The 139,321-nt window shown below is 47.6% G+C and overlaps 5 protein-coding genes across 8 annotated transcripts in view; 4 read left to right on the top strand and 1 right to left on the bottom strand.

Moving 5' to 3' along the window:
• Positions 1 to 13,941, top strand: part of SYNPO (synaptopodin) — a 14,634-nt gene extending 693 nt beyond the window's left edge. The window contains exons 2-5 of the mRNA XM_088521682.1: positions 399 to 432; positions 2,362 to 2,408; positions 9,544 to 11,435; positions 13,132 to 13,941. Of these exons, the coding sequence (XP_088377808.1) occupies positions 399 to 432; positions 2,362 to 2,408; positions 9,544 to 11,435; positions 13,132 to 13,941 (2,783 nt within the window). The remainder of the gene's footprint in view (positions 1 to 398; positions 433 to 2,361; positions 2,409 to 9,543; positions 11,436 to 13,131) is intronic.
• A 3,754-nt stretch (positions 13,942 to 17,695) lies between these two features.
• Positions 17,696 to 23,159, top strand: MYOZ3 (myozenin 3). 4 transcript variants are annotated; one of them, XM_010219098.2, is made up of 6 exons: positions 17,696 to 17,726; positions 18,170 to 18,324; positions 18,691 to 18,769; positions 19,144 to 19,287; positions 19,739 to 19,910; positions 22,338 to 23,159. In XM_010219098.2, exons 1-6 carry the CDS (start codon positions 17,696 to 17,698, stop codon positions 22,498 to 22,500), a joined length of 744 nt encoding a protein of 247 aa, XP_010217400.2. In that variant the 3' UTR covers positions 22,501 to 23,159. The 4 variants fall into 4 exon arrangements, with proteins under 4 accessions (XP_010217400.2, XP_088377423.1, XP_088377416.1 ...); XM_088521297.1 differs by having other exon boundaries at positions 18,170 to 18,346; positions 18,710 to 18,765; positions 19,140 to 19,287; XM_088521290.1 differs by having other exon boundaries at positions 18,170 to 18,346; positions 18,704 to 18,773; positions 19,151 to 19,287.
• Positions 23,160 to 30,803: 7,644 nt separating this feature from the next.
• Positions 30,804 to 76,225, top strand: UBTD2 (ubiquitin domain containing 2). Its single transcript, XM_088521669.1, has 3 exons — positions 30,804 to 30,937; positions 55,816 to 56,052; positions 75,724 to 76,225. The coding sequence occupies exons 1-3, from the start codon at positions 30,868 to 30,870 to the stop codon at positions 76,119 to 76,121; spliced, it is 705 nt and encodes a 234-aa protein (XP_088377795.1). The 5' UTR covers positions 30,804 to 30,867; the 3' UTR covers positions 76,122 to 76,225.
• A 7,381-nt stretch (positions 76,226 to 83,606) lies between these two features.
• EFCAB9 (EF-hand calcium binding domain 9) lies at positions 83,607 to 88,312 on the bottom strand. The gene is made up of 4 exons (XM_010219100.2): positions 88,177 to 88,312; positions 86,934 to 87,082; positions 85,676 to 85,852; positions 83,607 to 83,825 (listed from the first exon to the last, which is right to left on the bottom strand). The coding sequence occupies exons 1-4, from the start codon at positions 88,310 to 88,312 to the stop codon at positions 83,607 to 83,609; spliced, it is 681 nt and encodes a 226-aa protein (XP_010217402.2).
• Positions 88,313 to 90,984: 2,672 nt separating this feature from the next.
• STK10 (serine/threonine kinase 10) lies at positions 90,985 to 138,940 on the top strand. The gene is made up of 19 exons (XM_088521484.1): positions 90,985 to 91,182; positions 104,346 to 104,510; positions 120,352 to 120,400; positions 122,241 to 122,390; positions 124,492 to 124,564; positions 125,237 to 125,431; positions 125,617 to 125,698; positions 126,646 to 126,780; positions 128,097 to 128,642; positions 132,204 to 132,334; positions 134,301 to 134,424; positions 135,632 to 135,811; positions 136,049 to 136,141; positions 136,315 to 136,444; positions 136,856 to 136,980; positions 137,274 to 137,462; positions 137,790 to 137,915; positions 138,167 to 138,280; positions 138,395 to 138,940. The coding sequence occupies exons 1-19, from the start codon at positions 91,027 to 91,029 to the stop codon at positions 138,533 to 138,535; spliced, it is 2,904 nt and encodes a 967-aa protein (XP_088377610.1). The 5' UTR covers positions 90,985 to 91,026; the 3' UTR covers positions 138,536 to 138,940.
• Positions 138,941 to 139,321: the final 381 nt, after the last annotated feature.

Genomic DNA, 139,321 nt, shown 5'->3' with positions numbered 1-139,321 from the left:
TAAAAATACAGAAGAGCATGTGGCTTTCTTGGGAGGGAGGTGGGCAGCCAGCGAGCAGGCTCCCGCGCTCTCCAAGATCTCTCCGAACCGCAAGCGGCCACAGCCTGGGCAAGGACTTCCTGGCCCTGGCGGTGGTGGCACGACCCGCTCTCCACATCCTCGGGACCTTGCTGGAGCATTCGAGCAGGGCAGGGGAGCAGGGCCTGCTTGCGACCCGCTTTCTGGGAGCCCACGGCCACTCACATAGGGTTAGAGCAGCTGCTGCAGCACCTGCACAGCCCCAGCCCCGCTCAGGCACCCGTCAGAGATGCTCCTGCAGAATGAGCGCCACCCTTTTCCAGGCATTGGAGCTGTTTTTAAGCCCCCCTTCCACCACTTTCTATTTTGTTCCCGCTCAGCTGTTATCTCAGATGCCAGATCTTGCCACAGTAGGTACGTCACTGCCTCCTGATGGGAATGAGTTATGGGATGTTATAGCTTACTCTGAACATGGTTTTGCTGGAGCAACCCCTAAGCCCAAGGAGGGTGGGATGGGCAGGAGTGGGCGGTGCTGTCTTCTGCTGGAGGTGCTGGAAATGAACCTGGTTTCCAGAACCTGTCCTTGGAAAATCTGTCCTTTTGGGATGTCTCACATATCAAACATCCTCAAAAGCAGCAGCCCATCAGATGAGTGCTTGCTGATGGAAATCTCAGACATGCTCTTTGGATAAATGCTGCTCCAGCAGCTTTGCTGTCTGTACAGTCATTGTGTTTTAGGGCCCGGCAATCAAACCAGACAGATCCAAATACCCTTCCCATTTCTCACCGTTCTCTATTGAGGATGGTAGATGTGCAGCAGGAAAGGTCAGGGCTGTCTGTATCCGGGCTCAGCACTTTCCTAGCTCGCGCCACAATCCAGCAGTTCTGCTGCCAGCTTGGAATTTTAAAGTAACTCAACAGGTTTGTTGGAAAGAGTTTGTCTGTCCTGCTTCCTCCTCCTCCAAGTGAGATCACCACCAGCCGCTGCCTGTGTCAGACTTTCCAGAACTGCTGTGCCGGATGTCACGGAGGGTCCTGAGTGCTGGGAGCAGGACCAGGGCCTTGCTGCGCAGCCTGCACGGGGCAGGAGGTGGCAAGGAGGCAAGGAACCAGGCCGGAGCATCCCCAAAGCAGTGCAGACCTGCCAGGCAGGGTCTGCAACCCGAGTGGCTCCTGGGTGCCACTTTGGTCCCTGGCCAGCAGCCCAAGGCCAGGCTGTCTCCTTACAAACATCTGCCCCGGCAGCCCGGGCTGTTTGGCACCTTTCGGGGAAGGCTCGGGAGTGTGAGGAGCCAGGGTGCAGGCACCGGCTGAGTGATGCAGGAGGCAGGACTGGTTTCTCTGTCTGGTGTGCAAATAAACAGAAGGTTTTGCTCCCTGGGGGCCGCCAAGCCTGCGTCAGTCTCCCTCAAAAACCAGAAAAGCACAAAAAAGCAAATGCTGGCAGGAAGAAAGGAAATTAGAAAGGCAAAAAAATAAAGCCAAGAGCTCATCCTGTGGTGAGGACGGGCTCAGGAAGAGCAGGGTGGTGAGGCAGGCGGATCCCACCTGCTAGAGTTACATGAGAGGGAAGTGAGGAGCCGCAGAGCCCTGCTGTCAGGTCTGGCCAGCCAGCCTGTGGCCACCAGCTCCGTGGCCGCTGTGTTGCAGTGCCCATGGGCACTATGAATCTCGGTCTCAGCCTCTCCTTGCTCTGCTGCTAGCCCGAAGGCCAGCACATCCTCGTGGAGGATCCTCTGGGGTATCTCTTCATCCCCTCTCCTTGCACCGGGCCCCAGAGCTGAGGTCCTCACTTCACTGGGAGCAGCACCGGCCTTGCAGAGGGGTCTCAGTGCTCTTCCCACGGAGGTGCGTGGGGTGGGTGACATCAGTGCTGGATTTTTACCGCCTCCAAGCGTCCCAGCTTCTTAGTCCCTGGGAAAAACATCAGCAGTGGGAGACCCTGTGTTCCCACCTGTGTCTGAAAGGTCCCCTGCAGCGCTGGGAGGGGGCAGACGCACAGGGCTGGGGTCGGTCGCTGCCCCAGGCTGTTGTCCCCTCTGCGGAGGGGTCTGGCTCGGCGCAGCTGCAGCCGGGACGCAGCGGGGCAGATGCGGTGCGGGGGGGCGGCGGGCAGGACTGCCCGTGCCGCTCGGGACGGCGGCGGTCCCGTCTGGTCCCGTCTGGTGCCGCCCGCTCTCGGGACGGCCCGGCCGCTGCCTCGCGGGCGGGGGCCGGGCGGCTCCGGGCACCCCGCGCACCCCGCATCCCCCCGGCCCGGCCCCCGCCCGCCGCCCCCCCCGGCCCGCCGCGAGGGCGGAGCTGCCGCAACTTTCCTGCCCGCCGCCTCCTGCCGCGGTGCAGACGGGCTGCGAGGGGCGGCGGCACCGGCACCGGCACCGGCACCGCGGGTAGGGCCGGCGCTCGGGGCCCGGGAGGCAGCGGCGGCCCCCGAACCGGGGGGGCTGCGGGTGCCCGGGGCTCCGCTGCGGGACCGGGGGGGCGGCGGGGACTGGGGGAGCGGGGCGGGAGGCGCCGTGGGGCTGCGGGTGCCCGTGGGGGCGGCTGGGGATGCAGGAGGGACAGGAAAGGGGGAGCTCAGCGGTGCAGGGGCTGGGGCGTGCGGGGGGCTCCTCCGGCAAAGGGCAGTCAGGGCCGGTCTGAGCACAGGGGGAGAGGGCTGAGTTGCTGCGATGTGTGAGCAGTGCCTCTGCCCCCTGCCCTGCGGGCTGGCGCTGCTGAGCCTTGGGGCGAGGTGGGGATCCTCACGGGGCTTTTGCAGGGCCACATCTCCCGTCCCCCTGCGCGTCCCTCCTTGGGGACATATCTCCCAGCAGGGCTCCTCGTGGCCATGCCATCTCGCGCTGGAGACATGAGGTCTGTCTCTCTGGATTGGCAGCCAGTGGGATCTGTTACGGATTGTGCAACACATTCAAAGGCACTGTTTCATGCCCATCCACTCCCCGCTCTGTCCATCCGTCAGGACAAGAAGAGCCAGATGACCTTCTCGCGCAAGGCCATCGCCTCCCTGCCCACTCAACTGGCCAGAGAGGGCTATTACCTGGGCTGTGCATCTAGGGATCTGTAGGGATCCGCCGGGAGGGAGGAGGGCTGGGATTCCCCTGGCCGGCTGCCATTGGGGGCAGCTGGGTGCCCCCGTACCTGGCCTTGCTCTTGGGACAGGCCATGGCCACACGTTGGGCTGGGGTTGCTGCCCGCCGCGCTCCCCTGAGGGCTACGCTGGGCCAGCCTGGAGGAGGTGGCTCTGCCCCTGCCACTTTAATGGAGCTAAGAGGTTAATTTAGATGGGCTGGGGAGGGAGCCGGCTCTGCTTTAGTGGTGGCAACAGCCTCTCCTTCCCCGAAGTGGATATAAGCAGGGCTTCCCCTTGGCATCCTCTGAGGGGAGAAGCTGCTTGTGTCTGGCCAAGACTGGGGCAGCCAGCAGCTGCGAAAGAGCAAACATCCCTGGTCCCTTCTCCTTGTCCCACTGTGTTATGGCCGTTTTTGTCTTCCCTTGTGTGGGAGACGGGTGCTGCAAGGCTCGGCCGTGGGGCCGGGGTGAACGGGTAGAGGTGCTGAGTGCCAGGCAGTGGCTGCACACAGGCAAACAGCCGCGGGTCCAGCAAAGCCTTTGCAAACTGAGCTCAGCAAAAACTTGCAAGCGAATCGAATTTTATTGCTGTGCCGGATTTTGTCACTGGCAAAGGCACCAGCGAGGAGAGGCCCAGCACAGCGCGGCCTGCCAGGAAGGGGATCGGTTCCCACAGAGCAGCACTTGCCCCTCGCGCGGGAGCTTGCGGGGCCGTAGAGTGGCTGGAACAAAAACTTTGATCTGGATAACGGAGGACTGGAATCTGAGAGAGAGGCGGAATATGGCTGTATTTATATCCGTGCATTTTAATTGCATCTGTTTCGAGTTAGCCTGTCCATCTGTGCTGCCCTCCTTGTTTTCCTCGCAGTAGATTATTTGGGATGATTCTGGGAGCTGGAGGAAAGAGGGAATTTCGGTGTGTGTGAGTTTGCGTTCATTGCAGAAAATCTTGCACAGCTGTAGCTGAGGCAAAAGGCCAGTTGGGTTCCATGCCAAAAGACCTGCTTGCATCTCCTCAGTGCCCGAAGTGCTTACCATTGGGGTGAAAACTGATTCCCCCCCCGGTGCCACCCATCACCATGTGTAACGTGATTTAGGACCACATGTCCCTGGGAGAGGCGTTTTGTTCCCAGCCGAGCAGCAGAGAGCTGATCCGGGGTGTCCCTGCCGCAGGTTGCAATCACAGGATCACGCCGTAGGTAACCGCGTGGAGCGGGATTCACCCTGGGACATGGCTTAAGGGCAGCTCTCTCCTCCAGTCTCATCCCAAATGCCGATGGGAAGGAGTCAGGGTGGCTGGTAGAGGCGAGTCCGCCTCGGGGGCGGGAGGCCCTGCGCCCTCCCCTGGAGCATCTGGGCACATCTGGATGAGCAGCGCGGGAGCTGCCATGGGAGAGCGGCTGCTCGCAGGCCTGGCCGTGGGAGCTGCAGGGTGCGCGGGCCGAGCTCGGAAGTGCTCGAGCGCGCCCGCTGCAGAGGCGGGTTTTCTCCGAATTCTGCTTTTTGCCGGAAGATTGCACAGCAAGGGAGGGGGCATCCGTGCAGCTGCGCTCTGCTCGGGGGAGGATAGGAGGTGCCATTCGGGCTGCGCCTGGACAGCAGCCTGACAGACATTTAAAATCTGGAAACGTGTCGATGTGTTGTAGATGGCAGCTGCTTTCCTCCCGTTGAAGGTGGGTTTGGGGTTTCCCTCTTACTCCCACCCGTGCCGCACCAGCCCTCGGCTCTGCATGGCCAGTCCTGCCTCCCGAGCCTCCTCCTTTCACCCGTCCCGGCCAGCCGCCTGCAAGGGGGATCGCAGCCTTTGCACGACCATGCTCCAAACCCAGAGCAGCCTGCACACGGAGATCCTGAGGCCAAGTATTGGAGTCATGTACCAGCTCTGGAGCCTGAGATTTCACGTGTCCAGCCCCAGCCCACCAGCCCTGTCAGGAGACTCTGTTCAGCACTAGCATTGACATTCTCTGCATGGGACTTTTCGCCAGCGTGCCTGATGCTAGCAAACACCCAGACTGCAAGTTGACAACCTCCAAAGCACTATTTTTCTTCCCCAAATTGCTGCAGAATTCTCTGATTTTGAGCTTATCCACAATACATCTGAGCCAAATATGTTACATACTGGCCTAGGAGGCAGTTTTTGCTGGAGTTTCTCATTGCAAACTGTCAGGTGGCCTGAAAGGATGTGCGGTGACATCCTGGCTGAATCAAAAGCAGCAGCTTCAACTGCATTCGTTGGGCCGGTCAGCTCAGAATGATCTGGGGTCTCTCCCCTTCCTGCAGCTGGGGGCTAGATCCTGTCCTGGTCCAGCTGAAGACAATCTCTGAAGTTGGCTGTCAGGACAGGACTGGCTGCAGGAGGCTCTGATACATCCTTCACTGTTGTTTGGGGTCCCCTGGTGAGTCCAGCCTCGCTGTATATATTTCAGATGCTCTCCAGCAGCCCCGTTCAAGGGGACTTGTCCTCTGTGTGGAAACTTGAGCTGGAGGGAATTTTGTTTGCCAGTTGGCTGTGAGGGGAGAGCAACAAACATGCCTTTCATCACCCTCATCATCCTCACCCTGGAGGAGGGAGCTGGACTTGTTATGGGAAGGTTAACTGACAGCTCGGGAAGAAGCTATTAAGCCTGGCACTTTGGGGATGTTGCGGGAAGTCGTTCCTGGGGCAGCTGGAAGCCCAAGGAGCAAGTGCCTGTATATATAGACAGAGAGCTATAGGGTCCTCTTTCCCAAGGGGAGCTCGCGGTGTTATAGGATCAGGGCTGGCTGGGGCCGAAGCCGAGCATGAGCTGTCGGTGCCGAATTCATTGTTCTTGGAAGAAGCCAGGACGTTTGGACACGGGCGATGCTTCCTCCCCTAGCTCCAGCGCAGTGGCGAGCCATGAGTGGCCGTGGGAAGGAAGGAAGGAAGAAAGACTGGAAGAACGCAAGAAGAGCAAGTCACCCGTTGGACTTGGACTCTTTCCTAGCCACCTCCTAATGCCCGGAAGCCGGTTTCCAGCGTTGCGCTAGCCCTGGATGCCCCTGGCCATGTATAGTTCTGCTTGAGCCCTTTCTCTGTGCCGCTTGGGTTCCCTTCAGCCTCGCGCTCACCCTGGCTCCCCCCTCCCCAACACCTGGATGTTTTCAGCGCGTTGCTCTCCATGCTGTCTGCCTGGGGCATGGGGGAGCCGCGCGCTATGAAGCCCCTGACATGCGCCGGCCGCCCGAGGTGGCAGGACAAGGATTAAGGGCTTGTTTGCCGCGTCTCCTGCAGCTGGGATGGGAGCAAAGGATGCTGTGAGGGGCCCTGCCGGTACAGAGGCCGTGTCACTGAGGGCTGAATACTCTTATGCCAGGCTGAAGAGCCTCGTCCTGCATCTGAAACTGGAGGCGCAGTGAGGTGGCGGGGGGACAGGCAGTCCTGGCGCGGGTTATGAGGGCTGTGAGCACAGGAGTGTGTGCACGGAGCATGGAGAGTAATCACATAGAATAGTCTTATTCTCTGTAATTTCCTTTGGGCTGCCAGAGGGTCCAGGGCTCTCCATCTGTGCAATAAAAATCAGATGCTAAGAATGATTATTAGCACCACCACTATTATCATTGCTAGCAATTCCCTTTCCTCGAGCTCGGAGGGAGGAGCTGCGAAACGACTCGCACAAAATGCACATAGGGCCCTGGGGTGCCATTGGAATGGTGCCGTGTGGGGTGCCGGGATGTGGGTCTGCAGGGGGACGTTGGAAGCAGATAGCAGGGCCAGGGGGTCCAGGTTGGGGGCTGGAGCCAGGACCGGGCGCAGCCACGTGTGGTGGGAGCCACAGTGCTGGTTCTGGTGCTGCAGGCAGCGACTCGCAGGGAAAACCTCTGAGCTGGCAGCAGCACCAGGCTCCATGCGCACTCCGACATTGACCCGTTGGTCCTGTGCTTGGGTCTCACGTGCCCAAACGTGCCCGTGGTGCCATCCAGCTGCGTAAGGGAGGCATTAGCCCCTGAGCCTGGCCAGCTGCTAGTCCAGGCAGGAATTTGCTAGCCAAAAGCTGAGTCTCCCATAGCAAGAAGAAGATCCCGCCAGGCCCCACAGCTGCTATTAAAAGGCAGTAGCGAGAGAGAGGCTCTGAAATGGCCCTGTCGAGAGCTCTGCGTCTTAGGCGGCCTTGGCTTGCGAGCAAGCGTGGATGCGTGCGGCGCGGCTCCCCTCTGAGCAGGGGATTCGCAGACAGCTGGAGCCTGTGGCTTCTTTCTCAACAGCTCGTTGGCCCTATTTCTCCCCCTCTGTGGAGGGAGAGGCGGTGCGGGGAGCCGGTGACGCTGGCCGCCCTCCAGCCTGCCCGGCCTTGCGGCCCGATGGAGGAAGCTGCTTCCCTGCGCTGCGCCACCGCCAAAGCAAATAGAAGCGTTGTGTTAAACAGAGCCGGCTCCAGCCCAGGGAGAGCTTGGACACTGACGCCGCTGCTTCATTCGAGTTCGTTGTTTCCAGCAGAGAGTTTCCATCGGCATTTCTGCCTTCTCCCCCGCCTCACCCAGCCAAAATCCTCCCACCACCAGCAGCCCATCTCCTTCGCCTCTCCTGGGTGGGCTGAAGGCTTGGTCCACCCTCCTTCTCCTCCTTCTTTCCTCCTCAGCTGCCTTCCTGTATGCAGCTGGTGGCGGGGTGTGTGTGAGAAGGGGCAAGGCAGGAGAGGAGCTGTATCTGGAGCATGGTGAGATCTGCTCTGAGATGCAGGGCAGGGATGTGCATCCTGCCGGAGCAGAGCTGCACAGGGAGGGCATGGTGGCTGGGCGCTGTGGCCCGGTTGCGAAGCGCAGGTCGTGGCTTGCCGGCAAGGGAGATGACTAGCCTTGGGAGCTGACAGCACCTCGTAAATCGGTGCGGGAAGGAGGGCAGCGCTTGCCTTCTCCAGAGTAACCCAGCTGGGTGTTCTTCCTTCTCCTCTGTGCAGCCAGAAGAGGGTGAGATGATTCCCGAGGCAGAATGCTGCCTTTGGAGGAGCAGTGTTGGGCAGAGCCACCCACAGAGACCTGGAGCAGCTCCCTGTGCATGCTGCAGTGTGCTGGAGGTGCCCATCGAGCAGGGTGCTGTGGGAGCAGCCCGAGATGTATTGGTTCATACCTAAGAAAGCAGGGCAAGGAAATGTGTCTGTAGGCAGGGACTTGCTGCAAGCAGCTGGCTGCGGGTGTTGGGGAAGGCAGCGTGGGTGCGGAGGAAGAGGAGATGCCCAGCTCGGAGCAGCCTTCCTGCTTCACCGAGAGCTCACTGGAAGGATTTGGCTTAGTCATTCATCCCTTCCTTTTGCTGGTAGGCTGCACCACCGCTTAAAATACCCTGGAAGTTTCCCAAGCGGCACAGAAGGCAAGAAAATGAAAAACATGTGAACTGAAGGGGAGTGGACGCTGGCTGAGCTCGGAGGAGCTGGGCTTGGGGCGGGCGGCCCTGGCCACACACGTCCGTGTCCCGCGCTGGGCTCGGTGTGGGGACAGCTCCTTATGCCCCACTGTGGGGCTGTGCAGCAGCCTGCCAGGCTGGGGCGTCCAGGAGAGAAGCTGATGACCCTCAGCCAGCCAAGGGCTGCGAGCGAATCTGAGCACTGACTGTTTCTGCAAGGGGGGCTCAAGCAGCTGGGGCCAGGAACAAGAGGGAAGGGGACAACCAGAAACCGCCCTGTTGGTGTCGCTCCACGGCACATGGGCAGCAATGTCTGCAGGCCCGGGCAGGCTTCATGGCTGCCCTCGGCCCTGCGTGCAACGGGTCGGGTTGCTCAGGCTGTGCTCGCAGGGCATTGCTCAGCCGGGGAAATCATGTTCCCTGCAATTTCATGTCCTTTTGGACACGGGAATGGGCTTTTGCTCTGACCTCTGGGCCAGCATTTGCAAAGCCCAGCGGCACTCAGAGGGCCTTACGCGGGGTTTAGCAGGCCCTTGGCTGCCATTTTTAGCACATTTGTAGGCTCCTAAGGAATGAGCTTGGCACTCTGCTCAGGCCGGCTGACGCACGCTGCTCCTCTAGCGGCGGCTGCCACCTTGTGTCGCTTTACCAGCAAGTCCCAGCCTGGCCTGCGCTGGCCACCAGCCTCATCGCGTGGTCCTGTCCACCCATGCAGACACAGCTGCGACTCCCAGCTCCAGCTTTCCCTGCTTGTGTGTCAGCAGAGCGAGTGGGGATTTGGGGAGGGGGATCTCAGAGGAGGGACATGCTTGCGCAAAATGCAACCTGAGACCTTTTGAAGTCTTCTGAGAAATTCCTTTCCCATACAGTCACTGTGTGTGCAGCACTGAGCACAGCAAAAGAAGCTGCCCCATGGCCAGCTGGGTGCCTGCAGCTCTTTCCCCAGCCGCTGTCCTGCTGGGAGAGACCGGCCTGGGGAGGCTGCGGCTGGGTGCCAGGGCTCAGGGATGAGGATAAATGCAAGGAAAGGCTGTAGGTGCCCACATCGGGTGACCACGGATCCCGCTCTAACCCACACTCTCCCTTTTGTCCAGGTCTGTCCCGGAGTGCCAGCCTCTCTGAGAAGGAGCTGAGGGAGGCGAAGGCGCGGAGCCGCCGGATCGCGGCCCAGCTCACCACGGCGCCCAGCGCCAGCTCCAAGGGTGCGCTGCTCTTCCACCGGCGCAAGCAGCGCCTCGACGAGCTCGCCTGGGGGACTGCCACGGGGGCTGGTGCGGGCCATGGTGCCACACTGCCCCTGAGCCCAGCGCCTGCTGGAGCACCCCAGGAAGGAAGTATGGAGGGAGACGGCAGCCCAGCCATGGAGCATGACAGGCTGCAGGTGGAGGTGTCAGCCCATGAGGAGCCACCAGCTGAGCTGCAGCAGGTGCCGCTCAGCGTCTACCTGAAGGAGAACATGGCATCAGCCAACGGCCTGCATGAGCCGGGCCCCCAAGAGACACAGAGCGAGGCCGCGAGGCCCGCGGAGACGCCGCTCGCCAGCCCGCCCAGTGCGGCGCTGCCTGCCTGCCCGCCCAGCGCGCCCGACCCCGCGCCACACACCAACGGCGAGGACGCACGCGAGGAGCACAGCGTCCCCGCAGCCAACACGGCCACAGCCGCCGCAACAGAGGGCAAGAAGGCAAACGGTTCACAGGGCAAGCAGTACTATGAGGTCCACCTCACCCTGGCAAAACCCAAGCCGGTGAAGAACAGGACGGCCAGGCCCTTTGGCATCCAGGCGTCCGCAGTGAAAAGCCAGCCCTTGGAGCAGGGCCCTGTGGCCGAGCTGCCCCCACCACCTACCTATGCGGAAACCCTGACCAGCCCTCCGCCGCTCACCCGTGTGCGGTCACCACCTGCGTACTCGGCGCTCTACCCTGCTGGCGAGCAGAAACCTCTTCTGCCCCAGGGCAGGAGCCGCAGCCCAGCCCCCCTGCCCAAAACCGGAATCCTAGAGGAGTCCGTTGCACGCAGAGCCGGTAGGAAATCCATGTTCACTTTTGTAGAGAAGCCAAAGCTGGGCCCAAACCCTGATCTGCTGGATTTGGTCCAGAACGCAGACATCAAGAAGAAGCAGAAGGAGCAGGGAGAAGCTGGTGCCGAGGAAGAGCCATTTGCGCTGGGGGCAGAAGCTGCCAACTTTCTTGCCGGCAGCATGGCCAGGGGTGGGCAGCACCTCCCGCCAGCTGAGGACGCTCCAGCGTGGTCCTCCTGCCTCAAGTCCCCGACCATCCAGCCGAAGCCCCAGATCAAGCCCAGCCACAATCTCACCGAGGCGCGAGGGAAGGGAGCCGAGCTCTTTGCCAGGAGGCAGTCAAGGATGGAGAAATTCATCATCGAGGCTCCGTCTCAGCCTGACCTGCTGCGGTCCCCATCGCCCACCATGTCTCTGCCTCCCTCCTGGAAGTATGACACCAACGCTTGCGCATCACCTATGATCTCCAGACATGCTATCAAGAGTCCCTCCAGGCCCTTCAAAACCCCTCCAGCATCTCTGTATGGAGGGGGCCTGGTAGAGAATGAGGTCTCCAAGAAGGAGCTGGAGATCTCCAAGCACCAGCCCTACCAGCTCCAGTCTTCACTCTTCATCCTGTCCCCATCCAAAGGGCCCCTGAGGTCCCTGCCCCACGAGACGCCTCCACCCAGGCCCATGCTTCCCGATGCCTATCTGGACCCCCAGCAGACCTCCTGCCCCACATCTCCCTTACCTCCATCCCCTGTTTGGCATCGCCCTGTGGGGCTTGGGGCCAGCAGGCCTTCCTCCAGCCCCTTCCCTGCAGCTGCTGGGGCTGTGACCCTGACCCATGAGATCCAGCCGGGCCCCGGGGCGCAGACGGACGTGCTCCTCAGCTCCCCGTGCCACCTGCTGTCACCCAGGGCGAAGGGAGGCTTCCAGGCGCCCAGACCATCCTACTCCACCAGGAACGCAGGGATCGAACCACAGGTGTGGAAACCTTCTTTTTACTACAAGTAGTGGTGTCAGAGAGGAGACGTGTTTCAGGCTTCCTCCGCTGGCCAAATCCACTCTAATTGCTCATGGGTGTGCAAAAAGCCAAACCAATCGGAAAAAAAAAAAAAAAAAGGAAAAAGAAAAAAAAATGTAGCTTGGAGGCTCTCAGGACGGTGCCCGTGTGTGGGCAGACCCTGTCTCGGCAGCACAGCCGAAGCCTCGGGGAGCACAAGACGGAGCGCTGGCGACCTGCGTAAGCGGAGCCACATTGGCATCGCGCGCGCTCCTGGCAGCAGAGCCGGCCTGGGGGCGGTGCAGCTTGGGGACGGCATCTTGGGGACATCCAGCCAGCCCCAGCACGCGAACTGGAGCCTGACTGAACCGGCAGGGCCTGCAGTGCTTTCTCTCTTCTCTTGCCCGGAAACTTTTCAGAGCATGAAGGCTCTGGCTCGCTCTTTTCTTCACCTGCATTTCCAGCTCTCTGCCAAGCAGGACTCGACTTTGCCTGCTCCTCTGCAGCCTCTCTGTCCTGTTGGCTTGTAGCGGCCTCTTACCAAAGCCTACCGGAGGGGACAGGCGGCCTTTCCACCCCACCGTGCCTGCTCCTGTCTCTTCTGCTGTCCTTTAGGGTTTTGTTTCCTTGTTTGCTTCCATGCCACGGAGGAGTTTACACCTGCGCAGGGGACAGGCAGAGCCACACTGTGCTGGCCTAGGGATATGGGAACTCCTCGGCCTCTCTGTCCTGCTAGCACCAGAGGGTTCCTGGTCATGCCAGCCTTGGCCTCCTTTGCCTGTGATCCGGCGTCGGGGAGCAGGGCCCATGATGGACTCTGACAAGCCCCAATTCGTGCGCTCGCCTCTCACCAGCCCTGATTTCAGCGAAGGCCAGGGAGGTGACTGACTGGTAAAACCCAGCAGTGGGATTGATCCTGCCATCTCAGCTGCCAGGGTCTCACCCGTTTCATCTGCCTCAGATCACTTTGCTAGGCCCAAGTCTTGCTGCATAACAGCTCCAGCATCTGCGGCTTTACAAGATGAGGCAGAAATAGAAGAGCTGGTGGTGCCATAGCTGGTACTTAGTGGGACTGCTCGTCCCAACCATGGAGAGGAGGGATGTGCAGAGGCGAGCCCTGGAGGCAGGGGATGATGGTGGAGGGCAGAGGCAGCTCCCCTGGGTGACACCTGCGGGGCACGTCCATGGGAGCGGCTCAGAGCCCGCAGGCGGGTTGGCCCAGCCCGAATGCCGCCTGGGGAGGCTGAGGAGCTTTGAAGAGAGCCGTGGTGCCCGGCCAGTCCTGATACCAGCACGTGCAGCTGGGGGAGCTGAATAGGGCGTTTTGTGGCCCCGGCGGTGGCCGGTGTGCGGGACAGGGCGCTGCGGGGTGCAGTTCGGAGTGACTGCAGCTCCCTTGCCCTTTTGTGTACTAACAAGCTGCCTTCTGACTTGGCTTTAATTTCTGTGTATTTCTGTTTCCTTTTTCTTAATACACTCAAGTGCACTGTCAAATCTGCCTCTTCTCTTTCCTGCTGGCTCACAAGGAGATGCTGGGCGGCCGTGGGCAGCGGAGGCTGTGGGACTGGGAGCCAGCGGCCCCCGGCTTGAGCAGCCGCCCGCTGCCGGCTGCCGTCCCCCACGTCCCCACAGCGCTCCGCGGGGCTGGGACACTAACGCACTCTCTGTCCCCTCCAGGAAAGGCGGACGTCCCTGCCCGCCTCCCCCACGTGGACTCCGCGGCTGGCCCGGCGCCAGGGCAGTGCCGACGGCTGGGCCAGCCCGGCCTCCGTCCCCGAGCTTGACGAGGGGCCCCCCGCATCCCCGCCGTGGAGCGAGCGCTCCCCATCCCCGCTGCGCCATGACGCTGACCCCAGGGCCAGTCGCCAGATGCAAGCCCGGCTCGCCAGGAACATCATCAACGCGGCGCGCAGGAAGAGCTCCTCTCCCAAAGCCGTGGGGCCGGAGGGCTGCCCGCCCTTTGCCCCGCTGGCCAGCTCGGGCACCCCCAGCCTGCCGCGCTCCCCGCGGGCGCCGCCGGCCTGCGGGACCCCTGCCACCCTGCGCAGCCTCTCCCCCGCCTGCAAAAGCCCGCTGCAATCGCCTCAGGCCAACGGGCACCGTGTCTCCGCTGGCACTGGCACACTGGGCCTTGGCATGGCCACTGCCACCAGCCCCATGGCCCCGCGGGCTGGCTGGGCCGATGGCTACCGGCCACCTCCCCGGGTGCTGCCCGCTGGTGCCTCCTGCTGCCCTGGCCCCCGGACGCCAGGCGGCTGCTCGCCAGCCTCCAAGAGCCCCCTGGCCTCGCCCAGGGTGGGTGCGCGCTCCCCCGCCAAGCGCTACACCTCCCGCTCCCCAACGGACTCGGACATCTCCGTCGACTCCGAAGACTCGGGGGCCAAGAGCCCCGGGATCCACAGCTTCAACATCTGCCCGCGCGGCTGGAACGGGAGCCTGCGGCTGAAGCAGGGCGGGCTCCCGCCGGGGGCCCCCTGCACCTCTTAGAGCCGTGAGTGCCCGCTTGCCCGCCAAGGCCGCCCGCCCCGGCGAGGACCCGGTGCTGGCAGTGGCCATGGCCCTGGAGCAGAGACAAGCAGCTTCGCCAGCTCCTGGCCTCGAGCGGGCAGAGGTGCCGCTCGTCCCTAGTACATCCCGCACAGCGCTTGCTTTCCTACTGCAGGTGATGACATGCAGCTTTTGTGCCTGCTTGGGAAGTGGCCGGAGTTGAAGCTGGCAGCATAAAGCCAGAAAGCCCCGAAACCTGTCCTTTCGGCAGCAGCTCGGGTGATGGAGGGAAGGGCCCCATTCACTCTGCGCCCCAGCCCCAGGGCAGAGCAGTGGCCTGTCCTCACCCAGCACCCATAGCCACAGGAGCGGGGGCCGTGAGCCCGCAGGAGCTACGAACTGCGTCCCCTTCCCAGAAAGCCCCTGGGACATGTCCCTAGGGAGCCAAGGAACACCATGTGCCTCAGAGCAGTGCAGTCCTGCCCCACGGTCATGTCTGCTCCCTCCGAGCTGCTGCGGCCGCCAGTTCTACTGGTCCACAAGGACCTCCTGCCCCTGCGCTGATGGAGGGCAGCTCATGTCCCAGGGACCTCATCGCCAATGCCCCAACCTTGGGCCTGCGGCTGCCAAGAAGCAGTAGCAAGCAAGGCGAGCATCATGAAGTGGCACGGGAGGGCTGTGTCTGGGCAGCTCCATCCTTGCAGGGGCCATCGCCCCACTGAAACAAGGATGCAGCCCACGGTCTGCCTTGGCAACCAGGGATGGGGGCAAAGAGGAGGCCGCGGGAGGGGAAGCAAGCCGGGGGCGTGCAAAGAAAGCCTATTCCACGTGCTTGCCTCGGCAGAGCCGCCTCCTGCTCCGGCTGCTCCCTGCGGCGTGCTGGCGGGGTCAGGTGCCTCCTCCTGCCCAGGATCCCATGGCTCCGCTCTATTTTTACTGCCCTAACCTTTACGGGCAGCGCTGCGTGGTCAGCGGGAGAGGCGGCCGCCCGGGCAGAGGCTGCCCCACGCGGCTCCCTCCGCTTGCAGCCCCCGGCAGCCGCTGGCTCGCAGAGCAGGGGACAGCTTGTGCGGCCCCAACGCCTGTGTGTCCCCTGCCCTACCTGTCCCCTCTTGCCCTGGTCAGGGTGGCACCCTCTCCCTGACCGCTCTTCCAAGGGAACAGGCCCACAGGCAGCGTTCCCAGACACGGTGAACAACCCAGTCTGCAGCTCATGCTGGTTTCATTTCTGTTTGGATTTTGCAAGAGGAAAAGTTGCTTTTCTAGTCAATTCCCCAAACCTGCAAAATCTTCACTGCTTTTTTTTTCTTTTTTTTTAATCCCTTCTGTGACAAGTTTCCCCACATTATTCCCCTGATGACCACAGAGAAAGCCCAGAATATTTATTGTCACATTAAGGGGAGCATTTGCTGGTTACCCCCAACACAGCCCAGGCAGAGAGGGCAGCTCCTATCCCTATTCCTATCCCTATCCTTTTCCCTATCCCTCACCCCCATCCTCATGTTCACCCCAATCCTCCACCTCAGCTGAGGGGACTGAGGGGACCACTGGAGGGTGCAGCCCTGGGTGCCAGCTGGGAGGAGGTGGCGGGGCCGTGCATGGGACACAGGACACGGTGCAGGTTGCAGAGGGGTTGTGGGAGGACTCAGTGCAGCAGGCGATGTGCAGAGGGTCCCCCGGATGGGTCGGAGTCCCCCCGGGGAGCTCGGCTCCCTGCTGGGCGCTGGAGGCAGCAGTGTCAGAGGGAGGCTCGCGTGGTGCCAGTGAGAGGAGGGAGCTGGGGCAGATGCAGGAGCATGGCAGAGCAGGGGATGTCCAGGGCATTTTGCCACATGGAGGGGCACCAGGTTCCTCAGGGCCCTCAGGCAGTCCCAGGATGCCAGAAAGATGCAAGGATGTAGCCCAACCTCAATGCAGCAGCTCCCTGCTCAGCAGATGCAGAGCTGGGAGTGCTGGGACATACCCTAAGTGAGGGGCTGTGCTTGGGCACTGGTGCAGTCCTGGCTAGAGCAGCCTGGGGTCCCCCTTCCCTTCCCTTCCCTCTCTTCCCAGGGACAGCTTGAGTGGAGCAAGCAGTGTCATCTGTCCCACCGCCTGTCTTTCCTCTGGTCACACATTGCCCCTCTCTGCCCCACCAGCACTGCCAACTGCCTTTCGCTGCACAGTTGTATCCCCAGCTCAAATAAACTGCTGTTATCTCACCCGCCTGGCTCCTTCCTGCCCCTGGTGCTCCAGGGCATCTGGCCACCCCCTGCTCCTGCTGGACCCCTACCACCCCACTGCCCCGACCCACTATGCGGGCTGCTTTGAGTGCCAAGGTACCAGCAGGGCTGGGTGCGGGCAGGGCAGCTCCATCCCCACAGAGGTGACACTGGGGCGTTCTTGAGGGGGTTGGAGGGTGTGCGAATACATCCGAGTGCTGCCAGGGCCGGCACAGGGACGGGGCTGGGGTAGGTGCAGATGCACACAGCGCCCGTGCGCGGGGCGCTCAGCACCCTCTGGGCTTGCCAACGCCAGGCTGACGGCGTCCTCGTCCCCAAGAGCTGGCCCTGCTCCGCGCGGGGGTGACGGCATCCCTGTCCCCAAGGGTCGGCCCTGCTCCGCCCCTTTTCTCAGCCAGAAATAACCACTGTCCCTTGGCACCGGCCTGGAGCCCCGCGCACGTCAGGGCAAGAGACGGGGAGCCTGCGGGCTGCTGCAAGGGGCTCGCTGGGGCCACCGAGCGCTGGTGGCCAAACCAAGCTGCAGCCTCCTCCCCAGAGCTGCGGGAGAGGCGCTCTGGTCCCCAGCACAGTGGGAGTCCAAGCTGTCCCCCAGCCAGGTAGGGGAGGCAATGTGCGGGTGTGTGGGGCATGGGGACACCCTGCATGGCGGGAGATGTGTGGAGAGGCAGGGTGAGGGGACTGACTGCCTGTCCCCTGGGCTCGGGATGGGCAGAGGGGAGGCTGTGCTGATGCCGCCAGAGGCTGGCTACTGTTTAATAGAGAAGGATGTGGGCCCTTGTGCCAGGCACTGCGAAACTGCAGCCCGTAGCGACCCCTGCCTGAGTCAACGGCCATGAAACAACCCCCAGAAACCCCCACCCCAGGGAGAGGTGGCCGCTGGTGCTTCCCCATTGCCAGCCCCATCTGGAGAACCCAGCCCAGAGGCTGGGTGAAGGGGGACCTCCTCAACCCAGGGCATTTCTCTGCGGTGCTGTATGCAGGACACGCTGTGGGCTGTAACCCCCCTTCCCCAGCAGGACCAGCCTTGTCCCTGCCCTGAGGGCAGCTGGAAGCTAAGGAGCAACCCAGCCCTGCTCCTCGCGGGGGTGCCCGGAGCCCTGCGAGGGCAGCGGTGCCCGCCAGCCCCGGGCACGGCTTCTCCCTTGCTGGGCTCGTCAGTCTGGGCACCGCGCACCCCGCAGGGTCAGTGACAGCTCCTGCTCCAGCCAGGGCACAGGCTTAAAATAGCTCCTGCTAACTTGGAGCTGCTGGTGCAGGGGCAGACACGGCCTCTGCTTGCCCAGGAGGGCTCCAGGGTCTGGGCTTCCCCAGAATCTCAAGGTGGGTCAGGGGTGAGATGAACAAGTGACAAATGCCCAGAGCTGAGACCACCTGGGCACCAGGATGCAAAGCCCGAGCCTGGCTTGTCCCTGCAGCACATTGGCAGCTGGCACGTCCCTGCGCTGCAGCCGTCACCGCGGGGCTGCCTCTCTCTTCCAGTTGGTCAGGAACTGGGCCTAGAACTCACAGCAGGAGTGTGACAGCAGGCGATGACCATCATGAGACCGGAACCAGGAGATGGTAAGGCACACTGGGAGTTCCCGCTCTTCCCAAGGCAGTATGGGGTGTCATTCCCCATGCCGGATCCAGCTCTGGCTGGAGCCCTTGGCCCAGGCCCCCAGAATCTCAGTGCCTGCCTTCTAGGTCCCCTCTTGCATTACAGCCCTAAGGGACAGTAAATGCTTGTTGAGGGCAAAAGGGGTCTATGCACTAGCTAAGGAGAGGCTGTTTTGAGCCTCTGGACTTGAGATAACGCCCTGATGACTCCCATACCAAGGGAACAGTCATGGGCGCAGTTCCCATGTGGGTGGGGGTCCAGGGCCTGTGGGACAGACACTTGTCCAAGGGGCTGCTGAAGGCTGAGCCCAGCCAGAGCCAGTGGATACTGCTGTCCCCTCCACCTTGGGCATCCTCCATGCTACAAGGGCCTTAGCTCGCGCTGCTCTCCCCACTTGTGCTCCCAGTCCCCCAGTTGGACCTGGGCAAGAAGGTCAGCACACCGCAGGACGTGATGATAGAGGAGCTGTCCCTGCGGACGAACCGGGGCTCCCAGCTCTTCCAGCAGAGGCAGAGGAGGATGCAGCGCTTCATCTTCGAGTATCCCAGTGGCTACAGGAAGGTGGGTCTCCTTGTCGTTCCTGGTACTCTAGCTCCAGGCACGATGGCGTTTCCCCGGCTTTTACGGCCTTTGCTGGGAAGCGGTTCTCTGCAGGGCTCAAAGTCTTTTGCAGCTGGATATTCACACGCTGTTAATGGCAATATGTTTTATGAAGACGGTTTGTGAAGCCCAGGATCCCACTGCTGGGTTCAAGGGCTCATGGCCAGGCATAAGGGCTATGCTAGTTTAGTCTGAAACTAAGGGAGAGGAGAGGAAGTTGATGGGGCTGGTCATGAAGGACAGCCAAATGTCACACTCAGGGTGCACAGAAGAGCAAGGTAACAGCTCTCAGCCTCTTCTGCACCCTGCTAATCCCTCTGCTTGCAGCTTTCAGGTGCAGGGGCAGGAGAATCACATGGTGTGGAGAGAGGCTACGTGGAGGGAGCAGCAAACCAGTGGTCGGTGAGTAGGTGGAGAAGTAGGTGCTGCCCCAGGTTCAAGTGTGGCTGCCCAGGAGTGGCCAAGGGCGCCTCAGGGGCTGCTGGTGTTCAGCTTCCACACAGGGCTCTGGGTTTGAATGAGGCCGCTCTGGACAGGTAACAGCCTGAGAGCTCCCACTTGCAAGCTCTGATAATAGTGTGCACAGCTGCTCCCTTGGGAGATGCTTTTACTTCTCTGAGCTCTGCTGAGGATCCCAGGTGTGACTGCTTTGCACTCCCTTGCTTAAAGGAAAAGCTTCCCTCCATCCCACCTTCTCCAGGGAGACTTGGTTTAGGCAGCACAGAGGAGCTGCTCTGAGATTCTTCTGAGAGACCTACTTACTTTCCCATCTGCAGAGAGGTGACAGCACTGAGGGACAGCAGAGGTACCACTCTGAGCTCCATGTTGCGGCATCAGCCCGAGGGGGCCCTCCTGAAGTGCCCAAGAAGACAGAAAGAGTCTTGCATATGAGCAAAGTCCTCAACCCAGATGCTCTGGCTCCAGGTAAGTGTTCTCTACACCACAAAGCCGGAAGGATCTTGGTGTTGAGGGGCACCAGGTGGGAGATGGGCAAGGCACTATGATCTGTTCCACTCGCACATGAGTCTGAGGCCTGTGGAGAAGGAGTTTTTTTTTTTTTTTTTTTAAAAAAAAAAAAGCTAGAAGAAAATTCTTAAGCGGTTCAGGCATTTCACCTTTTGTTTTTTTTCAGATTATCATTAAAAACATTGGAATGAGGATGAACATTTAAATAATATGTATCTATAGCTGTATTTACAGAGAAAAATTTTTGCATCTAGAAGTACATTTCCTTCTGCAGCAGAAGTCCCTCCAAGGCTGTGCAAAGGCAGGGCAGTTCCCCAACCCACATGCCCCCCTGCTGAGGGGACTGCCAGCCCTGGAGCACGTTGCCACAGCCTGGCTTTTGCTGAAGCTCTCTCTCCCTCAAATGCAGGCTACTCTGGTCCCCTCAAAGAAGTGCCCCCTGAGAAGTTTAACATCACTGCCATCCCCAAGGGCTACCGCTCCCCATGGCAGGAATTCCTCGATGAGAAGGACTACCCTGTAGAGAGTGAGAACCACCTGCTTATGAAACCTACTCATGGGGATTTCAGAAGCTTCAACAGGTAACACCAATCATAGTCTGGCTGGGGCTCACACACCAGCCAGTGCAGCCTCTGCTTTAGCCTCTGCAGCCCTGCAGCAGGGTGGTGGAGGGCTTTAGTGGAGCACAGGCATGGGACAAGACGTGTGGATCCTGCTCTCAAAGTGAGAGCTGCACTAATCCTGCTCTGCCTTCCTCCTTGGGACTCCTGAGACAGTGAAGCCTCAAGGAGGAACAGCACATGGTAGAAAGGAGGGAGGGGAAAAAAAACATAGTCTATGCCCCTGGTACATGTCAAAGGAGCTGTGTAAACAAAGAAGGATCGGGTCAAGCTTTTTCTTTCGAGAAAAGGCAGTGAAAATATTAATTCTGCCTGGTTTCCCACTGGAGTTTTCTAATGGGAAATAGCACTGTTCCCCTTGAGACTGTCTGCCACAGTGGTGGACTTCAGTAAAGTTACTGCCCACAGAACTGTGCTTGAATGTAAATCACATAGAGCATCATTGCTCTGCTTGGAAAACCTGTCAGAAGGGCACTGCAGGGGAACTAGCAACCCTACCACCCTGAAAACACAGCCCCATGCCAAACCAAAGGGCAGGTATCAGCTTGAGGCAGAGCTGAGGGAATCCTGCCTATTTCCATTTGCTGCTCTCATCTTCTTAGGCTCTTCTCAGCCTGCTGGAGCTTAACCCTAGAGCCTGGCAAGTTGCACACTTGTGTTTCCTCTCTGCCATGCCATCTCCAGGCAGGCATTCTTCCCCATGCATCTCTGTACTGAAAAGCCAACTGTGCTTTAATCAGTACTGGAGGAGGAAGGAGAGAGGGAAGGGAAGAGGGTTAACAGAAGAGGCAAGAACTCAGAGAGCAGCCAAAAGGAAGAAGGCCGGAGCTCAGTTGACTGTTTGAGGGAAGGCATGGAGAAGCAAAAGGGCTGTAGGAGTTTCCTTAGTACCTCCTTCCAGGTTTTTCAATAATCTGTAAAGTTTTCTAGTGCAGCAACATCAGAGATGCTCTTGAAGGAGAACTAGAAGCTGCTGCAGATACTTGTTTCTTTTCTTTCAACATTTAACCATGTTTCTGCCTCCATATTTATTTATGGATGGGGACTGAAGCAAGGGCATGTGTCTGAATCATGCTTTGCCCTGTACCATTTCTCCCCTCTCACACACTGCCTTTCTATTTAAAGTCTTGAACTGTTATTTAATACAGATGGATACTAATTTAACACCAAGCCTCTTGCCACCTCCTCTAATTCTTCACTGAGGTATAAAGCAGCAGAGAGCCAATCCACTTCTAACTTTTTTTTCATGATCTTCCAAGCTGTTGGCTTTCAAATCACTTCTCAGTTCATTGCATACCAAAATGCAGAAAAACATGCTTTTTGGATTGAATCAGCTAGTGAGAAGCCAGCAGCTTTGCCTATAGCAAGGTGAATCTCAGCACAGTTCGGATTTGTCACAGGCCAAGGGAAAGTCCACCACCTCCTCACCACAACATTAAAACAGACTGATTTATTCCAACCTTAAAAAAATCAGGAAAAAGTATGCAGCTAGCTTGCTAAGGTGTGCCACCTTGAGAAACAGCAAAAATGCTGCTTTGAGAATGACTGCCTTTTGCCAGACAGGGAGTGAATATCTGAAACAATTCTCTCATTTACCTTTTCCCTCCTCATTTCTCCCCAGGATGCTGTTGCAAAACAGTGCCGTGTTATTCATGTCAGAACAACACTTCCCAAAGCAAACATTCCCAGCTATGCCTCATTGCTAGATCAGCCTATGTGCAATACTCCAAAACCACCATTTCCTGGCTCTTTGGGGGCCTGGTGCTCTGTTCCTTGGTCCCTGTTCACATTGTTCCAGAAAGGGATGACAGATCTTGTCCCCACACTGCTCCTCCCATTAGTCATAGCTCAAAAGAAGCTGTCTCAAAATGTGGACTGGAGTGAGGGCCGCAAGAAAGACATTTGCCTGAACATGTGCTAGAGCAATCAGGAGGCAGCCCTAGCATAGTCTTAGTCCTTACCTGAACACGTAACTGCAGACAAGTCCTTTTTTAAAGATCAGCGAGCTTGTCCCTATCACCTGCTCTCCTAATAGGATCCTTTTCACATATGGTACATCTTTCTGGCTTCTGGTAGAGCCCATCAAAACAGAGACTGTGGCTTCCCCTTTCTCCCGTATGGTCACTAAAGCTTATGCACTGCAAACTCCTCCAGAGCTTCAATGGAGGTTTGCTCTATATCACAGAAGCATCTTGCTAGGCTAAAAGGGATTAAAATGGCATCTTAGGTAGGAAGAAAAGGTCTGTCATTTGCTGCAGGTCTTGTCATGTTGCTACCAGACTCCTAAGGAATTAAAAATTCCTGATCTGCTTTTCCTGTCCCTCACCATTAAAAACACACAGAACCTCTCTCTGTGATGAGCTAAGTCTACCTTTTCTCATGATGCAGGACTCCCACGCCGTTTGACAGAGCACAGGTCAGCGACACGTTCTCTCTGCCTCTGATGGAGTTTGATAACCTGAGCACTCTGGAGCTGATTTCCCACAGACCCAGCTTCAACAGAGCACCACAAGGTTGGGTGCGAATTCTGCCAGAGAGTGAAGAGCTGTAATACCCTCCTTCCCCATCACTGCAGATGCTTTTCCTGTTAGACTCGAACATACTTCGCACGGTAGGGCAGAATGGAGTAAATATTCTTGCCTACGCACTTCATTAAAGCTAAGCTAGTGGTCTCAAGTTGTCATCCTTTTCCAAAGGATTTGAACAAGCTCAAGTTTGGGACCATTTTGAATCCCTCTCATACCAGCCATTATCTCAAGAGCATTTAGCACTAGCCTAACCAGCCAAGTTCTCAATTCTAACGCAAGGTCCCTGTAAGCTCCTGTAACCATCCCTGTGCAAAATATCCTGTACAGCCTGTCCTCTCCCCTGCGTTGTGGAAAATGGCAGAAACACCAGCTGTAACATTCAGTTGTCTTGCTGTTTCTTCACTGACACACGACACCAGCTTCGACAGGTGGTGCCTTTGCAGAGAAATTCCATCTCAAGGACAACTCTACATCTGTCATTCTGGTGAGAGGAGGCGATAATTGAAGAACTTCTGCAAAACAAGTTACTAGCAGCTTTGGCATGTTAAATGCCATCACCTTGGGCTTGGTTGAAAAACAAATGCTAAACTAGGCATTTGCCTGTTTACCAACATGCATACAGCACAGCCTGGATGTATGGGATGGGAACAACATCCTGATTTGGAAATGTGTGCCACAAGCTGCTGGCAAGCATTTTACAGTTCTCCTTTTCCTGCCTGCATGCCTTGCTTGAATGTTTAAACATTTGGTTAAGTAATGCCATATTTGCTTTCCACTGTTGGTCGATAAGGATCAGGCCCCATCTGCTGCAGATGCACAGCACAGCTGCACAAGTTTGGGGAGTCTGCAAGATTCTGCAGATGTCAGGACATACCAGTTACTTAAGAATAAGTGGGAAGGAAGAACAGCTCAGTCATGTCCCTACAGCAAGCATGGACTCCTCCACACATGCGAAACAGCAGTGAGGCTTGCACTGTGCAAACTTTTTCACCAGTGACATGCAATGGGATGCGCAGTAATGACAGCATAGAAGACAGATACCAGGACATTTGGAAAATCCTTCTTCCAGCTAACAGAAATCTCTAAATTAATTACGTAGTCTCTGCATTTGTTTGATTGCTTTTGTCAGATCCTTAATGTTACCCTTATTGAATCTCACAAAACCAAGGGAAAGTTTATTTTAATTGAGATAAAAATACTGTTGTTTCCTACCACTATTGGTAAAGTAGGCAAATAAGGTTTGTATACCAGTTGGTGAAAATGCACTTAACAGCAGCCTTAACGGTACAATGTATTTCTAGTAAAGGCAGATGGGTAGGGGAAATCCTGCACAGGAATTCTGCTCTAACAACTCATCACTCAGAAATAAGCTTTCATTTCTTTCTTGCTGGACAAACTAGCAGAAAGAAAGAGAGATCTGCTCTGTAAGTATTAAAAACTTATAATGCCCAAATACTGTCCAGTTCCAAATCCGTGTCTCTCTGTATCCATCAGCAGAAGAATGTGTGTACCTCTAAGGACATGGCTGGGAAAAAAATAAACTAGCCATAATGTAAAGCTTGCTTGACTTTGAGATCTGTCTAATCGGTGCTCATGGACACTGACTGAAGAGAGTCAAGTCCCGAGCAATGGCAAATAATGCAGCTGTCCCTTCCAAATCCATAAGCAAGGCCTCAGCCTGCCCTCTAACACCAGCTGGGATGGTCTCTTACCAACCAAAGCTAGTTACCTCTGCCCATTTTCTTGCCCAGAGAAGGCAGGCCCATGTGCCTCCATGCCCCTGATGCCATGTATGTTCCTCTACCACAAATATTTTTAAGGCTACCATTCCTATTCCTCTTGGTAGCATCTAGCTTGCCAAAACGGAAAATGTCTCCCACGCTCTGAAGATGAAACAAATTCTCTTTCTAGCTAGGACAAAACTGTCTCTAAACTTTTCACCATCCCCAGCAATCCTGATTGTTACTCCCTCTTTGGTGACAGCCAGGGTCTTGTGTTCACTGCGACATGGGGGATGGAAATGTGGGAATGGGTAGTAGCAGAGGAGTCAGCTCCTAGAGATATGGGCTCGGTTCTGCTGCCACAGTCTAGGGTTAGCAGGGACAGGGAGGTGAATTAACTGCTAGGAGCCACGACTCAGCCATAGCAGCCAGCACATGCACTTCAACTCCTCCTTCCGGAGTAGCATTTTGGGGCTTTCTCTGGCTCCTACATAGGCAAATCTGTCACTTCTCTGCTTGGGCCTACTCAGCTCAGCTCTGGATGTCCTGCAAATTGCAAACTGGGGAGGAATTGGTGGTGCCAGTGTCTCTGACCAGCTGTGTCTGGAAGGAGTCATTTCCCCTTCCAATGTCTCCATTCCCCTTTCTGACGAATGGAGCCAAAGGTGCATACATCTTCTGCATGTGCACCCAGCGCTCTGTGTGGGGAGAGCAAAGCAATAGCCCAGTCAGATGCTTCCTACCTCTGGGGACAGTGGAGGAGAAACATCCCTCTGGAACGCTACTGCAGTCCAAGTGCACGCTTCCTGAACACATGCATCTTCTTCCAGTTGCACAGCCTATGAGAATGCTCAAGACACAAATCTCAAATATTTGGAATATTAACATCTATCAGTTTCACACGTTCTTTGAAGTAGCATATTTCTTGCATGACTGATCCTGCCATATGGTAACATTAGCCTGTACCATCACCATCTGGCTCAGCTTTAATTTTATCAAAAGCATTTTGCAGAAGGTAGCATCATTCCTTTTCCACCTCGCCTTCTCCTCCCGCCAAAACCTGTATGATTTCTCCCCAAATGAACCCCTTCCTTCAGTCCTGTGTGAGGAGGTTGTCTGCGTACTCTGTCTAGGAAATAGCTCTTAAATTCCAAGTGCTTTTCATTTCAGAAGCAGAGCTAACATCCAGGAGGAAGTGAACTGTCAAATTTCTTTCCCAAGGGAATGTTTGTTGTTCTCCAGCGCTAAGCCAAGAGAGAAATAATTTGGTTATGAATCCACCATGCCAAAGCTTATCCTTATCCTCTCCTTTCCCCCAACATGCTGCTCTGCCAATGCATACAGCTTCACTTACGTGCTTGTTAGCTTGTAACTCTGCCACTAAGATGCTTTTCTCCAAGCTCCTCTTGACACACAGAAGACCCCACTCCTCTATGGATTAATACAGCAAGCGATTGAGGCTTTGCCAGCCCAGGGTCTAACTCCAGCTTTCAGCTCCATATGCTTCACAAGGAGGTGCAAGGAACTCTCCCATAGGCGCATGTGAGAGAGCTGCTCCAAAGTACCCTGTTTCCTGATACGGATCTCAGTGAACTTTGCAGACTTCTTGGTTTTGTCAATAGGGTGCACCCTATGCTCAAAAACACCCAGCCAAACCAAAAAACCCTAATCAGCTCTGAGTTTCCTACTTTTCATTTCCAATATATGTCTTCATTCTTGAAGTACAAAACAAAGAAAATCACATCTCGACCTTTCTCCTCTCCCTTATCCACGCCCGTGAATATTTTTATCATGTCCGCTCTTACGTTCCTTTTTTAAAGTAAAGCTCATCTTAATTTTCCAAGTCTTCTCTTAAAACTTCAGCGTCCTTTTCAAAGGAAATCTGGGATCCTGTGTCCTCCAGAGAGTATCACAATACTTATAGCAGTAGCAGATGCAGAAACGTTGATCGTACAACCCACTGTGTGGTCTGGCATCCCATGCTGGCTCCATGTGAAGAAGGCCGTGCTGCATCAGTGCGGTGACAAGTAGGCTCAAGGCCTTCAACTGTATCTGCTGCCTTTGTCCCACCACCATGGATCTGCTTCATTATTGAACACCCTGACACATAACACCACACACCACACAGACAAGGATTCAATTAAAATACAGGTGAAAGAGGAGGAGGACTTGTTTGAAACCAGCAGGTCATAATGAACAATGGTTCTCAAATCTTCTCTAGCAGACTGCTAGCAAGACCTGAAATTCTGAACACCTAAATAGCATGGTTAAACTCCAAAAAGAAAAACTAAATCCAGCAACCTAAGTCTTGTAACACTAACAGAGGGGCATGCATATGGATTTGTCTGTAAATTAGCAAGAAAGTGATACTCTTCAAACATCAGAACAACAACAACCACAATAAATTTTACTAATATTTGCAATTTACTTTTTCTATACGAGTACAGCCATTCTGTGTGCAACCCAAAAAGGTTACCACAAGAGGGAACCAGCGATGCATTTTTGCTTCTTTAGTTTTCAAGGATAAATACATATAAAGAGATAGAGACCATTAGTGAAAGCTGCCAGATGTGACAAGGCAATAACTATGGTGCAATAAGTAACTTTTTCAGAGAACTAGAGTTGGCAGTAGCTGGTTTGGACTGTGGGATTAAAAACAAAGTCTGCTTTCAGAACAGATTGCAGAATTCAGAATTTATTAAAAATGAAAAACATGCTTAAAAGCAGCAGAAGAAATGTAGCTGTCACAAAATATAAAATGCAAGTGGACAGTTTCTCTGTCAGCTGTATTAATTCCTGTCTGTCATGACAGTACCCGCTGGCCAACAGCTAATACTTTAGAACATATGGTCCTTCTAACCAATAAAAAATGAATTTGTAAATTATTGATTTCCAAGACTGATCTGAAGTGGAACCTGTAGGAAAACTGCATATATACTTAGCCTGAACTTATAACAACCTTTTTTATTTATGTATTTATTTTCCCCACAGAAATTAAGTACTTGACTAAAATAACTTTACAAAGTTCTGGTTTTAAAGACATGAATGAAGAGAGAAATATCAGATTAAGTTCTGGGCTAATTAATCTATTTTCAAGTTTTTTGAGATAAAAAGAAAAAAAAAGATTTCCACTATCTCTGTAAAATAACATTGGTGCTGAGACTCGTGATGAAAAAATGGGCATTTTCTCTAATTTAGGAACACTTGAACACTCACAAAAAGAATCTAGAAAGTTGTTTGCCATCAGGGTGTAGTGCAGCCAGCACATCGTGTGTGTCCAAGACTTCTAGCCAGGAATATCTGGGCAGAATTTTGGGGGGGTTCCTGCAATAGTTTTCACCATCCCTGCTCCTGCTCCAGGTGTACTGATATTGCACTGATGTTTGCACTGATGTTGCAAATTAAATAGTACTTTTTAGCCCTTCCAGTGACACTACAGCTCTCGAGGAGCAAAGTCACAGAGCTCTGCAGAAACATGTGTGAGAAGGCTGCAGCATGACAACAACTTCAGGTATTAACAGAGAAAGCAAGAAAAGCCTGCAAAAGTGAAACGTACAGAGGTCCACAGCAGTAGGAGTGAGGCTGGAAAAGGTAGGAAGAGAAATGTAACATTCTCTCCACAGCAAGATAGTGTTATGGTTTTGAGAAATGTTCCTTCATGAACTCTAACCATCCATCGCAGCATCTCAGTACCCACATGGCAGCGCGTTTCTTTCCCTTGGTAATTCCAAGAGAACAGAGTAAATTCTGTCTGGTTTAATTTCATTTTGAAATAGTTTTGTGGTCTCTACATTGCAGAGTTTGATAGCGGTTACTTTGGTGTGGTTTTCTAAGGGACAGATTACATTGGCTTAGAGACAGCCAAGAAATTCTTAGTGGGAATTTTGGAATGGGAGGTCAGCGTACCTCATATGCACATCTCAATGGAAGTTCTGTGCACCACGTCCTTCACGTCCCCTTCCAGAAGGAAGCTACATCTTCATTAGGTCTAAGGAAGAGAGGCATGTGGAAGAAGGTCTGAAAATAGCGACTTGCAGAACTTTTTCAGGCTCTCTGAGGAGGAAAAAGATGAGCAGTTGGGCTCCACAGTTCCTTTCATGGTGCTGCTTCCTATGGGACCCTTGGCAAATAATCTCATCTCTCGTGTCTCCCATCTGTAACAGGAGGATGAAGCAGACATGGGAAGACTCAAAGTGGTCAGACTTCTATACTACAGTCTTGCATAGCAGAGAGGTGCCTCTCTATAAAAATCAAAATGTTGATGCTTGAGACAGAAGTTTCAGCACTGGTGCAATTTGTCAGCATCTCATACTTGTTCCCACACAAAAATGAATCATCAGAGAACACAGATTTATCAAGCCGTATCACTGTGTTATGGCAAAAATCACCACCATCGACTGCAAGCAAGCAGTGAGATCCCAGCTGGACGAGATGACTTGCATACTATACAACATATTTTAATGCCTAGGAACATATAGGAAATATCCCTGACTATACAAATCCAGGTGCTGGAGGTTTTCTAGATCCTGCATTCCTTGGGCTAGGAACCCTGTTTCTCTGATCCTCCTGTTACAACCTCGCTACCAAGTAGCATCTTGTGCCAGAAGTAAATCCTTTGCTGCTGGCACTGTAGGATTTATGATCCACAAAGATTTGTTCCAACTCGATAGGGTCAGTATACCTATATGGAAGAGTCAATTTAATACAACGTTTGAATAGTAAAATGACACTTGTGATCTTTGGAGTGTTTTACAACCCACACATTGGAGGCAGTTAACAAGTAATGAAGAATAAGAATTAATTAATTCTAACCATACTGCCGGGAGATATGTAGAAAAACATTAATCTCCTGAAAGAAATGGAGCAACTGAGGTGGTGAGATTTGTCCAAGCCGTGGTGGGAATCCATGACAGAGCCAAGATTAGAGCGCAAAAACTTTGATTTTGGAACTTAGTCCTCATCTCCCAAAAATCACATTTCAAGGAAGAATATAGTTTTCAAAACAGATTATCTGTTTTTCTACAGTCTTGGTTTGCCCTCAGTTCTTCTTTTAGTGCCTTACAAGAACATCCAGTTATACAGATCTCTGGCAGGTCCATATATATGCGCGAGTGTGTGTGTGTGTGTGTGCAGCAAGATATTTTAAGGAAGCGTGTGGTACCCAATATCTAAAATAACACACCTAGACGTGTCATTGCAGGGCTCTGCCTGAGCCTGTTACCTCTAGCTCAAGCCGTGCATTTCCAAGGTGCCTGCTGCTGTGCAACCACTCCATTAGGAAATGGAGCTATATTTTATTTAACCTCCCATCAGCTTCACTGACAGGCATTTTTTATAGTATCATCGGCCAGGAAAAGCCATCTAGAGATGGAAACCTTTTCAGTCTGTGGCCTGTGTAGCTGATATTGGTCCACACTTTCTCTCTGTAGAATTAAATTACCATATTGATTGATATGCCCACATCACCACTTCCTCTCATGAAATTCCTAAACATTCTTAATTTGCTCCTGCATTTCTACAATTTTGAAAAAATTATGTTGGAACCAAACTCAAAAAGATGTACCCAGCACACCTCTGATGATACCTGTGTGCGTCCGGGGAAACACCCTGGGGAGTCCGCAGATAAAACCCAAGGGAAAACTAAATGTGAATCTGTCAGTGTTTGCTTTCTCTGGCTTAAATTCTGTGCAGACAAGGAAATTGCTTTTCTTGCAATTAATGTGCAATGTGTTCAGATTCTAATAATCTTTTCTCCTTTTTGTTCTTTTTTTTTTTTTAACCAGTCCTGACCTTCCTATTTGAATGCAATCATGTGAAATGCAGGCGAGCTTTACATCCCTTTGTACTTACACAAATAAAGTGTTCAGCATTTTGCAGACAGTCTATCTCATAATATTGGGGATTTTAGCTATTTACACAAGGGCCTTCAAAACGGCTGGTTGGTCTCTAGGTAGGAAGGATCTGTAGAAAAATTAATGCTAGAAAAATGGCACGGTCCATGTGCATTCCTTTAATTGTAGTGTCCATTAGCTCAGCAACCTGCTATGGCATTTTAATCGGGAAAAGTACATTTGCAAAGCCTTTTTATTATTATTTATTTTTTAAGCAGGCAAAGATGCATTCAGCTCCGGTTGTACATCAGGGGACCATCAAGTGGCCCCGCAGAGCGCACAGGGACCCCTGCACTCTGCCTGCTTTCGGTCTTCGAGCTCCCTGCGAGCGCTTCAGCCGCCGCGCGGGTCGTGACTCCCCAAGGCGGCCGCGAGCCTGGGGACCGGGGCGACCGAACCACGGCCCCGACGGCATTAAAGAACAAACACGGGGCAACTTTAATATATCTATTAACATGGGATGGGGTGCGGGGAGTCCCGACAAGCACCGGTTCCGCTTGGCCTCTCAGCCAACCTGCCCCGCGGCCCCCTCGGCGGTTCGTCCCGCGCCGTCGGGGCGGCCCCTGCGGCGCGGCCGGGGCCGGGGCCTGGCGGGCCGGGGCCGGGCCGGGGCGGAGCCGGCGCCGGGGCCAGGCCGCGCCTCCGGGGCGGTGCCGAGCGCGGCGGAGGCGGCTCCGGAGCCATCGCGCGTGCCCGGCCGGCGGCGGAGCGCGGCTGCAGGGGGAGGGGGGTGGGGGGCCGGCTCCGCGGCGGCGGCTCCGCGGGCCGGGCGGGCCCCATGGGCGGGTGTGTGGGCTCCCACCACGATTCCTCGGGCAGCCTCAACGAGAACTCGGACGGCACCGGAGGTGAGCGGCGGGCGGGCGCTGCGGGGCCGGGGCCTGCGGCGGCCGCGAGGGAAGGGGAGAGCGAAGGCGAAGGGCGGGGGGCGCCGCCGCCACCGTCGGGCTCCGGGCCGCAACTTGGCCGGGGCGAGCGGCGAGGCGGGGGGTGCCCGGAGCGGGGAAGGGGGGGACACCGCAGCCCGCCCGCCCTCCCGCCCAACTTGGAGCCCGCGGGCAGCGGAGCCGCGTGCGCGCGCCCGGCCGCGCCCCCGCCCCCGCGGAGCCTCCGCGGCGCGGCCGGGCGGGAGCGCGTTGCGGGACGGGGGGCGGGGGCGCGCGGCTCCCCTCCGGCTTAGCCCCAGCCCTTCCTCCTCATTTATTTATTTATTTATTTATAATTTTTGCCCTCTCCCAAGGAGGGCAGAGGCTGGAGGAGGCTGGAGGATGCCTCCTCCAGCCCCAGTCCCCCTTTAAATAATCAGTTCCTAAGGCCTTTAGATGCAGGAGCAGTGCCCTCTCGCCAGCAGCAGGAGCACACCCGTGTAGTGAGTGTTGCTTCCGTGGGAGCACAGCTGCCTTCCAAGAGGCCGAGGGCCTTGTGCCTTGTCCATACCAAACACTCCAATCACATACATATATATATATATATGTATGTGTGTGTATGTATATGTATGAGGAAACACACATGTTCTCCAGCAGAGCCATGCTTGCCCAGTAGTCACTTAAATTACTTTTAAGTCCCACCAACAAGGCTCTTGACTTCTAAATAGTCCTCAACCTTAGGACTAAGTAGTCCTAGATCTGTGTCTTCTCCTGCTGCAATATCCTTTCCAGCATATTATTTAAAAGCAAACAAACAAACATGCAGTTCTTCACCATCCATGAAGATGCGAAGATCCTAAGAAGCCACCTGCTGAATAATAGTGGATGCAGTTCGTAGAAATGCCGTGAAGTCCAGCTGCAGAGACCTGTGCAACGTTTAGTCACCTAGCAGTCATTAGAAAGAATTTTGTAGAACTAAAAAATGGAGTTGCCTAAAAAAAATCTATACTAAGCAAATTTAACTGTCAAAGAGATATGAGAGTGTCCCCAAAGAAAGACCAGGATATGCTAAAAGTCGAAGGAAAGATGTCCTGAACTGCAATCATCACATTGCATATGCACACCTTAAAGCCTTGGCCAGCAGTAGTATTAAAATTGATGCTGACAGTTGTTTGGAGACCTGCTTCGGTAGCTGGGTGTTCTGAGGTGAGACCTGGCAAGGGAGTAGCCTTGGGTTTTAATTTCCTTGCTTTGGTCTTGCTTGTGGTGTTGGATGGGTGCAGTAAAATATCAGCAAAGCTGATGGCTCTTTTTCATAAAGGAGCGCAGTGCTGCTGCATGTCACCCTTTCAATAGCAGGACACGAATTAGACCGCTTCTGTAGAAGTTGTGTCAAAGTTACTGTCCCGGATAAATTTAGAGAGCTGTTCCTGACTTCCATGTAGGTGATATGACACAGTGATGCTTTTAGATGAATAACCTATTGTACCTGGGTGCCTTAAAACAGCAGCCGGATTTCCCAGAATGTGCAGAGATGCAAAACACAGGTCAGTGGGCTCATGTTGCTTCATGCTGTAAGGATAATGTTCCTTAATGTTGTCTTGCTGAAGTGAGAAATGATGAAATTTCTGTTGAATTATATGCTACTTAGCTTAAGCTGTGGTGTGCAGTAGCCTATTTTGTAATGTTTTATGTCTACTCCTGGTTCTCAAAAAAAGGGTGTATTTTGAGCTGAAAGAAAATGTCTTTCATAGGTGTAACAACCAAGATTTATAGACCAGCATTCTCTAGTTCTTAAATTTACAAATTCTAAAACATCCCTGTGCTAAGACTTGGTCTCTCAAGGGACTTTATGTCTTGAGGCATCAGAAAATGAAATAGCTGAAGCATAAGTGAACATGATTTTTGGGACTAGTTCTCTATAGGACCAGGTTGCCTTTTTATTCCTCATATGAAGGTTTATTTTTCTTTTCCTTTTCTTTTAAATCTTGTTCTGTGATCTTGTCCGGTGTATTATTATCTTACCCCGTTCAATATTTTGGCTTGCTGTCAATGAGCAGGGCTAGACCATATTATAAATCCCGATAAACTCCTGGAGAACAAAAGCACCTCAGTTTTAATAAGAGTTTTGTCTTTCCCTCCAGAATGGAAGAGTTTCCTGGAGAATCACAAGTGAGTTTCTTAAGAGAGTTGTGAGTGAGTTGTTGTGATTGGCTTGATAGCAATGAAAGTGCTTTACATTGCATAAAAACAGGGCCAGATTTTGAGTCAAACTTATACCAGTATCAGCCTCTAAAAACTCTGTGAGGGGTCGGTGAGATCTTGCTAGATTATGTCAGTGGGATTGGGGTGAGAATTTGTCACGTTCCTCTGTTCTCTGTGGTGCTTTTGTCCTTGACTATTATTTTGGGGCCTCTCTACTGCTCAGCAAGGCTGCTGATGCCCTGACCATGCAGTTCCTTTGTCTTTTACTGGTGGTGGCTCTCAAGGTCAGAGAGATGCTTGCACTCATCCAAAAGTGTATTTTAATATACTCAGGTGTGTCTGTGTGCGTAAGAATGTGTTAATCGAAAATACCAGCCTTGCTGGGTTGCTACCAGCTCATGCCTGCTTGCACTAGCAAGGAGTCTGGTCCTCAGCACGAATTAAACAGATGCTGCTGTGCCCATCCTACTGGAAACGAACCGGTCTCTTCAGCGTGACGCCAGCTGTTTTCATTATCGCTGCTCTTCTTTAGCAAGTTTTCCTTCCAGTAAAATATTGTTACATCCAGACAGGAGTTCCTGGCTCAGCACTTCACTGCGTTGTAGTCCAGAGCTGTGCTGCGGTGTGTGGGTGTCCTGGGTGAGGAGATGGATTTCTTGGTGACTCTTTAAAGGAGATGCAACAAAGAATAAAAGAGGGTGGTTTGATGGTCTATAGGTATATTTTTTACCCACATTCCTTTAGCTCAGCTGTTATCCCTCAGGTAACTCAAAGCTTGCAGGAACTGAGCACCAAATCCCTTCTTGCTTGTCATCTTGTGTTGTCAAAGGTCATTGAAAATCTGCAGGATTGGCAGTGAGGTTAGGAGAAAATAGCTGTTCTCTGGCTGCTTTATATTGTAGTTATATGACTTCTTCGGTTATAGTGTGTTCAAAAAGCTGGATTTGGAATTAAATGCTGAAAAACTCTACGTTTATGCTTCTAAGTAAGATTTAAGCACTTACCACTTAATTTTCAGTTTGACATAAGCAAAAGAACTTGCTTTGCCCTTCCTGTGCACAAATGTCAAAGGCTTCCACTTGATTTTTTTTTTTTTGAGATGAGAAGTAGGTAAGAAAAAGAGTGAAGTGAACCGTTCCATTTTCATCCTGTAAAATGGGTAGTAGGGTAAAGCCCGTTAGAAGTTGCACATGACTTTGTTGTCTGTAAGTTCAGCCAGAACATTATTTGTGTGGAATAATGAAAGGGCAGGAAATCACTCGTCTTGGAGCACGGGCGTCGCAAGTTATGGCAGATGAAGTGTTTTGGCTGTGGCTGTCTGACTGCGGCTGTGCTCTTCTTGACGCGACGTGAGCCCACTCGCTGGAGTTCTTATCGTCCTTCCTTGTTGTGGGAGAAGATGGTTCTGTTTGAAAATTGTCCTCTTTACTTCTACCCCTATCATCCAGCAGTGATAACAGGAACCAGCAGAAATAGGTCTGTCCCTTTGGTGCGACAGCATAAGAGATAATTAAAAGTGTAAATTCTTCCCGCGGTGCTTGATAAAGTGCTGGTGCTTCATTAAGTTTGGGACAGCCGAACGCTGTGCTTGAGCTACGATTTTGGTCGCTGGCAAACAGTCGCTGGAATATTTTCCTTTAGAGCTAACGCTGCATATCACATGTCTGTTTTGAAGTTACAATAACTGCTTTCATGGTGCTTCTATGGAAGACTGACCCAGGGAATTTGCATGTTAAGCAGTCAGATTTGTTGCCACCATTGGACTAATACAGTCGGCCCATGCACGGCCAGCACGGCGCTCACTAACAAGGGTCTTGTGACCGAGCACTTAATAGCGTTTGGTACGTGCTCCTTCGACCAGCCCTTACAAAGGCTCTTCCCCGTTCAGATGCGCGCCGGGCTGCGCGGCAGCGGCTGCTCGCGATGCGTTTCGGCACGTTTTGGTGGCGTTTTTATTGTTCCCTAAACGAGGCCGTTCTAGATGTCAGGTAGTTCCCACCGTTTTGTAAAGCAAGCCTGAAATAGGATGTGACATGTGTTTTTATAAAAATAGTACTAACCTCGGATCTGGTGATAGCTGCTAGGTCTTATTGTGTTTTTTTTTTCTTATTTTATTTTGTTTTGAATGCGTGTTTTGTTCAAGAAATAAGGTTAGGATGGTATAAAAGCTATTTAAAAATACATATGTAGTAAGCAAGGCTTGGTATGTTTTTTTTATTGCTTGTTTTGCATTCCTCATGACTTCCACAACAGCACACAAGGTTTTTATGAGAGCTTTGTAATCAAAGTAGCCTTTAATGACCCACGTTCCCAAGGGCTGGGCACCTCCAGCCCAGCTGAGCTCAGGAGGGTCTGCACGCCATGTGCTGAGAACACCTCATAATTAGGTCCTCACTATTTTCCTGCTGGAATATTACTTTGATATGACAATTTACATTTGTAAACCAGTAAACTTGGTTTTCTTTCTCAGGTGACAACGGTGACTCTTAGTAAGTGAAATAAGGTGTTATTTTTCCTATTAATAAGGGCCGACTGATGCAGCTGTTGTGTTTCCTTTTGTCATTTTTCCTCCCTGTAATTGTTTGTTTGGTTTCAAGATGAAGTGATTTGTTTTAATTTCTCTATTTGTCATTCAGTGTTGAAAGCAACAAAATTGTCCTTCACTGAATATTAAATACAGTAAATTGAACTTTCTTTGTGCTTTAAAGATTTTTTTTGATAAATACCAAAGGCTACTAGCAACCTCTTTGATTAAACTCTGAAAAGCAATGATCCAGGCTTATTACAGTTATTATGATAGATATTATTTTTAATGTGAATGTTGAATAGTATAACTCATGAGTCACAGCTTGCAATATAGTTAAAGTTAGAAGTAAAGATCAACCTTATAGTTAAGCCCTGTCAGTTCCCACAAGTCTTCTTGCAGGTAGAAGAAGGGTTGGTCTAGTCACCTAAAACTAAGGCTGAGAAGAAATCTGAAAAATTTCCAAGCAGATGACCTTGTCGAGGAACACATACTTCCGTTTCCCCCCTCCACAAAGTACTGCCATCTAGGGGTGCTATCAGGGTTTTCTAAAACCAATTTCCCCATGTGTTATAGACAAACTCCATGTATATGTCAGTATGTCAGTTGCATTTTTACTATCACTGCTCCACTTCCTTAAAATTCTTTGATCCCTTTTTTTTTTTTTTTTTTTTTTGGACCTTAAACCTTTTATATTTATTTTGCAAATGACTCGGGCCTGCTACAGGAAGCTGCAGCCTAGTAGCCGGTGGCTGTTTTGTGATCCTCCTCCAGTTTTTTCTCACCAGATTTGGAGCAAATACTGGAGCCTGCCTGGCATGACACGACCATCCCTTTTTCTCCGGACCGCGATATTTTTGCTGAGCATCACGGTTCTCCAAAGTAGGACTTCAAAAGAAAATGTAGGCAGGGTTTAGTTCCCATTCCGAATGGGATAATCCAGGAGCATTGACTGAAAAGAGGTGCAGGACACCCAGCACCTAAATGTCAGCTGGATGGCAGGAGCCAGTTATTTGTGTCCGTTGTTCTTGCTTGCATGTGCTTAGGGTGGAGGTTCGGAGGCGGCCTCTTCCCCGGTTGGAAGTGCTCTTGGTGTTTTGTTTCTCTTGCAGGAGTCAGCTGGCGACAATGAGCCTTTGCAGGGTTTGCTAATTCTAGGTTAAAAACCTAGACAGCCAGAATAATCCAAATTATAGCAGAAATACCGCAGGCAGGCTGGCGAGACAGTCCTTGGTGACGTGCTGTCCTGTCGCAGCGAGAGACGCTCCATCACCTGTGATCTCGTGGGAAAGGCTGGGAAATGACCCATTCCGGGGCGCGTGGGGGTGAGCGGAAGGGGCTTGAGTCGCTCACCTGGCTTCTGAATGTTGAATGGAATAAAATGTTCCACTGAGGAGCATTTCCACTGGGGGATGCAGAAAAGTTTAGGTTTTATTTTTTTAAAAAAGAAGAAAATAAAATCCCTCTCCAGCCTCGCGCTGCTGTTGTGTTTCTGATGTGAAAAATGGGACAGTTAATTCAATGTTTCCTTCTAGTTACCAAAAATCGCCAGAAGTAGTGACACCGAATCATCCAGAAGCAGCCTTAGCCCCCTCCACAACCACGGAGAGCACATATAGCGCAGGGTGCGACTTGATATTCTACTGTCTTGGCCTGTATGCAATCAGATATGCAAGATGTCTAACGTGGTTTGCTTAAGGTTCAGCTGGAACCTGGATTTTACCTTTCCTGCTGGGCCTGGGCTGATCTTGCCGCTTGCTTTTCCTGGTGCATGTGCGGGAGCTTAGTGCGAGTGAGCGATGGCCAAAGGACGGGGTGGTGCGGAGAGTGGATTTTCTTTCTTTTTCCCTGTTTCCAGCGTTTGAGATAAACTAAAACCTATGTGTCAGATGCTGAATGGCACTGAGGTTTCTAAGGCTACCTTAAATATTTAAAATGACCTAAGCGGGCTGACGTCCTGAGGCTCTATGTCGGTGAGAGGTGCGGAGGCACCACAAGTTCAGGAGGTTATAAGTGCACAAGCAGCTACTCCATGTGCCATTAATATACATTTCTGAATTTGAAGGATCTGTCCTATATCCGTTTGACCTCTCAGGGCCTTAATGCAAAGCATTTGAAGATTGTGCATGGTGAGGTAGGAATACGGGTGCGGAGGTGGTGCTTGCGGGTTAGACCATTTTTGCAACTCCTCCCTCCTTCCTTTTCTCAATGTCCCTTTTTCTTCCCTTCTCTCCCCTCTCCGAAGCAAAGAAGGTTTAAAAGCAAAAATTCAAAGCGGCGCTTGAAACCCATTTGTGGGAGGATATGGGCACAGTTTTGAAGAAGTGATTCTTCACTTCCATAGGAAATCATATGTGGTGAAGGATTTTTTTTTTATTTTTTATTTTTAGTATATAAGGCATCTTTGTGCTGAAGATGAGGTAGAAGGAGGGGGGTTTGAGAGCGCATGCATAATATATCATGTGGTTTTCCCACGTTCTCAAACATGAACGAAAAAGCACTTTTACAAGCGATAGTGAAGAGTACTTCTGTAGCTCTCAGTGAGAACAGGTGCTGCTTGGGGAAAGGATTAGACTAAAATGTGAACGTGTATAAGAATGCTGTAGGTTGCACATCACCGTTTGACCTTATTAAAAATGTTTACCTTTATGTATGTTCTAATATTATTGACACTGGCTATCAATGCAATGTTAACACAATGGCAAAACTCTTAACTTGTAATTTTAAGTTTATTACAGAGATGTAGATGTGGTAACCATAAAGAAAAAAAGCCTGACTTCAGGCAACATATTAAATAGGGAAGTGTTTTTTACCGTTTTTGTATTAGGGATGCTTGTTCTTTGAGAATATTGTCAGGAGCAGAATGCAGTAGTTCAGGACTGGGAACTTGTTACCCTAGGTGTGGGCATTTTGATGTCTTTTACTGTTTTTTGTTTGTTTTCTCTTTGTTTCTTTTAGTTTGGAGGGTTTTTTTTTTTTTTCTAGTGGCGAAGCTCAATTTCTGCTCTCATACTGTGATCAAGGGCACTTTGGATTCATGAGAGAAATCTCTCATGGCATTTACTTGCTCATTTTTCTGCCACAGAACTATCATCGCCTGTGATTTCTTGTCCGTATGGATAAATACAGTCTTTTTATAAAAGAATACCCACAAAAGAGTGGGTAATACCTGAAGCCGGTGAATGCCATTTTCTCCTGCCAGTTTTTCCTTGGCAGCGTGCTGCTTTTTGAGCAAATATGACTGCTTTAGGACATTGCCAGTTGCAGGATGATGTCTGGCTGGTGAGAAGGTAAATAATTAAAGCAAAAATTGCTAGTTCACACACTTGGTATGTACTGCCTGAAGAATTTCTTGGCAGAGCTGTAGCAGAACACATATGTCTTGTGTGCGGAACTGCTGAATGCCCTTGTAGTATTTCCAGATGCATTTGCTTCAGCTCTGATACAGTACAAGTAAAAAGTGCGCATCTCAAAATAATGTTTTTAATGCAGCATTTTAAACTCCTGGCTGGGTTCCCCATCATGTGTAGGCTCTCTGATGCCTCTGCCGTGCCTGTGGGGCTGTTTGGACACTGAGGAGGGGGCACGTTGTTTCTCTGTGTTGGAGGGTCTTTCGGTGCATGACTGCTGCAGCAAAAAGAGCCTCTTCTGTTGTTTTCAGTCTCTGGTTGGTCCACAGGAATCTGTGGGCCATGAGCAGTATGAAGTTTTATTAGGAAGCAAAGTTTAGCATACACAGAAATAGTTCGGCAATCAGATAGACTCACCGTTTTGCTGCCTCTTGTTGCTGTGTGCTTAAGGAGGCTATATTTGGTGTCAGCAGCATGTTAGAATATATTCACATGAAGCTTCTCGCTCTGCTTCTTCACACCTCTAAGGAGCATTGTACTTCTCCATTGCACGTTGGGTCTGGTTGCTTGTTCAGGATGTGAACAGAATGTGCCACTGGCTGAGACGAAGCGAATCCCTTCATTTTGTGTAGTATGTTCATAAAGTACATAAAATGCATGCAGTGAGCTAACCGGATGAGTGAGTGATAGAATCATAGGTCCCAGAGGAATGTGAATTACAGTTTGATGTTGTGGCTCAGTAAAATACATTCTATATGTATGTATTTTTATATACAAACACTTTTTGTTGCTGTGTGCCTAGAGGGATGTTAAAAGCACACAAGTTACTGTAAAAACAAGGAATTTTTGAATTAAAATTCTTAAAATTCTTTATATGTTCTTTAAAGTGCTTATCAACATCCGATATTGTTCTGAGATGTGCGTATACACTCGCTTGAGTTAAGTTCTCTTATTTGCTCGTTGATGTGTCATTTTTTTTCACATCTGTATGTCTCCATTCTATCTTTATCCAGACTTAAAACTAGTTCTGGTGCCAAAACAGCTTGAATTGCAACAGAAAACTGCATGTGTATTGAAATCACATTGCTTGATGAGAGTCACATGCTTTAAATCAGTCACGTATTGTATAGACTCATGCTGATGGCTCTTAATGCAACGTTCCATCACTGCCTTAACACAACCGAAACAAATGCTTTCATTGTATGCATCCAAGACCCTTCAGCTGCTGCTGATATTACAGCACAGAAATGGCTCTAAAAATAATGCAGGCTGAGTTTTGGGCTTTAGCAGAAACCCCGTAGGAATGGAACAAGAGGGAATGCAGAATGTTAATCTCTCGGCTGGCAGAAAAAGGAGCAGCGTTATTGTCAGAACAAGGGAGAGAGGATGGATACTGCAATTTGTATCACAGGGAAACACTAGAACAAGTGTTCTTGAGATGTAAATAACCCTCTAGTCCTTAAACTCTGACTTGTGATAGATACTCTGAGAGTGTGTTTTTTTTTCCTTTAAATATGAGCAGGAAAATAATCCAGAATATAAAAAAAAAAAAAATTCTGCTCTCTGCCCTCTAGAAACAGTTTTGCTATTTTGGGGATATTTGTTTTTCCTATTTAAATGACAGGAACATTCAGAAAACATGTTTCGTTCTTGCTGCATAGGCGACGACCACCTTGAAGAGAGCGTTATGTAAATAGTGCCTGGTGTCCAAATACAGTTGTCCAAAAGCTTTTTTTCGCTTTTGCTTCTTGTGTAAAGTAACATTACAAACAATTTTCAGAGTCTTCCTGCTGTGAGGAAGACTCCAGTGTTTTATGGCTTGCTGTCACCTCGTGGGGGGTCTCATGGCTTCTGTCCAACTGATTTTTTTTTTTTTTTTAAACTGTATTTCTGGGGAAATGCCCTTATGGGTGGAATTATGTCATTTATGAGTACAAGTCATAGACTGGGTCTTCATTGGGGCAGATGATGGATATTGAATAAATGGAACAAGAGGAACACTACTGGCCCCCAGAAATAACAGTCTGATAACTGGGCCGTACTGGATAGATGGAAGCAAATTCTGTGTTCTCTGAACTTCCCTTGTTCCTCTTTGATACCATCATCAGAGGTGAGCCAAAGCAGAGAAGTCCTTCCTATTTTTTATAGCTGTGTACTTAACAAATATCACTGCCCTGGCTTTATCATCCCAAAGACAACAGGTATTCCAGTGTATTTTAGGAATGCACATGTAATTTCTACACTCCAAAAACTGGTCTCTCTCTTTGGATTATATTCCAGGGAAATGGCATGCTGAAGAAACAGTGTTAGCATTTTATCATATTGTGGTGAGAGCTTATTACATAGAGTTAATAATTTGCATTAAGACCCGTATTAGGAAAATGTTGTAGCTCCTTGCGGGTGGGTAGGAGGTCGGAGATAAGCTGCAAGAGCTGCTATCCGATAACCAGGCCTGCTAATAAAATACTTTTAATGGCACTTCAGCATGAAACAAGGTTGCACAGAGTCCAAAATTACAGTTTTGGCAAACTTCTATATTTTCTAGCTCAGTGCTATGTCAAACAGAATATTCCACGTTAGAAATTCTACTAAATGATCTAATCTTGTCTTAAACCCTTTCCAAGTGTGCCTACTCGAGGCTGCTGTCACTATCTGATTGTTCATCCTGCCAAATTTCCAAGCTGAATTCATGTTCCATTGATAAAGTCCCTTCTGATTGCTCCCTGCAGCCACCCTGCCCTCTTTTACATTCTAATTACAGTCCTTCAAACTGATAGGAGGGCTTTTTACAGCTAAGCCAACTCTATTCTCTGGCCATGGAAATCAGATTAAGCAACCGCACCATTTTTTTTTCTTGTTTCTTGAAGTCTTCTTCCCTTGTTTATGTTGAAGGTTAATGAATGAGAAGCCCAATCTCTTGGAAAACGTGGTTTTTTTTTTTTTTTTTTTTTTTTTTTTGACAAAGTGTTTCAGTGCGGGTTATTATATCTGAAAGTCAATTTTGAAATTTTGATGCTAAATAATGGGTCCATAATGATGGGCTTTTTTTAGCTAGGAGAATGGGGATCAATGCGATGTGAAGCTTGCTGCAGCATTTTTCCCATGTTTAACTCTAATAGTTGTCAGTGTCTTTGGATGGCACAGGTTGTTTTTCTCCATGACCAATATTACATCTGGCTATTCCTGTGAAAACAAAATTGAAGCTGATGAACTGAATACCAGATATTTTATAGACAGTTTTTACTTGTTTGTAGCACTAGCTTTTATAAGCAGTGTGATCACTGTGAACATAAGTATTTTGGTTGCCAGCTTGGAATGATTTGGATCAACTCCTGCTCTTCCAGTTGTAGGTATCTTCAAAGGCAAGATTTCCATTTCTCATCATTGGAAGTTGCCAGTGTGGAACAATTTATGCTTCTGTCTTTGCTTTTTTGATAAGTACTACTAAGTTCTACTTTTGATAAGTAGAGGAGATTCTCTGTACTTGACCAAAGCACATAAAGATTCCCACCCAAAATTCCAATAGCAAATGCTATCTTGACTCCTCAAAGTGCATGATAGGATAATTCGGGTAGGAATGGACATTGGGGGAGCATCTGGTTGAACCTCCTTCCCAAAGCAGGATCAGCTGTTGTAGTTCGCCAGCCAGCAGCACAAAATTTGAGACCTGTTTTCAGCACTAACAGATGCTTTTGCTCTGAATATTGAGTGTTTTGTATTGCTTTGAAGGACTATTAGAGTTGAAAGGACCTTCCCTTGAAAGTGAGATGGTAAATAACCTACCTCCCATCATTTGTGAAAATAGTGGCTTTGCCTCTAAAACATGGTCTACAAAAACACTCCAAAAAGTTGTCAGCAGAGAAACTGCTGTTGGAAAAATTGCTGCCCAGGGCCTGGCCTGTGATGAGCAGAGTCATATTGATACGTTGCAATCCCAGCCGTATGCTTGCAATTTTGAAGCAGTTTTGATGCAGGCTTTTAAGAGCAAGAAAGCTTAAATACTTCCTTTGTGTATTTGTTCTGTTCACCCAAGGCTCTGAATAGGCTTCTCTCATGTTTACCATTTCTCATTGCTGCTTTGATGTACTCAGGAATGGAGTCCCAGTTGCATTGTGCAAAAAAGTGGTCCTGGATCTCAGGTGCTGTCAATGAGTGCTTGGAGCGTGCGGTTTGCTCCCTGGGGTACACACACTCTACACATCAGAGTTGTACCTGCATCCAGTCATTGCTGAGAGTTTGTGTTTTAACTACTGTAACCAATATTCAGCATTTTGCTTTTTGCATTCAGAAGTCCCTTCACCTAATAAAGAGTTTTACCTGAATGATAAATACATGAAAAAACATAGTGGCAGGGAATGGTGGGGGAGGAGCTTGGTATTATATGAGTTTCAAACAGTAGAAACGAGAACCTTGCCTTGCAGATGCTTTCTCACTTGTTACCAAATGTCTTATCCTTAAATTTGAAGCTACGCTGATTTTTCCCTGCAAGAAAAAGGGGAAAAGGGAGAGGAAAAGACTCTTCCTAGCAACATAGGCTTCTGGCTCAACTTCAGAACCAAAAAAGCTTTTACTCTAGAAGCTTAACTCTCAAATGCAGAACTAGAGTTATTTTTAGTTTGATATTACAATATTTATGTCTCGAATTATGCAGAAAAGTTGGGAGGGGGCATCCATCTTATAAACGATACGGCCGGCCCTTCAGAGCAGGTTGTAGTGATGGAGAAGCCTGGAGGCTCGTGGTGCAGCCATCCCAGTGCGATGAGGGCAGCCTGTGTCCGAGGCCGCTCCGGCCAGGACTGCGCGGGTGACGGATCAGATCCCACCAACGTAGTCGTTGCGAGGAGGCCCCGGTGCAAGGAGGTTCCCACCGAAGCGGGCGCGCGGCCTCGGGGTCACCCTGAGAAGCCTGCCTGCTTCTGCTGGCTCTAATTAAGGAGATTGTTCACCTCATTTGGGAACTTTCAGTTAAATACTTAAAGTTGGATTGCACCAATATTCCTTGACCTTAGGTTATAATACACTTTTATTATTTATTTATTTTTCTCCCAGGGTATGTTCAGTGGATTAAAATGGCCTTCAAGGGGTATATTTTTAAGGTGACTTTGCATGCTTCCTGGGTGTGTGCATATGCATGAACACATGCATGCATATGCACATATGCATATATCTTTATATTCATGGCTTGCAATGGAAAGCTTTGGTATGTGGGGGTATATAGGGATATGTGCCTTTCTGAAGACAGCCTAGTCTTTTGGAGCTGTCTGGCTATTACTAAGAAGTAGTGCACACGATGCAATTGTTTCTGAAGAAATTCTGATTGCACCTAAGTGTTAAACTTCCATCTGTCTTGGAGTGTTACCTGTTAAATCATTTTGAAGCTTCTGGGATCAACAAGCTTTTTAACACCTACCCGGACCTGCAGATTATGTTGGTATAAATTTGAAGAACCCTGAGAAGTAATTAAACTTGTAGAATATTCCCAGCAATCTGTGCATCTGCCACCAGAAGAATGGTAATTGTGTTAGTCAGTGATACAATTATCATTAAACTATTGTTAATTATTATGTAGCAAAACAGTACAGAAAGTAAGCTCTTTGATTACAAAACACTAGTTAACTGAAAGATTTTTTTTCTCACCCTTTTCTTGTTTGCCTATTTTTCTGTGTATTGGAAAACCAATAGGACCTCTGTTCAACCTCTCTGAAGACCCTTCTGATTCTACATAATGCTCGTTCTGTACCTAAAATCTTTACAATGGAAACTACAGTTGAAAACAAGTTTTAATTGTGCAAAATCAACTTATGGCATATTTTTGCCTTTCATCTGCATACTTATTCTATGTATATTTAAATGTCCATGGAAACTGGAGACATGAGAATGGATGTCACCCTTCAGTGTGGAATAACAGTCTAACGAAGGTCCCTGCTATCACATGGCAGGGAAATAAGTGTGGGGAGTTATGTTGCTTTGCTTATCCACGTGAGAAAGTAAGTTTTTTTCTCCTGTTTCCATACTATCAGGAGATCCTGATACTGTGGAGCTTCTTGCTTTGAACTGCTCTCCTTCCAGGTTGTTTTTTCTTTATTTATCTGTTTTTTTTTTTTCCTCTATTCTCTAGTTCTGTAATCTCTATTTGAAGATACAGACAGGAACGTCTGGTTCTGCTATAATCCAGTCTGGTCCTTCGTTTTTGTTCCTCCCCGCCACACACATCTTGTTCTTGCGATTGCTTTTAATTTCATGACCTGATGCAGTCACATACCTGAAATCAGCCCTAGGCTGACGCTAGTGTCCCCTTCTGTTTCTCTGGTCTGATTTTAACGCAAATTCCTGTCCTACATGTAGGAATGTATGGCTGGCCCCATCTGAGTTTTTGATGGGTTAATTTTCAAGCAGATCTTTCTGAATTTTATTTTCAAGCATTTATTGCTGTATATTCTGAACTCTGGGGGCAGAGGGCTAGACTTTTTTGATGTCACAAGACAACTGCTCAGAGCTTCATATTGCTCATGGTTGAGAAGATGGAGTATTGTTTTCACCTACATTTTTGCCCAGCCTTTGCACCCCTGCTTGCAACAACCCATGTACTGAGTTTTCTCCAGCTGTGGAGCTTTTTGAGCTCTCTTTAAAATCAGTCAGCCTCAGAAACAGAGTCTTGACTGAGCAAGCCCGCATTCGTGTGCTCAGGCTTTAACTGTGCCAGGAAGGACAAGTATCCCTCAAGTCCTGCTTCCAAGTTCTAGTGGAGTCTGGAGTAATGTTATGGTTTCACAGCCTCATTTTATGCCCTTAAAATGCTAAACCTTGCTATGAGATTACTCCAAAGTTTCTGCTTTTCGGTTGCTCTTGTGCTGGTGCGGCAAGGCGTGTTTGGCTGGTATTAAAGAAGACTTTATCGCCTGTTGTAACAGCTGGATGAGAGATTGCTCTGCGGAGCAGAGCCCGACATCTGAGTGACAGGGTGATGTGTTGTCCCAGCATTAGGTGTTTGGCGCACCGCTCTTCTGCGACTGCCAGTGCTCAGCGCATAGTCCTGGGAAAAAAGGAAAAAAAGAGCAGGAGGATCCTACCTAGACACCAACCTGGAGCATTTCTTAAATAAGAAACAAGTTAAAAGTGTTTAAAAATTGATGCAGAAATTATTTGTGAGTGAGTATGAAATGGGAAGAGGAGCTTGTAAATAGTGTAGTAAAATTCTAAAAAAAGCAGTATGGTGGATTAAAACATTGCAAGGTTATTTGCACGTCCCTTGCCCATTCCTTCAGCTAGGCAGTTGCCTTTCTGCTTTCCATGCGGCATTTGCAGAACATAATGCAGAACTGTAAAATTAAATCATTGGGATAATGTATGGTGTCTTTGTCAGGTACAATTCCTATTTTCAGCTTACGCTGATCTCTTAATTAACTGATGAGCTTAAGTAGCTGCGATACACTAATAGTGCATTTAGTTAATTGGTTAATGTGACACTTGATTCCTGCCAATAACTGAGAGAGTGGAATAAATTCCAGACGTGGAATTAGGTCCTGTAATTTCAGCTAATTTAATCACTGGTCATTAAAACACAGTTACCTGCTTGGAGACGTTTTTTTTTGTTCTTTGTTCCCCCCAAAATGTGTGATTTCTGTGAACTGGAAATACGATGTGGCAAAGAAAGCGGTGTTCCGGTAAGTGTTCATTAGGAACATTGAATTGGGTATCACTTGTGCATTATGCCTCACCCTAGAGAGAGATTGTTAAACTTCAAATTTGAGTGGAAGGTTTAAGATGGAACCTAGCCTGGTGCAAATCACCCCTGCAATGAGATGGGATCTGAAAACAGGGCTGTGGTTGTGCGGCTCTTCCTGAGCTGTTTGAGTTTAGAGGAACCTGGCAGATTTCGAGGAAACGTGTTGTTTTGTAGAGCTTTCCTAGATAAGACTAAGCCGTAGTGGCAACCTAGAAAGCTTGGCGTTGCTTTTAAATTAGTTCTCAAGCTATGCTGTGCTGTCATAGCTTATTTCTGTAGGGGCAGTCGGGTGGGAATCCCCTCGGCAGGAGTGACGGAGCAGTTGCAGACGCTGAGCTGTGCTGGGACTGCCCAGTTCCACTTTTGGCTCTTCCTTTTCTTTCCTTCCTTCTGGCTGGCTGAGAGGAAGGGTAATAAAGTGCCATAGGAGTCCACAGAGCTTATTTGGGGATGATGAGGTAGCTTACCTGGGGGTGTTCCCCTCCCCAGAAGTCTTCGTCTTCCAAAGTTATGGGTGCATGCAGCTCTGCTGGCCGGGCTCCTTGCACATCACCTTCATATTCATGTAATTACAGAGGATTAAAAGAGGGTTTAAAAATTACTCCCTTTACTTTTTTTATTCTTTATTTTTTCCCTCTTCTTTCTGGTGTTGCAAGTACTTGTGATGCATCAAAGCACAGACGAGATATACAGCACATGTCCCTATCTGTCACCTACTGAGTTTGGAGGATCCGTGTTGACCTTCCACGCTGCCCTGGAGGGAGCACAGCAGAGGGGCACACTAACCACCAACCTCCTAGGACAGAGGCCAGTGTGAAAGCAAAGCTCTAATTAAACATAAATCTCAATTAAGCTGAAATTTTACTTTTATCTTGCTTGAAGCACACAAATTGGCTGCTAGGATCTACGTAGAGAGGAGTCACTTCCAGCTGTGTATTTGTTTGTTTTTTTTTCTTTATTTTTATTTTATGTATATGTAGTTTTTATCAGAAGATACGTCATTCCAGCTGCCACTAAATGTCTTTGAAGTTTTCCTTGGTAGTTTCATAAAAATGTCATGCAATAATCAAAGAAATGAGCAACTTAGGAAGGGATGGGGTTTTGGAGCAAAGTCCCATTGATTTGCAGCAGGAAGTGATAGATCATTAGTTATATTAAATACTCACTTGCAGATGAGAGCAGTTGAAGCTGTTGGTTTAGGATGGCACACAGGTGCTAGCACAATTGGAATAACTTCCCATGCAACATGCCAGTCAGTGCTGTTCCACTTTACGGTTGTATCTGATGTGTCTAAAGTTCTCCCCATTAACTGATATGAGGAGTAGATGTGAAAGGGTTTCAGGACCCTGTAATTCAGCAACTTCATTTTTAATTCTTGTAATGGTAGAGTGCAGGCCCTGCAGTTTGTAGGTGAGCTCTGTGCGCGTGTCCCGCTGCATCCCTCCGATGCTCCCCGTGACCCGCGCTCGCGCAGTGAGGCTTCGCTTTGGATGCAAAACCCTGCGCTGCTGCCAAGTTCTCAGCTGTGCTCAACTCAAGTCCTGCCTCCCCAAAATAAAAGGTGATGTATATATTATCCAGCCTGCCTCAAATAGAGCATGGTCATATTGCTGATGGTGTTGTATAGTGCTTGTCATGGGTTTGCAAAATGGAAGTCCACTTGCGTGCTGTGGATGGTGCAGGTGAAATGTCTTGGTGCTTGTGTGATGTGATTCTCAGATGGGTAAATCTTCATCTCCTGGAGCACCTCACTTCTGCCCCATTCATAGCAGGTCAAGGAAGGGGCTAAATGTATCCACCACAGTTAGTAGCAGTCTAAATTCTGGTGTGAACAGCATGGAAGGATGGTAATGTGGATATTATCTGTCCTTCCAAGAAGATTCTCGATTAAAGCGCCAACAGAAGTTCACTGCTAGGTGGAAGGTCAGATAGTGGTGTTGGAGTCAGCATAGATTTTTGCAGCTATCTCGCAGAATCAGCAGAAACCCCAGGCAGTGATGCTGTCCTCTTGCCTGGGAGCATTGCTGCTTAATTCGTGGCCGTCTCTTGACCGAGTTGCTGGCGACTCTGCAGGGATGTTTGTTCCGCTTTAGAGGTCAAGAGAAGACACATTTTATCAGGGACCTAATCAAAGCGATCAGAAATTGTTCTGGTGCTTCCTATAATAGGAAGGCAGTGGGGCAGGCAGGCAGGCCTCCACAGTAACCATGCTGTTCTTTAAACCTTTGTAAACTAGCAACAATTACTGCCAGAAAATAATACCAAGCTTTTGGTGGAGCATTTCCTTTGAAAAACTTCTGTTTGAAATGTTGGAGCACGTAGCAGTGGAGAACTTGAGGGAGAATTTTTTCAGAGTTGGTCTATCTCATACTGCTTACAAAACACCAGTAAACATCAGGGTTTGTTGTCCGTTGTCTTTCAAAGCTGCAAAAGCAGAGGGAGATTCCTCTGAAATCCTAAGCATACAGACTTGCCTTTTGCTACCTCTCTCACTTTGTTGCGTGACGTGATGCGCTGGTACCTCTCGGATATCTGGAAAACCTGCCGTGCTAGGGCTATATCCCGGCCCACAGCACCGGCCAGGGGTGTAGAGCCAAGTTACTTGTGCTGGGATTAGATGGGATATTTGGACCTGGTGCAGCCTCAGGGAGCAGAGTACATGACTTGGAAGCTTTTATTTCTCTCTGCAGAGTTGTTAGCACTTTTGAAATGCGAGGGCTGATGAGTGACAAGCTCCTTGTAAGCACCAGGCGCGCCTGACTTCTCCCGCATCTCTTCTTGGAAATGGTGGCAGAAATGGAAAATACAGCATAACAGCTAATAATTAGAGTCAATTTTCCTCTTTGTCCAGCACATTTAAACGCCTTCCTCCTCTCTTCCATTATATCTTGTGCTGCAAAGCCTCTGGATTGATTCTGTGAAGACTGATGCCGTTGGTGCAGGAGAGGCAGGGGCAGGACCATGCCCACAGGGCTTGTCTCAAGCTGCCTGTAATTGCCAGTGTGACTTGCAGTTTATTCACTGGGTAGCAAAAGTTGAGCTACCCTGCAATTAACTGGTTTTGGAGAACGGTGCTGGTGAAGAGCCAAGGACGGACTTGGTGCAATGGAGACAGTGCCTTCCCTGCGGTCTCTCCCCGTGCCCGTGTGGTGCCGCGAAGCACCGAGTGCCCGGCCAGCTCTCGGCACGAGGATGGCACAGGTGACCCATCCCGTTGGGACTGCGTGTCTCGTCTCGTGCTGCGACATAGGGTGCTGGCATTCGGGTTGGACGGAGGTGCCAGCCTCACTTTGAATAACCGGGTCACTGTCTTCCACTGGCTCTTCATCTGTGTTTTTGTTCTTTCTTCCTTTGCTCACACCCCTTCAGGTAGGAGAAGGGGGAATTGACAACTGCGGTTGGTGGTTGGGTTTACTACTCATGTGCATTTCTATTGAGAAATGTTTTCTGTGCAATGTCATTCCTTTTTTTTTCCCCCTTGTTCTCCCTGTTGTCTGAAAAAGCATAAAACTTAGCATTAAGTTTCACAGGTTTTCTCATATATAACACTTGAAAAGCTCGTGACTTTCTCAGTCTCTTAGCACCACAACATCCCTGAAAAGGTTGCCCAGTCCTGAAACCTACAGCGACTGTCCTAATGGGTATTTTCCTTTTCATTTGAATCTTAATGCTCCTTCGTTTCCTTGTTAGGAAAACTTAATTGCTCCATTAAATATTTCATTTGTAAGGTGTTTTGGTAATGTTCAGGGATATTTCCTTTCAAAAATAACTGTTCTTGCTTTGCAATAATTTTGCTGCCTTAAGATTTTTTTTTAATTAGCAATAAACAGAAAGAACTCCTGACATCTTCCCCATTGTTTCTTTTTTGTGCAAGCCAATGCTACTTAATCTATGTCTTGGAATCAATATCTTCCCCTGCCCCGTTTCTCTGAATCTGCCCTTTGTACTGTTCCTTCAAACACTATTGTAATTCACATGCTGAAAGAAATACACCAGAGGAAGATGCAAAGAAAATGATTGCAGTGAACTGTATCTAGATGTTTATACTGAATTAGAAGATACCTTATGGGGAAATTGGAGCAAAATGGGTTTCAAATGAGACTTATTTGGTAAAGTGGAATATTACTTGCTGATAGGGGCAGGAAGGAAGCCCTTGAGACTATTACAAAAAACTTTATTGTTAATAAACTGTCACTTTGCATTTCATTTGACTTAGAAAAATACTTTATCAGCAATTGATCTTCAGCTGAAATTGAAGCATTTTCTTATGAAAATATTTTTGCTCATTAGCTCAATTTATAAAATATTTAGTTAGGTTCTTCAGACTGTCTTCAAATAACAGCCTCTACAAACAAACAACAAAAAAAAACCCAAAAAACCCTTATCCCTGAGAGCATATTACTTCCACTATTTCAGTTGTGCATATACACAGTCTAAATAAGCTGAACGCTAACTGCTGTGCCAAATTGTCCTTGGTAGCCTTAGCGCCCTAACTCTTAGTCTGTGTCTTCTTGACAGGATGTCATTTCTGCCTTCCTTCTATGCAGCTTGACAGTCTTCAAAACTTATCTTTTCAATGAGAATATTTCTGGGAATCTGTCTCCCTTTTTATTGTCTCCATTTTGGTGATCTTTTGTTTCTTCAGTATTTCTATTGGTCTTTCCTGCTTCTTGTCTCACAATTCATTCAAAATCAGTTTTACCTCTTGTTTTAGCAGGTGTCTTCATCTTCTATATATGTCTTTTAAAAAAAAATAAAATTAAGAAAAAGAAAAATAGCACTGAGAATGTCTCGTCTTGCCTATGTCCTTCTAAGGGTTTGGCTGCTACCCTCTCAGCGTTACATGAGCTGCCAACGGAGACTGTTTAACACCCGTTTTGGTCAAATTGGACCTTCTTTTACTCCCATGCCCCACAAGCAGTAAAAGACTGATTAATGGTTGACATACCTCCACCTTCAGTGCTCCTTTCAAAGGGAAAGGAATGCTTCTAGGAATTTCATGGTAGCCAAGTTTAATTTAACATTATTCTAAAGACTGTCTGAGGGCTAATGCAGAAGTGAAAGGGAAGATGCCCACCCAAAAGAGAGCAAGTTTTAGCATGGGACAGGAATAGCTGTAGGTTGTTGTGTTGGAATGAGTCCTGTGGCCAGTCTTACAGGTTTACCTGCATTATTAATAGCTGAGAAGGAGGGAAATCTAATTCGCTATTAAAACACTGATCCACCTGTCCTTCTTCAGAAGAGTAGTGTGATGTCTCATTCAGAAGAGATGTGTGATGTCTCATTCAGCTGTTGCAGTTGCTATTTGATTTGACAGTAAGCCCTTTGGGGCAGAAGTACTATCCGATTTGATTATCGAGTGCTACAGTTCATGGGTCTATAAACCAAGAATTTTGAAGGCTTTAACTGGATATTGGTATTTAGTGCGAGACTCTTCTTTTACCAGCTGTTTTCATTTATCTGGCTTGCTTTGGAAGGGGGAGGAGATACTGTGATCTACAGTGATAGTGGCATAGCAAACACAACATCTGTTCTGACATATTCCTAAGAAACAAATTTAAATATCTGGATTTATCTGCATAAGCTCCCTCAAAAGCAGCATGGATAGCCTTACTGATTCCATTAACTTGATGAGAAGCTGTGAGAAGGGGAGACAAACCTTAAATCGGGTTATAAAATAGCCTGCATGGACTGTGGAAATGAGCCTCTGCTCTGGAAAAGAGGCACTTTTCCTGTGTCCCCTCCAAAGTTACAGCCTGGGATGTCTAGCTAGAATTTGTATTTTACACTTTGTGTGTTGAGCCTCAAGAACTTTGTTATGCAACTGGTAATTATCAGGACTCCCTTCTTAGACATTGCTTTTGCAGCCATTAACTCAGCAGACGTGAGCAGCTTTTGGAGATGATGGGTGTAGCTTGCGCTCTGAACAACGTGCAAGAAGTGTCTCTGATTTGAACCTGAGGAGACCAGAAGGAGAGCAGGAGGCATCTTTGAGAAACATCTCTGGCCAGGACATCCAGGAGTGGCCAGTGGATCGTGCAGGAGAAAGCGTGTCTCTAATCCCGCTCAATCCCTCAGAAGAACCTGGGAAAAACCCGTGCATCCTTCCTCCCTGGAGGAAGGCTTCGCTTGGGCATGGGCTTGCAACTTGTCAACAGCTTCTTACCCCTTCTGGGGAAAAGCAGCAGCACCTCGGCTATGTCTGTGAGCTCGTGAAACAGGAACGCATTAAGCGATTTTCAAGTGTCACTAGTGTGCATATCTTGTTTTTTGAAAAGTAGCCTGTTAACAGCCTTCATATTTTTGCAAGAGGTTGATTTGGAAGGAAATATCAGCCTTTGCTTTTTATTGAGATGGACAGCTTTCACTATTGCTTCAGAGAGAACATGCCTTTTTTGGTGTTTATAAAACAGTATTCTATATTGCTGAGTAGGATATTAATAATTTCTTATTTATGATAAAGTGATATAAGATGAAAAATTAATGGGGATGTTGCTTTCTATTCCAGGTCTTACAAGGCAGTTGTGCCACTGATGTGTGTGATTCTTAAATGCAGCTACTGTTTTCTGTTGAGATCAGCTAAGCTTCCAAAACAAGGGCTATAAACTCCTGTTGTGATTACTCAGTGTCGTGTATGGGGCTGGGTGGATAGTTTGACGTGGATATGGCTTCAGAGGTGTTTGCCAAGCCACCTTCTTCCACTATCCTTCTCTCCTACGTGAAAACACACTGTTATGGCTGGGTTTGTGGTCACAGCTGTCTAGCTAGGAGCGTGTCCCCAGGGATGGTTGCTTTAGGCTGTTAGGATTTCTGTCTCGGGCAGGGAGGGAGGCAAGGGGTGGCATGGGAGAATGAGCTGGTGGCAATCCTCATTGGGATGCCATGTCCGTGCTCAGATTCACCGCTGTGTCTGGGTCTGTGGGAGGTGCAGGAAGCTTTATCCTGCTTTCATAATTAACGTTCGGGGAGATGGAGAGGGCCCTGCGGGACACGTTAGCATTCACTGAACGTACATGCAACCAGATGTTACCTTAAGTAACAGGAAGGCGGAGATGCCCATTGACCCGACTTCATCACGTTGTCCTGCTCAGGCTGTCTGAAATTTCCACGCTCTGACTGCCAAGCTTTAATAGGGAAACAATTCCTTGCTTAAATGCTCTAGCACGTATGGTTTTTACAAACTCACAAGATGGGTTTTGTGCTTGCAGCCATCCTTCCCGGACTGCCATTGTCCTCGGCAGAGGCGACTTTAGCTCCTTGCTCGCATGCGTGCCATGGTGATAGGGCTGCATGTCGCTCGGAGATGCGGGGCTTTGTAAACACTTCATCCAGCACTCCTGAGGTCTGTTAAACACTCAGCGCTTCTGGGAGAAGCTAAGGGAAGTTCTCACAAACACAGCCCCACGGCAGCAGAAAGTGCCAAGCGTTTTCCTGCAAGGGCTCCGCTTCCCAGGGAGAATTCTGCTAGTTTGTCTACTGTATTTTTTTCTCAGTCTGAAGAATGCAGGTGCCTTCTTGTGTTCGGAAATGTCACCTCAAAAGTTCTTGCATGTATCCTACTTTCAGCAGCTTAAGTCTCCGATCCTTAAGCGGGAAGGAAAGAGAAGGTTGGGCGCGCTGGGATCCTCTGCGAGCTGGGCTCTGCACATCTCACCTGCTGTGTAGGAGCTCTCGGTATTCATCGCTTACTCTTCATGGCCTTTCCCATGTAGAGGCTGCAGGCACCCTTAAATCTGCTTTAGCTTTGAAGGACGTTTTGTTTCCTCTGGAGACAGCTCAACTATATGTTCAAGGCTTTGCGGCCTCGAGTCGTGGTGAGAGCTGTTCTTGTGGTTTGTTGTTGCGCTCTTCCCCGTGCTGCTCTCTGTGTCCCATTCCAGCAAACCTCCTAGCTGCCAGGACTAGGTTTAAATATATGGATTTCTGTAGCCGTTGCAGGGAGAAACTCTTCCTGGTGTGATGAAATTTGTTCCCTATTTTTCATTGTATTTCAGGGTCCTTCCTGGTGCCCATGTTGTGTTCCGCAACTGGACGATTGATTTGTGGTCTCTGCCAAAAAAAAAAAAAAAGTAGTATATATTTTTGGGTAGTGTGATTTTAATATTCCTTTATGTAGAATAATAAAAGTCAGTTTTGTGCATTTGGTGTCCATCACAGTATTAAAATGCTTATTAACAGTTATAACTTCACAACCAGTCTCTTCTGTTTTTCTCATGTGAGCTACCATCAGAAGAGCCCAAATGATAGACTTCTTCAGGCCCCAGGATATGTTTTCTGCAGGTGTCAGTGACAGCGCGTGATATGTATGGAGGGAAAAGGCATTCACCATCCTGCTCCCAGGCACCTCTGGGCACCGTTCTCAGGAAGAAGTAGAAATAAGCCATTACGCACACAAATGAAGTAAATACAGGAAGGTTTTAGCATGTTCTTCGCAAAGCTCTAATTGAAACTGAGCAGGTAGTTTTAATCCAACATCATTATATCTGTGCGATTATCTTTACTGGCTACTGCATAAACACTGCTGCAGTTAAAACGAAATGTGCTCTTGAGTTTATTGTAGAAGAACTAACCACTTATTAAAACCTGGCAGATTTCTGGATTATTCTTTAGCAATTCCTGAGCTCGTTAACCATTCCAGCCTTTATAGTTCTTATTTTCCTTTATTCTATGTATACTTACCTTAAAACTCTCTTAAAATGAAGAGATTACAAAAAAAAAAAAAAACTTAGTAAAAAGCATTTGCACAAGATACCTCTTGCTTAGCTGCAACCACCACCATCAGCTGGTTTCTGGGCTGGGGAGGCCCATGTCTGTGTGGCACGTGGAGACATGGATAAAATCAGCAAGTGGGAGGTAGTGCCATAAATTTTCAAGGAGGTAGAAAGAGAGGGATGATGCTTTGGAGCATGAAGGTAAGGATTGTGATTGCCAGAAAAAGTCAACTTTTGCTGTTTCCAACTTAATGACCAAAAGGGTGCTTTTGGGAATGTCATAGCTTTATACCGCTTTAATTTTACTGCTTTTTTTAATTCACCTTCCTCTTTCTGCCCCACAGTTGCTCTAGGTCGTAATCAACCGTTGAAAAAAGAGAAGCCAAAATGGAAGAGTGATTACCCCATGACGGACGGACAGCTACGCAGCAAGAGGGACGAGTTTTGGGACACGGCGCCAGCTTTTGAAGGCCGCAAAGAGATCTGGGATGCCCTCAAGGCTGCCGCGCACGCGTTCGAGAGCAACGATCACGAACTGGCACAGGCCATCATTGACGGTGCAAACATAACACTACCGCATGGTAGGTTCATCTGCAGCAGATGTGAGCAAAATGCCTTTTCAGCTGACGCACGCATGTGCGTCATTTTTAAATAGTTGTACTGCAGAATGCACAAATTCTTCCTGGTGCTTCAAAGTAAATTTGTGTTAAGCTGTAGAGGGGCCAGCAAAGCTACTGGCTTTTTATAGTTACTTAGATTTGAATGTATGATCTGTTGTGAGGTATTAATGCACAGCTTAAGTGTCTGATCTCTGTTGACAACACTCTTGACTTTCCATAATCTCTTGAAACACCTGGATTTTCTAAAGCGCACATTTTGCTCTGTTTTTCCAGCCTCTCTTTGGAGGCAATAGAGTTTTTCCTGGCTGTCTTTTTGACATCTTGGTCTTTAAAAAAAATAAATAAATAAAATAAAATTCTCTGAAGATCATGAAAAAATTCCCCCAATGCTTGGGGCTGACAAACTGTTTTGAGATCTTGTGCAACATCCATGGTAAGTGCTTATCATTTCGGATAATCTCCCTTTCGTCCTGTTGTTCTGAGTTCCCGTTATTCCACATTTGCTCTCCCTACCTATGCCCTTCTGAAATGAAGCACATCTCTTTATGCCCAGGAGAAACAGAGTTCTCCAATAAAAATACATAAAAAAATGGATTTATAGCTTCAGTAGCCTAAACATATAAGGGTAAAACTTCAAAAATAGATAAAAATAAAGGCATGCTAAACTAAAGCAGATGTATGTTCTAGTTTGGCTGTGCCTGAGGTCCCTTGTTTGAGAGGGAACATGAAGAGATCTGCACCTAATGTTGGATGAGTTGCAGATGCAAACTTAAATGCTGTATAAAATACACTGTACGTGTGCTGCCTCGGGTCTCCTGGGTAGAGGAAAAGGATGATTTGAAATTGCTCTCTGGGCACACTAATGTGTAAGGTTGACTTCTGCTCGTTCCTTTTTCTTCCTTTTTTGTTTGTTTGTTTTGTTTAGGACCTCAATTTTCTGAACAGGTCACCGGAGATCATATATTCAGTTTAGAAAGAAAGGGTAGATTTTTGTCAATCGTTTTGGAATTTGTCTATTTTTTTTTCCTGTAGCCTGACTTGAGTGTGAAGCATTACTAGTAGCCGTGCATCAGCATGTTATTTTTTTCTCACTTCTGTTCAGCAGTGAGAGTTGGATTTTTTTTTAATGTAGCTGACAAGTGGAAACCTTCATTGTTGAAATTTGACCTAGCTTTTCCATAACTTGTGGGGCTGTTTTAATTGTTATCCCCCAAATCGTACATCATGATCATTTGTTTTCAAGGAGATTTTATTTTATTGGTTTGCCTGATACAAATGAGTTTTTGGTCAAGGGCAATTATGCACATGGAAATGATTTCTGTTGTAGCTGTAGTTTTAAAGAAAAATTGGTCGTTATTGCCAGAGCCTCCTAGTGCCAGAAAATCTGAGCTCTCCTCTTGACAACATGTTGGAAGTTTGTATGGCGTTCTAGTGAAAGTCAGAGTCCCAGTGGACTGAAGGGAGAATAGTAATTCCCCTCTTATGAGCTAGTATGACTTTTCCAAAAAGTCTCTTTTAGTAGAAGTTGCTTCAGATTTGGACAGTAAAGTTTGAGGCAGATCTGCTCAGTTCTTCAGTCTGCCCTTATCTGCTGAGGGCTATAGGGAGAGAAGAGTTAGGCTGTCTAATGCCAGAAGACCTCTTTCTACCTGTGCTTGTCATACCATGTTTCTTTCTTCGTAGTAGTTCCAAAAACTGGTCAGAATCTGGAAATCCTAAATCACCTTCTGGGCTTCATAGTTTTATATATCAATGCTATATTTCAAACATAATATTCAATGTGTTTTGTGTCCAGAGAACAACAAAATATTATCCTAAATTGATGGTGTGATGCAACTTTTTTTTCCTTCCAAAACATTTACATTGTCAAAAGTATCCCAGGAGAAGGTGGGAATTTTGGCACCTAGGAGGCCGTTTGGAGAATCAAGAAATTCGTGAGCTCGGTGGGTGCTGTATTCAGGAGAAGTGTCTGGCAAAGTGGATAGCTGAAGTGACGGATAAATCTAAGCCACCATTCAGATAGTTGGAAGTAATGTGTATCTCAGAGACTGAGTGTTTGCAGACCTAAAATAGCCAGTGCCTTGTTTGGCATTTTTTTAAACTTGTTGCTAAAATAAAAACAGTAGAGGTCAAGAGAATTAAGGTTATATATGGGGTAATTTTAACAAAGTATAGGTTGGCTTCCACTAGGTTCCTTTCTACTTAGATGCTTTGTTCTCTAAACAAGCTTTTAGCTTAGCATGAAGAATTACCTCTTAGTCTGTGAGTGCTCGCCCTCCACCATGAGGGTCTTATTCTCCTTCTGACTCTTCATTTCCACTGTACAAGAGACTGCTAGAAACACAATTGTTCTGATAAATAAAAACTTGAATCACTGAACGTGCTTTTACACTGAGAGGGAAGTCATTTGCATAATGTGGTTACTGAATTTGACAAGACCCTGGTAATGAGCTATTTTGACAGTATTATATTATGTATTCAGTTTAAATGTTGCACAAATGTACGTACAAACAACACTTCCAGGGGAAATGTTAAATTTATGGCATCAAATCTTGCAAAAAAAAACCTGTTTGACATGTTAGGTCTCTACTTCCTATCATTAGAACAGCATGGCAACTTGTGATTGCGGAGGAGGATTTTCTTCAAGAGGGGAAGTTTAAGCCTTTGAAGTGTGTTTGGAAGAGGGTGTCCTTGCCTTTTGGGTTGGACTCATTTGTCATCCATGCACTTTACCTATGGAAAAGAAGGATGTGCAATAGATAGTTTTGACTCTACCAGGTTTGAAAATAGTGTATCTTAGCTTCTTGGCTAACTGCACATTCAGAGTTTCAGGCTTTAAGTCCCAGAAGTTCTTTTTTGCAAGCAAAAGTCTGAAACTGGGCAGGTAACTCATATTTGTTTGCCTGGAGCAAACAAATTTAGGATCAATTAGGATGAGGAATTTAGGAATGAATGCTGTGCCTTGCAAAGTGAGTCCTCTAATGTCGTGTGTGATCCTTGAGAGGAAAGAAATACGTGCACTCTTAAAATTTGGCTCTTGAGCCATCAGTGCCCTTGGGGGACCGCCAGTCAGTGGCACACTGGTGCCTCTGTTCAACAGCCCACATTCAGAATATTCAGAATATTTCAGAAACACAACCAGAAGCAAAACTGTAGTAGAGGCTTTACTGCCCAAGCCAGCCCTTGCCTTCAGGTCAGGTTCTCAACATAGTCTAGAATTTGAGAATATTCTGAGTATTTGTCTTGGATGATCTTGAGTTTAGCAGTGATTTTTTTTTCCTCCTTCATCAAAAGAATCTAAAAAGTTTTTATCCATCTTTATACCTTCCCACTGGTGATACTTGTCTTGTGCATTAACAGCTTGCAAAATTTTCTGTGGAGTGTGACCTTTCCACTCCAGAGAAAAGCTACTTCTTTTAGGAATTCCTGTATTTCTTAGTCACCAAGCATTACTAGTGTCATGCATGAATAGATTATAAATAAAACCCTGGCATTTATGGGCTTAGTAATGACTGTTACCTCCCAGCTCAGCTGATCTCTGAGAAGGCAGAACAAACACAAAGAAATTTGGCACATCTTTTATATGTGCATTAGTTACTCCCTCCTGTGCTTACCTGACTTCCCACCATCTAGATTTAATTGGGGACTGATAATTGATGCAGGGGTTACCTCTCAAATTCATCTTGTGTGCCCCTATTGCCTTCTACAGCTGCCCCTACACGTGCAGACCAGACCTGCATCCTCTCTAACACAGTTGGAACAGGACCAAATACTTGCAGAGCTTCCTTAAATGCCACGTGTAAATGGCTATGCAGCATAGCTGGGGCTCACCAGAAACCCTGGTAGAAACTGCTCGGGAATGCCGGGATGCCTCCTTGGAATTTGCTTCCTCAAATGGGAGCAAAAGGGAGGGCGTGCTGCTGGGGAGAGCTAGACATGATGGTGCTCTGCAATGCCTCAAAGCTGGCGAACGCTTAGGAAGATGGAAGGGTCATCATCACCCAAGTCAGGATTTTTTTTTCTTTTATTTTTTTTCCTAAGCAAATAATTTGTCATGTAGCTCTTGGCATTTTTGTGCACAAAAACTTGTGTCTATGGTAGAGGGGAAGAGTTGGCAGAGGGATCGCGGCTCCTTTGGTTTCTTAGTTCATCAAAGAATATTGATTTCTCCAGAAAACTAACTGGCATCAACTAGGGTAAATTATCCCTTATTGAAAACAAATGAGTGTTTTTATCTATTTTTCTCTTCTGAAGAAATAGATTTTCTGCAAAATGATGCAATAAATAGTCTTTTGTATGTGCACAACTGTGGCTTTAAAGAAGACCCAGGCCCCTATAGCTGTGGTTTTTTGTCTTTGTTTGTTTTAACTGGGACAAGCATGTTGTGTACATACTCAAACCATGCGTTATTTTCAAAGTTAAACCTTTCCAGCAGTGGAGGCCTGAGGAGGGAGCAGGCAGTGACAGAGATTTGCAGCTATAGATATAGCCAAGCAGATGCAACAAAAGTCAAATTACTCCTTCATTTCAAAATCCCAAAGGGAACTGGCAGGGAAAAAAAAAAAACAAAACAAATCATGTCTTTAACATTGTTTTCAGCCAGGTGCCTTACTTATATAACCTGTGTGAGGAAACCTATATCCAATTTAATTTTCCTAATGGATACCTTTTGCTGTGTTCCACAGTTAAAAATAGCACATAAGCACCATTAAATAAATAAATAAGCTTGTGGGATGGGGCTTAGCACTTCTCATCTATCTTGGGTGCCTCTGTGGGATGTATTTAAAAATAGAAATAACGTTATCTCCAATTTATACATTTTTTTTCTTATGTCTTAAAGTAGCACTTTCTCAATATTTTATTAATGAGTCCATTTTAAATTTAATGAAGAGCACTTTTATGTACTTCTCCGCTATCAAAAAGGAAATGTTGGAGTGTGTAGTAGTTCATTAAGGTTTCCAGCTGATGTTAGTGCTGAAAGTGACTTGTCCTGAAAGTGGTTAATGCTAAGTGGAATCTGTCTGGATTAGCATGAGTTTTTCAACTTTCCAATGGACATTTCTTTTCGATATATATAGCATTCTTTCCAGCATTTTGCATTTAACTCTTTTAATATAACTTGAGCAATTAAGGGGGCTCTCTGCTGAGCCCTTGGCTTTCTGCTCGGGAGCAGTCGGTTTCTCTGCGCTCGGTAGTGCAGCGGCTGGAGCTCCGAGCGCCCTCACTGCGTTGCCTCTTTGTGCGTAAGCAGAACTGTCAGAATTACTGCGTATAACACTTGTGATCATGAAAAGTGGGGATGTGAGTGCTTGACTTCAAGACTGGGAAAGGTAGGTGGAATTAACTGAAGTGCTCTCGTCTTGAGGGCAGCCTTTTCTTCCCCTGCAGGTAGAATGTTCAGTAGAAAACAATGGGAAAACAGTAGTATAAGGGAAGTGTGCTTAACCCATGCCTCTTACTGCCACCCCAGCTGAATGCAAAATTCTAATTCTGGCAAAATTCTCTGTTTCCTCTTGAGCTCGGTTGTGTCCTGCACTGGTACCTACCGGCTTTGGCCTAATGGTTCAGTGTGCCAAGATCAGCTTCTAATGACCATGCCTTGACTCCTGCACCCCTCTGCTTATCCTCTGGCTGCACTTGAATTTGGAAACAGATTGTTGTCCAAAAGGGCTCCTTACATAGCTGAAATGTGTGGATGTGCCATCCTTTCTGTGCTGAGCTGTGTCTGGCACATGAAAATTACCATCTACCATGCTGGAAAGCCCATTTTTATTAATGAAGGATTTTGCATAAGCGAACAAGACCTTGAGACTGGGAAGTGAAGGAGAGGAATGCTGGTACCCAACGCTGGTTCAGGCAGCATGATTCCAGGTCAGTGGGAAAGCAACCCAAAACGCGAGTGCATTTGGCGAGGTGTCAGCGCTGCTTTTAGTGCTGATTGCCTTCGTGGTTCCCAGCCTCCCCAGGGGACTTTATGCTGCCCTGGTAAGTCCCAGGGCTCATGGACAAGCTTTGCGTCCTCCCCTTCACTTGTGGATGCTGAGCTGAGCGGCCAGGAGAAGGATCGGAGCTTTTATGGAAATGCAAACACTGTACGTCTCCGCTCAGACATGCGGGTTATTAATAGTGGGCCCTTGTGTACTTTATAGCTGTTTATCTCTCATAGGCTACTCATGCATCACCCTTAATAGAGCTATGTTTGGGTTTGTTTATTTTTTAAAAAACTTTGTTGAGTTGATGGTATTACCTTGTTTCCGGGCTTACTGAGATTATTGAGGCATTTGGGGCAATTTTAGGACTTTGCCCTGCTGTAGCTCCTCTCATGTCCTAGTTTACCAAACAAACCCAAAATGAAAAATAACCAAAACAAATCCCACTTCCCAAGATCACACTGCTAAAGCAAATGCATGACTTGCTTCAAATGGTTGTCCCCAATGTTTATGCTTGGAAGGACAACATGATCAGTGCTAGTGATAGAGACAAAATGTAAGTAAAATATCATTGCCTTGACCTCTGTAGAGCTAAGGAACACATAAGACTGGGAAGGCTAAACAGTATATCCCATTGGAATAATTGTTGTACGTCCCAACCTATCCCATCCCTGTTCATGCGAGTAGGGCGTGCTCCTGAGGACCCTCCTTTGCACAGAGAGGTGATCAGAGGTTGGAGATGACTTGGAGTGAAGGCAGGGAGGGAGTGGATGACAGTAGCGTATTTTTGTGGGAACAGTAACCAAGGATGAAAATAACATTCTGTGCCTGTATAGAAAGAGAAGCAGGCAGTTTTCTGTGGTGGAGAGGGAAAGTTGGCTTCCAAGTGCCAGCAGTCCTTTTAAGGCTGGGTCAGGCATTAGTGGCTGTGCCACTTTGTATTAATTTAATAAAGGATATTATATAATCACAGTCCTGTGCATTGCTTTGTGTTAATGCCAAATCCTATGAGTAAGAATTTTCTTTAACAACTAGAGTGAAACCGCGCCCCCTCCCTTTTTCTTTGTTTTATTAAAAAATACAGCTGCTGCAGCATTTTTAGCTATAAAACGTGAATATCTGCCAAAAACTTTGCAGCTGCGTGGATGTTAAGGCTCCTCTGTGGTGTTCACCCTGACCTTTGCTAATGCCAAGGAGCTGCTGCCGGTGAGTGCCCATGGTGGGATGCAGCTCCTGGGGGGCTTTCTGGAAGGGCGTCTGTCCATCGCTTTGTCCGAGCTGCTAGACAAGCAGATGGAAAAGGAAGCAGTGGAAGGAAGATAGGCAGCAGACTCTGCAGAGTTTGTCGCTAAATTTGCAAAATAATTCAGAAATAGACGCAGCAAAATTATACAGTACATCTTTAACACTGACCATGCAGTATATGTCTCCTTTAAAATAAATAGGTCCAAAAATAGAACAGCTCTTTTTTTTTTTTTTTTTTTTCTTGATACAGTGCTTTTTGCCTGACAGCTATATTTGGCTTATTAACAGTTATATTGATGAATCTGCCCTTGAAGGAATTTATACAATAAATTCCACATTGGCACCTACAGCTTTTTTAATTCAATGTGCTACGTAAACTGCTGCTCATTAAGCTGTAATATTTATTTATTTATTTATTTATTTTAATCACACCCTTCCTTGCAAGGCTGCTGTATCCATTGCTTAGCTGTTGCTATTGCGTTAAGGACGTAGGGATAGGTTTTTTTAGTAACTCATTTGTCTTAAAGAAGCTTTATAATTGCTCATCATTATCTGAATGTTTTTTCCATAATGCATTGTGTTGTCTATATTCAAATGTAGAATGATGTATTTTTTTTTTCCTCAATGTTTGGTTGAATTTGGTTGATTGCTTTGGAATGTCTCTTTAAAGTGATCCTGAATAGTATTTATAGTGACTGTAGCTGTCTAATTTTAGATTTCAGTAGAGTTATGAAAGCTTTGGGAGGTCTGACTATCAAAGCATATCTGTCAATATGTTCAAAAAATAATACTGGCATAAGCATACAGACCATAACAATTATAGAAACTCTCAAATCTACTTTCGCAATGAATATAATAAACTTTAGAATTGAGTCTGCTTAATTACCATTTTTTCCTAACTCTCCTTCACAGAAAACAAATCTCAGTGTTTGGGTAACTGGGGGTTGGAGGCTTCTTGTTTGGTTGGTTCTTTGTTGTTGTTTTTTGTTTGTTTTTCCTCAGTAAGAATTACCAAAGGTGTAGTAAGGGATTAAAAAGCAAAAAACAAACAACAACAAAAAAACCCTCCATGTCTTGCAAGGAACGAGGCTAGATGCTTTTTGCTAAGATATCAGTGAGTATACATTAGAGAAGTGCATGCTAAATTTCAGTTTCCAAACACAATTACCTCTTTTTAAAATTACTGATGTCAGGTTTTCACCTTAGTTGTACCCGTGTTAAAATGGTTTAACAAATAAATTAAAAGTTTAGCTTTCCCTGAAGCTGTATCAAAGCTGTTTGTGTATCTGCTTTTGCCTCCATCTGAGAGCAATATCAGGAGATCCTTTGAGAAAGCGTACCATGTTGCTGGGATTAGTCTCTTTATGTTGCCTTTTCTCTCTCTTTGTCCTCTTGGAAAATACATCAGGAGGTCAAGAAATGTCTGAAGATGCTGCACTGGTTTTGATTCTGCTCAGGCACAGTAGTTGCTTTTTCTTTAGGAGACTTCATTCAAAATAGGACTCTGCAGGCTGGAAGATCCTTATCTCCTATCTCTTACCTCTGCACCTCCCAGCCTCTTCTGCATACAGAAGTTCTGCAGTTGAAATTGTTTATTTTGTGCCTTGGACCCACATAACAGACTTGGTCTTTTAAAATTTTATTAAACTAGCTATGGTGCCTTTTACCGTCTTTTGGAAAGGAAACTGGGGATCCAAAAGGGGGATGCATAACTGCAATACGTTTATACGATTTCCAAAGCCTTGTTTCATGTTCTCTTTTACTACTTTATGTTGTCGTGTGGTTTATCAGCACTGGCCAGTCTATAAAGCCTTCTCCCATTGCACGATCGCCAGAGCTTTAGGTGCGTTTTTTTCCACTGGAACTTCAAGGAGGACATACTCAATTTGTAAATAGGAGTGAGAAAACAGCTCTTCCTGCAGGATTTGCAAATGGAGCAAACTGGGTTAACAAGGCACAAGCTTAGCACTACCACAGGAATCTTATTACATCAGTGCACCACTTTGTTGCTTTTATTTTGCTTCCTGTTGTCATCAGAAGGGTAGGTGAATGCATAGGGTAACTTCTTGCCTCCTGTTCGGTTCAAGCCCATATGCTAGGGCCAATACCTGGATACCAGCTAGCAATGCACATGTTCACAATGTAAGATGAACCTTCAGAAACCAAATAATTTTATTCGGGTTACAATTAGTTAGTGAGCTACAATTAAGAATTTTTTTTCCCCGCTGTGATTAATATTTAAAACAAATAACAGCATCCTTTCAGAGGGACACCATTTACATGTTTTCTCCATAAGAGCACTGAATCCAGTCACTGGGATGCAAGGCAGTTGTGGCTGACTGAAATATTTATATATCTAAGTGCAGGTTGAAAAATATCAGCTCCTCAAATAAAAACCCCAGTTATGGCTACATCCTACAGTTGTTTTCCATAAATATTTTTAACTTCTGCTCTTGTTTTTTTGAAAGGTATTTTGAGGAGCTTCGTCAACATAGTTGCTTGGCCTCTTCTCAAGTCTCTTCCTCGGGTAACATATGCCTGTCTGCTTCCTGCCTTGGGTTTCAGCTCGCCTTTTCTGCTGTGGTGTGGAGAGCTGGGCTGCACCACTTTACTACACTGTTTTTTTTTTTTTTTTTTTACACTAGTGTGTGACTAGAAAAGTGCAGTAAATTCCTTATGAGGGTAGGGGGAAAAAAAACCCAAAACTGTCTCTACATTGTGGTTGTTGGATGCTCAAAATAAAACAGGGCACGTGAAGGAAAAGCATCTCAGATTCTTCTTATAAGAACCTTGCAGATTGCTTGTCATAATACATATGGATTTTTCCAAACAGAAGCACATCTTTCTCAAGTGAATAGTATTCTGCTGGTATCTGATAGTGGCCTGGACATGATGTCCAGTTCATTAGATGTTGTGCAGGAGTGGACATTTACACTACGTTTGGCTGTTTGTAGCGGAGCAACTGTGCATCTGCTTAATCTGCCTTGATATCTGCTTCTAGTGAAGTTTTTAAAAAATGAGGTCAGTATAAACCACTGAGAGCAATCTAGATACCTCCTCTTCTGCAAAAAGGTGTTACTCTGAGGCAGTATTCCGTATTTCTGTAATTGACGCAAAAGTAGAGGGTTTTGCCCCCAAATTGGTGTTCCTGAAGCCTTCTCTAATAAGGTGCCTCAGTTACATAAATGAAGGGGCGCAGCCAGACCCTCAATTTGTCATGTCCTCCGTGTCTGTGAACACCCCACTACTGCTGCTCCACGTTCTCCAGCTGCCAGTGGCCGAGACATCCATCATCTGCTGGTTTGACTTTGGGAATCTCAGGAAGATGATGATGCTATTTATTCTCCAAGAGCCAGGCAAGATAGTTACAGGTGCCAATAAGGGAAAAAATTACTGATTTCTACAGAGTTTGTATTTTCCTTAGTCCCTGTATGCCTTGTGATATTATAACTTGAAAGGCTAAAGCTATCAGGGACTTCTACATCATATCTAGTAAGACAGTGAGTCTGTTTAGATGTAGAGTCAATAGTTGGCTTTTTTTTCATTCCTCAGTGATATTTCCAGCAATGTGCTTTGCTTTCCATGATACACTTTTCAGCCTAATGTGGAACGTAGGTCAAACTAAGCACAAGTGCCATTTGCTTCACTGCATTATTACAAATAAACCTTGCAACAAAATGAAGTGTTATATGCTTTGACTGTTAGTCATTACATAGAAATGATGGGATCTCAGGCCTTCCTTTTAGTTTGTAGGAACTGAGAAAGATTTTGTGGAATTTCATAACGGCAGCAAGGCTTTGAATTACCACCTGTGATCTTCCACAGTCTGTGCAGATCCCCCACAGCCTTTGGTAGATGAATGTTTAAGAGTGACTGTAGCTCTAAGTAACATGAAAGGTTCTACACTTATGCTTAATCAATATATATATTTCTTTTTATTACAGTTATAAGTAAGGCAATTCTGCCTGAAAGACAGCGTCACTTCAAATCTCTCCTGTAACCTTCTTTGCTCCTCTTCCCCTACTTTTAAATCTGCTTTATGTTGTAGTTTTATTTTAAGTTGTAGGTACTAATGTGGAATTGTGACAGTTTCCTTGACCTCCCTAGGCCTTTAGAGGTTTTGCTGGTTACCCTTGGATGCTGAGTTCACGTGCTCACTGTGTTAACACAGGGACATGAGCAAGTTTGGGAGCAGTAAGAGGAAAACAATGCAGAGCAAATTTACATGCGAGTCCTCTCCTTTCTTCCCATTCCCTGCAGCACATAGGTAGGTTGAGGAGGGAGTTGCTGGTTGGTTGCAAAGTGGAAGGTTTTCCACCCTTCCTTCTCTCCTTGTGAACTGATGTGGGACTTCTCCCCACTCCGTGAAAACACGCATTTATGTTTGTGCTTAGTCTATGAGCTTGTCTCTGCTGTTTTGCTACCTCAAGCTATAATAAGCACCGTCTTGAGTCAAATTTCCATCCATATGTGCTTCTTGCTCAGATTAGACCAAGCCTCAAGTATCAGACTGCCCGTGCGGGTGCTGTGGCTGCCGGGGGTTGCTGGAGGGTGAAGGCGCTGACACTGGTGATGCTGCACAGAGGGAGCAACTCGGCTTGCTGCAGTCACTGATTGCTGGTGGCATCTTCCCATGTGCCAGTGGGTGGACTGAGGCTGTTTGTATTTCTCAGTGAGCACATCTAAAATTGTACTTTTTTTTTTTTTCTCCTGTTGGCACTTTTACATGTGTGTATCACAAAACATGTTGCTTTTCTTAGGATGATGGAGTCCATTCGTAAATTCAGGACTGTGGCTTAGGTTTAATTTCTCCAGTCAGAATGGCATCTTTCCCTCTTCCTTTTCTGAAAGAGCAAAGCCTGTGCGCTTGAAGATGTGATATTCTGTGTTCTTTGGTCACATTTTTGTAGCATTGCAGTCAAATATCCATAGCTTCTGCATCAAAACTGCTACAGTTAAAACTGTTAGAGGAACAGGTTTCTAAACCTTCTTTCCAGAGAAAGCCAAGGTGGAGAAGACTGTATAAGCCTTCCTGGTTGACAAAAAGACAGAAAATCTGTATCAATTATGTGAGGTGTTGTTAATACCTTGATACCAAATTTTTAATTTTGACCATATTAGTCCTATAGTTTTGCATGCTAAGTATGCTCTCTTCGTTTATTGGGACACCAGACTACTCAAAGTAAAAATACTGTGGAAGTAAAGGCAGTGAGAGCTTCTGTAAATCCTCTTTCTGAACAGATAACCTGATCAAATAGTATTTTGCCAAGCTAGCTGTCTGCTGGGATATGGAAGGTGAACTCGGAAGATCACAAATACCATGCTTGCTCCCTCTAGCCCCCCTTGCACTTTAAGGAAGATAGGTAATGGAAGACAGCAAAAGTAAATGAAGAGGGTATACTGATCTTTTTGACCAGAAAAAAATCTGGTTTTCTAAGAAGCGTGTTTAGACAGGCATCTCTTTTAATGAAACACAAAGCAGAATAGTACGTGAATACTTTATTAGTAAAAAGAGTTATCATCTTTGAACCCTGATGTAGTGTTTCTTGGAAGCTGCTACCCTGCAATGTTAGGTTCAAGTTTTACAGAGTGATGTGAAAGTGTCAGTACACATATGGTAGTGCTAGCACAACTAGTGAGCATTAATGCGTAAGTGACTTTCTTAATTAAGTCTGTCCTAGAGTTTCTACTGCAAGAGAAGCTTTAAAGAAGAAAGGGAAACTTGTCTTAAAGCATTCCTTGTCTGGGTGACTGTTTAGTTCCCCTATAGTTACAGTTAAAGTTCCTATGTTTGTATGTTTGTTTATGTAGCAGCTGTTGTTGGTAGCCCAAGTCTAATTCCTGGGAAACCTTAGCCATATTGTGGATTACACGTGAATGCTGCCTGCATGATGTTGTAGATGGCTATCAGCCAGGAGAGCTGAAAACTGGATGAAATGCATACATGCTGTACTCACAAGCACTCTACTGAAACCTAATTCAAGGAACACTTAACTCTCTTCTGTAAGGTACATTGCTGTCAAGTTCTGTCCTTGATGTAGGTCTTGTTCTCTGGGTTTCCCTCTTTGTCTTGTTGACTAACACCGTATTGTCCGCAGGAAAAGCAACCTGTGGCACTGCAGAACCCAGTCCTGCTTACAGGACTGTTGCTGCTGTTGTCCCCTGCAAATTGTTCCCTATTTCATAGCTGAAACAGAGTATCATTCCCTTTATCTTAGGAAAAAGGGAAACAGCTTGTTCTGCACTAAAACTTTCAAAGTAGACCTCATTCTTGTCCTCCTTTCCAGAAGGACTCAGATGCAGGTTAGCATGAGAATAGGACTTACTGGACGAATGACTACAAGTAGTGCTTGCAGCTCTATCGCATTCAAATAATTTGGATAAAAGTGGCATGATTATCTAGTGCTAAAATTTCTTTCAGGAAATGGTGTTATCTTAATTATTTCTCAGCTTCAGCCCTGTTAGTCAGTGCTAATGAACTGAATGACACTGGTGCTCTGCTCTGGCAAAAGGAGAGCATCAGCAGGCCAGCGATGCACCATGTGCTCCTGCACCAGCCTCTTGGCCAATGGGCTATTGCAGAAGGAGCTGCACAAATCTAGTTTGCTGTCTGGATGCATTTAATTTTCTTCAGTGTGCGAGTGCTTAAGAAATTCCATCGGAGAGCGCAAGCCTAGCACTTTCCTGTGCTGTTACCCTCTTGTTTCTGTAGGTACCAGGTACTGATGATTCGGTGACAGCAGTCTGGGTTTTCCTTTCATAGACCAGCATGCTGATATTACGCTGCAAAACTGTGTTTTTAGCTCCCAAGATCCCTGGCTTAGTTCACAAACCCTGCCTGTCGCTGAGGTACAGCACACAGGATTTGCGGTAGAATGCCTTAACTACAAATGTGGGTCTTTGTCTAGATAATTAGATCAAGATTTGCTGTTTAGAGCATTATAGCAAAAGCAGCCAATTAGGCAGACGATTGTTGAGGTTGGCAAGGCCTTCAAGAGGTCCTCTTGTCCAACCCTGTGCTGAAAGCGTGTCTCAGTTTGCAGCCTAGTAGAGCCCTTTCGACAGCTGCACATAAGTTATTTTATCGGTGATCTTGGAGCCCAGGTGAAATGGGCTTCCTGAAGCTCATCCAAGTGTGGAGATCAGCATGAATATGCAATAACTGATTTAGTTAACCAGCTAGCTGGTTCTCCTGCCAAAAGAGCGAAGTGGGAGGATTACAAAGGCAGTAACAGAGTGTCTTAATCTTCTCCTTCTTTCCCTGTTGCAGTGCACTAAGTGCAATTCCAGTCCATCTTGTGCCGGTTGCCACAAGCAGGAATGAACTGGTCCCCACTCTCCAAACAGTTTCTGAAGCACTTGGGGTCCTGCTGGTTCAGGAAGGAATTTTCTCTGGTGGAACCGAGGCAGACCCATAATGTCTTCTTAATGGAGGAGCTCTTTTTCAGTGGATTTGAAATGAAAATTATTAAATACTTAGGACTTATTATCTACAAAACCTTGTCTTTAAAGTGCTGGAATAAATTCCCTATAGTGGAGAAGGTGTCAAGATGAGAGCATCTCTGCCGTGCATGCAGTTGTGGTCATGTCATCTCTGGAGGAAAGCTCTTACCTCCAGAAGGATGATGGTGACAAAGCCTTGCCCAGCAGTGGCAATAGATCAAATTCGCAGGCCCATATAGGTTTATGGTGGCACCTAAAGTGAGAAAGAGTGGGGAGGGTGTTCATATCGGTGATGGATTACCAAATGCTTCATCTGCACTCTCCATGATTATAGCTGGTTTATTGGTCTCCATTCGGGGTGTAAGGTGCAGGCTTCCAAAGAAATCTGACACCTTGCTTCCCAGAAAATGGGAGATTTGTGGTTAACTGCAATGTTAAGCTGCTTTGATGATGCATGAAGTTTTAAGTTGCATGAAGTTTATGAAATAGAAAATAGAAAGCTACGAAATAGTGTTTTTCTTTTAACTTCTCCCAGTTTACAGTGTTGCAGGTAAGCAAGAACAAAGCGCTGCGTGTTTGCACTTGCCTCGAGCCTGCTCGTGTGCCTTCCCCAATCTAGCTGCCTTCCCCAATCTAGCGTGCAGCTCATGTCAATACACTTTTTTTTTTCCTTCTCTTTTTTAACAAGATTCTGTGTTTCCCAGCCATGACCTGGCATCAGCTACTAATAAAAATGAAGAGATGCTTGTTTTTCTGCCTGCCACAGTCATTACTTTCTAGGAATTCTTGTACTGTAGGATCCTGAGCAAGACTCATTTGGCTTTTGATATTTGTAATGCTGAGTTGCAAACATTATTCACCTATACTGAATTCAAACTAAGAGTCTACAGGTAAAAGCTTCAGCAATCCAGGATCTGCTTAGTTTTTGGAATGGAATTTTTAGTAAGAAAAACAAATGAACCAGCTGTTTCCTGAGCAAATGTATTACACACAGACACTTAAGTTCCTTAAATTAGTTAGTCTCGTTGCAATGCTAGGGTTGTTTTTTTTTTTTTTCTCTTCCCCTAGCAAGTCTGTCTGGAGAAGGGGAAGAAGAGAGAAGAATCTATTTGATTTCTATGTTTGGGATGCCTTTGAGCAGTCCACCTCAAAATTACTCAAAATTTTAAGTACAAGGAGCATAGGGAACAGGCGAAAATATGTTTTTTCATGATGAGAGAATGGCCTTAAAGAAATACTATTTAAATGCATTAAAGGCTTCTTATGTCTTTGGGTGAGTGTGAGCTTATATACCTGATTTCAGTAATTCATGCAGAGGTTTGCCTTTTTGCAGTTTAGATCTTTTAAATTGCTAATGCCTTTACATGCAAAAAGGACAAGTGCATCAGAAATTTAAGCTGTTTAGGGACAGAAATGGTATCTAAGGCACACTTTTAGCATTTTCCCTTCCCAAGCTAGAGAAATATCTCCAACCTAAGAAACTCATTAAAGCAAAGTTTTATGGCCTTTGAAGTAATTCATTTCAAAATGTTCCATATGCTCGATGATCACATCTGCTTGTTTTTCTGCCCAAAACTCAAGCTCTGTCATACCTGGATAACAACCAGCAAAAGGCTCTGTTTTGCATTTCTTTCCAGAAGACTGTATTACTTTCTTTGAAAATTCTTCCAAAAAATAATGTCTGCTGTGATAGAATTGCATTTTATCCTTGGTTTTGGCTGACTGGAGTCAAGCCTATAAAGATAGCTGGTAACTGTTGCAGGATCAATACTGAGCAGCCCCAGAGTTGAGCAGTGCCTTTAACTGTGAAATTGTCAGAAAATGCACTGGTCAGTGAGCTCCTCAGAGATGCCTTAGATTTCACAACACCTTAATTCTTTTCCCAGGAACGAATAAGAGAAAGCTGTGGGGTTTCAGTGGTTTTGTTTTATCAACATCTTCCCCCAAAGGCAGTTTTTTTCATGTTCCTACTGAGACATTTTGGGGCCTGAGTTTATTAAAGTAACATTAACATCTAGAGGAGTGTTTAAGTAGACAAAGAATACTTAACTATATAAAATACGGATAGGCTTAGATTTTTCCTGCTTCCTTAATAGCCTTGTAAAAGTCTTCTAGTAACCCCTTGGGGACAGAGGAAAGGACATGCAGTAGCCTGTGAGAGTGCAGGAACTGAGCCATCCCCTCAGTTGGGTTGCCTTTTTTCTTCCCAAGTTTAAGGGAGGCTGGATCCTTCCTCTGCCTTAACCGGCTGCTGCAACCCTTGTTGCCTAGGTAACAAGGAAACCTTAAAAAATGATATTTTTTTTCCCTTTTTCTCTATGCTTTCTTGCTGAACCGTGCTGCCAGTGCCCCTTTGTGCCACTTAACTTCTGTGGCCTGAGAGTACACATCTCGCCGTAGGGATCAGATGCACAGTTTTCAATTACAAAAGCAAAATTAGAGAGGGCTCTGTGGTACAGATGTTTAATTCCCTGCTGATTTAGTTCCGTGCGTGGCGGGGGAAGCTCTGCTTGGTGAGATGTGCTGTGGGAGCAGGGCTGGTGGGCAGCACAGCCCTGCACAAGCTCCCTGCTCCGGGATGTCCCGCTGTGCTGTGGTTTTTGTGCATGGTTGGACATATTCCTGAGGTGAGGACTGGCACCTCCTGAGGCATCCTGAGCGCTTGCCTGGTGTTCAGAGCCAGGTAGGAGTGTGGGATCTAAATACTCTTCCACCAGCCATGGACTGTGAGGCCTTCTCACTTTTGCTTTCAAGTCTCTTGTTTTGTGCTTTAATCAATATATCTTGTCTTGAGAATCATTAAGTGGTATTTAATATGATGCAGGTCTTTGGAATAATTTTGCCAGTGAGAATCAAAAAAAGGGTTTTATTGGTTGCGCTTATGAAAACGGTATTTACAATAACAGTGTGTCGTAAAATCCTTTCTCAGCCCTTGATTGAACTGGGTAGCTTTTGTTGGCAAGAGGACAAGTCAGATTACCTCCACCCAGTGTCTTTATATATTTTTGTTTAAAAAAGAGACCTCCAAGTTAGCTGCTGTTTCAGAGGGTTTTCTTTAATACAGCTTATCTGATTATGATTAAGCAATCTAGTGTTTATAGCATACACATTGACCTTGATCTTAGTTCAACTGGGCAAGGATATAAATGCTGAAGAAATTCCTTAGCAGGTTTGCCTGGCTGCATTTAAGATTAACTCTTTGATGTTCCTTTCTAAAACAGTAGCATCTTTTTAATGTATGTGGCTTTTAGGTGAAGGCAGATAGGTTTTTCTGGTCTAGCTAAATTTTAAGACCTTTGGGATTTTTTTTTTTCTTTTTGTGCAACAAATACTTCTGGATCACTATTAGTAGGAACAAATAAAATTTAGTACAGTTAGTATCAATTTTTAGTAAAATGAGTGTTGTAAAGCTGAATTGCAAGAACTTTGGGCCTTAGTTTGCCAGTCACACCCCACACTGTCTTGGAAGTTACAGACTTGGTCCGATTCTGATAAAGGTGGTTTGCTCTGGGGCTTGTTAATGAGCCCAAACTGGACTGAGTAGTATAACTATAAACTTTTTTCTGCATTTTTGTAGTAAAACTTGTGGGATAACAATCTCAGTGCTACATGTACAAACAGAAGAGGGGGAAAGTGGCTGCTCCTAGAAGATTGATATTGTAGAGCCACAGAGTGCGTCTGTGTGTTTTCACCAACGTAGATTAAAATATTCTTCTTAAAAGAACGTAGACTTTCAGCCCAAGATGCTGCTGTCTGAATGAGCCAAGTGTTGTGATCCATCCACAGGTCATCATTTCATACTGCGGTCATTTTGCAAGACAATTCACTGTCAGTATGGAAAAGCCTCAGGTTCCTAACAAGGAGCAGGCGGTGTTTTGAGGCAGAACTGCCGAGACAAAGAGTTTTTAAAATATTTGTAGCTGGAGGACTTGGCTCCTCTTCAAACGTTTCCAGCTACAAAAGGAGGGATGATCTTGCAAGTGAATGTGCCCCCTCTAGGGGCAAAATGTGAAAATTCGTCGTTGCAGGTAAATCCAAGATGTAGTAGCAGTGTTTTCATGCAGCACGAATGTCTGGGTTTAACTCCCCTGGGAAGGGGTTTCCGCTGTGCTTTCGGAGATGGAAAACTCACTGCCTCTGCGTCGTGCGTGTCCTGCTCGCTGTGAGACACAACGTAGGTAGCTGGGCTCTTATTTTAAGGCTTCTATTATTTTGACTCTTAAAAAAATATATGAATAATGTGCTGCCATTTTTCCAGGAGCCTCCTTGAAACATCTCAATAAAGAGCATTTCATGTTAGGGGGGCAATGTATTAGTTAGTCCTGCAAGCACTTGCAATTAATGTGTGTCACAATTTCAGTAAGTGGAGAAAGGCAGGTCCATGCAAACAAGCTGCTCACTGTCTGCTGGACCCTCAGATCATTTTGAGGAACCTCTTGGGAGTCCAGGCAATAAAAAGCACTCCTGAAATTGCAGGGTTTGGACTATGAGGATCGCTTCCAAGCCCGTGCTGCATGCCCCCACGCTGGGGATGACACCGTGCTCCTTGTGCAGCAGCAGGGCTGTCTGGATGGGTGGTCGTGTTTGCTTTTCCTGGCAGCAACCACAAAAACATTAGACCTATATGAAACAGCCTTAGCGATTTTTGAATGTTTGGTTACAAGTTATAAAATGGTCCTTTCACAGCAGTCTTCTACCTTCAGCCTTTCAGCCCTTTTCACCTTTTCATCTGTGCGATGATGAGGTTCTTCCCTCATTCCTTCCTTCCTTCCTACTTTTGAAATTCACCCCATCTATGTAGGTGGTATTGACTTTTGGGGGAGTGCTTCTAACTCAACCCCAACATGAGCACAAGGGTAAAAATAAGCTTTTAACAAGAACTTGAGATTTTTGTATCCCTAAAATCAGGTCCTGTCATTCTGGTGCTTTAACGCTGGAATACGTGCTTGATTTCAGTTTTAAATGACGTGCATTTATATATATATATATATTTTGTTCTCCTTATCTCCTCAAGGTGCTCTTACAGAGTGTTACGATGAACTGGGCAACAGGTACCAGCTCCCGGTCTACTGCCTTGCCCCACCTATCAACATGATAGAGGAGAAGGGCGACCTGGAGACTCTCGATATCCCCGACCCGCCGCCCAATTCGGGGCACGAATGCCAGCTCCGTTTGCGCCTGTCCACAGGCAAAGACCTCAAACTCATGGTCCGCAGCATGGACACGGTGTATCACATGAAGAGGCGGCTGCACGCGGTGGAGGGAGTGGACCCGGGCAGCCAGCGCTGGTTCTTCTCGGGCAGGCCGCTCGCAGACAAAATGAAACTGGAGGAGCTGAAAATCCCAAAGGACTACGTGGTGCAAGTCATCGTGAGCCAACCCTTAGCAAATCCAACCCCAGTGGAAAACTGATTCCTCCTTGTTTATTGATTCTTCTTCCCTCCGTCTCTTATTGTGGGATTTATTTTTGCTGCCCCCTGTTTTTTTCTTTTCTTTTTTTTCTGTTGGGATGGGGTGGGGGGACTGAGGGTATTCTGCTAAAGGATTGGTTCCAAGAAATGACCAGCAAAAATTCCATCTGTGATGGAGATCTGCAAAAACAAAACATAAAAAATGTAAACTGTCCTTTGGGGTTTGCCTGATACCGTGTTTAACACGACAGCAACACGGGGCAAGGGCAAAGGGGAAGGGAGCGGGGAGGCGGTGCAGGGACAGGGGAAGAGTTGTCCGTCATTTAAATGGGACAAACATATAACGATTATTATAACTGTTAGTGGTGCCCTGATTCATGGAGAGAGAGAGCGAGCAACGGAGAGCACTTTTCCTTAAAAAAGAAGCGTTTATGTCTTATGAGCACCGCACACAGTTCACGCAGGGATGGCCGCTGCTCGGGTAGGTCCTGTGCATCGGGTGCTTGCAGTGATGGGTTAGGGTTTGACTCGAGTTGGGAGCTTCTCCAGCTTCTTGGTCGGGAGGCCCAGGGAAGCCAGCGGAGGGCTCCCGACCAAGCAAAACCGTACATTCCAGCGTGGCCTCGGCCGCCGCCGGCACAATCGGCCTTCGGAAGCACTAGGCAATAATTCAGCAAATGCTTACTCTCTTGTACTGTACTGCAAGCTTACTTGCTGTCAAACTGTCTTAGCCTGAAGCTTCCTGGCTGGCTGGCACCTGAATCGGTGCCGTCTGAAGTATTGCATCTCTCTGGGATCTTCAGAAGGAACTTTTAACACACTGGCTAAGGAAAGTGATGCCTTGGTCTGCAAGGCAGAATTAGACATGTGACCTTTGGCAAATGACCCTGCTATGCCAGCTGTAATAGTTCCAGATTAAACTGCAGTTACGCCCAAATGTAATGGATTGCAGCTTGCCCTACTCAGTTCCTAGAGGGTACAAAGCTTGAATTAAGGTGAGAAGGCATAACAGCAAGCTAATCTCATCTTTCTGCAGCTGCCATTTGAAGCAGTGGCTGTTCTTCTAGATCTGAGCTAGACCCTGTGACCCTCTACCCAAGGTAATTAGAAATATTCCCACTAAAATGCATCAGCAGCCTAGAACATAGTCCTTATGTTTAATAACCAGTGCTTTTCTGTTCAGAATGAAGTGCTTTGCCCTTCTGAAACAGGATTTTGGTAGGCAAAAGACAAATCTGTTTTCAATGTAGTCTCAAATCTGATCAGTTGAATGTATTACAAAAAAATAATTATAATTGATTGATACCCTGGTTAGAGATATGCTCTGCTCCTTTGGCTGCTCTTCACCCTTGTCTGGTGTTTCTTTTGGCTGAGGTGAGATCCTCTATTCTTATTAAATGTGATTATTAACTTGATTGTTTTGTTCAGCTATCACTAAAATCACTTGAGTTCTTCCAAATCTCAATGTACTATTCAGGTATGATCCATCTAATCAGTTTTTCTTCTGTCTTCCCTGTCTGAATCTGTGGTCCAGACCTACAGCTGGCCCAGCTCTTATTCATCTGCCAGGTAAACTGGCTGGCTAGAATTGACATTTTTAAACTTACTGCTTTTACTACTCTGTTAATTCCGTACAACTCAACTTTTCAGACTTCCAAGAGAGTTCCTTGCTCCATGAGTAAACCTGGAACTAGCAGAGTCTACCTGTACAAATTTATACAACTTCCCCGGCAGATGGGAATAAATGCAACATTTACCTTGGTTAGGTGATGCAATCAACTTTCCAAATCTGAAACCAGCTGAAAAAAGCATTCATATTTTGTATTTCGTTCCCTGCTACCACCCTGAAAATGAGCATTGGTTTTATCTTGGACTCAGTGTTGTATTAAAGCTACGGTTTTCTGACAGTTCCCTAAGCCCAGCTGGTTACAGGATGACTGAAGAGCATGACAGGGCTGCATGAGGAAAATCAGTTCCCTTTTCTTGTAAACACCAAAGTGACTTGCTTTTCTTTTTAAAGATTAAATCAAAACTGATCACTACGAGTCTATAACAAATGATTTCTACTGTGGATTTTTTTAAAGACATACAGTTAAGCATACTGGGTTTTTGCAGCCAGATCTTTTGCATTCCAAGGGGAAAAACAGTATTTGTTTGATATACAAGCAACTCAAACTCTTGGATTTTTCACCTGGTCAAACAAAGGTGGGTAAAATTAGATTGTTCTATGAATTAATCCCTTCACACCAGGAGGACACGACTCATCTTGTAAGGCATAATTTACATCTTTGTATAAACTGCCTTTGCGATGTGACTTCTCTACAGTCACTTCTGGAAGCAGGGTGGAATTGTGATGGTGTCTACAGAGCTAAGCTAAAACGAGGATAAAAATACTGTAAAGCTGTGAATACTACAACACTACATTTTTGTATGATTTTGGAGATTTGTATGATTTTGAAGTACAGGCATCACCTTGTACTGTTGATGGTATTGCAGTGTGTAGTAAGCTAAGCAAGGGGCAGGGAGGATTAACTCTCCTTCTGCCTCCCCTGAATTTGAGAGGTTTCTGATGCTATGTTGTAATAAATAACTGTATTGGGTATTGACCAGGGCAAGGTCAATCTGAAGCTGTGCCATGAGCAGGCTTAGAGGCGAACCTGGAATGACTTTGTGAAAATACCCTTTCCTCAACTCTCCCCTCGCCGTCTCCTGTCCTTTAAGCATATGTATGAAAATGAAACAAATTCAGTGGCAGAATACTCGAGGGGTGAAATTGCAGGCTCTTTTTGACCCCTTCTTCTTGATGAAATGACAGATGCTCTAAGCATGTACCTATTTGGAAACAAGGGAAAGGTATAAAATTTGAATTAGAAAAAGGAAGTCCAGATTTCAAAAAATATCCATACATATCTATAGATCTCTCAGAAAAGAAAAATAGTATTGAGAGCGTGCACACACGTGCAGCAAGCTGATCATCGTAGCTCCCCTGTATAAGGGTTTGCAACACAGACTGAGCGAGCAGTCATATCTTGTTGCTGTAAAATCCGTGTCCCTTTCTGGGTTGTAGCCCAGGTGGCAATGCCAGCACCGGGGATGTCTCCAGGGTGCACACCAAGGTGCAGCCTTGTGCTGCAGGACGCGTGACCACGCAGCGTCCAGCTCGGAAGGTCTGGCTTGTGGCATCGCTGCTTTGAGCCCTGCAGTGCCCTCTGCAGAGGAGCGGGTGGGAGGTAAGAGAATAGTTGAACTAGGAAAATATTTTCTTGTTTTTGTTTTTCTTAAAGCCAGCAACATATATGTCTCTGGAGCTGGGAAGTATTTGGAAAACTAAATGAGGAGAGTCAGCAGTGTCATTTATTTTGTTTTTAATAACGCACAGATGCTAAAAGCAGTAGTAACAGAAAACAAACAAATAAAAACTCCAGTAACAAGCAAACAAAATCCCAGCTCCTCTTTGCCTTTTGCTGGAAACCGTAAGCTCACTCGGGGAGGAGGGGAGAGCGAGACTTGCAGATCCAGCAAAGCAACACATCCAGTTTCCGTCACCTTTGGTAGAGCAGATGGCTGATTGGTAAAATATTGCTGTAGCATGACATGCTTCTGCATATGTATCCATTGTTAGTAAGTAATATGGAACTAAAAAAAAAAACTATTAAAAAAAAGTCTTAGTTTGATGCAATGGCAGGATGCTCTTAGCCACAGAATTTGCAAAGCATTTTAGCTGTGTAAGCGTCAGCAGATTGAATGCAATGTTTGTCCTTTCCTATCCTCTTTGGAAACACAAGTGGTAGCTACATGTTTGACTTAGTCTGTACGAACTCTTTTCTGTATCACTGTAAATACATTCAAGACCCTGCACCTTATGCAGAGATTGTTTACATTTTTAAAAAAGAAAAAGTTAAAGATTTGTGTTGGTTTTTCTTGCTGTGCTACTCAGATTCTGTTACGTTGAAATGCAAGTAGTCTCTGTTATAAAAAGGGTTGTCTTTCTTTCTTTCTTTCTTTCTTTTTTTCTTTGCCCTTCATCGCTTCCCTCTGCTCTCACCTCCCTCCTGGCCGGCGCAGGCAGCTCTCGGCCAGTTTGCAGCCCTTAGGCCTGGATGTGGGTGATGCAGTACGGGAGGTTGTGAGAACTTGCGTTGGGCAAGGGGATGAGCTTCGTGCGCTCTGCCAACTTTCTTGGAAAAAGAAAAAGATATATATACACTTCAAAGCCACTAGATGTTGGTGATATCCCTTGCGAATTAACCACTGCAGGAAGTGACCGAGTTAAACTTTCAGCGACTGCGTTTCTGTTTTCTCCGAAGGAAGATGAACAGCTGGCTATTGTATTTGCAGCTACCAACACCTCTGTTAGTTAATGACTGTATATACAAGTCTGCCTGCTTTAAGACTTTCATTTCCATAAAGTGGTTTTAATTGCTCTGTTCTGCAAATGGCTCTCGTCTTTCGGCAGTTTAGATGCTCCATAGCTGTGTGTGTGTTGCTCTGGTTCATTGGAGATGGAGATGGAGCTCTGCTTCCAAGCGATACATAAATGCCATTGAGCCTCCAAAAGTCAAATAGTTGGGAGACGAGATGTTTCAGCCAGTGGGCTTCATGTTATGGACTTTGAGACTTTTAATATATGTGTCTGCTGGGCTCTCCATGAAGAATTTTGTTCCTGTCTTTCGAACAGGGCCGCTCGTTGGGTATTTATCCAATTGAACTCTGTATTTGTATATCTTAAAGATGAAGACCATTTGATCAGAACCATGGGGCAAATAGAGAACTTAAAATCCTGACTCCTGCCTTAAAACTTCAAGTTCATCTTGAGCTCCAAAAATTCTGCATCTACTAGTTTTAAAGCTCCCTTTCTCTTTAGGAAATTGGAATCTGGTCAAAGACTGGAGGTAATTTAAGAAATGTTAAAACAAGTTAAATTTTAGCTTATGGCTTTATTAAAAATAACTAACTGGTCTTGTATTAAAAAAAACCCTGTTTGTGCCTCTCTCAAGTCCAGGGAATGTTTAAAAAGTGGAGATGGCGTTTGAGCAATGATTGAAATTATTATATTAGTTTGAAATTTGTAAGACACTTGCTTTCGTATGCTCTGAGCAAGAGACTTCGGTTTGTGTCCTCTCTGCCTCATGGTAATGGCTTTCAAAGATGGCTGGTACCATCAAATTTGTACTTCTTGAATAAATATCCTCATTTTTATGGTAAAACCTTTTGTATGCAATTTGTTTGTGTGTGCCATGTAACAAACCTTTCTTATGTAGGATACGGTGCTAGCTTTGGTACTGACACAGAAAATACACAGTTTCAACACCTGGTGAGACAAGGATGAGGAAACGCCTGTGATGTGACCTGTTTGCCTGTAACTTTTATAAAATCTTTTAGAAACGAATATAGCAGTTGTGTAAAACATGCTCTTTAGCTCCCCCCAGTCCTCTTCCTGGTTCGTTCAACAGATGGAGAACTCTAGGCCTATATAAAGATGCTGTGAACATCCAGGTAACTTTTAAAATGTGTTATGTATTTTTATGGTGTACCTCTGTTTCCTGGTTGACATTTCACAGTAGTGTGTGCACATATTTTTAATCAATTGCAAAGCACAAGTAAGTTGTATTTAGACTGTTAAATTATGTGGGTTTTTTTCTTTTTTTTCTAACCTAGGGAAGGACAAAACAAAAAAGAACAACAACAAAAAAAACACTTTTTTTCCATGCATTTAAAAATAAAATACTGGAAAGTCCATGCCTTAAGACGTAAAGTCAGTGTGGTTTTTCTTTATAATTTTTTCAAATTGAGCTTTATACTCTGGAACTCCTAACTTTTTTTCATTATCTGTCTGATACCCTGGAGACACGTTTTGGTAATGGCTCTGATGTGTATAACAGCCTGTCCTTACAATACAATACGCAGTGCCTAGGGGAATCCATCCAGGGCCCTAAGGAAGGGGTGGCACAACCTGTTGATATCCTTGGGCGTCCAAAGGACAGTGCTAACTGCCTCACTTAACTACTGCAGCAGTTCCCTTGTGAATGGGTAAAGTGCAAAATAATGGATCTGTGCCATTGGCCTATAATTACATTAACTGACATGTCTTAATTCAGGTCACTTTTTGTATAGTCTTGATTAACTATCTAATGCATCAGGGGTATGAATAGTTTTTTAGGTCAATTTGGTCTAATGTTATCACAGCTAAATGTTCTCTCTTTTTTTTTTTTTTTTTTTAATCCAGAATACTTTTGGTGTAGAATTAATAATGTGAACCAAAAACAAATGTGCATATGACTTTCCTCAAATATATGTATGCATATAAATACATATGTATGCATGGATTATATACATGTTATATAATTATATATATAATATATATGTTATATATTTTATATGTGTGTGTATGAAAAATACACATATATGTCTCCCTATCCTGGCAAGGGCGTTTTCTCAGGGCTGTTGTCCTCCAAGCAGCAGCATTTTAAAATAATTATCTTTGTCCGTTTCCTGTTTGAGTTAAAGTTTGCAGTCACAGAGCAGTAGTATGAGAGGGATGTTTGTCTCTTCATCTCTGTCTCTCAGCCACCAAGGTGGCTGTAACGCCTGGGGGCCCAGGGAATCCCAAGTGACTTAATGTAACCAAAAACCCGGTTCTTCCCAACCTTGCCTAAAAACATAAGGCATAAGCGTAGTGTACAGAGAAGGAGAGGAGCTCTTTGTGATTTGGGTTTGCTATGGCCTTGCTTTCCCTCTCTCTGAACAATCCCCAAAAGTTGGAATCTCAGATGTTTTGTTTATTTGCTCTGGAGCCAGAAGAGCTACAAAGGCCGTTGAGGGGCCATGCTCAGCTGCTGTTTCACATGATGTCAGCTGCCGAGCTTAAGAGACAGGGATTTTCTGTAGTAATTAGTCCCTTATGCCGTAGCTTTGGCATTTCGTTAGAGAAAGGGCTCTAATTGCAGCAAGCATGGAGGCCGAATGCTTCATCCAAAGACTAAACAGGCAAGTCTGAGCACAGAAACTGCCTGCTTCCCTTGCCTGCTCCAAACATGGATTTAATTAGGTGGTTTTGTTAGCACAGAAAGCTGTGCTTCCTTCAGTTGGGCCGTTCCTCACAGCAGCAGTGAGGAGGATGCAAGGAAAATGCCTGGCCCTAAAGTGTGTGCAGTGAAGGAGCAGTGGGAGGGCGTGTTTCTCTAAAGCAAGATGTAGTAACATAGCTGGGGGACAGGGAGGTGGCCCCAAATCCCCCAAAGATCCACAGTTACAGTACATGGGAGGAATGACCCGATAACAATGCTGATCCTGGGGACAACTGCAAAGTGTGAGGCTAAAATACAAGTTGCATTAGCCTCTCCTCTTCAGAAGAGATCAGGCCCTGGCATTCCTCTTTTGAGAGCAGTAGCACTTAGAAATGGAGATAACAGAACAAGCAATTGCTTGAATACTTCACTTTGATTTATTCGTTTTCTCCAAGTTTGATGTGTTTATTTTGTTGGATTTAAGCTGAGCCTGTGGGGATGGAGAAGTGAAGTTGGGATGTTCCTGGCTGGAAGTAGGTGTGGTGGTGCTTAGTCCTTTGAGGGCTGGTTGATTCTGGTGGGAGGGTGATGTCCGTACGCCCTTTGGTCACCCCCATCCTCATTCGCTCCTTTTCCCTTTTTTGCTCCTTGTCAATGCAGAATATTGTAAACATCTTGAATTCCTTGTAGCTCAGTTTCTGTTTTGAAGGAGAGATAGATATCAGTCTCAGCAAAGCAGTCTCAGCTAATATAAACAGTTATTCCCAAGAAAAATCTAGAGGCCAGGGTCTTGTCCCATTCTCCAAGTTCTGAATCGAGTCAGGAGAAATCGGTTTCAACTTACTGCCTCTGGCTCATCCCAGCTGAACACATTATAGGCTACTAGGGCACCTCCCTGGCAAATTAACGTTTCTCTACCATTCTCTAATGACTTGCAGATGTTAGAAGGATTCATAACATCTGGTGCTACAGCGTGGTTGGGTGGAAGTGAGAGATCTGAGTGCCTTCAGAACTGTATCAAACAACCATCCCACTCCTGCTTTAAAATGTCCTTTAAATCAGGCAGCCTTGAGATGAAAGGACAGAATCGGTGCAACTCAGAGCTAAAACAGCTTAGTCCAGGAAACCACACTCAAGTCTGTTCTTTGCATTAGAGAAGTATCCTGAGGCCTTGATCAGGACTGATGCTTTGATATCTAAATGTGCCGTTCAACCACACAGGAAACACATTGCAAGCCCTGCAGGGCTTACAGGAAAGACATAACAAATAATTGAAGAGGATGCTAGTGGTAGAACAGAGATAAAGAGAATTATCAATAAAAACAATAAAGCCCATGCCCAGTAACCCAGCACTAGCAAGGAGGAGAAAGATCTCCCTTGCTTTATTAGTGGTTGTCTTGCTAAACATGTCCTTGGAGCATGTGGAGATGCTGAAGCCCTAAGAACATCTTGGAGCTGTGACAGTGATGAGAAGTGCCCACGGTATATTCAGGATTGCCTCCCTGTCTGCGGAGCTGCAACTGTCCATTAATCGGGGTCTGCTTCCGCTCAGGGAGGATTTGCAAGAGCAGCTGAGGAGATGGGTATGAAGGAGAGGTGGAGGCAGAACAGTGGCAAGAGTACGTTGAGCAGAGACACATGTGTCTCCAATGCAAGGGCAGTGCTAAACCTAAGAAGGAGGGAGCAGAGTCACAGAATCACTGGACACCACAGAAAAGAGGCTGGACCCATCCTCCTCACGCCCTACCTTAAGGTATTTATATATGCTGATCAGATTCCTCTCTCAGCCTTCTCCAGGCTGAACAAGTAAAAGCATTTCTGCCAGTCCTGGCCATCTCATCTCACCGGAGTCTTTTCAGGTAGAGAAATACACCCATTTTGCCCCTTCCCTCACCCAATTCTTTCCTCCTACTGCTATCTTACTATTAAGACACATTCAATCAAGGCTTCTGATACCCCTAAAGAAGACAGACTTGTAAATATATATTTAGGCCCTGGGAAGTCTAGGATCAAAGGAAAAGATAAGGTCTGTTTCACCTCTGTAACTTGCTCCCTGCTTGCCCTGTTCTTGGATCCTAGGACATTAGGGGCTTCAGAAGTAAATTGGAGGGAGAGGCCCCCTAGAGCTTCTCAAGTGCCTTCAGGTTCAGATGACCAGATTGAGGTTTTTGGACCCACACAGATGCAGGAATAGCCTCATAGGCAGCAGGAACAGCCTCGTAGGTGGCAGTTGGTTTAGGCAGGGGAACACCTCTGAAGAGCCTTCTGTCTCAGCAGTCGCTCACACTCCAGGATAGAAGGTTGCTGAGTATTTGCCTGCAAGTTCTGGGACATCCCGATAAGTTCAGCACAAGGGACCAGAATCTGCAGCTGCTCAAGTAAGTTGCTTTGTGACTTTGCACATTTTCACTCACACACTTTCTCCCATCTAGATATTCTGGGATATCAGATGCAGCAGACCTTTCATCTCCCTTGGGGCTTCTAAGGGTTAATTTTTAATATAGGGACATTTTCATAGCCTTTGTTGTTGTAATTTTTCTAATTTTACCTCCTCTCCAGATACATCAAAGTCCTTGAATATCTTCTCAAGCTCATCTTTCTTGATGTTAAAGAGGAAACCTGCTGCTCGAAACTCCGTAGGACTAATTGTGTGATCATCATCTACATCCAGCAACCTAAAGACAGGCCCTGAGTGTCGATAGATGAACTGCTTCTCAAGGTGGTTCTGTTTCAGGGCAGAAAGGTTTAAAAACAGACCATAAGCAACAATTTCCTGCTTTGAAAGCATACAGGGAATAGCAGATGGTGTCCAGAGAATAAAGGTGACCTCTTGATAGTGGGGCCTGCAGGAAATACCAAGATTCTGGTGCTTCCTGCCCCGTGGGCTAGGCTGTGTGGAAGCACGTGGCTCTTGCACCCTGGGTCTGGGCTCCAAAGAGCTGTGAGCTGTGGTGGGAAGAGTTATTGAAATGGAGCCAGGCTTGTGTCTGTCCTATGCACAGGACACGCTGCAATATCCTTTCTCCTCCCTGCCACATGTTGCATGACTTGCATGGCTAGGTGCTGTGGCTAGCTGCTGTGGCTAGCGTGGTTTCCTCTTTCCTTGCCCCAAGGCCTGTGGGCAACTGCACGGTGTTCTCATCCACAGCACGGCTGCCTAAGGAGCCTCGTGGAGCCAACGCAGCTGCACGGTGCTCCTGAACGGCCGCAGCATCCATGTGCCGTGTGCTCCCCAGGGATGCCACGTCCCACATGACTGCATAACAGGGACCTGATGTGTCAGTGAGGGGTGGGGAGGAAGAATGACAAATCAGGCTTTACCATCCATCTTTCTCAAAAAAGCTTGCTAGCCTCACTGTTTTTTTTTTTTTTTTTTAACTGAAAAATTACTAGTGTCTGCACAGGTCAGGCTATGCAGAGCTTATCAAGGAGATGGGGTTCTGCACACCTGGCACCAACAATCTGGCAAACAAATTTTCCTTGCAGGTAGCCCCAGCCAAGAAGTTCTCTTTTGGAGAACTCCCCAAAGAAGTTTTGGAGAACTCCCCAAAAGGGCAGTAAGAGCTGGCCAGAGTAGTTAGATGGTTCCAAGCTGGTGAAAGGTTTTGGGGCAGGATTGGTACTAAGAGGGACACAGCTCACTTGATTGCTTTTCTTTTGCATGCACTAGTGTTGTGGCCACATCTGGACCTCAGGGTCCCTCCTGTCCCTTGCCATGGGTAAGGATTAGCTTCCCTTGAGCTGATTCCCTTTATGGGGCTGTCAATGGTCTGTGGCACCTGCAGTGGCTTGTGGGGGCTACGCACCTCGTGTGCCAACAGGAGACACACCACCAGGTAGAACTCATCAAAGCCAATGCTCCCCTCCGCGTTTCGGTCCAGCAAGTCAAAAAGCAGCATGATATGCTTCTTCTTCAGGTCAGTCACATAGTGGAGAAAGCAGTAAAACTGCAGATCTGGAAAACAGGAATCTGTTTGGCCTTTTCTGGACAAAGTCGTTGGCAAGAATCAACGGGATTTGCCTTATTTCAAATGCCAACTGCTCCCACAGTGGTTGCACAGGCAGTTAAAACAGTATAGTGGGCAAGAAGCTTTTCAGAATTAGTAGTGTTAATAAGTTGCCCTCATTTATGAAAAGGGCATATGTGATTTCTACAAAGAATCCATAGCAAGAAGCATTATTTAAGCCAGAGAGAGATGCTGGTTTCCAAAAGAATGGGAATAGCCTCAATAAGCATGGCTGGGAAGTTAGGAAGCAGTGAAGCAGTGTTCTCTAACAGTCTCCTAATGAGAATAATGTTGGCAGGGAACCTGCTTTTTAATGTGGAGCACGACCAGTTTGTGAAGGGGATTACATGATGAGGTTGCTGCAGTACTAAGGAATTGGCTGCTGTGAGACAGCCTTGTCCTGTGCTCCCAGCATTTCACTTGTACGGCTGTAAAAATCTCCTTTATCTCTGGCCTGTTTTTTTTGTATGTGGATTCTCTGCTCCTTGGTGCCAGGACTTGGTTATCATGTTTGTGCAGTACTAGCAAGCCTACCCAGGTGCCACTAAGTTGCAGAGGGTGATAGTACCACAAACCAAGCAGATTTCTAGCAGCCTCAGGCCTTTTTCTTTATCAGAAATGGGGTTAGGAGGCATTTGAAGGGTGCAAGGGAAAGGGATACCATCAATGCGAGTCGAAAATATGCTTCAGCGGCTCTGAACGGTCCCACGAGCCATACATATCATTTCAGAAGCTGATGCAGGATTAGCCAGGCTACATAACCTTTCAGAGCATGATAGGCCAGTCGGGCCATGATGATATATGCTGTAACTGAAAGGTTTAGGGGGCATTGCCAAGCGGTGGCATTAACTAAGCTGCTAATTAATTAGCATTGCAGGGAACTGCGTTCAATGTAATATCTGAAGCACAATATTTATAATGTCTGGGATCTCAGGTTTTAAATTTCAAGAGAGATAGCACTCTGTGTATCTCTTTTCAAAACATTACACAGGGCCTGTAATTTTATAGCTCTAATGCTGGTCTAATTTTGAAAAGTACTCACTGTTCAGGGCATTCTTCTTATGCACATCCAGGAGCTGGAAATAGTCTGTGAGTACCTTGGCATTTCTTACTGACAGTAAGCAGTACGTTTCATCTAAATACAAATATTGCAGAAAACACCCAGGTTTTAGCTTCATCTTGGGTAACTGTGGGAAGTCACCTAAACAGAACCAGCGCCAAGGCCCTGACACATCACAGTGGGGAATTCTAACCTAGAACCGGAATGGGATCTTCTCCCTCCTCCCATGCTTCTTTCACCTTGTCCCATGTTTTTCAAGAATTCCCTTCAGATGTGGAGACAAATGGCATATTACCATTGGGCATTCAAGGATAATATGGATCAAAATCAAGTGACAGAAATTATTATTACAGCATATTTTTTTGTAAATTCTCTTAAGAGCATTACATCTGATTTAAAATATTCAATCAAAGACAGATTTAAGGATTTATTTTAGAAAGTTACCAGAGCAGATGACTCTAACAAAAGTCTTTCAGTCTTAAACAAGTATTTCCCCAAAGTTTTTGGCCAATGCTGAAGCAGCACTACACAGCAGCTAGTGTGATGTTTTGTTTTCCTTCTTGGTCATGGTTTTAAATTCTTAAATTTCCAGCATCTGGCAGTTTCAGGTGCAACACATCTCTGTGCTGTAGCCCAGAGATGGCTACTTTTAAAAGCCCAATTTTTTGTTCAAGTTAGCTGTCAGGAAGCTGGACCCCTCTGATCCAATTGAAGGTGTTTTTCACCTGATTCTAGTCCAGTCCAGCACAGCAATAACCAGAGAAAGTGTTCTTTATTCCTGACCTCTACAACTGCACCAGCAATAACAACAACAATAATAGCTAAGAATTGTACACTCCACTCTTTCTTATATTCATCCCCATTTGGAAAAAAGGTTCTCATCCACGGGCAGATGAGATGGATTAACCTGTGTGCTGAGAGGGTTTGGTGTTTGAAAGCTTTCTGTGACAAATGGGTTGGAAGAAAGGATTTAAATGCATCTCATTTCTCTTGGTTACGTGGCCAGGAGATAGCAAATCTGCTTGTAGGGTGCCAAGCACTGGATTAAAAATGCTCAGCTGAATCAGAGTTACTTGAAAACTTCTGAAGGGCTAACTTCAGTTTGGTAAAATTTGTGTTAAGAGAAATCACCTGTCTGACCTGATTGACCTGCCTTGGATAGGTTATAGGGGATCTGCCTACACTGCAAGCTTGGGTGTATCCTGATTTGTGGATCTTTACAACACCTGGCAGAGACAGATATCCCCAATACTTGCCAACACCTAATATAAGGGCAATTGTGGGAGAGGCAATCCATTTCTAGATCGCTAGATCACAGAACCAGGAGCAATGATCAGAAATAGCCATTTAGGAGGTTCAGCTGAACCTTGGGGAAAACATTCTCCAGGAAGGATTGCATGCTCTGAAAACAGTTTCCCAGGGAAGCCTGGAATTGGAAACACCAGGAAAAGTGTGAAAAGGTATGAGATTTTGAAAGTAGTTACTCTGAGTCTGTTTGTACTCCACTATTACCATTGCCTCATATTATTTGAGATCCAAAATCCATGAAGTTGGGTGGAAAAAGTGCTCAAATGCTTTCAGCTTCTTTCTATTTCAGTGATATTCTTGGATCACATTCCCACCTTGTTCTTCCTACAACTCAGTGGTGAGATGGGAAGAAACAGGGGGCCCTACACTTACTTTAAAAAAAAAATGCACTTGAAATTCTTATAGAACCACAAATTTCCAGGAGCTGCAATTTATTTAAAGGGTGTTTCAAGAACTGGTATGAGGAAACTCCCAATGGAAATGCAAGGGCTGATTGTACCAGTATAAATCCAGTTGTTCTCAACAGCAAAGGCAGCGAGAGGTGATGATCAGCCCCTGTGCTCTGGGGTATAATTTATCAGGGAAGGAGCAAGAAATCACCACCAAGCCCAGATGTGCTCAGTCTGAGAGCCTGTGCTGTGTTTTGCCAACATTATACATCAGGATGGAGTGTGAAAAAGCACCTCCCTCACCTCTGCTCCACAGCCAGTGCTCCTGGGCTAGTTAATTGGGTTGAGGGGAGTGTATGGAGGCAAAACACATGTGCTGCTGTGAGTTATGTTTCTGTTGGTAGGACTTGCCTGGACAGCTATAAACGCTAAGTATATTAAAGCAGAGACACTGTGGAGCGTGGCTGCACCATTAAGTATTTCCCCTAGATGTCCCCATTTAATACTTCATCTCAAGTTGGCTTTTTGGAGGAGGTGAAGTTTTGCCATGCAGGGAGCATGGGAACCTTATGATTTTGCAGTGTTCTGGTCACATCTTCAAGTTCTTTGCCCCTAGCTCCAATACCTTCAAATTTCTATTATTGGGAACTTAGGGGAGGAAAAAAAAAAGGGGGGGGGGGGGGGAAGCATTCGGCTAATTTCATAGACAAAATGAGCCGGGGCAGGAAGGAAACATTTCTGTGCTGCCAGAGGCAGCCCGAGGCTCGTGTTAACACTCGTGGCCGGACCCCCAGCAGGGTGGCGAGCGGGCGATGATGCCGCTCTCCGCGAGCCCATCCAGCCCCGGCTGCACGGGGCAGAGCAGAGGCTCCTCCGGCGCGTTTTGCCCCGCTCCTCCGCGGGGTTTTTAGTGTGATGCGTGTGTCCAGCATCGCCCTGCGGTGCCCGCGGGGCCGGGGCGGGCGCGGGGCGGCGGCAGCGAGGCCAGCAGGTGGAGCGGAGCGGAGCGGCGCGGGCCGCCCGTGCGCTGGAGGCGGCTCCGCGCCGCCGCTCCGTCCTCCCCCGGGGCAGGGCGCGGGGCCGCGGGCGGCAGCCGGGCCGCTGCTCGCCGGGCGCGCCCGCTCCGCGCCCCGCCATGGCTTTCGCCAATTTCCGCCGCATCCTGCGCCTCTCCACCTTCGAGAAACGCCGCTCCAAGGAGTACGAGCATGTCCGCCGCGACCTGGACCCCGGCGACGTGTGGGAGATCGTGGGCGAGCTGGGCGACGGCGCCTTCGGCAAGGTGTACAAGGTGCGTGGCGGCTCCGCGACCCCCGGCCGGCTGCCCGGGCTCTCGCTGCCGGCTCCCAGCCTGGGCTCCACACATCCCGCTAACTCGGCGGCTGGAAAGCCAAGCGCAGCCGAAGCCCTGAGCCTCCCTGGGGAAGTGCCGGGGTGGCGAGTCAGGGCTTTAACTGGGGCGTTCGTAGTTTCTCCTTAACTCGGGTGCTTTCGGAGCAGTGCTGTTGTGAGGCACTGAGGTGCTCCCTTTCAAACCTGCCGCTGCAATGAATGGAGGGAGATGTCTTGGAAGGCAGCAGCCTGCAGGCTGCTGCTGAGTTTTGCGAGCCTCCCGGGTGACATTATTTGTGTTCCTGTGGTCCCTGCAGGCAGGAAGCTCGGGGCGAGCCGAGGAGCCCTGCTGCTTCACCCGGGACATGTCCAATGCGATGAATGTTTAACCTTAACGATAACGGATGGAGGGATTTAAGGCCAAATACTCAGCTGTACTTTGCACTCCAGAACAGCTCTGGGCTCCCGTGTGCACGAGCTCTGGTAGTGGCTCCTCTGTGAGACAGTTCTGACACTCAGGAGGCTTCCCTGGTTGGGACTAGCCAGAAATGTGGGCTGGTGACCCAGCCTTCTTCGGAGACCCAGTCTCCTTAGATTATTTAACCAGGTTATTGCCACCTCAGAATTGAGAGGGGAATAGTCTCTAAAGAGATGGTTGCAAAGCCTGGCTGCAGGGCAGGACGAAGGTGTTTTACTCGCACAGCTGTGACATGATGTTTTGTCTACATCGTGCTGTTTGATAAGAGTCTGATTTTTAGTGCTTCTAATTATCCATTGGGTGGAAATCTTTTGTGAGAGATCTTTTCTTCTAATAACATACAATTTCTAAAAATCATATGTAAATCCCTATATATTTATCTTTCTAAAAATAATACTGGTAGCAATCAGTGCTTCTGTTACCAACTGAGTTGATGCTGTGCATTGGAAATGGGTTTTGCATAGGGTGATGTTCCCTCTTCTGGGTAGTTGCTGGCTTACATTTGTTTAAGTTTCACGTTCAATGATAGGGATGAGGTAAATCTTGTAAAAGAAGGTAATAGAGTTCTGAGACAAATGATAACTCATAAGATTAATTCCTTTAAATGCTGTTTATTTTTAAAGCATAATATATGCTAACTTGGTAATCTTTCAGAATAAAGCTGCTTTAAAAGTAGGGTGTTGGTTGGTTGGTTGTTTTTAAGGCGATCACCATACACCTCTGCATTCACTCAAGTTTCACACCAGCATAAATTTCTCACAGTAACTTTATGCATTATGGACTGAGGACATCAGCCTGCCAAATGATTATCTCCTTGTCCCCAAATAATTCTATCGCCTTTGAGCCCCATTTCTACACAAATGGGAATGTAGCCTGTAGGTGCAATACAGTGCAGACTGCATGGTGGTAAGCAGAAGTTCACCTTGTCTGTAAGTAACACGCTTGGACAACTGTCTGCTTTTGAGATGTTTTGACATTGTTTATCCAGAGTGTGGGGGGTTAACCTTGTGGCAAGAATCAAAGGCTTATGTTATTCTTCTTAGGTGGTAAATTTTTTATTTGTTTCTTGTGGTTTTCCTGCCTGCTCTCCATCCTTACTACAGAATGTGGATTCTTGGATTTTGAAGAGTTCTTGTGCAAGATTTTGTTTGGGAATAGCAAATTAGTTCAAGTTTCACGTACTGTAAAATTTTATTTTAGATAGTGGCCAGTAGCATTATTGGAGATGAGTAGTTTTCTGGTATACTAAGTCTTGACTTGTGTATCGTCCTCCTCAAACCTTCTACCTCTGGAGCCAGTGACTGTGCTGGGTGAGGATGCACATAGCGCAGTGATGTGAAATAACAGGTTTGCTGTATTGTTCTGCTCAGTCTCCAAAAAAAGAAGAGGGGAGGCAGAAGAAAAAGGGGAGGAAGGCAAACAAACCCTGCCTATGCACAAGGAAGAATATTTTGGTCAAGATATAATAGACAATTTTAATCTCTTTTGACATTTACAGTCTCTTTAAGTGATGTTCTCTTGAATTCACTTAAAAGTTCATTTGCTCTTCACGTCCAAAGTGGTCATTTAGTCTTTGTATGGTTGTGTGGATTTTAGGATGTTTGAATGAAGTTCTGCACATCTCCCGCCTCCTTCCCGTGCACAGAAGCACAGGGATGTGGAAAAAATCCGCCTGTACTTCCAGCCTATCCTATGTACCATATGCTGTAAATGTACAGGCTTTTAAAAAGCTGTGGTCTCTGAGCAGTGCACAAGGATGGGATTAGGATGTTGAGTAGTCTGAAACCTAACCAAAAAGGTATGACTTAGGGGAAATTTAGGTTTTGGTAGAAGAAAAATGTATTCATTTCAGTAGGTTTTGTTTTTATAGTATGAGGCTTGAGCAGGCGGAAGGACAGCTCAGCTATGCCGTGGTTTTATTGGTGTCACTGGGCTGCAAAACACTGCCAGTGAACTGTTCCTTGGACTCCCGTACACTCAGCTGAGCAAATTTGAACTGGTTTGACACAATGTTTACAAAAGTAGGACAAGCTTGATTTAAATATATAGAATCAAATCTGTAATGCAGCCTGAAATGCATACAATATTTGTTAAAGAATCCTGCAAGCTGGTGAAAGCTAATGGAAGCTCTTGGGGTGTGTGTGTGTGTGTGTGTGTGTGTGTGTATAGACTTTTTTCTTTTTTTTTCTTTTTTCTCTTTTTTTTTCAGCAAAAGAGGATCTGACTGATGAGGAAACAGTGAAACTTGTTGCGGAGGGTAATGAAGCTGAAAAGTAGGAAGGGGGTGGGGTGAAACTGTTTCTTTCTAGCCTTCATTCTATTAATCTCTTGTTTCTGGTAACTCTGGCGGGTACTGTGTCATAAGGAAGTGGTAGCAACCCACAGAAAGCAACATGCTGTGTGCCGAATAAACTTTGTTACCCACCTCATCCAAGCTTCCTGAAATTAACGGTCTTAAATCAGTCACCAGGCCTGCAGCTGGGAGCAGTAATCAGTGTGCGTTGGCCTGCAAAGCCTGCAGTACCCCCAGGTTCGAGCAACAAGGAGTAGAGGAGCGCCCAGGCCAGCCAGCGCCTTTCCAAACAGCCTTTTAAAGTCGCGTTAATTTTTCCTTAGGAAACGTGTAAGATGCAATTTATAAAGTGTGTGTGGTTGTAGCTTTGTTGGCTTTGCGTCCCTCTTGACGTGTGTGCCCAGCGGAGCAGAGCCGCTGTGAGCCGCACCGCTAGGGCTGAGCCATGCGGAACCCAGGGCCTCGCGTTGTCCTAAGGGCAGTGAGAGTGCACTGTGTGCCCGACTGCTCCAAGGGGCCCAGTCACAGCTCTGTCCTGCAAAACCCCTCGGGCACAGGAGTACAGGACTGACTGCTGCAGGCAGCTGCATTAGGACAGACAGGACTCGAGACCACAAGGAAGCTCCGAGCTCTCTGGAAAGGGCTTGGATGAAACCAGCGACGCGGGCTCTGTTGCAGGAATCCCCGGAGCTCGCGGCCTTCCTGACCGTGGGATTGTTTTGCTGTGCTCGTGCCTCTCTTGAAGCACTATCTCTGCCTCGCAGCGCACCGGCGAGGACGCAGCTCGCTGATAGCACTGCCACCCTGCAGGGTGGGGACAGCGCGGTGGCAGCGGGGGCTGCAACGCTGCTGCAACCGCCAGCCTTGCAGAAAGCAGAAACTTGTCGCCTGAGTTCCCCTTTGGGCAGCTCTCAGGGAAGGATTCCGCATGGAGAGCACCGAGCCCTGTCCCCTCTATTCATAAACGTGCCTTTTATGTTGTTTTTCTCCTTCCTCCCATAGATACAGCTTTAAAAACATTGTTCTGGAGATCCAATCTATTAAGGTGGTGTTAGTGCTTAATAACAGGCTTAGTGCTTAATAACAAGTGTGCTACAGGCGGCAAATGCTCCATTTGGCTATTTGGATAATAACAGACTAATTGTGAAGGTGTTGCAGAGCTGCCTTATCAGCCCAGCTGTCACAGCACTGGGCTTGGTAGAAGCCACCAGATCTTTCCTGTCACTCCCAGCCCGCTCTCTGCTCGTTAGCAGAAGTTACGCCACTGTATTTTGTGCAAATATGCATATGTGTAAGTAAATATTTTTTTTTGCATGACTTAGGCTCAGCTCTTGTTGGTTTGACTCATTAGGGATTTAATATGTAAATCTTGAGAAAGGTGCGATAGAAAGGTGTTGTGGTGGTGTTTTTGTTTGTTTTTTTTTTCTCATTTGTTTGTTTAACAGCAACAAAACTGGAAACTTTGGTTGCAACTGTGCCCCAAAGGCATGCAAAAATTGGCAATATGGAATGTTGGCCTTGCCCACTGGGATAGCTAGAGGGTTTTCTTAGAATGATGAGAAGGGGCAGAGAAGAGGAATGGCAAGGCACTACTGCTTTACTGATAGAGCAGGGGTCAAAAAATATTCGTTTGGGGTGAACTTTAAACTTAATGTAATGCTAACTTTAAAGTGAAATGAATGATGCTCTGGCCCTGCTGGAGGAACCTTGTTCTGAGCTCTGCAGAGCCAGGGTTGCGTGTGGGTAGGAGAGGAGGGGGGCTAACTCTCCATGGCCTAAGTATTTTGGCATAGGGTATTTCGGGAAGCGGGGAAGGAAGTTGTGCACCCAGAAAAGCCCATGGGCACTGGTGGGCCCCAGTGCTCATGTGCATTAGCATCTTGGGGCTGCTAACATCTCTGCCCTGAATTTCTCACTTGGCAGTTGCAAGCAGGCAAGAGATGCTGCTGGGCTGTGCTCTGTGGAGGCTTTTCAGGAAGACCAGAAGCAGTGCCCAGGCCAGTACAACAGCAGTGATTCCTATGAGGGGAGCAAAGTACGGGACTGTGGTTTTTAATTCTGATTTTTTTTCCTCCCCCCCGCTATGAGGGCCTTGCTGATCTGACACATTGCTGGCACAGTGTGAAAGGGCTGAACAGCACAGGCGCACACAGACACACAAACACACCACACGCTGCAGCACTGCCTCTCTGAGCCCTGTTTCCTGGCACTCGGGCATGGCAGCTGCTCAGCCGACTGCTAGCTCTCTGTGTACCCAACTTGTTGCAGAAAGTTGCTAGGAAACTCCAAAGTGATTGTATGGCTTTCTTTTCTTTCTTTTTTTTTTTCTCCCCCCCCCCCCATGCTGCAACTCCAGCACTGACAGAGATGAGAGCAGCAGTGCTTAATTTTGAGCATTGTGCTGTAGCAGGAGACCTATGATTTGAAGTGCATTTTGTGTTACCAAGCACTAGGTGTAGATGGGCTGAAGATACTGCATTCATGTGGATTCTTCTCTTCAAATCTTCAATGTTTTTTTCTTTTCATTTTGCACACACACAAGTACTGTGAAGTCATCTTAATATCTGTAGGTGGATTATAGTGTGCTGTACCAGCAAAGGAGCCTTCTGTTGGTGTTCTGGCCTTTGCTCTGTGTTTGGGTACAAGATCCAAAGCATTGTGTAGAAGCTTCCTTTCTACTCCTTGATGAATGCCCTTCTGCTTCTCTTGCCCCTATCCATAAGAAATGGTGCTGGACCATTGCTGAGCTTTTAAGGTGAGAAAAAGTACATGTGCCAAGGCACTTCCTGCCATGTTTTGATCATGTTTTTTTTTGGTGTGTCCACATAGAAAATAAGTTCTTAGTCTTTGCTTGCTGTCTGTGTCGATGACTTTCTCTTACACCTAGACTGTAAAACCAAGGGAAGGTGTTTCTGCCTTTTTACTGACATTTTTTAATTTGTTTGCAGCCCACTTCCACTTCCTCCTTACCCCTGCAAACATATTTCCATGGTTGTTAGAGCAATGGTGTTTCGTGCAATCCACTAAAGTGAAAGGCCAGTTGGCCAAGCCTTGTTGACCGGTGTCTGCGGAGCAAACGTCCGGACACTGCGCTGTATTCACCAAGGGCTGCTAGAACCTGTATTAGCCCCCTTTGCTAAGGAGGGTGGTCATAAGCTCTCCCTGGTGTTGCGTCTTCATTTAATTCAACCATGCAATCAGCTGATGTCTGTGTTGCCAGCTCTGGTAGGAGCCTTCCAGCATCACAAGAGGCAGATGTTGATTGCCCTTAAAGAGCAGCAGCTCTTTGGCATTTGAGATGTAATTCTCCTTGGTGAAGTGTGATCGAGGTGGTCATGAGATGTGATCTGAGAGCTGGGGCATCTTCTCACCATTTGGTTTGTGTGGCCCATCCCTCCCTTTGCTTGTGTGAGTCCAGAGTTTTGGCAGCTGTGCTGCCTCCTAGTGTGATGTCCCCAGGACTCACCACGCCGAGGTGCCCATGGGCTCACCTTACTGCCATGGCTAGCCTGGTTGTCATGGCTGGCTGTGTTGAGCTGGTACCAAGGGGTGAATTCAGTATTTCCAAAAGAAAAGGAAGAAAGAGAGAGAGAAAGAGAGAGAGAAAGAAGAAGAAGAAAAAAAACTTCACTTACTGTGACAGACTGAAGTAGCTCTAGGGGACTTGCCAGATACAGAACTAATTTCAACTCCCATTGATTATTTGACAATAATATAGATGCTGATTTGACTCTCTCTACCATGTGTTCATGTATTGATGCAGACTGCTCAGGCCAAGTTCACTGGAAGGCAATCAATCACTGTTATCTTTGAGCAGTTATTTGTATATGGACACACTATAGGAATGTGTTGTATGGAGACATATGGGAGCATTATCAACCCCCAATGCACGATACATTGAAAGGAAAACACTGAGAGGTGGTTCCATTCCCCCAATACATCTGAATTTCGAACACAGATATCTGAACACACCAGCTCTCTCGGCACAGAGAGAAGGCTTGGGAAGGATGGGAAAAGCAGTTCAGAGACCAACACCAAAGATGTGGTGACACTATATGGCAGAGCAGCATCTCTTGGCATGGGCAGATGCTGTGGACAGCTGGCCATGCTAGAAATCAAGCATAGACAAAACAGGCATGGAAATGATCACAGCTCTTTCACCGCGAGTGCTCTTCTCTATCGCTAAGAAACGAGAGTCATTTGGAGCCTTCTGCCTCACCTTGATATTTACTTTTCCTTCAACGTCAGTTCAATTTGAGGAAGGACCAAACAATTCAGCCTTCCGGTAAATATGTTCTTTAAAGACTTAAAATAGTTCCTGCATTTGTCAGGCTCTGTATTTCACAATAGCTCTTAGGGTGAGTCACAGGCAAAGCCAAACAGAGCCTCTTTGGTCACCTGAGCAGGCACATTTTATCCCTTAAATCCATAAACTGAACAATAGTTTCATTTTGTTTCTGCCTTCTAGGAGTAATCCCACATGTTTCCTGCTTTTGGTATTCCCAGCAGGTTTGGTAGTGACACATTTTCTACCCATCTTTATCCGTGATTTCAGCAAAATTCTCTCTTTCTGTCTTTTGTACCCTAAATTTTGGCTCCTGGCCTGGCTTACTGGAAGTAGTTTATTGGCTAACTTGATATGTTTCCTCTGTGAAATGCAGGTTTCATCCTGCATCTGTGTAGGCCGGTTTAGGTCTGGCCAGCAGCTAAACTTTCCGAACCGCTGGTAGTGGCCAGAAGAGCATTTCAGCTTTCAAATGCCAGGGCTGTATGAATCTAACTATAGTTCAGCCGCACACGCTGGGCACTGTGCTAGCAGCTGTCTGCTCTTTTTTTAAGTGCTAATTAGAAGTCCAATAAATTTTCCACAGTATTCAAATGTTCAACCTTAGAGGAACTAAAAAGCAGAACTAGGTGCGTTTTTAGATCGATCAGTCATAGGTTGTAGACTAGCATCAAACAGTTCCTGTTCTTGGGATCTTGCCTCCTGGACTTTTTTTTCTGTTCTGTCAGCAAATCTTAGTGGAAAAAATGATGACCTGGGAAACACCATGAATTCCTCAAAGGCTGTACAGCTGGGAGTATTTTACCTGAGAATAGAAACTCTCTTCACATCTCTGCATTCTTTTGACCTGGTGTTCTAGACCATGTAATTGGTCTGGGGGTTGCAAAAGACTTTGGGTTTGCAGTTCAGATACTGTGTTTTGCAAGTTTTCATATGAAATTGTGACAAATTTCCCCATGAAAGGGATGAGTGAGTCAGACTTATGCACTGTCTCGATGTTTCTTGATTTTCCTCCTTCCCTTGTATCGTTGTCTTGTCTTTCCCTTTGGATTTAAGGGCTAATGAAATAAGCCTTCATGAGAGAAATTTTAATTTCCCTCACTTGCAAGAGCGAGGCATGACCCTGATGAAGCTCAAAAGAAAGGTGAGGTTGTAGGAAGCCTGGTAGCAATCGTTTTCTTCCCTCTTGCACCACTTAAGCAAAGAGTAGCAGATGTGGCTTTTTCTCAGCCTGGCGATGTGCTCTCCTTGCCACGAGAAGTATCAGCCAGGCCTGCAGGTTATGCTCAGAGATGCAGTTTCCTGTGCGCATTTTCTGGCTTGATTTTTTTTGAGGTTGGAGTGGGCTGTGTTTTGTTTTGTTCTAATGTCTTAGGGCAGATTCTGATCTATTGCGCAAGGATAAGTAGAAATCAGAGGAGGGTTTTAAACCCTAAAGCATCATCTGGTTGTCTCAGATGTCTGAAAAGAGTTGCCAGGAATGGCAACATAAGCAACTGGCCTATTTAGGATTCACGCAAACCTTCCTGAAGGAATATCCATCTTGTAATATGTTGTGTGCAGGAAAATATCAGCAGAGAAGCTCAAGGAAATTGCCAGGCATCAGTTGCAGAAAGACCACAGAGCACATCAAGCCAAAGTCAGACACTGTCTGTGTGGCTTGCTCTGTGCTGCTTTTGGAGCTGGTTGGCTGCTTTGAAAGTCTGTGATAGGGTTGTCCGAGTGACTTGGGATGGCTGTTGTCATTCGGCATCTGTCAGGGAGGCTGCCATGCGGCTTGAGCCCTGGGGCAGGGCTAGAGTCATACAAGCAACTAGTTTTTTTTTTTTTTTTTTTAAAGAAGGCAAAGGGAAGGGGAATAAATTAGCATATGCTGTATCTGCATATGCTCCTTGAATTTCCTGTGCTCTTCTGATGAGGTGACTTGCTGAACTCAGCTCAGGAGTGTGCACATTAGAAATGCTAAAGGCTGGATTTGAGCTCTGGACGATTATGGATAACTCTCTAGGGGATCAGTTGTCCAACCTTTGTGAGGTTTGGTCCTCTCAAAGGCAGATGTGTAGGGCAACCAGTCTCTTTTCCACACTCTAATGGGCACTGCTGGGAGTGATTTATTTTCCAAAATCTGCTGCTGACCTCATGGTTTTAGATCCCCTTTTTGCTCCTCCCACTGCAAAACGTCTGCGAGGCATCTTGATCGCTCTGGGAAGTGCAGTGAGAGCACCTAACTGGAGTCATGACACTACCACAAGGCCTTGGAAAATACTAGGGTTGCACACCTACCGTCTTCTCTGCATCCCACGTGAATTTGCTATTGCCATTTCAAAAGCTCTTGGGTCAGGAGTTTGTCAGATATTAACCTGACCTCTTTGAGATAATGCTCTCACTTCCCTCAGTGTGACTGAGCAGCCTGACTTCCTTGTGCTGGCTTGGCAGCAGGCATGGGACACCCGAGCTCTTCTCCCTTTGGGGTACAAGCCCATTGCACATGGGGATCCTCTCCATGCCTGAAGCGGTTGACCCCTATGTCAGGAGCAGAACAGACAAGGCAAGAGAGATGGCCAGAAAAAACATCCTTGTTCAGGACAGTTCACAACAGTGATGAGAGGCAGCAGCTAATTCTGTGGGGACTTTTTAAAGTCCCCAAAGGCCTGTTCTAAGAGCTAAAATAACTCTTGAGTCACTTGAAAGTCCCGTGGACCTCGCTGACTGCCTTGCTGTAGTTTGTGCTACATCCCTTCCTGCTGGCCTCAAGTTGGAGATGGTGTGAGGTGCCTGACAGTGCTAAATAAGTCTAGGAGAAGGAAAAAAAAAAGCCGTTGTTTTGAGGTGCTTCCACCCCCAGGGTGACTTCATCTGATATATATTAGTACTGAGTGTAAAACAGTGTGTTAACTGGCTCATATCTAGAATGGAAGTGATAACTCGATGTTGTGGGTTACTCACCTGCTAGTCACAGGCCTTATAATGAATTAAACCTGATTGATGCAGATTGATACACGTGGGCTGTGTGCTGCTCATGAGTTTGGTGTCCACTTTGCACAGTCTGGCAGGTCCAGAGCCTATCAAGGCTCAATGTGAGAGCTCCCTGCTTCCACAGGCAGATGTGCATTCAGACATCAGCTATAGAGCTTTCAAGTACCACTTCTATCTCTTGACCTTCTTCCAAAAAGGAGTCTTGCCATGTGCAATAGTGAGCCAGGGTGTTGTACGGGGATTCACCATCCTAGGACATGGTGCAGCAGTGCACGTGCTTGTGACAAGCATTGCGCTGGTACTGCCAGTGCCTAGGAAAGGTCTTGGTGGGGGAAAGCATCACGTAGTTGCAACCATGGCTTCTCTGCACCCTTTCCCAGTGCATCCTGCTTTTTTGGTCATTTCTGCATCCTGCATATTAAAAGGACTTGGGAGCTAGCAGTGCTCTTGTTCCTGCTTGGTGACCCTCCAGTGGGCAAGAACAAGCCAGAGTCTGGGCATGGGTCCATGTTTGCTGGGAGTGAGGCAGGATGTTGGTTGAAAGGAGGTGTGGACCAAGGGGACAGTGAGTCTAGGTAAGGGTGAGTGCACCCAGGAGGGAATGGGAGGTGAAGCATGTCTCTGCTGGCTTGTCTCCCACCTAGGTTTGGACAGGAGGGCAAGTTGGTTGCCCTCCAGATCTCAGGCGGGCTCCCTGCCAGGCTCTGCCGTGCTGAAGAGGACGACTAGGGTGCACTCTCGATATTTTTTCAAGTGCCTTCAGGGCTCCAGAGTGCCTGGAGTGGCTGAGCTGGCCTGAGCCCTGGCGGTGAGGAAGTGTGTGATAGCTGACCGCAAAGGGAAGCCCCACCTTTTTGTACAATATTTACTTCCCCTCCTTGGGTCTCTCCCAGCTCTGTAAGTGCAGGGTGGCTGCGCTGGGCACTTCTCGCTTCTCCTTAGAAATGCTGCTCTTTCCCCACACTTGCGCCGCTCCCCTCTCTGCCCACGTGTGCCCCAGTCTGTGCAGCCTCTTGGGGGCAACTGGTTAAGAAACAGACCTGAGCAAAATAAATAATAATAAATTGTTCTGGAAGCAACATGAGCTGTTTTCTGGCATTTGGGCAGCAAGCCTGGTTGAAGATGGGTTTGTACCCTGTGGTAAAGATGTCGCCCTCTGTGCCGAGTAGTGTGTGAATTCAGCAAATGTTCAAAACCCAGGAACGAGCTGGGAAGCTCTATCTGAGAGGAGAGAGCATCATTTTCCATTTCTCTCTTCTTTCTTTTTTCTTACTCCATTATATGTTTTTTCCCCCTTTGTTCTCCTTCTCCCATTCAGCCTGTTTCTTGATACACAGTTACACTATCATGTAACCCACGCAGAACTGTCTGGCTGAGCTTACGGTATTTGTGCTGGGAGTTAATCCTCCGGTAAGCTCCTGCATAGGCTTTTCGAGCAGACAGATAAAATACAGAGCAGTGAGAGGGGTCAAAATTGGTCACTGCTCCTCCAGTGACAACATGCAAAATGTGACTTTGCTCCTGCTGCATTCCCCTGGGGGCAGCATCCAAATGGCTCTGGAAGTACATGTGAGCCCAGTGGGTGCATTTCTCAGAACAGCAGACCAGGGGCAGGTATGATTCTAGACCCATGGGTGACACATTTGCAATTAAAGCCGTATGAGCTCTCCTGCATTGGCAGGGGACCAGAGTGGGTGAGCTAATAGGGATTTCTCCTGTTCCTTGCTCTGCTGATTCAGTGCCTGTCTGGAAATGGTGCTGAGCCCCTGAGTCAACAGCTCCGGTTCATCCCCTTTCCCAGAGTATGATTTATTCCATAGGGATAAATGTCCATGATGCTGGGTGGACAATGTGAAAATGATCTTGTCCTTGGGGTGTGTTGGGTGCAGTTGCTCAGACACACAGAGCAGCGAGGGAGAAGCAGAGATGTCTCGGAGTGGGATGCAGCTGTGATGAGACATAAGCAGTGAGCTCTAGGCTGCCAACCACTCCTGGCTCCTCGGTGGAGGTGACCTATGCCATTGCAGCCAGTGTTGCCCCAACTCTGAGGACAGCCTGGTCCTAACTGGTTAAGAACGTTTCCTTTTAACCAAACCTTTCATCAGCTTCCTTTCCCTCACCTTGTGTGCCATGAGGGCACAAGAGGAGCTGAGTGATGAGAAAGCAACTATGGCAGCCAGTGTCTCTGGTTCAGCATTAATAGCCTATTGCTGGTGTTTGGCAACTGCAAACGAGGCAGGCACTGTGTTGCTGGCAGTGGCCTCTTTCTAAACTTGAGGAAAAGGTGCTGGATGGGGAAAGAAGGTCTACAGGTCCAACTGAAACAGCCCTCAGTCTTTCCCCATTTCCCTCCTCCTTCTGTGGCACTTAAGCTGATTGCTGAGCAATTCCTTGTATTTGACCAGGGCTAGTAGAATTTGGGGCAAGGATAAATGCGTATACAGGTTCATAACTGTTTGTTGCATTGTCTAAGAGCTTGGTCTGCAGTGCATTAGCTGGGCAGTTTTGCCATTGTTTCTGCAGGTACCGTGCCCATTTCTGGTCACTGGTGCTCGAGGGAGAAGACCTGGGTGTTGGAGATGTGAGGATAGGGCATGGCACCTGGTTAAAGGGGAGCTCTGATGTGTTTACTGCAGCAAGACAGGAGCACACTGAGCATGTCACCACAGAACAGAAACTTTCCACCAGAGCTTTTAGGTGGGATGCCGCAAAAAGTTTCCTAACTACTAGAACAAAGAGGTTTTGACAGGTTTCTAGTCCCTTAGTGAAAGAGGCTGAAATAAGCTGATTAAAGGCATGATACAAAATGGAGGGGGCAGAAAGGAGAGCATGTGCAGTGTTTTTCCGCCTAGGATCCAAGGACCTCACTAAAACACATCACCAGGAGCGCTGGGCCTTACACAGCATTCATCTTATATGCAAAGTTTCAGGCAAGTTTATGAAGCATAAATGCAGCTGCAAGTTTTCCATACTGATGCTGTGTATGTTAATAGTGGAGAGGAGCATGAACTGGAAGAACAGGAATGGTGCTGATATGGTGCGCTCCCAGCTTTCCCTGCCTTTATACTCAACCTGTTCTTTGTCTTGCAGGCTAAGAATAAAGAAACTGGTGCTTTAGCAGCTGCCAAGGTCATTGAAACCAAGAGCGAAGATGAACTGGAGGATTATATGGTGGAGATTGAAATTCTGGCGACTTGTGATCATCGACACATCGTCAAGCTGCTGGGAGCTTTTTACTGGGATGGCAAACTTTGGGTAAGAGCCCCTTGCTCTGTGTACAGCTGTACATTTCTCCCTTTGCAGAGGAAATGGCTAATTTTGGGTAAAGCAGCACCTCCGGAGCTGAGAGAAGTACCAATATAAGTTAGAAATGAGTCACAAGCTGCACTCTGCTCACTGCTTCAGTAATTCCTGGATTTTCCCTCCTCTCTGATGGGCACAAATCCTTCTAAATCAAGACCAGGGAAGCTCCGAAGATACTCATTGTGAAGAGAAAACTGGCGTTGTTGGATTTTTCAACACTACAAACTTAAATTAGAAAATTCTACACCTCTAAGGGTTCCTCTTCCCCACTCAGGCCCCCTTGTACAAGATCTCATAGGAGGGTAACCCTATTTTTTGATCCGTGTCTTATTTTTGGTTGCATGTCTGTTATGCTCAAGAAGCAAACAGTGAGAGGTTGGTGGTCCTCTTACCTCCACAAGTTTGTGGACGCCTGTCCTGGGAAAAGCCCCAGAAACAAAACGTAAGGGCGTTTTGTCACCTAAACACAAAATGTGACGTGGCAGCTCACTGCAGCAACTAGTTGTGCTGAGGCTGCCACAGCAGGCCAGCATCTCTCTCTTTGTCCAGGTATATCTTTTTCCCCTGCTCTTTTTTTTTTTTTTTCTTTTCCCTGTTAATTCCCAAGCATCAGAGGAAGGTTAGTGTGAAAGGACTAATGGGTTTGGAGGGGGTGAGGGCAACACCCCCCCCCTTGCATACTTGCCTCTCGCTAATGTGTGCACGGTTATTAAGATAGCAGAAAAGAGGTGACCATGAGGATCTTCAAGCTCTTTTTCTGTTTCCTCCTTGTTCTTTCAACCAGTTTGTCTGCTGCTTCTTGTAACTCTACTTGAGTAACTCAGCAGCCACCAAGGGCGTATTGGCAAGTCATGAAAGTGTTGAAATGCACTGTCAGCAGTTCTGTTTTTTTTTTTTTTTTTTCCCTTCCTCTTTTTAATACTCCAGATACCTTCGTAACCTCTTGGGTTAATCCTGCTAGAGCAAAAAAGGCCATTTCAGCTTTTGAGATTTGCGCTGGTAAGAGTGGAACCATCAGAGCCTGTCCCTGGGCCTGGCAGGGCTCTATGCCAGAGCAAGAACCGAGTTGTAGGTCTGTCACTGGAGCAACACAGTCTGCATCTATTTCATTCCTCAGTTTAGCAATGTTGGAAATACACTGTTTTACTGGACAACATTCAGCAGGCTTGTTTTGCAATGCCTACATGCGTCCATGCCCCTTTTGATTTAAAATGGCATTGATAAAGCCCATAACTTCTCTCTGACACCCCATTCGGAAGATTATAGTGTGCAGCACTGTGCATTTCTGTCAAGTTGTCCCATTGGGAAGCTAAAGAGTTGCTTGTTGTCTGGAAATGTAGTATTTGGATGGCTGCTAATCATGTGGGTGGTGTCTGGGTGCACTAAAGAACGAAAGTAAATAGGTGCTGGTCTAAGGAAGTGAAAGGAGACATGTTTGCTAAGAGGGGTTTGGACAGATTGTGGCTGCAGCAAAGCTAAACTTGACAAAATTATTGAGCCGAACGCTGGGGGAAAGATGGAACTGGGTGAAATTCCACCCTGTTCATCTCCTTCAGCCTCCTTGAGCTGTGCCTGATCTGCCTGTATGTTATTTCTTAGCCTGGTGTGTTCCCTCCAAAATGTCAGCTGCCTCCCCTTTCCCCTTCCACATCCTCCCTGCAATAGGAAGCTTTGCCTTCCTTCCTGTAGGGAAAATGCATTGCAGATCTCCTCTGCTCTGCTTTTGTCTGGAAAGTGCTTTGTAATGTCCTATGCTTGCTGCCCTGCTAAAATTAAAACAATCTCTTTGAAGCTGCTGGAACAAGAGGCTCCTGTACCGGAGTGTCCCGGGAGGGCAGACTTTACAGCCCCAGCCATTGCTTTGCGGGGAGGATCGTCCTCTTTATTTAATTATTGGACTGGCATTTGCATGTCATTGCTCAGGCTGTTCTTATTAATGTTCCAGTATTTTACTGGCTTTGAGAGAAGTAAATAAACCAGTGCATTTTACTTCAGGAAGGTTTCTAGTCTCTGCCTTTCAGCTTTTCACCCCAAATTTAAAGCTCCTGCTTTTAAATTGCCAGCACTGTTGGGGAAAATTAGCATCCAACTATAAACCCAGCTTTTCATTATCATGTTCACCTTTCTGCCTGTCCCACGCTGCTTTCTGTCCATATAGTTATTCTCACCAGCAAGAACTGGCATGCTGGATGGGGGGACCCCCAGCATCACGTGGTAGCAAGCGGATAGGCTGGCGAGAGGGCAGGATGCATCCAGGCTCCTGGGCAGTGGAGCTCCTGGCTCTAAATGTGTGGCTTGTGCCATGGGCTGATAGTGTTGAGAGGGGCTCTGGCTCAAACGGAGCCTCTTGTCTGTTCTTGGACTAACAAGGAAAATATGTGTGGAAACCTGGCCTGCTGCAGAGGCCTCCTTGTCCCTGTGAGCGGCACGAAGCCCCTGTGCTTAAGGGTGGGCATTTGGCTTCCCCCCTGGGTAACCAGAAGATATGTGATATTTATGGAGCAAAAACCAATCTGTGCAAAGGGAAGTGGCTTATCCCAGGGCAGCTTTATTTGAACGCACAGGGATGGAAGCATAAAACACAACAAATTCCTTCTTGCTCTTGTACCTGATCCATAGAAAGCTGAAGGAAAAGAAATCTAACTCTCATGCAGTGTAGAGCAGAAACCAACTGCAAGCCCCAAGCTGGGCTTGGAGCACCCTAGTGAGTCTTCTGGAATAGAACTGGCGAGATGACAGCCTCTAGCATGAAATTCCTAAGTGTATAAATACATTGCAGGGATGATGTGTCCTGAGCCAGCAGGCGCTATCTTGTTTCGTTTTCTCCTTCCCGTCTTTTCTTCTTTGCTTGTGGCAGAGGCTAAGCAGTCTCGGGTTGGTTGAAAGCAGCCCAGCGAGGCTTGCAAAACTGCAATGCTGGGAGCTCTCATGATTTTATTTTATTTGTATTATAAGCCCTGTGGCATTTGATGTTCTTTTGCATAAATCCCAGCTGCTGGAAACAGGGGCACCAAATAAAAGCTGAGAAACTCATGCTATTATTTAAAAAAAAAAAAAAAAAAAGTCTGGTTTAAGCCCTTGTGGCTGGGTCACATTTTTAAGTTGTTTTCTGAAGTGTGATGTAGGACTTGGGTGCACAAAGGCAACCATCCCCCCTCACCCATTATATGTGCCATTTTAAAAATAGACTTTTTAAAGCTGATTTATGATTGAGCAATGGGACTAAGGTACAGGTTTTGTGCGTCTGGAATCAACCATGCTAAAAATTGTTCTGATTTTAAGTGGGAAGGAAATAGAGCAGACCTTGAATATTGTACCCCTCTTGAGGCTTATGGGGCTTTTTTTCTTTCTTTCTTTCTTTTCCTTCCAGCAGAATAGCAAAAATACTCAGAGCTTCCAAAGGAAGGAACCTTTGATCCCTGGCTTTTAATTGTCTCTGCAGCTTTTGACTGTGTCGTCTTGCAGACAGAGAAGAGTGATAAAATGACCAGGGCAGGCAATTCTCATTGGCACTGATGCCTTTGGCACAGCATTGGGTCGCTGTCAGCACTCCTGGGAGAGAGGTCTTTCACTCTTGATCTGAATGTGTTTTCACTGTCATAAACTCCCAGGAGCCTCTTCTGCAGTCTGGCTTTTTTGCAGGAGATCCCTGCTCTGCAGGAGGCAGCGGGTGTCCCCACTGAGAATCTGCTCCTGAATCCACCCCCGCATCCCTATGATTCTTGGGGAAACTGCTGGAAATGCTGCTTGGCCTCAGGTGTTTAATATTTGACTCCTCCAGCAGTTATACAAGATTTCTAGCTAAGCATTGGGATTTTTCTCCCCTTTTCTATAAACTTTGGTTGCCATAGCAAATGGATTTTCAAATAAACAGGCATTTCCTGGAGATCAAAGCAAAAATCATTGCGCTGTGCAGGTAACCCTTCCTTGCCAGGGCACTTTGGGGATGGTTAATTTAATCAGCTTAGAGTTTCTTCTTGCTGGCCTGCTCTGTGGGTATGTGAGCAACTCGAACAGCTTGCAGATAGGCATTGGCTTTGTACCTACCTTATAGGAGCATTTTGCATTCTCTGTGGGCAGGCCCTGACCTGTTTAGCCAGGGACTTTTTGGATTGCTGCACCTTTGATATGGATTTTTGACTGCAGTCTTGGACATTCTTGAAAATCCTGTATTATACAGTAATGAACATTTCTTTGTGCTGCACTGCATAAAGCATCGGTAGCTTTTAATTGTTTTAAATTGAAATATTCTTCTTTGAAAACAAAAACAACAAAAAACTGATAACAGTATCAGATTTTCTAAGGTTTGGGTTTTTGGGGGTTGTTTTTTAAGCAAAAAGAGGCTGTTAACTTCAGGCTGCAGAGCAGCAGAGATGTCTTGTACTCCAAGCAGCCTGAGCCCTGGCTTGAGGTGCTCAGTGGGCTGCATGTGCATGGACACTATGTCAGAGTGGCTTTCTCCAGGATTTTCAGGCATCTGTCCTTGAGACAGATATCCTTGAGTCACAAAGACTCACTCTTTGTGAGTCTTTAAAATTTCACTTGGCAGGAATGCTGCAGTCTGAACTGGTCCTTCGTGCTCGGCCTCATACTTGGGAAATTGCGTGCCAAATTCCTCCCAATGGCGCTTGAACAGGCGCCTGCAGCATGCACGGGTCAAGCCGCGTATAGCGCTTGAATGTAGCAGCAGAGCCCCCAAACGTGGCTCTGCTCTTGAGCTCCTCGAGGCCACCGCAGAGCAATGCTGGTGTTGGCCAAGCTGTATCTCATCGCAGAAAAACGAAGCAACCCTGAGCCTGGAAACTTTGTGAAATAGCTGCAAGCCTTCCCTTTTACCTTCTCCCAGTTATGGGTGCTTAAATGAACGCTCAATTTAGCCTCCCAGGGTCTCTGGATGCACAGAACATGGGGCAACGCTTTGCTGGGTGGCCTCTCGGGTTTCTTGCTGGGCTGATGTCTGAAGTCCCCCCAGTGCCTTAGAAACTGAGAGGAACTGTCAAAGGGCCACAGTGATTTTGCAGAGGGTGGATAGGCAGGGAGCAGATGTGTGCAGTCACCCCTCAACCAAGACATCCCACTGCCCCAGCACGTTGAGAGAGCTGCAGGGACCTTGCTGCATCCTCTCCTGCCTGTTAGGATGAGCCATGTGCTGCATAGCACAGTACTGAGAGGTGCCAGGCATGGCAAGAGCCATCTAGCCCAGTGGTTTCTAGGATGCATCTCTGACTGACAAGGGTCAGGCAATTCACTTAAAGTAGCATAAATTGCCCTGCATGAGTGTTTCCTGCTGCTGAGTCTGTGGTTGCCAAGACCTTGAGACTGTGCCTTCAGCAGCTGGGATTCTGCAGACCATGGACATCATCTGCCTGTCGAGTGTCCCTGAGGCATCCCCACTCCCCTCCTCTGCTTCTGGGTATCTTCCCAGAGCATCTCACATCTGTGCTTCTCCTTTACCCACGTGTTTATGGTCTTCTCCGAAGACATGAAGGCTAAGGTGGTCTCCTGGTCTCCTTGCTCTCCAACAGCTGGTCAGGGGATTCCACAGGGGTAATGACCATGGGGACAACCTACCCACTCTCTTGTGTACATGAGCTCTAGCTCCCAGCAAGTCTCTGCAAATCATGTTCTGGGTAAAATTAGGACCTTCCCATAAAGCAAAGATTGAAATTGAGTGATTTTGATCAACCACCAAAAATGACTTATGCATCAGGCAAATTACCATAGCAAAGCCAAGTTCAAGAGTGCTTCTACAGGTAGCAACATGACAATACAAAAAATAAAAGAAGCTTTTGTATATCATTCTTTAAACAGGATAACATTACTAAATAAACTTTATTGAAGCAAGAATAATAGCTTGTGATTACATAACCTTGTCATCTGTAAACTGTGGAATGCTTTTATAAAAGAGACCAAGTGTCATTATCGCAGTTAGTAGTGGAGGAACTGAGACAGACAATAATTTGCCTAAAGTTGCCCTGCAGGTAGATGGTACCTGGGAATTAGACTTACCCACTGAGTCCCAGTACAGGGTTGTAACCATTAGAGTATTATGAAGAACCTATAAGCAAATTAGTTTTCAGAGCATTAAAAAAGCTTTATTTAGAAATGAATTGCAATAAGCCGTGCTCCCCTTTGGCTAGCTTAGCAAGGGAAATGCTAAGGAACTAGGTTTGCATATAAATGAATATTTATGAACTACCTCTAAATGGTAGACAGTGCCTTGAAACCTGTCTTCAGTCTATGCCCTAGAACAAGTGATGGATTACAGTTTTGGAGCTCTCCTTTGTCTTCAGCTATAGCCTGAAAAATTTTATTAGGGATGGAGGAATGTCACTCTGCCGGCTATACAACTCTGGGTCAGGTCCCTTTGGCTTCAGAGCATTTTACTGAAACAGAACAGAGGGGATAAGTGGAAATATGTTTTTTCTTACATGATGGATCTAGGAACCATGTGTTGTGGCCTTGAGGGCAATCCCAAAAAGAAATTGTTTCTAGGGAGATGCCAGGCAAAGGTAAAACTGCGACATCCTTCGCTGCTTTGGCTGGGGTTTTGAGGCAGTCCAGGTTGGTGAATCTTCCTGTCAGAGGAGCAACTTGTCTGTTCTCAGGCCCTTTGCTGTACTGAAATGGACTTTCTGCTGCCTTTTGAGTGATAAGTGCTCTTGGTGAGCTGAACGGCTGCTGGATGCTGATGAACTTTGTGGCAGAGGGGGGCCCTGGTCTTGGGCATCTCAAGAGTGATAGCTTTGTCCCATGCAGAGCTCTGTTGCCGCAAGGTGTTTCTGGCCGCTACAGTGAAGGGGAGTGCTGGGTGCCCACCACCTGTCCCTCCTCTGCGTGGGGCAGCAAGCACCCTAGGCCAACCTCAAAGTGACTGGAACCAGACCCGGCCTTGCAGCACAAGCTACTCGTTCCCGAAGGGATAGCTCATAGCAGTGCCTATGCCCGGCCCCTTAACCCTTCCTATGGTAGCCAGTATCCCAGGAACAGCCTTTTAGCTCTTGCCTGCTGAGTGCCCTGGGTGATTCAAGGGATGTTTTTCCATTCAAACCCAGCTGGTTAACCAAAGCAGTTTTGACTTTTCTGCCAGAATTTCAGAAGGAATGGGAGTATTTCTACCAACCTGTGGGATGTGAGTGCAAGGAAATATTTTGTCACCTCAGAGTGGCTTAGGTGTGAAAAGCTCATTTTCAGTCTTCCTGTGACCACTGGGGAGCTCTGCATTTGAAGAGGTGTGTGGCGTTACATGACGTTGTTCTTAAAACAGTTGTCCTGCTGTGAAACTGCAAAACACTTGGATTCTCTTGTTTGCTGTCCTGCATCTTCTTTCTCTCACTGGTTAAGGGGACAGAACTTTTATTTATTTCAAGCATTTTTTTCTCTGTAGGTTATTTTGTTCAGAAGAGGAGGAGGGGAAAAAAAAAGGAGAGAGATTTATTATATTTAAAGTTTCTGAATGGTGTCCTTGTCTGTAAGGAAAATTGGCAAGCTTGGCGTGCTCCCTTACAGAGAGCTAATTATTTCCCTTCCACCTACAGAATACTTGCCCTGTCAGGCAAGCTGTTGACATTTGTCCTCTCCTCGGGTAGCAGTGAGGGCTTCTGTATTGTTTTATGGCAGAACATACCCGTGCCAAGGGCCTGTCGCAGACACGGAGGAGTGTGGAGCTGCTGCTGGTTGCTCCTCAGAACTGCCTCTTGCGTTGGTTGGTGCCAAATTGACCCTGCAGGCTCCACGAATAAGCCACTTAGCAAGGACTGTGTGGATCCTCGGCAGTTCTGGGGTGGTTATGAGTGGTAGTTGGACCTTGTACTGGTACAGGGGGTTGCCCTGTTTTCATCCCACAGTCAAAGCTTTCAGAGATGCCCAGCCTTGCTTTGGACCAGCCCATTTCCTTCTTCCTCCCAACACTTCAGCGCGTGTTGGGTGAAGTGTTGAGTAGGAGAGCAATGAGGAGGGTGCCAAGTTTCGTCGGCATAGGAATGTGACCCACCTCCTCGCTCCACTTTGTAACGTAAACTTAATCCTTGGACTTCAGACGGAGCAGAGCGTGCTGGCCGAAATAGCAGGGACACCTCGACACGGTTGCAAAGAAAACTTTGCTGATGTGTGCAACTCTTGAGGCAAAGGAGAGAGTAGATCTAACTAAATGATATTTAAAAAGCAAGACGGTGCTCTCCACAGACAGTTCTTGTCTTGTGCTTGGTCTTGTTCTAGGGAGGGAAGAGACAAAATCTAGATATGGGGCACTGAGCATAGTTTGCAGCCAGACTGAGTCAATATGCTAAGTGCTGTTCCCTGTTGTGTAAGCCACTTCTGGGAGGGTCCATCTTATATTACATGCCTGATCTGCTCTTAAGGATGGCAGAACGGCATAACTTCAGAGCTTAAGTTCGGCTGTCGAACAGACTGAGCAAAGGACGTGTTTCTTGACTATGACTAAATGCAGTTTCTGTGCCTAAATATTTGTGTTCTTTCCATCCACAGAGGACAGCTCCATCGCATGGGGTTGTTTCAGTCAGAAGGCCAGGCCCCTTTCTTGGGATTTAGGGGTATAAGTCCAAAATCTGTGCTGGAACCTGAAGATCTGCTATCCTCAGCTGATCAGCTCTGCATGGAGGGACAGCGAGTGCCCGGGGGAAGGAGCTGCAATCAGGCTGACTGTAGAGCCCACACTCAGCTGCTTCTCCAGGTGCTGGTCAAAGGGCAATAGCTCTGGTCACCTCAGTGCTAGATATGCTGATGTTGTGTCAATCTCTGGCTCTAACAAGGCTCACTCAGTGCCAGGTCTATCGAAACTGATAGGTGTAGTTGGATACGGGCTGTTCTGTTTACTTGCAACATGGAGAGGGCCTGGCTCCCCTCCCAAACAGGTTGCGGAGGCTGTGCTGGGATCTTGTGTTCACGTGTAGCTTGCCGCCCAGGTCCTGTGTGCTCTTTGGGTAGAGTCTGAAGGCCAGATATGATGGCCTTTTTTTTTTTTTTTTTTTTTCCTGTGTGGGCTTGGGCAAGGGGTCACCCGTGTTCTTTTTGTTCCACTACATATTCCTTGCAGCAACAGTGCACCAGGGACTTTTCCTCCCTTTGCGCCTTGAGCAGAGCTCAATGTCCCCTCCAGAAAGTTCTGGTGCTTGGCTGACTTCTGTTGGTGCTGCAGTAAAGTGAAAAATTTGAGAACAGATCTTGCTGATGATGTGTCTTTTCTTTTCCTTGTTGGATGTCTTATTGGGCTGAGAAATAGTCAGCCAAGCTGGGTGACCCTGATGTTCAAAACACTTGATCAGAAAGCTGGAATTCACTAGCTCATGAAATGATTGCAGGTGGTAGTGAAGTAGTACATTTTCTGTTCCTCCTGGACTTTTCACTTCTGTTTCTAGAAGATTCTTTTCTAAACTGAACCTGCCTCCTCTGCCTCTGAGTCAAGACCAATGGGCCCTAGGAATTGCCTGTGCTCTCTGCTCTCTGTCCTTCCTTGAGCATACAGAAAAGACTTCCTTGTCCTCTCTGCATGATCTAACGGGTGGGAAGCAAGATGTGCCTTACCATTCCTTCCCCTTACCTTGATGGAAACAGGTCTAGACCATTTCCTCTTCACTTCCCCCCTGCCTAGAGAGCGATGCCAGTGTTGACTGTACAAGGAGCCTTCAGGAAATGTGGTCCTTCCCTGGGCTCATCATACTGAAGGCAGACTCTATCCCGCACCTAAGCCAGGAAATGTTTTGGGTGGGTTGGGATGGTTCACACAGGGGATGATGTTCCAGGGCTGGCTCTCACGGAGCCCTTCAGAGCAGGACTAGAATTCTGCAGCAGGAACTGGCTTGACGCGTGTCCCCACCACCCCTGTGTCCTGAGCACCAGGGCTCAGAGCGCTGGGTTTGGGGGGGCAGCGGGAGGGTGCAGCCGCAGAGGCAGCGGCTCTTGCTCAATGCAGCTGTCTGCTGAAATCCAGGCAGGGCTGCGTGGCTTGTGGTTTTTGCCCGAGGTGCTGCTGCTGAGGAGTGTCTCTTCTGCCTCATTTCTAGCCCTCCAGCCACCAGTTTTGTTGTGGCGGGAGGAGGTTGCCGGCTTCTCTCTCTGGGCAATCCCCATGTAGAAAAATTGGGGCTGCTCCCTTTTTGCAGCTTTGTGAAAATAAAGGGAGCAGGATTTCCTTCCGTTTCTTTTCATCCCCTAGAGCGTGATAGACATAGACCATGACTGGGAAAGGTTGGCGCTCCAGTAACAAGCAAAAGAGAAGTCCAGAGACACTGCAACGGGAGCCAGGGTTCCCTTGCTCCCATGCATGGCTGTTGGCTCTGAGCTGAGCCTGGCACAGCAGCAGTGTCACCAGCAGCACGAGCACATGGGGTCTCCCTGGACACCTCTCTTGAGGGAGGAGTTGAACAGGATGGAGATGTCCAACCTGTGTCACTCATAGATCCCAGGGGAACCTCAGTGCCCTGGGGGCCTGTTTGCAGGAGTCACCATGGTGTGTTCCGAGCTCTCCCCCTCCTTAGTCAGAGCAGCTCATCTGCTGCTTCTGCAGCGCCAGGAGCTCTCGAGGGCAGCCCAGGTCCCCAGCCCGCTCACTTTTTTTTTTTTGGTTTGTGTGCATTTCCCTTTGTTGCGTTTTTGCTGAGTGTGAATGATTCCTTCTGATGCAGCCTGCCCTCCCCTCCTCCTTTGCAGCCGTCTCTGAATCCCAGGACTTGTTGCCATTTGCTCTTGTTTCTTCTGCTTTTCCTGTAAATGGGTGTGAGGCGCAGGGAGTGACCAGCCACCCTGCTGCCACCAGTCTGTCTCCTGTGCCACATGGGGCCGCATGATGCCGCAGGGTTGAGCAAAGAAAACCCTCAGCTGCTGATCAGGAGGGGAAATTGCTGAAGGGCTTTGGCTGCTGAGCGAGCTCAGGGCTGGGCAGGCACGGGGGTCCTGGAGAGGCAGTGCCGGGGACATGGGAGGCACAGGAAGCGGTGCCATGGGAGAGGATCTCATGTTGCGGCGCGGTTGCCTGCACGTCCTGGAAGGTACAAACTGTGCTAACGGCCTCAAGGCCCCGAAGCGCCACGGCCACCCCAAAGTCAGAGGGGCCCCTGCAAAGGTCGGGTACCCGAGTGCTAAAGCAGCGTCACGGCAGCACAAGCTGGTGGCAGCAGCGCAAGCATGGCCAAGCGCGCCCTAGCACTGCAAGGTCCCGCTGCGCTCGTGGGAAAGGCTCGATGCCGAGAAGCGGCCCCCGGCATTCCCAGCACGTTGCTCTTTGGCCAGAGCAGGGATTTTGGCAGCGCCATAGCCCAGGGAAGGGTTCACGAGCCACTGCCCTCTGAAATGCCGATTGGATGAGTAAAGAGCCATGCTGAGGGTGCGTCCTCCTTAAATTGTACTTTAATTGCAAATCTCAGTTAAAGTTCAGGGACATCAGCTGTTCCACCCCAGGGCACTGTTCAATGCTGGGTAAAATACCTTTCAAGATAATCTTTTGTTTATCTGTATATCCCTCTCTCTATATAACTATTTATTTAAATGTTTTGGAAAGTTCTAGGGATTTAAACATATCCCGGGCAGATGCAGCTCTGCCCAGAGTGGGAGAAGGGTGCAGGCTCTCAAAGTCCAATCTAGGAGGAATTTAGTGACTTGAGAGGACATTTCATTCCTGGTTGGTCTGGTCCAGAAATTGTGCAGGGCTCTGATCAGGTCTGGGCTTCAGCTTGGTAGGAATCCCTCCACCGCCTTATACCAGGAGAGGGCTAGAGGGCCCAGAACCTAGTTTGAATGTCAAAGTCATATAATGCTTTTTCACTATGTGTGTTGCTTCTTGAAGACTTTTGTCTTTAAAAGCCCCTAATTTAAAACAGAATGGTTTCATGCACATGTGCATATTTTCTGAGGAATGGCAGCATCCTCAAACTCTGTTTCCTCTCATTAGAGGCAGTCATATAATGCTCGAGTATTCCATAAAGTCCAAGGGACATCTCTCTGCATTTTCTCTCTCCAACTCCAGTCACAAAATGCTTCCCAAGATCTGTTGTGCCAAGAGGCACGATTAGGAGGAGCCATGGGAAGAATACGGGTCACTGGCAACGTCCTTAACTTATATCAACTTTTGCTTGAAGAAGGGTCTTGTATGTGCCAAGTAGACAAGGCCTTAAAAACCCAGGGAAAAGGATTATTTCGATGCTGCATGCTGGCATCTTCACTGAAAATAGGGGGAAAGGGACTGTTTGCTGAAATGTCAGCTCTCCAGCGGTGGTGGGAAGGGTTGAGAGGGTCCTTTTTGTCTGTAGACTGGATGCTGTGCTCAATTACTGCAGGTGCACCTCAGGCATCCCTGTCACTCCCCCACTAAACTGGTGCAAAGTCCTGTTCCCATCCAGATTATGAGCTGCAACTGTCACGCTTTCCATGGCCCAGGAACTGAACTGCAGAAAACTGGGATGCGACCAGGGTGCCTGAGGTGACTCTGCCTCTGTTTCTGGAGTGCTTGCTGGCTAGGAGCCCTGTTAGCCTGGAGCCTGTGCTTGCTATCTGAGGACAGCCAATGTTCTTGCTTTTGGTGTTGCTGCTCTGATCTGCTGAGCTTGAGCTGTGCTTGAAAGGTACCCATCAGTCTGCCTTGTGCCTGCGGCAGCAGCAGCTAATGCAGACCTTTGCATGCAGCAGGGAGGTGCAGCTGCCTCTGGGCTTGAAAGTCAAAATGCTGAACGTGCACAGTATGCAGGATTTATAACCACTTTTGACACGGAGGCAGGCGGGAGAGCTACTGTTGTCACTGAATTTCCTCTGCAGGAAGTCAGCCCAGCAGATAGGCAAAGCAGCCTTCGGCGAGGAAGTCCTTGGATTTGCTGCGCGGGGGAAATCGTTATAAACAGGATGTTTGCCAAAGCTTCAGTCCAAGTCGCGAGTGAGCAAGCCGGCAGCTGGGCTCTGCCGAGCACACGGCCCCGGTGGGCAGCGTGGAGAGGGCTGCTCGCCCTGCTGTTGAAGCTGTAACCCATGCTCTGGCACTGGAGCTGGATCTTGTGCTTTGCAGGGAAATTGCTCGGGACAGCTGAGAGTGCGATGGCTTTTCCTCCCTGCTGCCTGCACATCTCTTTGGGGTGTGAGGGAGACAGGGCTTGCCCTGAGCCATGGGAAAGGATGGGGCGTGTAGAGAAAGATGTATTCACACTGCATATCCAGGCCATGAAGAATCCGAAGCAAAGGGTTAATCTGTACCCAGTACCCTGCAATAAATCAGAGCGTAGCCACTGCCCAGATGTGAGGCTCTTGTCAGCAGCTCTTTTTTATGGTCTCTAAACTCATTCCTCATTCCAGCCAGACCACCAGGGTGCTGTCCCAGGGGGTCAGTGACCAGAGGATCATTCCCTTTGTCTTCTGATCCCAGCGGGGGCATCTATACAGCATCCAGCCCAGCTCTCTGCTCTCGTGTTTGTGTGTTTGCTGCTGATGCTGGGCCTGGATTCCTACTGCTTTCATGGTAAAACTTTATTTGAGATGCTCCTGGGAGGAGTATGTGTGTGTCTATGAGTGTGCACATCACGTTGCGTCCCACCCTGAGCAACAGCAGGTCTCCAGCCTAGCGTGTGAGCAGTGGGACTGTGAATTGCATTTATTTAAACCGGGATTTCTGGGCTGAAATGAGCCTGCTAGGTTTTTGTGTGTTCAGATTGTCTCACCACATCCTGAGTTATTCTTTGGCATCTCTGCCTTTGTTGGAAATGCATATTTTTAAATATTTTTAAATTTTCCATATTTTTCCATATTCCCCATGCTTGGCTGGCAGCCTGCTGTATGCGTCTAGACAGACACGTTCATGCTGTTTCAGACCTGCTAATTTTGCTCATTTTCTCCTTTCTAGGCTGCAGAGCAGCATATGACAGTCAGCAGAGATATGAAATGCATCACATATTGATCCAGGGAAGGAGGGGCCGAGTTCAACTCCCCTCTCCCATGCAAAAAAGCTCTGTCTCCCCGAACGGAGCAAATCTGGGCCGTCACCTCCCCGCTCACACGGCCGAATAACACGTGTGCCCTCAGCAGGGAGGCCTTGGCTTAGTACCTACCCGGGCATGCAGGTGCTTAGAGGGCTGTGCTGCTTGTCCCTGCGCTGTCTGTCCTTCCTATGCCCCAAGGAATTAAAAATTCACTCCCGTGTGTGGAGGCCCTGCAGGAGGAGCTGCGTGAAATCCTAAGGGAATTTGCTCAGTTGGGTCACACAGAGAGGCCCGGTGGCAAAGGTGTAAGGTAACATTTGTAAAGCTCCTTTTGGAGCATTTATGCAAAAATTCCCCTGCCCCCTGAGCTGGTAGGCTGGGGCTGGTGTGTGAGTTTGGGGGATTCTGCTTCCCGCACTTTACTGCTTCCAGCTTGGTGGGTCCCAGGTCTGCACTGGGTGGTAGGAGGTAGCCCACATCTTCTGGTGAATGTGGGGAAGAATATCCTAGAAATCATCGGTTAAAAGGAGCCTTTTAGAGCTGTGTTAGTGTGGCGATGGGGGAAAAAGGGTCCAGCATGGAATCCTTTGACTTGGAAAATGGCATCAGGAAACAATTCTTGATTCCTGTTTTCTAGTGAAGCTGGTATGCTCTGGTTCAAAGTCAAGCAAGAAGTGTTATAACAACATTACCTGCTGCTGTATGGGCTTTGTTGTCCTACTCCTTTCCTCCCTGCAAGACTTCCGCTTGGCTCTGAGTCAGCACCGAGTTGTTCTCCTGGTTTACAGGCCCTTTGAACATCTCCCCAACCACTTCTCGCTATCTGCCTGTTCCCTAGCCTGCTTAAAACGCTTTCCCAGTCCTGCCCTCTGGTTATTCTTCTCAGCTTCCTCCAGCTGTGCCCTGTAATGCTACCCAACCTGTCTGCATTTCTCTTCTCAGCATTGTCCCTTCTCTCACTTTTGGACCCAGGCCGATTCTCACCGAGTGATTCACGCTATGTGGTGTCCACCACAGACTACCTGGGAATTGTCCTCCACCGTGCTCCGGGTCAGGAAATACTGTTTCCCCCCATACACATGTGGAAATCAGAGGACAGAGGAGTAGGGGTGACCTTCCTGGAGCCACTTGATTAGGTCCTGGGAAAGAAGGAACTTGAACCTTCTCCCCTGGGCCCCCGGTCCAGGGCTCAAATAGAGTGGAGCTGAATGATGTGACCTCTACTTCAAGGGCAGCTCTGGCTTAGGGAGCCTTGCTAGTAAACCTTATCATCGGTCTGTGCAGTAGCTGTCCTCAAAGTAAACTCTGGCATCTTACCTTTCCACTATGTTGCCCTGTGTCACTTCAGCAAGGCTGGGGGAGGAAAAAGCCAAGGTGGGGGGCAGAAGCAGCAGCAAACTGTCAAACGCACCCGAGCTCTTTACTGACGTGTTCTGCTGTCAAGCTGCTCAAAATCAGGAGAGCAATGAACTACTGAGCAATGAAAGAAAAAAAAAAAAAAGCGAGAGGGATGGGATAAGGCCCAAGCAGCCCTCCCTGTCTCTTATTTTCAAAACAAAATCCTGCCTGAGTTTCCCGGCCACGTCAGCGCTGTGCTATGTCAGCTATCTCATCCTCTTGGCAAGCCTGCATCCCTGGAACAGCCCGCTCTTCCAAATGCAATTGAAAAAGTTGTAAACACACACGAGACAGAGCTGAACCTGGCGGCTCCGACAGGGTTTCCAGGTAGGACATGCGAGGCCTGGCTTGAACCTGGCGTGGGGACGTTTCTGCATGGGCAGCAGCGGAGGCAGGGGTCCCACTGCGCCAAGCCCATGATCGGGAAAGCAGCAGTGACACGTGGACCTGACTTCCTAATTCCTCTCTCTTTGTTTCCCTAGATCATGATCGAGTTTTGCCCGGGAGGTGCGGTGGATGCCACCATGCTGGGTGAGTGCCTGTGCGGTACCGTCGTTTGGCCATGGCAGTGGTGGCAGCAGCCTGGCCATCCCTCCCTGCTCCACAGGCTCCTCTTTGCTTGGGGGGCGGTTTCCTGCCAGGCATTGCCAGGTGCAGCTTTAAGCTAGCACGTGTGTGTGACCTGGTCTCTCCAGCTATTTATTTCTCTCCCAGATTTTGCCTATTTTGTTACCTGGAGCACAAGGTGCAGCAGTGCTGGGGTGTTTCTTTAGCTACTTTGATGTCCTTTCCTGATGTAAATGCTGCTGGGATCAGTAGATCATGAGGCATGGAAGGGGGAGGGGAGAAGGGAGAGTCTGAATGAAGGGGAAAAGTAGTTTTAAATATTTATCTGCCTGAAGTGAAGGTGCTTGGGATCTGCTTCCCACAGCTTCCTGGGAAGGGGAACAGAGACTGAGATTTAATTTGGACGGCTATCATAACAAATCTTTCAGGTTCTTCTCGCTGTATGGTAGTCATCTGGCAAAAGAGTGCAAGCTCCCGAATAAACTGCAATTTGAAGTAATTCCAGGAATCTTCCCGTTTTTACCTCCTCCCTTGCATGCTGGAACTGGGAGCATGTGCGTGTTCCCAACATCAGCCCAGTGGCCAACAGCTGCCCCGGCTGCGGGGACTGCTCCTCTGCACATCCCTGGGGCCACACGGATACAGGTGCCGTCCTCTCGCCAAGGGGAACGCAGCACATTCTGCTGTCTGCAGGGAGAGTAAATGAAATAGCATTTGCATTCAGTGCAAATGAGAGCTCCGTGAGGAAGAAGTGGTAGTGAAGGAGGAACAGAATAGCTGATGCAGCATCTCTAATTCTATGATTAAGATCTTGCTCTGAAAGAGCATCTGTCCTGCTTGCTGCAGTCCGTCAGTCAGCCCCCATCTTACTCGCACAATAGATGCATTCGGGTAGGCTACAGGGCTCGTTCTGCTGGTTCAGGCAAAATCTACCGTGCACTCAACTGGGGGGAGGGCACGTGCTGCAAGGACAGAGGGAGGAAAGCTTGGACGATGGTAACCATCTGGAGACCTGACGGTTTGCAGAGGCACTGCCTTGGGGAGCAGTCAGGGAGAGCACACTGGCCTGGCAGAGCTTAGCGGGGAGGCAACTTCAGTTCCTGCATACTCCCTGAAAACTTTAGAAATAGGGATAGATACCAGGCATGATCTGGATGTGCTGGTTCCTGGTACTGCGTGAAGAATCAGCTCAGATGGGGGTAACACGGCCAGTCATTTACTGCTTGTCATTTTGGAAGATGGTTTGTCTCTTCTGGCAAGCCGAGGACTTGGCCGCATCTGTGGGGATAGGCTGCATTCCCAGAGCTGGGGAACTCTCCTGGAGGAGCAGATCCCGGCTGGCATGCAGAGCTAGGAACTGTGCATGCCTGCACTTGATCCGAGTGCTCCCTGCAGCTGCATTCAGCTCCCCCCTCTCTGCACCGTCAGCCCCCCTGACCCCCACACCAGATGAGCCCCGTGCTGCTCTGCAAGGACTCTGGTTTCCCAAACTGGTTTTCCAAATACCCAGGCAGTTTGAAGCTCAGACACCCTCTTGCAGGAGCCCCTGGGTCTCTTGCAGCAGCTATTCCTGGGCCTCATGGCTCACCCAGGCACCCCAGGAGGCAGCTATAAACTCCCAGCTCCAAAGGTGAGTGCTTTGTATTGCTACTGCTGGCTTGGGGAATCAGTTCACAGGCTGGTTTGCACTGCTGTCCCGCCGCGTGACACACGGGCAGTGCGTTTTGAACGTGCCCCATGCTTTGCTGGCTTCAGGCGTTGCTCAGGCAGAGCTGCAGCTCGAATCCCATCTCTCTCCCTCTAGAGCTGGACCGGGGCCTGACCGAACCCCAGATTCAAGTGATTTGCCGGCAGATGTTGGAAGCCCTCCATTACCTGCATAGCAAGAAGATCATCCACCGTGACCTGAAGGCAGGCAACGTGCTCCTCACTCAGGATGGGGACATCAAGCTGGGTAAGCCGCGCTGCACAGGGAGCTTAGCAGGTGCTTTCCGTGCAATGCTGCAGCATTCCCGATGCCATGGAGAGGAGGTGGCACAAGCCCATGGCACGTGCAGAGCTCTGAGCTCAGCGCAGTGCTGGCCATCGAGGATATGAAGCAGATAGCTGCCATGTGCTGCTGTTGCAGGAGTTGTGTTTTAGCATTCAGCTATGCACAGATGCTTTTGGGGAGTGATGGATGGTTTCTCCTTCCTGCCATGTGTATGGGAGTGGGGGGCTCTGGCTGTTGGGGGCTTTCTTGCCTGCAGCTCTGCTTCTCTGTGAGCCTGGCCAGGAAAGGATGGGGGAAGGTTCTGTGCTGCAACCATTAAGTTGTGTGCTGTTTTTTGTTGAGGAGTTCTGTTGATATCTGCTGAAAGTGGAAACACAGGGATGTTTTCTATTAACTCCTTGGGACTGAAAGACTAGACTGGGAAGGAAGCAGTTGGAAAGAGTGAAAATATCCCTGCTGGAGCACAAAGCAGCATGAGGAAAGATGGGTCCCCACCAAGTAGCTCTTGGCAACATGCTGCTCCATGGGGTCCTCTAACCTGTAGTAGCTCGTGGGACCCAAAAATGGGGACCCTCTGGGCACTGTGTGACTGAGTTATTGAACTAGGCTGCAGTGCGTGCACCCCTCTCGTTGCCTTCAGGGAATTGCTGCTATGACTTTCCATAAATGCCTTTGTGCTGTTCAATGAGCCCCATAGCTCAACTTGGTTCTGGAAGGGGCTCTGGGCAGCACCTGGGGAGCTCTGTGCTCTGTGCCATGAGTGCTGCAGGCAAGAGCAATGGGGCTCCCCCAGTTACTAATAGGTGCATCTTATATATAACTTATTTTCCGAGAGATTCCCCTTTGGCAAGGCAAAATTATAATCAAGAACCATGAACAAAAAAACAGCTGCTCTGGGTCCATCCAACATCTCATTGGGATGAGGAAAGTAGAAGCACACTTTGCCTTCCATCCCCAAGCAGTGCAGGGCCTGGAGACTTCACAAGCCAGAGCTGGGCCTTGATGGACTTTTATTTCATGGGTTTGTTTAATCACTTTTTGAATTCAATTTTTATGCTTTTTGGCCCACTGAGCATCCTGTAAAAGGTGCCAGTTGGCAGGGCTGGAAGCTGAAAGAATTCATCTTATCTGCAGAACAGGTCTGCTAGTGACAGGACAAGGTTTGCCAACAAGTTGCTTTGCCAACTTGCTATAGACTTGAGTTAAATTTACCTCCATCTACATGTTGAGGGATGAGAAGGGAACTTTGTAGCCTGGTCAGAAAGGGGGAAATCTATTACTAGCCCTTAACGAGGGGGTAGAGCCACTGTGGGAAGTTCATGTGATGTTTCTGTGGGTGCTGGCTGGAGACTCGCTCCCATATTGTGAAATGGGAGGCCATGCACAGGCAGCCTAGAAAGATGGAAACCTTCATGCAACTATGGGCTGAGCTCCGACATTGGCATAACCCAGCAGGGTATTTCCTAAGAGACCCACTAGCGGTGGTACCCTCAGTGTGGGGGTGCAAAATGGATAACAGCTCCTCTGGAGGCCATCAGAGAGAGACGACCTGTAGCAGGCCCAGCACCTTCTTCATGTCCTACTGACTTAGTCTGGGTTGACTTCAGCGGTATTCTTTTGGAAGGAAAAGTCAGGGAATGGTGTCACTCAGGGACTGCTCTGTATTGGGTTGAAGGGAAGAGAGAGCAAATGTAATAGTGCTTTGTTTTTTTCTAATGGAATAATGAGACATTTTGTTACTGAATGGCAGTGCTAAGAGGAATCAGTCATAGACCCGTTGATTTTTTTAGTTCTTTGTGGGAAATGATCTTCCCTCTAGATATGTAGGGATATGTAGATATGTAACGCTACTGCTATATCATAGGTGGGAGGGGAAGGTCCCTGGTGGTTGTGTACATAAAAATAAGTTTAATTTCTGATGCTCAGTTTAGAAGAAACACCACATTGTGTCATGTTCTTGTTTTAAATGTATTTGCTTTTAAATCTGAATTTCAGCCAAGTGTGCTAATTCAGAAGGGTCTTTCAGTTTTCCTAATGCTTCTAATGTTACCGCTCTTTGCAGCTGACTTTGGAGTGTCTGCCAAAAACATGAAAACCTTGCAGAAGCGAGATTCCTTCATTGGAACCCCTTACTGGTGGGTGAGCTACTTTGTAAGAAATCCAACGTTCATAAGGAGCTGTGGGACCTTTTCTCTGAAAACCAGTCGAGTCTAGTGATATGGATCCACTAGTATTTGGGATCTATGTATCAAGGAGTCTGGGTCGGCATTCCCACGTGCAAGGGTTTCCCTTGCGCGGAGGGAGCAGCGGTTACGGTGCACAGAGCCAGCCCAAAAGGCTGCAATGCTCCAAACTTGGAGGAGTGCGGGACACACATGTGCTTGCGTGTGTGCTCTCACCGCTCTCCCTTCCCCGGGTGGCCGCCCGTGCTTTGAAGCAGCTCCAGGCACATGAGAACAACTCCTTGCTGCAGAAATGTAATCTCTAAATCATCCAACTTGCTGAGGGAATGGATTGGGAGCGTATGAATTTATTGTCTGGAGCAGTGTCCGTGCCAGATGTCAATGGCCAGAGGGTTTTTGCGGGCTGTCTCAGGCGATCAGAGGAAGAGGGAGGAGGTTAGAAGAGATTGAACCATTCCTTTAAGCAAAGATGCTGCTTCTTCCTAAACCTAGAGCTAAGAAAGGCCATATTTGTGCCATGGTATAGAATATTTAAAGTATTGAATCATGGTCATGAGGCCTGTGTGTGGCAATGGCGGTGGTGTAATCCCTCATCATCCCCTCTCCTTGCTCTGCCCGTTGCAGGATGGCCCCAGAGGTGGTGATGTGCGAGACCATGAAAGATACTCCGTACGATTACAAGGCTGACATCTGGTCACTGGGAATTACGCTCATCGAAATGGCCCAGATAGAGCCGCCCCATCATGAGCTCAACCCCATGAGAGTCCTGCTGAAGATTGCCAAGTCTGACCCTCCCACACTCAGCTGCCCTTCCAAATGGTAAAGCAGAGCCTGCTGATCCCGCATGCGGTCGGCCAGCCTGGGCCTGGCTCCTAGGAAGATGTATGCTGGGTTTTGTGTTGTAGCCTAGAAGGATTTCTGTTGGGAATCAAACTGAGCAGCAAAGCTAGGAATGGGCATCTCTCCCTAACATTGTAACCTTCTTTGCAAATTTGTGTTTAAAGGTCCAAAGAATTCAGAGACTTCTTGAAGACTGCCTTGGACAAGAACCCGGAGACCCGGCCAAGTGCAGCACAGCTGCTGGAGGTATGGGCCAGCACCAGCCCTGGGCTGGACCTGTGGTTATGTCTGTATCTTCATGAGTCTTTAGGTGTCTGGACCACCCATTTTGGTATATCCTGGTTCTCTTTCTCTCTACCTCTCTCTCTCTTTCTTTTCTTTTCTTTTTCTTTTTTTTTTTTTTTTTAAAAAAAAACCCAGACTGCTTTCAGATCATGTTGTTTTTGCTTAGAAAGTGCTCGGTACTTTTCATCCACTAAAATGCTCTATGGAGTAGTAGTGATGTTTTCCCCTCTTGCAGCCAACTGCAGAGCTCCTATTGACATCAGCTGGAATAGAAATGGACTCCCATTTCCTAAAAATACCACTGTGGCAGCCAGCTTGTGTTATGCCGTATTTTAATTCACACCTTTTCTTTTCTTTCCATCCTGTCCCCTCGAAAAGTAGGGGGGGAAAAGAAATAAAAGCCCCCCCTGCTTTTTTTTTTGCTGCTTGCAAATGCTCCCCACCAGCTCTGTTTGCACTTGTGCTTTCTGAAGGATCTGCCCTTCCCTCCACAGCAGAAGGCTCCTTGCAGAGTCAGGAGACCTGATCCCTGGCCCCAGCCCTCCCATGGCAAGGAAAGGACATCTTTAATAGATGTCTTCTGCAGTGAGAGACCTTGTTTAAATGCAGCTGTTGCTTTTGTTTGGTGGCTGTTGACGTGCTGCGCTCTGAGTGCGTAACCTCAGCACCCGCTTCTTCCTCTCTTGCACACGCACTGCACAAAGCTGTGAATTCATTCACGGGGTTATGCCTGGTAATGCTGGGAGGAATCGTGTCCCTACGTCTTTGTAACTGTTTATAAGCAGGGAAGGCTCCTCGCCTCCCCAGCAATGCCAGCCCCACAGTTTCTATTCACTTGCTCTGTCTCCAGCCTTGCACGGCCCCTTCGTTGCCCTCCTAACACATGTGTGTCGTGCTTGGCTTTCCAGCATCCGTTTGTTAGCAAGGTCACCAGCAACCGGGCCCTGCGCGAGCTGGTGGCAGAGGCGAAGGCCGAGGTGATGGAGGAGATTGAAGACAGCCGGGAGGAAGCAGAAGAGGACGACTCGTCTGAGTCTGCCTCGGTGAGCGTTTTACCCCCCTTCCCAGGCCCAGTTCACTTGCTCGTGGCGCAGAGCCGTGCAGGAAGGAGCCCCGCGCTTTCCTTGGCTCTGCAATGCCGGTCACTAAGGGTTTCCCCGTTCCAGATGCCCCTGGGGAGAAGGCTGCCACTGCGTCAGCTCCAGTCGGGGGGACGGGAAAGCGGTTTCCCCTCAGGGAGGGACCATTTTCCTGTGACCACCAAGGGCATGCGGAACAATGCCCCTGGATGGTGGCCAGGTGTCCCTTTCGCAGTGACAATCTGCTGCCCCGGGGAAGAACTAGAAGGTTTGCTGCAGGATGTGGAGCCTGGAGCCTCCCCGCGGCACCTGGGCAGGCAGTGCTGTCCACACGGGTCACCAGTGACTGGGCTCACGGTGCCGGTGTCAGTTCATTTCCAGCCCCTGCGGTGCTGCTGAAAGGAGGCACACGTGCAGGGAAGGAAGGCAGGAGGAAGGGGAGGTGCTGCTGGCTTGACATGGATCATCCTTGCAAAGTGGCAGCCAATGTTAGCATAGTCCAGGACCTATCCGATGCTCTGGATTGGGAAAGCATGGAGCATGCAGTCCATGCTTCCTAATTCCAGGAGAGGTTAGGAAATGCCACCCCTTTTCCTGGCCACAGAAAGAAAAAAAAATGATGTGACCTTAAAAAAAAAAAAAAAAAGGCTGCAAAACAGAGCCTGGTACCAGCTTGAGAAGCTGGAGAGGAAGAAAATGCTGATAGGCTGTGGGACAACAGTGAGGGCTCCGCCAGCTTTAGGACAGAGCCTGGCAAACCCCCATGCCGGGTCTACTGGAAGTGAGACAGGGCTCCTGGGCAACGGGAGATGCCAGACCTTCTCCAACGTGTGGCAAACGACAGTGCTGCTGTTAGCCAAGAGAAAAGGGGTTCAATATGGAAAATCCTAGCTTGTCTCTGAAGAATCTGTGGTTCCTTGGAGTTTCCTCTTCCCTTCCCTTAATGTCCACAGCTCTCAGGACCACCTACCCGGAGAAAGATATAAATATCCCAGGACTGATGCCTCAAAGAGACAATTTCCCCCTAATAGCTCCTTAGCTGTGGGTACCTTTACTCTGAGGCATGAAGATTTATGGCTCTTGCAGTTGTGATAAAGTCATAGTGAGAGCTCTGTGGGAGACATGTAGGTCTCTTGCCCAAGAGAAAATGGCCATGACACTTGTCTTTGTTTGGGTTTGTGATTCTCGGTTTTGAATCTGGTTTTCTTGTCCCATACCCATGACCACTCTCTTCCTGCTTTCTGTGCGAAGCCCAACATTTTCCCTCTGTGTCCTTTCAGCCCCCTGGAAAGCACAAACGAGATCCCTCTGAAGCAAGTCAGATGAGTTTTGATGGGGAGAAACCTCCAGACTCTTCCTTACCCATGATAGTTAATGGGCCTGTGGAGACTGGAAAGGAGATTGCACATGGACAAAGCAATAAAATGAAGGGAGATGAAGGGATAAGCAATGACAATAAAAAGATGGAGAGCAACCACCCTATGAAATCTGTCACCAGCTCTGCTGCCACTGGCACAGAAGGTGGGGAAGTCACCTTCAGCACCCAGAGCAAGTTGAGTAACTCAACCGAAGGGAACAAGCAGCCAGGGACAGCCAGCAAAGAGCACAAGAGCATCGGGGACCGGCCAGAGAGTAGCCACTTGGAAAACTTCACAGAGGATAAACTTGCCAATGGGAGCCTGGATTCCTCGACTCCTTTTTCCAGCAGCCGATGCAAAAGAGATTCCGATTCCGGCAGCACTTCAGCTTCAGAAAGCATGGACCTCACCATCTCGCTGTCTGCTGACCTGTCCCTCAACAGAGAGAGTGGCTCGCTCTCTCTGAAGGTGAGAGTGGTGGGTAGAGGGTGTAAAGGTGGAAATAGGGCAAACCCCTTATTAAGAAGTGGTGTTTGTTTGTTTTTTTTTTTTCTTTTTGACTAAGTATATTATCCCCAAAATTCAAATCATCCTGCAGTTAATTTGGGTCTCTAACAAACCTGAATTAACCATGCTGCTGACCTGGCTTTTGCAGTTGGTATGCAGGCTGAGCAAGCTCAAGTGTGGAAATCCAAAATGTGATTTCCTAAATTTTATAGGTGGTCAATCATTATACGGCTCTTGCCTAAACACTTGGTCCAAGGAGACAGCTTATTTGGGCTGGTGCACTTGATTTTTCCAACCTGCCATGCTCCAGCCTGCTTTGCCTCAGTAGTAACTTGCACTACGACCTCCCAGGCTTTTTGGCTGTTTTTAAGGCTTTTTGGAGACTGTTTGCAAGCCTGAACACATTAGGTCAGCATGGTTTTGATTGAAGACACGAAATAACTGGAATGATATTCGCTGAGCTACAGATGAAGTAATGTGTGTGACTTGAAGGGGCAGAGATTTGTGTTGCACAAGATCTTTATCTGACTGCCTGCATGAGTGAGCGCTTCCCGGCATATAAACATGCCCAAATACCATTCTCGGCAAAACTTTCTCACCTCCTCTCTCCTGCTGTGAGCATGATAGCTGGCCTCCCACCAGGAGCCTACAGTTAGTGTGGCTTTGCTCATGGGGCAAGTGTGATGCTCTGGTGCTCTTGTATAGCAATTCACCCTTCTGCGCTAGCTTTCCTGGTGCCATGGTCACCTTAGAGGGCAGCCAAAGATGCGTACAATGTTACACATATGATAGCTCTCCCTGATGGATCCCCTAGAAAGGAAACGGAGTTGTCTGAGTTTTTGCTGGGATTATGTCTCGAAAAGAGATGGTGATGTTTGATTACAGTTTGCTTTGACCCTATGCTCAAACCAAACTAGATTACCTATCTCTGAGCAAAGGTCTCCTTTAATGACCTTCTCAGGGGGCATTGTGCTGCAGCACAGGAACTCCTTCCGACTTCTTTATTTTTCACCATCGGAGTGCAAAGACAAAAGGGTGCATTTTGCACCGAGATTTGAGTGTGGGGGGAGGGACTGGATTGTGCTGCTTCCTTCCACCTAGCCACGATACAAGAGGAAGGTCGGACTCCTGGAAAATGCTAATCCTCCATAAGGCTGGAAACCATGGTCCCAATTATGGGACAGATGGGGGGTGTCAACGGAACAACAGGCACACTTCAATTGACATGATTTGCCCAGGTCTGCGGTTGGAGACGAGCATCTAGGCTAGCTGCTGTGGGAGCTCCCAGCCCAGCGCCAGTGCCCTGGTCCTGGCAGACTGTGCTGCTTCGATCACAGGCAGCTCTGGGTCTCTCTTGGTTGGGCTGCACTTTGTATTTTGATTTAAGTTTCACAACAGAAGCAAGAAACCACACATATGCATTGCTTTAGCCAAAGCCTAGGCACGTACTTCTGGTCTTTGTGCCCAGATCAGAGAGCTGAGCCCCAGCATTTTCAATGCACTTAATTCTCCTTGAGGTTGAATTCTTCTTCCTCTCAGCTGCTGGGGCAGCCCCATGCTGGGATGTTTTGCGATTTCCAGGGGCTCCTGTTTACAGCTGCAGGAAATAGCTGTGCCTGTTTGTTTACTTGTACACTGAAGAGATGCAGGAGGGACCTGGGAAGGAGGGTTTTCTTACTGCCTTCTCCCCCTTGTCCACACAAAGCATCACACTAGCTTCCGGGCACACGCTTCTGTTCACCAAGCCAAACTCCCCTCCCAAGTGATACTCTCCCGTTGCTTGCATTTTCCCTGTATGTGTGCCAGGTATCAGCAAGAGATGGGATAGCAGAGAGTTAAAGCATTTCTGATATCAACTGTTAAATGTTTTTTATTACTAACCTGCGAAGTTAAGGTGACTGTTTGTGCAGGAGATCCTGGTTTTGAGCATGTAGCTTGACTTTGATGCCTGATCTGCATGAGAAGTGTGTTCACAGCTTCTGCTAAAACGCTGGAGAGATGGAGGAGACACACTATGATTTACACTGCAAAATGTGCTCAGAGTGGGCACATAAAGTCAGTGTCCCCAGTGACCTGTTTCTCACAGTCAGTTTGCTGTGTTTGGAATATAGCTTATCTCACAGAAGTGTCATGGAAATACATTTGCTCATGTTCAGCAGAGGATCTCGACCCTCTACCAAGGGACATCAGCAAAAGCCAGGAGAAAATGAATAATTCTAGTTGCAGATCTAAGTTTGAATAGCCTCATGAATAAGCTCGGGAGCCGTGTGCTTGGCAGCAGAGGAAGAGCCCTGTAGCACAGCTCAGGGCCAAGTGTTGTCGCGGTTGCTCGAGTCAGTGTGCTGAATGAGCCCTGCAGGCAGCTTAGCCATGCTAATATTGGCCTTTGCTCCATTTGCAAGTGTAGGATTTTTAGCTCTGCTGCCTGAATGCAATTTGGGGGCAATAAGGGCCTGTGTGAGCTAAGCTATGCATGTGCACAGCTCATGCAAGGCTTTTGCACCTGCTTTGCCATGTAGGTTTGACCATGAATGGGCAAGTATGTGGTTCTGCAGTTACAAGTAGCTCGCCCTTAGGGTTTCTCCAGCTCATTGCAGCAAGCTCTCTGGGAACCGCCAAGCTCTGGTCTCTGGGGCTCACAAGAAGCTCTCGTGCTGTCTCCTCTGTGATGGTGATTGGAGCAGAAGCCAAAAAAAGAGCAAGAGGGGCCTGGGGAGTGCTTGCCCGTTCCACCACTGTGCTTTCTCTGTAGGACCGCAGGATTTAAGTCATTCATATCCTTACCTTTTTGCCAAAGAAGCTGACTGCCTGGTCCAGTTGTGCAGCCATGCTCTGTGCATCAATCCAGGAGGAATGCACGCTAGCTGTGCCGCAGCCAAGAGTGAGCACCACTCCTGGCAGTTGTCTCCACCTACCCCAGTGGAAGTGAGCCTGGCTTGCTTTGCGGAGGTCACCGAGGGGCTTGGAGTCGCCTGTGATTAGCTAAGCACTGTAATGAGAGCCAGAGGGACATACGGTCTGCGCCTTCAGGCAAGCTTGGCTTGCTTCCATGCAGCTCTGTCTGGAATTGTGAGCCTGACGTGGAAGCCTTGCCTGCCTTGGATCTGCAGGTGTGCTGGGGGAACCTGAGAGTCAGATGGCCCCGGAGGCTTAAAGGGAAACCTTGCAAACTTCACGTTTCATGTGGTTCCTAGGCGCTGCAGTGCAGTTGAGGCCCCAATATCCTCTGTCAACCTTGTTAGACAAAGCAAGGAAGGGTCCTCAGGGTGGTGGGTTGTCTCTCTTCCAGATCATGTTTCTGGAGGGTGGAAATCACGCATCATAATAGTAAGCAAAGACTGTATGGCTTGAACTGGAATTCCAAATCTGCTGCTGATTTTTGTTTAATGAAGTTTCCTTGCTTATGTTCTTTATTAGCAACAGCATGAATGTTGCTCTAAGACTTTCAGCTGTAGCATCCTGCATGGTAAGCCAGGGAGCCAACTTTATGGTCTCTCTCTTTCTTCCCTTGATGAATGTCAGGATTCTCGGATGCAGAAGAAGACGCTGAAGCGGACCCGAAAGTTTGTGGTGGATGGAGTAGAAGTGAGCGTCACCACCTCAAAGATCATCAGTGAGGATGAGAAGAAGGATGAAGAGATGAGGTTTCTCAGGTAAGTTGGTCACCAGGGCCGAGGGGAGTACACAGTGGATATCTGAGACAGGATTTTCTTTCTCCACAAACAAACCCAGGACCAACCAGAATTCCTTCCGCTGTCTGCCTTTTCTGGGAAATGTAGTAGTCGTGGTCCAGCTCAGATAGGACAACTGTCCTACGTGAGCATCCTTTTCTGGGCTGCATTTGTGCCAAGCATAGGGTGCTCTGAGCACATATACTGAGCTCTCCATACTTGAGAATGAGGGATGCATCTTGGGGTTAAGATGTGGCAAGGTTATGATAAGGGAAGCTTGTGCTGGCTGGTTCTGAGCCTTCTCTGGGAATGATCAAATGTGTGTCTCCAGGGCTGTGGATGGAATTAAGCTCAGTGGAATTAAGCACAGAAAACTTCTCAAGATGGTCATATTCCTTTTGTTCTTGTATTTCATCCTTTGTTAACAAAAAGACTCAGGACGTTATAAACTCTGACCACCACTCTATTCACGGCATGTCCTCCTTGCTTAAACCTTTATGATGCCATTACAGATTTTTTTAGCCTTCAAATGTCACTAACCCTTTATTAGGGAGGGAAAGGGCTGTTTCTAACTCCATGACTATTCGTAGCATCAGTGAAATGAAGAGGCCTATTTAAGAATTAAAATACATTTTTTTTGGCTTGGTTCTCTGTTCTAAGCTTCATTTGCACAGCTCTGAAGGACTCCCTGAGCATATAATCTGTCCTGAGCACAGTATGTCACCATGGCAGACTTATTTCTAGTCCCTAATGGGGAGTGTATGTAGTAGCTCATTAGCTACTTCTTTCAAGCAGCGCACACCCAGATGTACCTGGGGAGCATGTGTCTGCGCAGAGCATTCACAGCCAGGGTGCTGTCTCCTGGTCCTCTTGCAGGTGTGGCTGCATCCCTGAAAACAGGCTGCTCTTTATTAATAGTCTGCCTCCTCCTGTGACCTACAAGGTGGAAGAACGTACAGAGAGGCTTGGGTTGAAAAGCTTCAAGTCCCTGAACATCTTTCAGATGGAGTTATTCTGGTGGGGCCAGCTAGCAGGCATAATGAACTCTCCTGCTGTACTGTTTTGCACTTAAGGGTCTTATTGCTGGCTTTTTGGAGTACACCAAGGTATTGATTTGAAGGTGGGAATACAAGCTAGCACAACATGCTGGGCCAATTGATTTAATAGGCCTAGAGTTTGTTTTGATCAAAGAAATCGCTCTAAAGTGATTTTCCCAGTAGGGCCCCCAGAGAAAGCTGTACTGAAATGTGCAACACTAATGCATAGCAGAGGTCATGAAAGGGATTCTGCATAGAAAAATTGTTACCCCTTTCCCTCTTGAGTGGCACATCAGTGATTTACAGCTCACCCGGGCATAAACTTGCCAAATGGACTCAGACACTGGGCAGAGACCCCCTTTCACTGGATGTAAAGCTGAATGAATACATGAGGGGAGTATTGCATAGATAAGTTAGAATCTGGAGAAACTGCCCTTTTTACAATCTTGTTATGAGCAAGAACGTGTGCTGAGCATGGGGTCCAGGATGGGCAACATTAGCTTGGGTTGGGCTGTGTTTTGAAGACCAGTATGTGCTAGGGTGGATGGCAGGATAGGTGTCTTGGATTTCAGATGGCAGAGTATTGCCTGCAGCATCACCTCAGGAGTTTTGTCAAGGCTTGCTTCCAAAGTCCTAAATAGCAATTGGCTTCCCTGTGGCCAACAGTTAATGCAATTAACATCCTGCTTCCTCCAGTGATCTGGTGTCACAGAGCCCAGGAGCCTGTCAGCGGGCAGTGTTCACCTGCCTGTACTCAAGGCGAGAGTGGCAGTGCTAAGGGACAGCTGTGCAATTCTCATGTACTGCAGCAGTGCTCTCGTTATTGATTCTGCCGTCTCTGCTCAGGCATGTCTCTCTGAACTTGTCTGACTGTGCATTTTTCTCTCCTCCTCCTTTTGGATTCTCCATAGGCGCCAGGAGCTGCGGGAACTGCGTCTCCTTCAGAAGGAGGAGCACCGAAACCAGGCCCAGCTCAATAGCAAGCACCAGTTGCAGCTGGAGCAAATGTTCAGACGCTTTGAGCAAGAATTGACGGTATGTGGGCAGGGGAAGCTCCTGAACAGCAGCTGGTCTGGCTTCTCTGCAGATGCCCTGCAAACCCACTCACGAGACAGCCCTGTCTGGGTTGCAGCAGTTCTGGGATATCATGTCCACAGAGAGCTGAGAAACCTTTTTAGGATTTGAGGGATTGGATGCATGTGCTGAGGATGGAGTCTTCTGTGGCCATTAAGCACATGCAGCATAGCAAGCACTAATGACCATTGCCCCAGGAGGGTGTAGCAGGGGAAGGAGTGCTCTGGACTTTCCCTCTTCAATGCTTTTTCCTTATATGTCTGTTTGAGACTACTGTGAGAAACAGATTATAGCACGTTGTTCCTGTATTTCACAGGAAAAAACCCTTTAAATAAGAAAGCAGAAGAGCCAGGGTGTGGGAGCAGAAAAACTGGAAAGTCTTTGGGCATAAATTGAATAAAGATCAACAGAGTTTAAATACTTAGTCTTTCTTTGGGGAGCTTATGTTAAAATAATTCTGTAGATAAGTCACTTCTTTAAAACTTTCCTGAGCCATCTTTTAAATCTCTCTTTCTTAATTCACCTAGCATGTATGCTCAGTAACCCCATCTTCTTCTGGCAGGGTGGCAGGAGCATCATTCAATTCCTGTTTCTCTTACATTTCTAAAGTCTTGACATGCCACATCTGTGAATTTCCACCCTAACAAGTCACTTCTCATTTGTAAGATTTGTTCACAGCACTGAGCAATGTGTAAAGCCCCTGCATGTGCTTCTGTACGCAGTTCCCCTGTGGCACTTAGCAATCTGCCCCCATTAACACTGGCATGTTCTGCCTCTGCCACCTGAGAAGAGAGATGCAAAGGGGCTGCTGGAGTGCAGCACGCTCAGACTCGCAAGGCTGCATCTGCAGAGCAAGAAATGTTGTGCTGGGGCACTGTGTGCTAATATTTTTCCCAGAGCAACGGGTCCCAGTGGGATGTTGCAGATCAGGACTCGAGCAAGCAGAGGGGGTTGCAGTGCATTAACATGAGAATTTGAATGTTTCCTGCTCCTGCTAGTAGTTCTGCTCTGTGTGCTTCAAATGTCATTTTTGGAAACTTCTGCCTATAAAGAGGCTCAGTCCATACAGAGATTCCACTTTTTTTTTCCTTTTTTTTTTTTTTATTTTTATCATTTGGAAGGAAGTAAAGAGGAGGCTGAGGCTGACCTATATTTCCTTCCCAAATAGGCAAAGAAAAAATTCTATGACACCGAACTGGAGAACCTTGAACGTCAGCAGAAGCAGCAGATTGAGAAGATGGAACAAGATCACTCACTGCGCCGGCGAGAGGAGGCAAAGCGCATTCGCTTGGAGCAGGAACGGGATCACACCAAATTTCTGGAGCAGCTGAAGCAGATGAAGAAGGAGGTAAGCATGGGAAAGGGATGCAGGGATGGTTCCCTGCATCTGCTTTTTCCAGGAAAGCATCACTATTTCTCTGCAGTAGATCTTGAGAGGAAAGTGTTTGCTAATGTTTTGGCAGTAAGCTCTTTTATTTGATATTTTTAAATGATTCCTGAGATCCAGCTGTTTGGGGACATTAGGTGGGGTTATTCCTAGACCAAAGTTACCTGCTGATAAAAATCTCCTTTACTTCCCCTAAAGGTCAAGAATGAGGTTGAAAAATTGCCCCGGCAACAGCGGAAAGGAAACATGAAGGTGAAGATGGATGATTTTTCCCAAAAGAAGCAAACCATGGTAAGGCTGAGGGAGAGAATTGTTCCAGCTCAGAGTGGGAGGACTGGAGGAGGCAGAAGCATGCATCATTTTGACCTCCCTCCCTTAAGGACTGGCACATGTTAAAATTCCACCAGATGCTTGTCAAGTTGTAGCAAAGGAGGGCTCAAGGTGCTACGGCTGTTCTCTTCCAGGAACAGGAGTTTTTGACCAAGCAGAAAGAGGATCTGGAGTTGGCCATGAAGAATATAACAGCCCAGAACAAAAAGGAGATTTGTGACAAGGAACGCGAGTGCCTGAACAAAAAGCAGCAGCTCATGAGAGGTGGGTGGCAAAGGGTGAAGAGGAAGAAAGCAAATGCTGTAGCAATAGGTTTATCTGATGCTGGCTCTTCCCACGCAACAGATGCTGTGACAGAGTTGCAAGCTGGCAGGACAGGATTTGGCAAAAAACATCCTTGCCAGATCCTGTCTAAATGTTTAACAATCATAATACTTAGAGCTTTAAGCTTTAAAGCACTTTACAAATATGAACCAATTAGGTTTCATAATTGCACGAAATGCATCACCAATATAGTTTGCAATCAATTTCTCTTGGAAAACAGGTGGTGAATGATCACCCCCTGCGTCTGCTGCACTGCTCCTGCATGTAGGGTTTGCTCATGCTTGGGATGCTACGTGCGACCAAGCCAGGATGCCAGGGAGGGTTTTCTCCTGACTCTTCTGCCTTGCTCAGATCGGGAGGCCTGCATGTGGGATCTTGAAGAGCATCAGCAGCAGGAGAAGCACCAGCTTGTCAAGCAGCAGCTGAAGGACCAGTACTTCCTCCAGCGGCATGAGTTGCTCCGGAAGCATGAGAAGGTGAAGAGTTAACTCCTTCCTCCCCCGGTGCTGTGCTGATGGGCACCGTGTGGCAGATCTCACAGTCATTTCTGCTTCCTTTAAGCCTTCTCCTGCTCTGCGTTTGCAGCAGGTTCACTAGTTGCCCTCACTTCTTGCCCTCCTTTCTCCCCAAGGAGTTGTCTGTCTCCAGCTACCTCCGTGCAGCTCCCAAGTCCTGTGCCTGTGTGCAGAGCTCTCCAGCTCCTTTCAGTCTCCTCAGCAGTTTCCCTGTTGGTCTGACTTCTCTGATGATTTTTCTTCTGCTCTCACAGGAGAGGGAGCAAATGCAGCGATACAACCAACGCATGATAGAACAGCTGAAAGTTCGGCAGCAGCAGGAGAAAGCCCGGCTCCCCAAAATCCAGAGGAGCGAAGGGAAGACACGCATGGCCATGTACAAGAAGAGCCTTCACATCCACTCCAGCGGGAGTGCAGCCGAGCAGCGGGAGAAGATAAAACAGGTCAGATTCTGCAAAGGGCATCAATTTGAAGCTCAGCTTGAGGGTATTTTACTGTCCTATTGGCAGAATGGAGATTAGAGAGGAAAGAGGCTACTGATCCCAGACGTCTAACCCAGTGCAGGGCATTAGGACTCTCTGCTTTTGTGGCATCAGGGATGGTTTTCAGTGCTGCTCACTGTGTGAGCAGTGTTGGGAAGCAACCCTTCCCTTGCAGCCTTTTTTTTTTTTTTTTTTAAACTACCTTTAGATAATAAAGTTAGTCTCTTAACCAGTTTCAGAGATCAGAGCACCACTGTTTATACAGGTACCTGCTTTTCTCTGTTCCAGTTTGCTCAGCAGGAAGAGAAGAGGCAAAAGGCAGAGCGGCAGCACCAGCAGCAGAAACACGAGACGCAGATGAAGGACATGCTTGCCCAGTGTGAGAGCAACACAACTGAGCTCCAGCAGCTGCAGGTGAGCTTGCACAGCACATCTGATCCCCTGCAAAACCTGTACAGAGGGGGTCTGGCCTTTGCAAGCAGAGTAGCTGCAGAGAATTGCCAGCGCATTAGAACCGATGTCCTCCTGCTCTTCCTTTAGAGGCTTTTGGGGCTATATATGACCTGGAGCTCAGAGCTCTGAATGCCTCTGGCTGATGCAAGTCTTCTTAGAGCACAGGGTTTATGGTCCCTAATGAGTGTTTTTATTGTGTGGTCTGTATTTAGAATGAAAAGTGTCACCTCTTGATTGAACATGAAACGCAGAAGCTAAAATCCCTGGATGAGAATCACAACCAGCACATGAAGGAGTGGCGGGACATGCTGAGGCCACGGAAGAAGGTAGTGCCTCCTCTGTGTGAGCAGGGTGTCCTGCTCAGCTGGTTGGGGGGACAGTGTCCATAGCTCCACTGTAATCACCATCACATATCTTGTGTGTGTTACTTTTTGCTTAAGGCTCTGGAGGATGAGCTGAACCAAAAGAAGCGTGAGCAGGAGATGTTCTTCAAGCTGAGTGAAGAGGCAGATGGACCGACTCCAGCATCCCCAACCAAACATGCCAAGTTTGTCCCATTCAGCTCTGCAGAAAGCTTGTAACACCTAGCGGCTGGCAGGCCACCAGCTGCTACTTGCTCTGTCCTCCTTGGTGGGCAGCCTGGACTTGGAAGACCCTCTCACCAGCCTCTTCTCAGAACAGCATCATCCTGCCCTCCTTGCTCCATTTGGGATAAATGCAGCCTTGTCTTATGCTGCGGGATGTTGACTGGAGGTTTTGGTGGCTTTTCCAGGGGCTGGTCTGCTCAGCACAATTCCATACTGGGAAGCCTGGGAGGGAGCATTTCCTGTGATTTTCCTTGCACTGTTGGCTGAATGCATCACCTTTCACGTTGAGCCTGGTGCTCACTGGGCTTGTCAGCTCTGACTGAAGCAGTAACAGCTCTGAAGAGGAGAAATGGGCAGCACCTCTTGTACTCTGTCCAGTGGTTATTAACCTCTCTTTGCGGTGGCTGCTTGTCCTCCTGGTCCTCTGTGTCAGGGTAAATGACTTGTCTGTAGCAAAGCAGCTTTGGCCTTGTCTTGAGCTGACCTTGGCCTTGTGGACCCCCACCACTTGCCACAGAGGAGTTATTTTTACCTACTGTGGCTCTTCTATGCTCAAGGCAGACATGGTGATTTGGATTTTTTTTTCTTTTGAGGAGATTGTGCTTTTTCTCCCCGCTTCTTCCCAGCATAGACCATGCAGGAAGTGGACTGGCTGGGTTTGCTTTAGAAGATGCCTCTCCTCCTTTGTTTGCCTTGATTGCTGGCACACCAGCCCCTCTGGCGTCTACCTGACACTGTCTCATGAGAGACTGGAATATGGCACTGAAGGGTTAGGCCCTC

This window comes from Tinamus guttatus, unplaced genomic scaffold (assembly GCF_059628265.1).
Source record: "Tinamus guttatus ecotype Peru unplaced genomic scaffold, ASM5962826v1 Tinamus_guttatus_pri_ptg000007l, whole genome shotgun sequence".
In the NCBI taxonomy this organism is placed as follows: Eukaryota; Metazoa; Chordata; class Aves; order Tinamiformes; family Tinamidae; genus Tinamus; species Tinamus guttatus.
Note: the sequence above shows the minus strand (reverse complement) of the source record. Positions and strands in the feature narration are given on the sequence as shown.

What these genes read in the sequence shown, in the direction of transcription:
- MYOZ3 (XM_088521284.1), top strand. Translation starts at nt 17,696, where the DNA reads ATGACCATCATGAGACCGGAACCAGGAGATG. An exon ending in AACCAGTGGTCGGTGAGTAG is followed by an intron (nt 18,774 to 19,150) that starts GTGGAGAAGTAG and finishes GAGAGGTGACAG; the next exon opens with CACTGAGGGACAGCAGAGGT. An exon ending in CCCAGATGCTCTGGCTCCAG is followed by an intron (nt 19,288 to 19,738) that starts GTAAGTGTTCTC and finishes CCTCAAATGCAG; the next exon opens with GCTACTCTGGTCCCCTCAAA.
- UBTD2 (XM_088521669.1), top strand. Translation starts at nt 30,868, where the DNA reads ATGGGCGGGTGTGTGGGCTCCCACCACGATTCCTCGGGCAGCCTCAAC. An exon ending in GAACTCGGACGGCACCGGAG is followed by an intron (nt 30,938 to 55,815) that starts GTGAGCGGCGGG and finishes TCTGCCCCACAG; the next exon opens with TTGCTCTAGGTCGTAATCAA. An exon ending in AAACATAACACTACCGCATG is followed by an intron (nt 56,053 to 75,723) that starts GTAGGTTCATCT and finishes TATCTCCTCAAG; the next exon opens with GTGCTCTTACAGAGTGTTAC.
- EFCAB9 (XM_010219100.2), bottom strand. Translation starts at nt 88,312, where the DNA reads ATGAAGCTAAAACCTGGGTGTTTTCTGCAATATTTGTATTTAGATGAA. An exon ending in TAAGAAGAATGCCCTGAACA is followed by an intron (nt 87,083 to 88,176) that starts GTGAGTACTTTT and finishes CCTGTTTTCCAG; the next exon opens with ATCTGCAGTTTTACTGCTTT. An exon ending in TTGATGTATCTGGAGAGGAG is followed by an intron (nt 83,826 to 85,675) that starts GTAAAATTAGAA and finishes CCTTCAAAACAG; the next exon opens with AAACTGAGCTACAAGGAATT.
- STK10 (XM_088521484.1), top strand. Translation starts at nt 91,027, where the DNA reads ATGGCTTTCGCCAATTTCCGCCGCATCCTGCGCCTCTCCACCTTCGAG. An exon ending in TTCATTGGAACCCCTTACTG is followed by an intron (nt 124,565 to 125,236) that starts GTGGGTGAGCTA and finishes TGCCCGTTGCAG; the next exon opens with GATGGCCCCAGAGGTGGTGA. An exon ending in GAAGAGATGAGGTTTCTCAG is followed by an intron (nt 132,335 to 134,300) that starts GTAAGTTGGTCA and finishes GATTCTCCATAG; the next exon opens with GCGCCAGGAGCTGCGGGAAC.